Raw genomic sequence first — 144,179 nt, forward strand, 5'->3', positions numbered from 1 at the left:
TTAATATATACACTTTTCATCTTACTATATTGCACTATATTACTTTTTGTCCCCCACAGGGAATAACAGAATATGACACCCACCCACAGAGGGATTTACTTTGAATTATTTAATATATTTTTTTCACTTTTTCATCTGACTTTTTTCAATTTTTTCCAATTTTCAGAGAATTTTTGTTTTTATGTTTTTTCAACGTTTCTTTGTATTTTTTCAACACACAAAAGGACTAAACTAACACTGGACTATTGAACAATAGCGGAGAGATTGGACATCCTAGTCTAGTACCCTGTGTCATGTATATATTAGAGGACAGTTCCCCATTAACTAAAATTGCAGAAATTGGGTTCCTATAGATTAGTCTAATAAACTACTTAAAATTACCTGTAAATCCAAAATTGGTCCCAAGTGATCGAATCAAACGCCTTTTTAGCATCTATCATGATCAGCAGTGCCTCATTTTTCCCTTTTGAAGAGCAGCCCCTCAGCCAGTAGTGTTCTATTAGCATTGCATCACTACTCTTTTCATATTTCTAGTAGGATTTCTACCATACATGAAACCTGCTTGGTCCTCATGTATAAGAGGGCTCAGAATCAACTTTAATCTGTTTGCCAGTATAGTTGTTAACAATTTATAATCATTATTTAAAAGGGATATAGGTATGTATGATGTAAGTAACTCTGGGACTTTTTTTTATTATTAAATTAATAATTGAGGAGTTAAAATCTCCCATAATTACAGCACTGTTATTAGCAGCCTTACCTATTTGCATTAGTAGTTGAGTTTCCTCCAGGTCACTAATGTTGGGGGGCTTGTAGCATGTTCCAATTAATATTTTTTTAGGATTTTTCCCTCCACTCTTTATTTCAACCCACAGGGTCTCTACATTGTCACCTGTGTCATAAATATCTTCCCTTATTGTAGGTTTAAGGTTAGGTTTAATATACATGCAGATTCCTCCACCCCTTTTATTATTCCTGTCCATCCTAAATAAAGTATACCCCTCCAAGTTAACTGCCCAGTCATGTGAATCATCCCACCAAGTTTCAGTTATACTGATAACATCGTAGTCCTCTAAATGTGCTACCATCCTTTCCCCCAACACACCTGCACCCATGTCATTCAGGTGCAATCCATCCTTACTGTACAAATTGTACCCAAGTGAAAAGTCAGTCCAGTGCTCTAAAAAAAACAAACCCCTCATTTTTACACCATGTTTTTAACCATGAATTAAAGGGACACTGAAGCCAAATTTTTTCTTTCATGATTCAGATAGAGCATGAAATTTTAAGCAGCTTTCTAATTTACTCCTATTATCAAATTGTCTTCATTCTCTTGGCATCTTTATTTGAAATGCAAGAATGTAAGTTTAGATGCCGGCCAATTTTTGGGGAACAACCTGGGTTGTTCTTGCTGATTTGTGGATACATTCATCCACCAATAAAAAAGTGCTGACCAGAGTGCTGAACCCCAAAAAATAGCTCAGATGCCTTCTTTTTCAAATAAAGAAAGCAAGAGAACGAAGAAAAAGTGATAATAGGAGTAAATTAGAAAGTTTCTGAAAATTGCATGCTCTATCTGATTCGCGAAAGAAAATAAATTTGGGTTCAGTGTCCCTTTAACAGACCTTAGCTCCTTCTGCCTTACTGAGTTAGCACACGACACTGGTAATATCTCCGAAAATATTACTTTGGAGGTTCTTGCTTTAAGCTTGCTACCTAACTCCCTAAAGAGAGGCTTTCTTAGAGTGCGTTAAGGATTTCTCCTCATTGGGAGTGATTGTTTCAGTGCTAGTAAGAGAACAGGGTCCAGGATTTTATTCAAATCTGTTTGTGGTTCCCAAAAAAGAGGGAAATTTTCAACCCATTTTAGACCTAAAGTGTCTCAACAAGTTTCTCAGGGTTCCATCCTTTAAAATGGAAACCATTTGTTTCATTCTCCCCTTGGTCCAGGAAAGTCGGTTCATGACGACCATAGACCTGAAGGATGCCTATCTTCATGTTCCCATCCACAGGGATCATCACCTGTTCCTGAGATTCGCTTTTCAAGACACACACTTTCAGTTTGTTGCTCTTCCGTTTGGCCTTGCCACAGCTCCCAGAATTTTGTAAAGGTTCTGGGGGGCTCTCTTGGCAGTTGTCAGGTCTCGGGGAATTGCGGTGGCACCTTATCTGGACGACATATTGGTTCAGGCGCCATCTTTTCAACAAGAAAACTTGCATACAGAGATCTTGTTGTCTATTCTACGTTCCCACGGTTGGAAACTGAATCTGGAGAAGAGTTCCCTTGTTCCAGCTACAAGGGTTTGCTTCTTAGGGACCATCATAGATTCCCTATCTATGACAATTTTTCTGACGGTCTACAGTCTACTGTTCGCCCATCAGTGGCTCAGTGTATGGAGGTAATTGGTCTGATGGACGCTTCCATGGATATCATTCCTTTTGCTCAATTCCATTTGAGATTTCTACAGTTATGCATGCTCAGATAATGGAACAGAGACCATTCAGATCTGTCTCAGAGAATAGATCTGGACCAGTTGACAAGAGACTCTCTCTCGTGGTGGTTTTCTCAGGATCATCTGTATCAGGGCACATGTTTCCAGAGAGCCTACTGGGTGATTGTGACCACGGACGCCAGCCTGCTAGGCTGGGGAGCAGTCTGGGATTCGTTAAAGGCTCAGGGCCTATTGACTCGGGAGGAGTCTGCTCTCCCCATAAACATCTTGGAGTTGAGAGCGATCTACAATGCTCTGATGGCCTGGCCTCAATTGTCTTTAGCCCGGTTTATTACGTTCCAATTGGACAACATCGCCTCAGTGACTTACATCAACCACCAGGGAGGAACTCAGAGTTCCTTAGCCATGAAGGTGGTGGCATGGATTATTCAGTGGGCGGAAGCTAACAATTTCTGAAAAGGAGACAGAGGTGCCACAATGGCCTAGTACCACCAAAATGAGTAGATATATGGATGAGACGAAAATGTACTCACAAACATGATGCACTCAATGGTGTTAACGAGGCAGGCTGGAACTTCACAGTAGTCAAGCTCACTGTATCATACCGACTGTAATGCAAGGCCAGGACTTCCTGAAGAATCACCCCCGCCCGACACCTATATAGGGATGAAGAGCAAACAACCATAGCCCAGTACAGTAATAACAGGAACACAAAGGTATGGAGTGATTGCATTTACAACAAGGAAAGCACATCCAGGTGCATTATAGGCAGACTGGGACTTCACAGCCGCCTAGCTGACTGAACTCCACAGCAAGAAACTGGATATGCTCCAAATTCCCAGAAGTTATATAACAAAAGCTCACAATTGTTGTCTATCTGCCATCCACATCCCAGGAGTGGACAACAAGCAGATTTCCTGAGCAGACAGACTTTTCATCCCGGGGAGTGGGCTCTCCATCCGGAGGTGTTTCTCCAGGCTAACGCTCAAGTGGGGGGTGCCGGAGATGGATATGATGGCATCTCGTCACAATGCCAAGCTTCCAAGGTATGGTTCCAGGTCAAGAGATCCGCTGGCCGCTCTGATAGATACTCTGGCGCTTCCTTAGGATTTCGGTCTAGCATACCTGTTTCCTCCGTTTGCTCTTCTTCCATGAGTCATTGCTTGTATCAAACAGGAGAGAGCATCTGTACTTCTAATAGCTCCTGCATGGCCTCACAGGATCTGGTATGCAGACCTAGTGAAGATGTCATCTCTTCCTCCTTGGAGCTTAGCCCTGAGGAAGGACCTTCTAACTCAGGGTCTTTTCTTCCATCCTAATCTCGTTTCTTTGAAGCTGACTGCTTGGAGATTGAACTCTTAGTTCTGCCTAAGTGTGGGTTTTCTGAGTCGGTCATTGAGGCCATGATCCAGGCTCGCAAGCCTGTTACTAGTAAAATTTACCATAAGGTATAGCGTAATTACCTTTATTGGTGTGAATTAAAGGGCTAGTCTGGGAGTACGGTCAGGATCCTAGAGTTTGTTCTTTTCTCCAGGAAGGTCTGGAGAAAGGGTTGTCAGTCAGTTCTCGGAAAGGTCAGATTTCTGCTCTATCTATTCTTTTTCATAAGCGTCTGGCGTATGTGCCAGATGTTCAATCTTTTTGTCAGGCCCTGGTCAGAATCAGGCCTGTGTTTAAGCCTGTTGCTCCTCCTAGGAGCCTTAACCTTGTTCTTAAAGTTTTACAGCAGGCTCCGTTTGAGCCTATGCATTCCATAGATATTAAGTTATCTTGGAAGTTTTTGTTTCATGTTGCTATCTCTTCTGCTTGGAGAGTTTCTGAACTCTCTGCTTTTCTGTGCGATTCGCCTTACCTTATATTTCATGCGGATAAGGCGGTCCTTCGTACTAAATTGGGGTTTCTCCCTAAGGTAGTTTCAGATAGAAATATTAATCAGAAAATAGTTGTTCCTTCTCTCTGTCCTAATCCTTCTTCTCATAAGGATCTTCTGTTGCACAACTTGGATGTGGTGCACGCTTTAAAATTCTATCTACAGGCTACTAAGGATTTTCGCCAGTCCTCTACCCTGTTTGTTTGTTTCTCTGGTAAATGTAAGGGTCAGAAGGCTACTGCTACTTCTCTTTCCCTCTGGTTGAGAAGTATGATTCATTTTGCTTTTGAGACTGCTGGACAGCAGCTTCCTGAGAGAATTACATCTGTCCACTAGGGGTGTTTCATCTTCTGTGGAACAGATTTACAAGGTTGCAATTGGTCCTCCTTGCATACTTTTTCCAAATTCTACAAATTTTATACTTTTGCCTCGGCTGAGGCTTTTTTTGGGAGAAAGGTTCTTCAAGTGATGGTGCCTTCGGTTTATGTCTTGTTCTCCCTCCCTATTCATTCCGTGTCCTCTAGTTTGGGTATTGGTTCCCACTAGTAATTGGAATGACGTTGTGGACTTTCCATGTCTTAGGAAAGAAAACAAAATTTATGCTTACCTGATAAATTTATTTATTTATGGACATAGAGAGTCCACGACTCCACCCTTTATTTAGACAGTTATTTTTTACTAAACCTCAGGCACCTTTACACCTTTTGTGTTATCTCCTTTTTTCCATGTCCCTTCGGTCGAATGACTGGGGATTATGGGTAGGGGATTGACACTTAACAGCTTTGTTGTGGTGATCTTTGCCTCCTCCTGCTTGCCAGGAGTGATATTCCCACTAGTAATTGGAATGACATCGTGGACTCTCCATATCCGGAAAGAAATTTATCAAGTAAGCATAAATTTTGTTTTTTATATCTTTTTGAAGCAATTTCTTATTTATAAACAGGTCCCTTTCTAACTTAGCCTATTGGTATTTATCCCAGGCTCTTTTATCAGGATTATCTACATATCTTTTATAAATATTTCTCAGAGCATTGGATAACTGCAGTTCTCGGCTTCTCATAACCCTTCTCGCTTAACTAAGTAGGTCTTCATTTCCCCCTAAGAAATGTTTTGGCTGATTCCCAGAAAATTTCTGGTCTATTAATATATTACTTGCTGTACACCATAAATTTTCCCCACTTCCCTCTCAGCCAGTGTTCAAATTGTGTGTTATGTAATAAATATCTCGGGAAGAAGAAATTGTTATTTACCTAACTGATCTTGTTTAAAATATTGTAATTTTAGCGATATACTAGCATGATCTGATAGATATATATAATTTATTTCTGATATCATGTCTACGTTCAATACGTTTTCACTAATTAAAAAAAAAATCTATCCTGGAAAAGGTTTTAAAAGTTTTGGACTCACAGGAAAATGACCTTTGGTCTGAATTATGACAACGCCAGATGTCTTTTAATTTTAAACTTTTACAAAAATCTGCCTAAATCCGTGCTTCTTTATTATATTGTCTGGAGACTCTTGTATTAAATCTGTCCAATTTATATATTAAAGTCCCCAGCCAATATTAGGTTAGCTTCAAAATGCGGTAGCAGTCTGGTATATAATCTTTTCCAAAAATCCATATCTATAGATTTGGGACCAAATATATTACATAACGTATAAATATTTTTATCAATTTGAATCTTCATAATTAAAATAATTATTTCTTCTTTATCTAGGTTCCTGGTATAATATTTTATAGTCCAGCTTTTTATTTATGAAACATGTGACTCCTTTCTTCCTTCCCCTGCATGGGGTGGCCAAGACCTCCCCAACCTAATTAAATTTTAATTTACTCAATTCCTGGGTTTCTGGGATGTATCACTAGAATCATAGGGAGGCGGACTGCTGCAAACTATCGGCTAGATTTAGAGTTCTGCGGCCAAAGGGGTGCGTTAGCTATGCTGGCTTTTTTTCTCCCGCACCTTTTAAATACCGCTGGTATTTAGAGTTCACAGAAGGGCTGCGTTAGGCTACAAAAAGGGAGCGTATAGCATATTTACCGCCACTGCAACTCTAAATTCCAGCGGTGCTTACGGACGCGGCCAGCTTCAAAAACGTGCTCGTGCACGATTTCCCCATAGGAAACAAAGGGGCTGTTTGAGCTGAAAAAAAACCAAACACCTGCAAAAAAGCAGCGTTCAGCTCCTAACGCAGCCCCATTGTTACCTATGGGGAAACACTTCCTATGTCTGCACCTAACACCCTAACATGTACCCCTAGCCTTACACTTATTAACCCCTAATCTGCCGCTCCCACTATCGCTGACCCCTGCATATTATTATTAACCCCAATCTGCCGCTCCGTACACCGCTCCGTACACCGCCGCAACCTACGTTATTCCCTATGTACCCCTAATCTGCTGCCCCTAACACAGCCGACCCCTATATTATATTTATTAACCCCTAATATGCCGCCCCCAACGTCGCCGCTACCTACCTACACTTATTAACCCCTAATCTGCCGACCGGACCGCACCGCTACTATAATAAATGTATTAACCCCTAATCCGCCTCACTCCCGCCTCAATAACCCTATAATAAATAGTATTAACCCCTAATCTGCTCTCCCTAACATCGGCGACACCTAACTTCAAGTATTAACCCCTAATCTGCCGACCGGAGCTCACCGCTACTCTAATACATTTTTTAACCCCTAAAGCTAATTCTAACCCTAACACCCCCCTAAATTAAATATAATTGTATTCTAACGAAATAAATTAACTCTTATTAAATAAATTATTCCTATTTAAATCTAAATACTTACCTGTAAAATAAACCCTAATATAGCTACAATATAAATAATAATTATATTGTAGCTATTTTAGGATTAATATTTATTTTACAGGCAACTTTGTATTTATTTTAACCAGGTACAATAGCTATTAAATAGTTAATAACTATTTAATAGTTGCCTAGTTAAAATAATTACAAAATTACCTGTAAAATAAATCTAAAGTTACAATTAAACCTAACACTACACTATCAATAAATAAATTATATAAACTACCTACAATTATCTACAATTAAACCTAACACTACACTATCAATAAATTAATTAAATACAATACCTACAAATAAATACAATTAGTATTTATTTAAGTACAAAAAATAAAAAAGAACTAAGTTACAAAAAATAAAAAAATATTTACAAACATTAGAAAAATATTACAACAATTTTAAACTAATTACACATACTCTAAGCCCCCTAATAAAATAACAAAGCCCCCCAAAATAAAAAAATGCCCTACCCTATTCTAAAATTAAAATAGAAAAGCTCTTTTACCTTACCAGCCCTGAAAAGAATTCAGCTCTTTTGCCTGTAAAAAAAAAACATACAATACCCCCCCCAACATTACAACCCATCACCCACATACCCCTAATCTAACCCAAACCCCCCTTAAATAAACCTAACACTAAGCCCCTGAAGATCTCCCTACCTTGTCTTCACCACACCGGGTCCCGATCTGTCCAGAAGAGCCTCCGAAATCTTCATCCAAGCCCAAGCGGGGGCTGAAGAGTGACGTCCATCCTCCGGCTGAAGTGTGGATCCAAGCGGCGGCTGAAGAAATCCATCATCGGGCTGAAGTCTTGATCCAAGCGGGTGCTGAAGAAGTCCATCATCGGGATGAAGTCTTCTATGAAGCGGTATCTTCAATCTTCTTTCTTCCGGAGCCATCATCTTCCAGCCGACGCGGATCCATCCTCTTCTACCGACGCCTACTCGCCGAATGACGGTTCCTTTAAATGACGTCATCCAAGATGGCGTCCGTCGAATTCCGATTGGCTGATAGGATTCTATCAGCCAATCGGAATTAAGGTAGGAAAATTCTGATTGGCTGATGGAATCAGCCAATCAGATTCAAGTTCAATCCGATTGGCTGATCCAATCAGCCAATCAGATTGAGCTCGCATTCTATTGGCTGATCGAAACAGCCAATAGAATGCGAGCTCAATCTGATTGGCTGATCGGATCAGCCAGTCGGATTGAACTTGAATCTGATTTTCCTACCTTAATTCCGATTGGCTGAATCCTATCAGCCAATCGGAATTCGACGGACACCATCTTGGATGACGTCATTTAAAGGAACCGTCATTCGGCGAGTAGGCGTCGGTAGAAGAGGATGGATCCGCGTCGGCTGGAAGATGATGGCTCCGGAAGAAAGAAGATTGAAGATGCCGCTTCATAGAAGACTTCATCCCGATGATGGACTTCTTCAGCGCCCGCTTGGATCAAGACTTCAGCCCGATGATGGATTTCTTCAGCCGCCGCTTGGATCCACACTTCAGCCGGAGGATGGACGTCACTCTTCAGCCCCCGTTTCGGCTTGGATGAAGATTTCGGAGGCTCTTCTGGACAGATCGGGACCCGGTGTGGTGAAGACAAGGTAGGGAGATCTTCAGGGGCTTAGTGTTAGGTTTATTTAAGGGGGGTTTGGGTTAGATTAGGGGTATGTGGGTGGTGGGTTGTAATGTTGGGGGGGGTACTGTATGTTTTTTTTTTTACAGGCAAAAGAGCTGAATTCTTTGGGGCATGCCCCGCAAAGGGCCCTTTTCAGGGCTGGTAAGGTAAAAGAGCTTTTCTATTTTAATTTTAGAATAGGGTAGGGCATTTTTTTTTATTTTGGGGGGCTTTGTTATTTTATTAGGGGGCTTAGAGTAGGTGTAATTAGTTTAAAATTGTTGTAATATTTTTCTAATGTTTGTAAATATTTTTTTATTTTTTGTAACTTAGTTAGTTTATTTAATTGTATTTATTTATAGGTATTGTATTTAATTAATTTATTGATAGTGTAGTGTTAGGTTTAATTGTAGATAATTGTAGGTAGTTTATATCATTTATTTATTGATAGTGTAGTGTTAGGTTTAATTGTAACTTAGGTTAGGATTTATTTTACAGGTAATTTTGTAATTATTTTAACTAGGTAACTATTAAATAGTTATTAACTATTTAATAGCTATTGTACCTGGTTAAAATAAATACAAAGTTGCCTGTAAAATAAATATTAATCCTAAAATAGCTACAATATAATTATTATTTATATTGTAGCTATATTAGGGTTTATTTTACAGGTAAGTATTTAGATTTAAATAGGAATAATTTATTTAATAAGAGTTTATTTCGTTAGAATAAAATTATATTTAACTTAGGGGGGTGTTAGTGTTAGGGTTAGAATTAGCTTTAGGGGTTAACAAATTTATTAGAATAGCGGTGAGCTCCGGTCGGTAGATTAGGGGTTAATACTTGAAGTTAGGTGTCGGCGATGTTAGGGAGAGCAGATTAGGGGTTAATACTATTTATTATAGGGTTATTGAGGCGGGAGTGAGGTGGATTAGGGGTTAATACATTTATTATAGTAGCGGTGCGGTCCGGTCGGCAGATTAGGGGTTAATAAGTGTAGGTATGTAGCAGCGACGTTAGGGGCGGCATATTAGGGGTTAATAAATATAATATAGGGGTCGGCGGTTTTAGGGGCAGCAGATTAGGGGTTCATAGGGATAACGTAGGTTGCGGCGGTGTACGGAGCAGCAGATTAGGGGTTAAAAAATTTTTAATAGAGTGGTGGCGATGTGGGGGGACCTCGGTTTAGGGGTACATAGGTAGTTTATGGGTGTTAGTGTACTTTAGAGCACAGTAGTTAAGAGCATTATAAACCGGCGTTAGCCCAGAAAGCTCTTAACTACTGACTTTTTTCTGCGGCTGGAGTTTTGTCGTTAGATTTCTAACGCTCACTTCAGCCAAGACTCTAAATACCGGCGTTAGAAAGATCCCATTGAAAAGATAGGATACGCAAATGGCGTAGGGGGATCTGCGGTATGGAAAAGTCGCGGCTGGAAAGTGAGCGTTAGACCCTTTCCTGACTGACTCCAAATACCAGCGGGCGGCCAAAACCAGCGTTAGGAGCCTCTAACGCTGGTTTTGATGGCTACCGCCCAACTCTAAATCTAGCCATATACTAGGTCTTGGCATTCTGTCGTCTCAAGGAGCTTTATCACCCTGATGTTATTTCTACGGGCTCTATCTTCCATCTCCTCAACTCTATTTTGTAACATGTTAATCTTTTTCCCTTGATTTTTGATAACTAACTCCTTAGTATTTGTAAGGTCCTCTAGGTCAGAAATTCTGTTCTCAACCTCCTCTACTCAAGATGCAAATTGTCTAAATTCTATTGAGATTGCTGACATCTCTTTTCTTAATAATAATAAGTTTTGTGGATCAGTTAACTGGGTAGATATGCTAGAGTCCATAGTGTCCTCTGTCAAGACCTCCACAATGCTTCTTGTTCTTTTATCCTTTTGTTTGGGATGCATCCCTGGTGATTTATTTTTTGTGTTATTTATATATTTCTCCATTGGTGTGTGAAAAAAAATTGTGATTGTAAGCCACCAGTGAAAAATGTCTTAATATTCTCTACATACTTTTTTTCTTTTTTTTGTGTTCTACAATTCTGTGCTGAAAATCAAAAAACAAAGCGAAAAAGGCAAAAAAAAAAAAAAAGTAAAAAAAAAAAAAAAAAAAAAAAAAAAAGAACAATCTCAGTTGGTTAATTAAAAAATGCTATGCAACAAAATAAGGTGAATTTTTCTAAACAGAGGTCTACCCCTGAACAAAAAGTGTGATTCTATCACCAGGTTACTCCCTTCAATACAGCAATCATAGAGAGAAAAAATAAAAAGAATCAAGAATAACATTTTACATATACAGATGTTGTCACTTCTAAGAGTTTTTAGGGAGGTTTAACACAATTATATAACAACTTTCCTCCTTAATATTTAGCCTCAATTAAAAAGAAAAACAAATGATTTTTACAACCTATTTCCAGTATATTGTAACGTCTTTACACAAGAAGTTGGATGCTTCCAGCAACCATATACACCGGGCTTAGCTTCAAACAGTCAGCAAAATTTCTCACAGTCAACTCCTGATTTGATCAGCCAAAGTTGTCTCCCTATCTCAGAGAGTATCAGAAAAGATGTACTGTGCAGCCAAGTAGTAATCTGTGGCCTAGGTCTTAAACAGGTCATTCTCCCAGATATGAGTCACAGTTCTTGCTATAACAGAAGGGACTTGAATACTTTCTAATTTCTTCTTAAAGACACGATGAGTCCACGGATCATCTTCATTACTTATGGGATATTCACCTCTTGGTCAGCAGGAGGAGGCAAAGAGCACCACAGCAGAGCTGATAAATAACTCCTCCCTTCCCTCCCACTCCAGTCATTCTCTTTGCCTACGTTAGTGATAGGAAGAGGTAAAGTGAGGTGTTAGATTAGATTCTTCAATCGAGAGTTTATTATTTTTAAAGTAGTGCCAGAGTGTGCTACTTTGTTCTAGGGTGTAGCCATAGTCCATATCAGTCTCTATAGTAGAGCTATTGGTGGCTTTAGAGCAATGGAAACTGGTGGGACATAATTCTCACTGCACCTCCCATAGATTTATGCTGCCCTTCTCCTGATAGCCTAAGCAACACTTAACTCAGGCTTTATCATCTTCCACAGGGCTATGGGAGGGAGAGGACCTCCTAAACCTGCTGAGCTGCCCTGCTGTCGGGCAGAATATAAAGGTAAGTGCTATCTTTTTATTCTGGGTCTGAAGCACACAGAAGGATTCAGGACAGAGGAGATATAGCACTTTACTGGGACATATATCACCTATATACTGTTTTAGGAGGATTTTCTAACAGCATCTTTATAGCAGGCACTGGAGCTGAGGAGAGTGGCTTTGGGGGGCACTTGAACCGAGTGGACACCATGAGGGATATGCCCTGTGGCAAGGGCTAAACCACTTAAAATATTGTTTTTATGGGCTGGCTCAGTTAAGTTGTATGAGCCGTTTGTGTTTTGCACATTTTGTACCTTTCACCGGTATTGCAGTTTGCCCCCAGGTTCAGAGAGGGGTTCAGTGACATCTCCCAGTAGTCTATTTCTAATATATAATGATGGCGACCGGGAGAGCATGTATATTACGCCCACGAAGGGCGGGGTTTAATTTTGGCGCAGTTTCTTTTCAGCAGCGCATATTTCTATGTTTTTTTTGCTATGCTGCAGGCTCGGGGATGTGTTTATCATGCCCACGAAGGGCGGAGCTATGTTTGGGACTTAGCCCTCACTTGCTCTTCCGTTTAATCTGAGTTAGAGCTGGTTCTGAGAAGGAGCCTCAGCAAGTGTCCTTATTACTTACTAGCTAAGCAATATCCCAGGTGGGTCCAGATAGCGCTACAGCCGTGCTCCGTATCTGTTTACAATCTGTCATGTCTTTCTTAAGAAGAGGTACATGACGTTTTAGGGATGTATGTACATTAGGAACCTCAGCAAGTTAAAGGGACAGTAAAGTAAAAAAAAATCTTTCATGATTTAAATAGGGCATGTAATTTTAAACAACTTTCCAATTTACTTGTATTACCAATTTTGATTTGTTCTCTTGGTATTCTTAGTTGAAAGCTAAATCTAGGAGGTTCATGTGTTAATTTCTTAGACCTTGAAGACTACCTCTAATCTGAAAGAATTTTGATAGTTTTTCACCACTAGAGGGCGTTAGTTCATGTGTTTCATATAGATAACATTGAGCTCAGTCACATGAAGCTCCTAGGAGTCAGCACTGATTGGCTAAAAATGCAAGTCTGTCAAAAGAACTGAAATAAGGGGGCAGTTTGCAGAGGCATAGATACAAGGTAATCACAGAGGTAAAAAGTATATTATTATAGCAGTGTTGGTTATGCAAAATTGGGGAATGGGTAATAAAGGGATTATCTACCTTTTTAAACAACAAAAATTCTGGTGTTTACTGTCCCTTTAACTGAGTTTTTCAGTAGTTGTTCCTCTGTTTGTGTGCTAGTCTAAGCACTTTTCTGCTCGCAAGGATAAAAAGGTTACTGTTTAAAATTTAAAGGGACAGTAACGTTTTTATCTGTTAATCTTAATTGAATTACTTTCACTGTTTATTTGTTTAATCCATCCTTTGTGTTGTAGGATGGAACAAGGACTTCCAAAATATGTTTCCTGTTAAATTTAAGAGACAGTAACAGTTTTATCTGTTAATCTTTATTAAAGGAATTTCGCTGTTTATTTGCTTAATCAATCCTTTGGGTCTCAGGATGGAACAAGAACACACATAAATAAGTTACTTTTTAATTTTTAAAGAGACAGTAACGTTTGTGTAAATTTAAAAAAAAAAAAAAAGAGGATTCTGTCTTTTCTGAACCTTCTCCTACTATGGGAGTCTGTTGACTATGGTCAATCTATGCCACAAATTTCTCCTATAGTGTCCCACAAAATGTTATGGCCCACATGCAGTGCCCTGCGCTTCCTATAACACTCCATTTGGATTTACTTTGCATTTCATACATGATAAGTTTTACCACAAGGTAGAATACATTACTAGAGGAATTAATTTCAATCAGTTAGGGTGATTGATTTAATAGTTGCTATCCCAGCCGTTTCTTCCCTCTTAACGAAAGGAGGAAGATACTTTGGGATTATCTGATAGAGAATTCTCAGGCTCAGATGGCATAATATCTTTATTTGATCCTGAGGTTGTTTTTCTCTGTTTTTTTAGCTTACCTCCATTTGTTATTTTAGGAGGTTTTAGCTACCCTGGGCAACTCCGACTCTGCTGGTGTTATCTAGTGCGTCCAGTAGGTTATTAAGGAATGGAAGGAACCGCATTCCCTATAATTAAAAAAGTTTTTTTTCATAGTGGGCTTTGCTATGGAGGCTGGACAAGCATTCACTAGGGTGGACGGAGTAGTTTCCAGCTTGGCCAAGAGAACTACGATTCCCTTAGAGGATAGTTGGGTTTGAAGGTCCTATGGATAAGAAGTAGAAGGGGACATACTCCAGGGCTTATAATGGCAACCAGCTGTGTACTTTGCTACCGTCACTAGTGCGACGGCATATGGGTCTGATGCTTTTTCTGATGCTGTTAAGTCAGAATCTCCCCTGGATAAGGACCCAGGATTGGATGAAAGCCTTTGAGTTGGCTACTTCCTTTATTTCAAATTTTTCCCTTCAAGTTATCATTCTGGGAGCATAGGTTTCAGGGTTTTCTGTTCCAGCTCACAGAGTCTTATGGTTAGAGTCTGTTCTACGGATGTATGCTCTAAGTTTAAGCTTTTAGCGATTCCTTGCAAGGGGAAGACCTTGATGGGATCTGGCTTGATGAAAGTTATATCTTTTGGAATTCACTTAACCTGCTGTTGAATTGGACACAGCTTGAAGGACATGTCTCCGATCTGGGACAGGATCTTTTAGAGGGCAGAATTCCGTTTTTGCTCAGATTTGGGTTTGAGATGTTCAGGATCCCTGGGCTATAGAAATAGTGTCCCAGGAATACAAACTGGAGTTCAAAAATGTTCCTCCTCGAGGAAGATTTCTTCTTTCAAGAATATCTGCAAACCAGATAAAAAGAGAGGTGTTCTTACATTGTGTAAGAAACCTTTCCTCCCTGGGAGTGATTACTCCCGTTCCTGTACAGGAACACGGGCAGGGTTTTTATTCAAATCTGTTTGTAGTTCCCAAGAAGGAGGGAATTTTCAGACCTATTTTAGACCTCCAGAGTCTGAACAAGTTTCTCAGAGTTCCATCTTTCAAGATGGAAACTATTCGTACCATTCTTCCATTGATTCAGGAGGGTCAATTTATGACGACAGTGGACTTAAAGGATGCATATCTACATGTCCCTATCCACATAGATCATCACACGTTCCTAAGGTTTGCCTTTCTGGACAGACACTTTCAGTTTGTGGCTCTTCCTTTTGGGCTGGCCACGGCACACAGAATTTTCACAAAGGTTCTGGGGTCTCTATTGGCGGTTTTAAGACCGCGGGGCATTGCGGTGGCGCCTTATCTGGACGATATTCTAATCCAGGCTCCATCTTGTCAACAAGCAAGGTCCCATACCGACATTGTACTATCCTTTCTGAGGAAGGTGAATCTGGAAAAGAGTTCCTTAATCTCGAAAGCAAGGGTGAGTTTCTTGGGAACTGTAATCGATTCTTTATCTATGAGGATTTTTCTGACAGGAAATCAAAGATTATAGATGCCTGTCGAGCCCTTCAGTCCAATCCTCGGCCGTCAGTGGCCCAGTGCATGGAAGTAATCGGACTGATGGTGGCGGCAATGGACATCATCCTGTTTGCTGGGTTTCACCTCAGACCTCTACAGTTAAATATGCCCAGGCTGTGGAATGGAGATTATGCAGACTTGTCTCCTCGAATAACCCTGAAACAGGAGACAGGGGATTCACTTCAATGGTGGATGTCTCTGGATCATCTATCCCAGGGAACATGCTTTCGCAGACAATCCTGGGTGATTGTGACAACAGATGCCAGCCTTCTAGGGTAGGGTCAGGGAGTGTGGACACTGGCGGAGTCTGTTCTTCCTATAAACATCCTGGAACTTAGAGCGATCTTCAATGCTCTTCTGGCCTGGCCTCAGTTGGCTTCGGCCCAGTTCATCAGATTCCAGATGGACATTACATCAATCGTCAGGAAGGAACGAGGAGTTCCTTAGCGATGACAGAGGTAACCAAGATAATCCGGTGGGCGTAGGCCCATTCTTGCCATCTGTCAGCGATCCACATCCCAGGAGTGGACAACTGGGAGGCGGACTTTCTGAACAGGCTGACTTTTCATCCAGGAGAGTGGGAACTCCATCCGGGAGTATTCTCCAACCTGATTCTCAAATGGGGTCGGCCGGAGTTAGATCTCATGGCATCTCGTCAGAATGCCAAGCTCCCGAGATACGGGTCAAGGTCCAGGGATCCTCAGGCGTAGCTGATAGATGTTCTAGCAGTTCCTTGGTCCTTCAACCTAGCATATCTTTTTTCCCTGTTTGCTCTTCTTCCTCAGGTCATTGCTCGAATCAAACAGGAGAAGGCATCAGTGATTCTTATTGCTCCTGAGAGGCCTTGCAGGATTTGGTATGCAGACCTGGTGGATATGTCTTCCCTGCCACCTTGGAGACTTCCGTTGAGGAAGGATCTTTTTATTCAAGGGTCCTTCCTTCACCTATATCTAGTTTTTCTGAAGCTGACTGCTTGGAGATTGAATGGTTAATCCTATCCAAGCAGGGGTTTTCTGATTCGGTCATAGAGACCATGATTCAGGCTTGTAAGCCTGTAACTAGAAGGTTTTACCATAAGATATGGCGTAAATGTCTTTATCGTGTGAATCCAAGGGCTACTTATGGAGTAGAGTTAGGATTCCCAGAATTTTGTCTTTTCTCCAAGAGGGTCTGGAGAAGGGTTTGTTGACAAGTTCCCTAACGGGTCAAATTTCTGCCTTGTCTATTTTATTACACAAACGTCTGGCAGATGTCCCAGATGTACAATCTTTTTGTCAGGCCTTGGTTAGGATCAGACCTGTGTTCAGACCAGTTACTCCTCCATGGAGTTTGCATTTAGTTCTCAAAGTTCTTCAAGTGGCTCCATTTGGACCTATGCATTCCTTAGATATTAAGTTGTTATCTTGGAAAGTTTTATTTCTTTTTACTATTTCCTCAGCTCGTAGAGTGTCTTAACTCTCGGCGTTGCAATACACTTCGCCTTATCTTATTTTCCATTCAGATAAGGTGGTGTGACGGGCTAAACTAGGTTTTCTTCCTAAGGTTGTTTCAGCTAGGAACATTAATCAGGAGATTGTTGTTCCTTCCTTGTGTCCTATTCCTTCTTCTCAAAAGGGACGTCTTCTGCACAATTTAGACGTGGTCCATGCTTTATAATTTTACTTGCAAGCGACTAAGGACTTTCGTCAGTCCTCTTTTGTTTGTAGTTTTTTCTGGAAAGTGTAAGAGGTTAGAAAACTTCGGCTATCTTTTTCTTTTTGGCTGAAGAGTATCATCCGCTTTGCATATGAGACTGCTGGACAGCAGCCCATTCCACTAGGGCTGTTGCTTCCTCATGGGCATTAAAAAATGAAGCTTCTGTAGATCAGATTTGCAAGACTGCAACTTGGTCCTCTATTCACACTTTTTCTAAATTTTTCACATTTGATACTTTTGCCTCGGCTGAGGCTGCTTTTGGGAGAAAGGTTCTTCAAGCAGTGGTGCCTTCCGTTTAGGTTCCCTGTCTTGTCCCTCCCGTATCATCTGTGTCCTCTAGCTTGGGTATTGTATCCCATAAGTAATGAAGATGATCTGTGGACTCATCGTGTCTTTAAGAAGAAAAGGACATTTTTGCTTACCTGATAAATTTGTTTCTTCTTAGACACGATGAGTACACGGCCCGCCCTGTTCTTTTTTTAGACAGGTTATTTTTGTAAACTTCAGACACCTCTGCTTTTCCTTTCTTTTCCTAACTTTGGTCGAATGACTGGAGTGGGAGGGAAGGGAGGAGCTATTTATGAGCTCTGCTGTGGTGCTCTTTGCCTCCTCCTGCTGACCAGGAGGTGAATATCCTATAAGTAATGAAGATGATCCGTGGACTCTAAGAAGAAACAAATTTATCAGGTAAGCATAAATTTCCTTTTTATGTATCATATAATCAGGCCAAGTCTATGAACCACATCATTCTCAGGTGTATTGGCAACCTGTGTAATGGTTGTTTGATTTTGTATACACCTTCTTAACTTTGCTCTAGTTGCGTGCTATAAAAACAGGACAGACAAAATACCGGCCATAATTCTGTCCGTATAGGACCATATAAAGCTTACAGTTTGTAGATATTTTAGCCTGATATTTCAGTGGCAAGTGTACCAGAGGTCTGTGTACTGGGTGTTTGATATTTAATACACCCTCTCAACTTTACTCCAAAAGAGTACAGGCAAAATACAGGTTTTATTTCTGTCCCTCTAGGACCGTATAGTGCCTTTTTATTTCTCTGCCCCCAGGGATCATACCCTCATAAACAGCAAAAGGATATCCTTTATCAAACTTAAATAATTCCAGAGGGGGAAAACAAAAACAAGGATTCATTTAGCTCTGTTTCCACCGAGTGGGGTCAGCTTCAAAGACTCTTTCCCCTTCGACAACCTCTGACGTGTCTGCACTCCAGATGTGCTCCTATGCTGCTAGTCTGCGGTGTGCTCACCTAGGACGACTACCTTCTCCGTTCTGGCTTATCACAGGGATCCTGAGAGCAACCTGGGGTCCAACCTCTTTAGCAAAAGATGCCTGCTTCTTCGGGTGGTGTGCCTTACCCCCTCTAAGTACTGGTGCAGTAAGAACGGACAGCTGTGTACTGTCGAGCGGCTGTGACCCTGCCAACTGGGTCTCACGGCATTCAAGTGACGAGTCCGCATTGCTATCTTCCCGGTCTTTTAGGGCAATTCTCCAGGCTGAGTCTAGTTTTTCACAGCCTACGGACTATAGCAAACGCAATAGGGATGGAGCGCTCTCCAAAAGCAGCTAGCGCGTCTAGCGTAACTCCTCCCTTTCTGGACTCCCAGTCTTAAATTTTTAATGTCTAATTCTTTTCTCCACAGTCATACACATTAATATGGATTTTCTTTGGCACTAATCCACCAGTTTCAACTACGATACGAAAAGCTTTTTGATATGAAGCTCCATTAACACTGACATTCCTATCTCTTTCCAAATAGTCACAAGTTTGGCTATATGTAAACTTAGCTTGAGGAAATGTGCAGCTCATGTTATTACTTCTTCTACACTTGGTTTTATATTTTATAATAAAATATTTTAGTATTTTCATTGAAGCACCTAGAGTGTTTTTGCATCATTGGTCTGGTGCCAGTACCTATCTTCAGATACGTGTCCTGGTAGTATTCCACTTGTGGGTTTTTTTTAATAAGTGAACTGAAGCTGGCAGGAAGAATTACATAAAGAATGAAGAAGTTCAGATGTCTTTTGACAAGTTTAAAGTGATGGTAACTTTAATCAGAATTCCAAATCTGTGTATTGTATTAAGGTCAATGAAAATGTATGTACAATAATGGTAAATACCTATTATTCCTTCCAATGTTTTTATTTTTTAACTCCCCTACACCTGCCCACTTCATTCATCATTTTATTTTTCTTTAGGCAACATTTTCGCCTCCCATCCAATTACCTCGCTAGCCACACGGCAGCTCTGCAACTTTTTTTCTCTCCTTAATGCCGTGTGGCAAGCGAGCTTAATGGGTGGGAGGTGAAAACGTCACATCGGGGGAGGGTTTGGAATTGATGAATGAAGTGGGTAGGCTGAAGGGGGTAAAACAATAAAAACATTGGACGGATTAAAAGGTATTTGCCATTATCGTAGATAAGTTTATATAGGCATTTCTACATAAAATACACAGATTTGGAATTTTGACTTATGATTAGTTAAATTTATCACCACTTTAAGAATATTCCAATTAGAAAATAAATCCCTTTATATCCACACACACACTTATGTATATTTTTTTCTTGATATGCTTGTTTTACTTTATTTCTTTAGCAGATTAGGTGTTCTGTCTGCCAATTCCACATTATTCAGTATTAAGTTTTCAAATAATTTGAAACATTTATACACTTAATCCTAAGGTCTTTCACATCTTTCCATGTACAGTGTGTACAATACTTTACATAACCTGCTTGCATATATATTATAGTTTGGCGCCAGCAGTTGATTGTATTCTGTATTTAACATGATTAGGTCATACCCAAAAAAACAGTAGAGTTTTATGAAACCAAAGGCCAGGATGTCCATGGTTGCATAAAACATGGGCCTAGTGCCTTTGACAGTTTAAATGTAGCCCACAGCTTTCAACCTACAACATGCAGACGGGCAATCTACACTAGGCCGAGTACATTACATTTGCCAGTGTGATGTGGCCTATAGTACATCCATTATATGCTTGGAGAGAATAAGCATATTCAGTGCTGTGGATATGTCCACTCACCAGCAATCACTGACTTGTCTGTGCAACTGTCTATCACCTATGTTTCACTGGCCACATTCACTTTTATTCAGCTCTCAGAACTAGGTCAGCCGGAAGCATCTTTTAACTTCTTGCATTGCACATTACTCATCTTTGCAGGGTCATCCAACATCAGAGGCTTTGGAGTGAGAGAGAACACTTCCAAAACGGTTCTTTATTTTCCTGCTTGTAGTACTTTGGCTGTAACAAACAACATACTGCGGACAGGGTAATGAAGAGGGAGCCTAGCACTGAGCTATGCAACTACCAGGAGGTGCTATTCATTTTCATAAGCAACTGCTTCTAACCCCTACCCTAACTCACGTCTGATGGCACATTTCCTGATACATTTAAGCATGCGTCAATCATACCAATTCTAAAAAAGCCCTCGCTTGACCCCTCCACCTGTTAACAGCAAAAGCAAAGGGCCACTATTCCTTACTAATTCTTCTTGACCTATCCACTGCTTTTGACACAGTTGACCATCCTCTTGTCCTAAAAATCCTACATTCATTTAGCATCCAAAACACAGCTCTCTCCTGGTTTGCTTCATATCTCTCAAACCACTTGTTTTCAGTTTCCTTTAACATCATATCTTCTGATCCTTTGCCTCTCTCAGTTGGAGTACCGCAAGGCTCTGTCTTGGGTCCCTTGCTTTTCTCTATCTATACATCCTCCCTTGGAAAACTTATAGCCTCCTTTGTCTTCCAGTACCACTTATAAAATGATGATACCCTAATCTATCTTTCCTCTCCTGATCTCTTTCCCTCTTTAGTCAACCAGATTTCCAACTGCCTCTGCAATTTCCTTTTGAATGTCTTCACACTACCTCCAACTCAATCTGTACAAAACTGAGCTGCTTATTAACCCATTTTCAAGACACCTGACATTTCTGATGGTTGAAGACTCTATTCTCAACACCTCACCCCAAGTCTGCTATCTTGGGGTCACACTTGAATCAGAACTCACATTCAACCCACATATACAAGCACTTACCAAATCCTGCCATACACACCTACGCAGAATTTGTATCTTCCTTACTTAAAAAACTACAAAAATATGCATTCCCTCATTTTGTCACACATTGATTATTGCAATCTACTTCTAAATGGCCTTCCAAAACATCACCTCTCCTCCAATCTATTATGAATGCTTCAGCTAGACTCATCCACATAAGACGCTGATCTACATCAGCTGCTCAGCTCTGCCAGTCTCTACACTGGCTCCCCATACATGCCAGAATACAGTTTAAAGTATTAACCCTAAACTACAAAGCACTCAACAGCCTTACTCCCAACTATATTACCTCTTTCATCTCCAAATATTCCCCATCCTATCCCCTTCGTTCAACCTACGCCCAACTCCCGTATTCAAGACTTCTCACATGCTGCTCCTGTTCTCTGGAACTCCCTACCCCGCTCCATAAGACTTTCTCCAATTTTGTATAGTTTCAGACTCTCCTTAAAAACACACCTATTCAGAGAGGCTTACCACCTCTCATCCTAACCAAAATAATTGTTTAAGTGCCTGACTCACTGCTACAACTACAATCCATGTGACAAGCTACCCCAAAACCTTATGTCTCTGCACCCTCAATCTGTAGACTGAGAGCTTTCCGGAACAGGGCTCTCTTCCTCCTCTACTAAATTTGTTTAGTTTGTTATGTTTTGTATTTTATCACAAATCCTCATCTTTATATACCCCTATCTTTGTACCCAGCTCTACTGAATTTTATGGTGCTATACAAATAAATGATAATAATGTATACCTGCCTTGACTGGTTGATGGGACATTTATAAAAGAGCAAATCGGTAACAACAACTGTGTATATCACTGGCTCCCAAATGGTTAATTATGTGTTTTATGTGGATTACTGGATCCCAAGGGGTTAAATGTGTGTTTGGGTGTATTATTGGCTCTTTAGGTGTTAAATCAGTACCATGCGTTACTAGCTTCCAAGAAGTTAAAATTACTGCTTTGTGTGTGGTTCTGGCGGTCAGGTTTGTTAAATCAATGTTTTGTGTATTGATATCAAAGAGTAGAAATCAGATTAATATGTACAGGTATATAAAACATACACATATCCCAGTCACACAGCATGAAAACTGAAATAAAAGATCTAGGTCTTACATTTCTAAATTGGCTTCTATAACATATTTGTTAAGATATTAAAAATTGTTTACTATATAGTTTATAAATATTTAAGTGTGAAATTCTATTAGGTTAATTCCTAGCATGCTAAAACTGTGGCAAATTATTATACTATGTTAAGAATAGGCTTCCACTCTTAAGGGCCATTATAGTGGAAAAACTACACGCTCTAATTTGTTAGTGCATGTCATTTTAACACGAGCGGTCCTGCAACTGCTGGTCCAGAGCAGAAACTGCCACTGACCCAATCAGCAGTGCTAGTCGTACGCTAAACTGAGCTGTGTAACTACTGATACTGACTGGGCCAGCAGCAGTTGGTTAGGGAGCCAACAGTTCTCTGTGACTCCCAAGTGGTAATTTAACTCTGTTTAACCCCTTTTGCAGGAGTTAAACACAGAGTTGCAGGGTCGCTAGTGTTAAAGGGAAATGAAACCCAAAAAATGTATTTTGTGCTTCAGACGGAGAATACAATTATAAAAAAAAAAAGTTTCTAATTTACTTTTTTTTATAAAATTAGCTTTGTTCCTATGGTATTCTTTGTCGAAGAGATACGTAGGTAGGTGTCTGGAGTATTGCATGGCAGGAAATAGTGCTGCCATCTAGTGAACCTGGCACGTGCACGCTCCCTGCATTTCAACAAAAGATATATAAATTAAAAAATAAGTTAGAACAGAAGTAAAAAGTAAATCAGAAAGTTGTTTAAAATCGCATGCTCTATCTGAATCATGAAAGAAAATTTTGGGTTTCATACCCTTTTAAAATTACATGCAGTAAAGAATTAGAGTATGGCATTTTTTCACTATAATTGACAACTGCACATGCATCACAAGTTTACTCTATGCATGAAATTAAGTGAAATCAAATCTGATTTCCCTAATTTTATTCAGCAACAACCAGAGAAAAAAAGTGACATCTACAACAACAGTTCAAAGCATAGATGTCCCTTTAATGGCAAAATTATGAGAAAGGATTACAGTTTAGATCATTTCACTATGAATTAGCTACCTGGGTTTTCTATAAAGCAGCTTTCAAGTGTAAAAAGTGAATTTAAACGGACAGAAACTAGAAGGGAAACTCTTATTTAAGTGTTGGGAACATTTCATTTTCTTTCTATTCAATATTATTGTTTTTTTATTCCTCAGGAGATGGTCTGGAAGATGCTATGCCATCCTTCTCATCGTTTACAAATAACTGATATCCTGCATACACCCTGGGTTCTTCGCTTCCTTCCAGAAGCACCCCAGAGCGGAGATGCTCTTCTCTAACCTCGCCGTACCGAAGGAAGCAAGGAGCATGGTGCTGGATAAGACAGGAAGATCAAAAGCATCCAAGACTATATAAAGCACATAGGGTCATATCAGTAGGGCATGTGACATGAACAGACTTAAGTGGAGTGTATGGTTGAAGAAGAGAGAAAAAAAAAGTTACTCTTTTAAATAAACAATGCACCACACCATTAACTGGTATTATCTATTGTTTGCTTCAAACTTTCAGGATATATTTCCAGTTCAATAAACAAGTCTAAAAAAAAACAAAAAAAAAAAACATAGGCATGTCCATTTATTTAGGGAAGAAAAACATTAATGCACGTAAACAATATTATTTTACAAGCAAAACGGAAGAGTGTGAGATACAATTGCAAACCATGCATGATGACTCATTGGATGCAGTTTCCCCGCCCAACCAAAATGTTCGACTGAAATGACCAGTAAACAAAAAGGGAATGCTCAGCAGCCTCCTCTCAACGCAAGAACTAAGTGTAGTACTGATCCACCTTGGATCTTGTAGTCAGAAGCAGTCTTCTCATCATTCCTAAAATGGGAAACATAGGTTTAAATCAAAATTAAGACCAACAAAACCAAGCAAGATGAAATAAAGTACATGACAGGAGAGAAAGACAGACTTAGGTAATGAGGGAATCATTAACAGATCTAGAAAACGGGCACAAATAATTCAGGAAGGGGAGTTCTGAAACGCACATTTGTTTTCCACTATAGATGAGTCTCTGTTGCTGTGGAGGGATGCCTTCTTTCTCCTCCACTCGTTCTTTTATCCTGTCCACCTAAAGTAAATGAAAGAACATTTATTTACACACCAGACAAAAACAGATCTGCACCCTACAGGCTACAAAATCAGCTAAAAAAAAAAACACTAATCCAAAGTGTTAAAAATTAAATTCCATAGGTGCTGATCAAATTACGTGAAAGAACCAAACGTTTTAACAATACAGCCCTTGGTTTTCTCCTTTCCCAGTGACTACCAGCTTAGATGGGAAGTTGTGTCCACCCTACCACCATCATCTTCCTCTTCTGCCTTAGTAATTTAGTTCATTTTTAAGGACATTTATGACATAATCTCCTCTGTTTTCGTTGTACTTTATGGACACCATGTTCTTTTGTGGTTCAGACAGAGCATATACATTTCAAGCAAAGTTTCCAATTTACTCCTAATATCAAATTTGCTTCATTCCCATGATATTCTTTGTTGAAGAGATACCTAGGTAGGCATCTGAAGCACTACATAGCAGGAACTAGTGCTGCCCTGTGGTGCTCTTGCAAAGGGATAACATTCTTGCAAAACTGCTGCCATATAGTGCTCCAAAAATGAGCCGGCTCCTGAGCTTAAGTCCCTGCTTTTTCAACAAAAGATACCAAAAGAACAAAGAAACTAATAGAAGTACAGTACATTTGAGTTGTTTAAAATGACATGCTCTCTCTAAATCAAAGGGCCATTATAGTCATTTTTAATGAAAGGGTTAATAAAAAGTTTACCGTGTGCATCAATATATACCTATTAAATGTATTTCACTGTTGTAAAGATATTAGTTTTACAAATTGATGTCACTTCCAAAGCCCATTGAAATCACTGATTATGCTTCCAATCATGCTCCAGGATGTACGACCGATATGGAAGTCTGAGCCCGCGCATTACAGCCTTCATCTACCTCTTCACAGCTTCTACAAAGAAGTGCAGGCTGCAAAGTGCCACTCAATAGCCAATTCAGCCCCTCTGTGCGAGAGTTTACAAGTGAGAGGGTTGGCAATGGTTGCTATAGCAACCCTTGAAGCATCAGACAAAGCTGATAAGGATCTGCATATAAGGAGTTTTACTATCTGCCTAAGCTGCCTTGTTTACTAAGTAGGTTGATGGACTGCACAACACTGCCGGTGACATAATTGCAAGCAGGGGAATGCTGAAAATGGGCGTTTTTTCCCCCTACATTTCCCCATGTCTAATCAGCATAGCCTTTCTGATCATACACGGGAGCGAGCATGCAATGTCACGCTGTCAGTAAGAAGGGGAATGCCGACTGACACACTAGCAGAGGAACTGGTTTCCCTTAGCAACGTATATACCAGCTCTGCTAGCGTGTCAGTTTCACCAAAAAGAATACTAGATCGTAAAATTGTTTAACCCTCATTATAAACTTAAAATGAGGGTTAAACAGTTATACGATCTAGTATTCTTTTCATTTTGCAACAGCACATTGGTGAAACTGACACGCTAAGGGAAACCAGTTCCTCTGCTAGTGTGTCAGTCAGCATTCCCCTTCTTACTCTGACAGTGTGACAATGTGTGCTCGCTCCCATGTCTGATCAGAAAGGCTATGCTGATTAGACATGGGAAATGTAGGGGGGAAAAAAACATCCATTTCTGGGGCGGTTTAAAAGACATCATCGTGGGACTATTTTACTGAGTTCAAAGTAAGATTAATTATATCAAAACAGCTTGTTTTTAAAAAATATATAAAATTTATAAAAATTAAAAAAACAAAAACTGAGCAATTTAAAGCTATCAAAATTTACATAGTTTATTATGGACCTTTAAATAAAAATCTTGGGTTTCATATCACTTTAAAAACAAATGTCCCACATTTTTCATCTTACAAAAACTCGACTCTTAATTTTTAAACAGTCACTTTCCTCCCTATTTATAAATGTTCAATAAAAAAAATGCACTTACTTCCTACCTGTAAATCTCCCCAAAAAGCAGCTATTTCTACCTACACTGTTTCATCCAATGATGATGAACTTTCAAGTGCATCCAGTAACATTGAAAGTACCTGTTAAACCAGCATGTGTTCTAAATAATCAAGGTATAAACTTTCATAGGTTTGGGAAGAGTTAAAGGGATAGTCTAGTCAAAATTAAACTTTCATTATTCAGATAGAGCATGCAATTTTAAGCAACTTTCTAATTTATTCCTATAATCAAATTTTCTTTGTTCTCTTAGAATCTTTATGTGAAGGTAAGCTTAGGAGCCAGACCATTTTTGGTTCAGCACCTGGGTAGCGATTGCTGGCTACATTTAGACACCAATCAGAAAGCGCTACCCAAGTGCTGAACCAAAAATGGGCTGGCTCCTATGCTTACATTCCTGCTTTTTTTTAAAAAATCCTACACAGCAGAATGTATTTTTTTAAAAAAAGCCTTTAATTTTGTCACTGGTCGACTTTCTGCCAGTACTTAAGATGGCGGGGACAATTGTGGGGTGGGGGATGGAAGAGCTGTTTGAGAGGGGTCAGAGAGTGGGATGTCTCAGGTGGAAGGCTGATCTCTACACTAAAGCTAAAATTAACCCTACAAGCTAACTAATTAACCCCTTCACTGCAGGGCATCATACAAGTGTGGTGCGCAGCGGCATTTAGCAGCCTTCTAATTACCAAAAAGCAATGCCAAAGCCATATATGTCTGCTATTTCTGAACAAAGGGGATCCCAGAGAAGCATTTACAACCATTTGTGCCATAATTGCACAAGCTGTTTGTAAATAATTTCAGTGTGAAACCTAAAATTTGTGAAAAAGTGAGCATGGCAGTGAAATGGCATGAAATAGATCAAAATGGGCCTAGATCAATATTTTGGGTGTCTACTAAAATATATATATATATATATATATATATATATATATATATATATATATATATATATATATATTTGGGTGTCTACTAAAATATATATATATATATATATATATATATATATATATATATATATATATATATATATATATATATATATATATCAAAATAACAAGAGTATTGCATTGAGCAATGATACTTTTTTTATTGGACTAACTATACATTTATAAGATGACAAGCTTTCGGAAGAGTTCCTTCCTTTATCAAGTCAGACTTGATAAAGGAAGGAACTCTTCCGAAAGCTTGTCATCTTATAAATGTATAGTTAGTCCAATAAAAAAAGTATCATTGCTCAATGCAATACTCTTGTTATTTTGATATCTAAATCTCTGGACTAACATGGCTACTCCAATCAACGTATATATATATATATATATATATATATATATATATATATATATATATATATATATATATATATATATATATATATATATATATATATATATATATATATATATATATATATATATATATATATAGGGATATTCAGGAATTCCTGACAGATGTCAGTGTTCCAATGTAACTATCGCTATTTTTGGTGGTTGTAGATGTGCAACAGATTTGGGGGGTCAAAGTTAGAAAAAGTGTGTTTTTTTCATCATATTTTATAATTTTTTTATAGTAAATTATAAGATATGATGAAAATAATGCTCTCTTTAGAAAGTCCATTTAATAATGAGAAAAACTGTATATAACATGTATGGGTACAGTAAATGAGTAAGAAGAAAATTGCATCTAAACACAAACATCACAGAAATGTAAAAATAGCCCTGGTCCTTAAAGGAACATTAAACACTTTAAAGGGATGGTAAACGCAGTATAGGGTGAATATGTTATAGGTATTATCAAATCGTATTAAACTGTCAACTGAAATTTCGCTATAAACATGAAATAGCCATTTACTTACAATTTCCAAATCAATAATATATCCGTTCCGTAAAATCGCCAGCCCACCGTGACGTCACATGGATTTACCCTGCCTGTGTCCAATCCTCTATCCAGTCGCTAGACAGGCTCTTTGCATTACAATTTTTGCGCATGCACCCTAACGATAAGTCCCAACAATCCTAACACCCAATCAACTTCATCAAAATACGTCAAAGAATTTGCGCGTGCACGATCGATTTCACGCATACGTCTTCAGGTTTTTTTTTTCACACGGCACTCGAAAGTAAGCACTGTATTGTATACTATTATTTTACAATACATTCCTTACTTGGAGTAGTGCCAGTAAGTACATCATACTAATTTCGATTGTCAATATGTTTGTTTACCAAAAAATTGTTTAAGAAAACCTTTGTGTTACTCATTAATTATTGAGATAGCTGTAATGCAATCCAGATATTATTCATAGCAATCATAATTGATGCGCATGCGTCAACAATTAGAATATCATGAACGAGCAATGAGGGTTGACGTAAGGAGAGGGTGGAGAGAGGACTAAGGACAGAGTGTGGTTACAGGCATGTAAGAGGGGCGGAGCGAGGCGGGGAGATGCGGAGCAAACAGCTTACAAAAGATTAGGAAAATTGTTTAGAAATTAAATACTAAATTAAAAAAATAACTATGCGGTTTGATCATACATACCTATAGCAGTGTAAATATGAAATTGATAAGTAAAAGAGTTTACCATCACTTTAAGATGGTAATATAAAATGATCAATTGTATAAATATAAAAACGTCGGCAATATACTTTTATTATTATCTTGTCCCATTTACTGCTTTTCAGTTCCTGTTAGAAATGGAAGTGCAGAACACTATTCCACACAGCCATTGGCTGCACACTATAGTGACCTATTTATAACTGTCCCTAATTGGCCACAGCAGGGAAGGTAACCTAAGTTACAACATGGCAGCCCCCAATGTTTTATAGGCACTAAAACTTTACACTTATTTTGTCAATATTTAAACAGCTAATGAAACTTTAAAAAAATACTGTTATTCTCAGACGAATCTTTTCTTTGAATGCATAATTTTATCTAGCATGTTTAGTGTTTAATGTCACTTTAAAGGGTAAGACAATTGAAAAATGGTCTTGTCCTTAAGGGGTTACCAGTACAATGCAGTAAGTGGAACTTGAACAATAGTCGAAAGTATTTTATAGCAGTAACAGGCAAAATAAATAATTGTGTTTTATATCAGTTATTTTCCATAAACTATTGAGTGTGCACAGTTGACATGATCAACTCCCCACGATAGAAATAATAAGACAATGAATCAGTAACTATCCACATTGTTTTTTTTTTTATTATTTACGGGTTGCAGTAGTATAAAATATTGGCAACACTTCAAAACAGACATGTACTGGACTAAGTAGAAATGAGAGAAAGACGCACTGTGTAATCAATACATCACGCTGGCTACCCTGGAAATAATAATACTGCAATTTGTCACGCCAGCATAGACCTCGCTACTTATTAGGCTAGTCGCATACACACAGGCCTCCCTTACCTTGTCGGTGGGCTCAATATCGATCTCTATCTCTTTTCCGGTGAGCGTCTAAAACAAGATAAACAATACGTAAATAACTCTCACAAAGTCAAACCTCCCTGTCGCCCCCACTGTTTGCATTAACCATTACCTTCACTTTGATAAGCATGTTGTCGCTAGTATTACTCTTCCTACACCACAGACGCGGAATAACTGCCTGTGCTGCAAAACTTCTATTTCCGGGTCACGAGGTCAGCAACATGGAAGTACATTGTCATGTGATTTGTAACGTCAGATTACCAAGGCAACATTAGATTAGATGACCTGCGTGACATCGTAGTACATTAATTTACTGACATTTAGTAATTGTGGTAAACGTATCTATCTAAATATCTATATATATAGATATTTAGCCTTGTTGGATTTTTCTCATCATACGTATTTCCTGTCATTCACGCATTTTCTTCCCTATCACCTGTACCTCGCTGTCTTTATTTCCCATTCTTTTGTCAGTTTCTCTCAACTCTTCAGGCCTGACATACAATGCCTAGGATAGATAATGACGTGAAGCTGGATTTTAAGGACGTTTTGCTGAGGCCAAAAAGAAGCACTTTAAAGTCTAGAAGTGAGGTGAGTATCCCATAGAAGCTGCCTTTAAAGGGACAGTCAACACCAAAATTGTTATTGTTTAAAAAGTTAAATAATGCCTTTACTACCCATTCCCCAGCTTTGCAAAATCAACATTGTTATATTAATATACTTTAGAACATTTAAACATCTAAATTTCTGCCTGTTTCTAAGCCACTATAGACAGCCTCTTTTCACATGCTTTTTTATTTTATTTTCACATCAGCAGACTGGGACATAAAGATAGCATTGTGCTCACGTTCATGGGTTCTGCACAACACAGCTAAAATGCAAGTCAATAGATAATAAATAAAAAGTCATGTGATCAGGGTACTGTCAAAATAGGCTTAGATACAAGGTAATCACAAAGGTTAAAAGTATATTAATATAATCATGTTGGCTGTGCAAAACTGCAGAATGGGTAATAAAGGCATTGTCTTTCTTTTTAAACATTAAATTTTTTTGAGTTGACTGTCCCTTTAATAACCTTGAGTTTATAACTAACATAAAGTAATCTTAAAGTGATGGGAAACTTTAAATGTTTTACAATAAGGTCCGGAATCTAAGCAACATTTTACAGGGACTTAAATTTATCCCATCTAATAAATTTGCGCTGTAACTTACTTTTTAATCTAACCGGGACAATCTAATACACCGCACCGGCCACCCACTTGAAAACTATTTTTTTTTTTTTTTAAGCTGTTCTCCGATTTGCGCTCTAGCCTGACAACACTTTTTTGTAGCTAGAGCACCGATTGGAGAACCGTTCAAAACAGTATCTCACATAAAAAAAAGTTCTGAAGTGGGCGGCCTGAGCGCGAGTATTAGAATGGCACGGCAAGATTAAAAAGTAAATTGCAGCACATCTCCATTAGAAGTGATCAATTAAAGTCCCTGTAAAGTATCAATTTAACTTTTTTTTTTTAGTGAGTAAAGTCACAAAAAACTTGACATGTCAAACAGTAATTGACTACCTATTAATTTACAGGCATTCCACAATTTAGAACAGACTACAGTGTTCAAATCTGAACCCAGTTGGTAACATTGGCTTAACTCAGTTTGTATTAAAGGGACATTCCAGGCAAAATTTAAATGCATATCATGCGTTTCACTTTTTAATAGAAGCATTTTGCACTACTCATGAATTAGAAAACCTGCTTTTATTAAAGGGACATAAACCCCAAATTTTCATGATTCAGACAGAGCATGCAATTTTTAATAACTTTCCAATTTACTTATATTATCTAATTTGCTTCGCTGACTTGGTATCCTTTATTGGAAAGCATACCTTGGTAGGCTCAGATGCAACAATGCACTAATGAAAACTAGCTGCTGATTTGGGCTGCACATATGTCTCTTGTCATTGGCTCACTATATGTGTTCAATTAGCTCCCAGTAGTGCTGATGATACCAAGGCAATGAAGCAAATTTGATAACAGAAGTTATTTGTTTAAAATTGTATGCTCTATCTGAATCATGAAATAATTTATTTGTCCCTGTATATAAGCTGTATATAAAGTTATAGCTTTTACTGTGTATATGCTCATGAAGCATATTTACGTATGCTTTATGCGTCAGCATTTTGAACTGTGTGTCTGCTGGTGTTGCTTTGTATTATGTATGTATTTAATACAAGTCACTACCAGCTCTCTGAACAGACATATGGGCCGATTTATCAATTTGGGGCGGGCATGATCTGCTATAGCGGATCATGTCTGCCCCACATTGATGAATGCCGACAGCATGCTAGCAGGGGTGTCAATCATCCCGATCGGATCGAGATGATTGCTGTCCGCCGCCTCAGAGGTGGCGGACGAGTTAAAGGGACAGTTCACCCCAAAAATGTTTTATTTTTAATTGAAAGTACTTTATTATTTAAGTCTGACAGTCAGAAACAATAAATACAAACGTTTACCTTCAAAAAGATATTTTTTTTTACTAAAATGAATTTCAAGAGGCTTGTCTATACCCTTTCTTGTCTTTTTAATACGTACGTTTAGCCCTTTAGCTTTGCTGTTGTGACCCGCCCTCAAAATGATGTCACCCAGAAGTGTGAACATAGACGAGCACTGAATAAAAGCGCGTCCGTGTTCTCTATTGCATATTTTATTTGTTAGTGCCCGGAATTGTTAAACGGTCTCAGAAGGCATCCTCCTGCACTTCAGTATCGTCTTTATACTGAAGGTAAGACGATCTATCGTAGATCCTTATATGATCCCTGTTAGCAATGTGTATTGAAACGGCCAGCAGTGTATAGTGTATTACGGGTAGAAGTGTATTGTGTATTACGGCCAGAGGTGTATATTGTCTATTACAGCTAGCAGGTTATCTCCCATAGCCCTCACGTAATGCTACTTAGTCCAAACCTAGAGAGATGTTGCTTATACATGGAGTAGTTTTTATTGTTGATACTTAGGCTAGCGGTAACTATATATATATATATATATATATATATATATATATATATATATATATATATATATATATATATATATATATATATATATATATATATATCATCAGAAAACGAGCAATAAGACAAACAAACCCTTACATGATCCCTGTTAGTAATGTGAAAGATACAGTCAGCAGTTTATTGGGACACAGCTTGCAAGTTATTTGATCTCTCACAGCCCTCACATAACGCATATAGTCCTCTGAGATGAATTACAGAGCAGCATAAATAAACAATTACTGAAGATTTAGGTGTTTTTTTGCAGCCCTTGGAAACTTTGTTCACATAATAAGAACACTTTTTTTTTAATACAACATTGCAATGCATGTTCAGTGTTAGAAAGTGCATGCATTTATTGTGTGACAGGAATTTTCAAGAGACCCAAAAATCATTGTTCTGCAAAGTGAATCTCTGTGCTTTATGCTGCTCTGATATGTACATATGTCCAGATCTGTGTCAACTATCATAGAGTGTCTGTGCAATGTAACTTATATCAGAGCAAAGTCACTTTGCAGAGCAATAATGTTTTTTTGTGTCACGAGGTTGGGACTAAGAAGCGTTACGTGAGGGCTATGGGAGATAACCTGCTGGCTGTAATAAACAATATACACCTCTGGCCGTAATACACAATACACTTCTACCCGCAATTCACTATACACTTCTACCCATCATACTCTATACACTGCTGGCCGTTTCAATACACATAATACGATTGCGTGCGCGTGCAGCATTGTCACTGTGGGCGCGCTACTGACAATTGCGCATGCGCATTTGCAATACAATCTCATTTAAATAAAATTGAATAAATGGTTTCGATTGGCCGCGGGGCGGGGTCACATAGCGTGGTAGTACAGCCCTTTTCTCTGGGTGTTCCACGGTCGTCGAGCTGCAAGGAGAAGCAGTGTGGAAAAAGGTAAAAATAATACATTATTTTAAACAATTTAATCTTCAATGAACAGTTTTTTATTCTTTAACACTGCGCAATTGTTGAGACTGAAATCGATTTCACTGAGTGTACTGCTCCTTTAAGGAGCAGCGGTCTTAGGCTCGCGCGGAAACGGCTGCATCCGCAGCTTAATAATTTAGCCCCATACTGTTTAAAATGCAGGTGCTTTAATCATATTTAGATGTGCAGTAATAGCTCACTGAAATCAGTGATAGATTTAACTATAAGCATTTTTTGCTAATACATGTGTACAGTACAAAAATGTTTCTAGTTTGTTTTAAGTTTAAATATTTTTTATTGAAAAAAACAACAGGTTTTTACATACTTTATAAATCATATACAACGTAAGATGTACCTCAGTCCCCTTTGACAAAATACATAAGTACAAAAGAAAGAAAAGGGAGATCAACATAGTGTAGCATCACCAGCAATTGTTCATACTGGCTCCCCATTCCTCTCCACTTCTATATTGGCTGTATAGGACTCACTCGTCTGTAGGAAGTGTCTAAACCTGAAGACAAAAACAAAAATCCACCACATCTCCCCGGGTCTTTGAGGTATTACATTACAAATAACAATATTTCTTTGATCACATTACTTTGTATATGCCAACAAAGGAAGGGGGGGGGTAGTATCCCTGAGCTCAGTGACATCCATTTGTGTTAAGAAAATTTGTTGCTACCTTACAAACAATCGCAATGCAATATCCATAGTGTTATTCAGACAACATTCCCCTAGACCAGAGCTTTCCAAACTTTTCATGTTGATGACACACTTTTTAGACCTACATCATTTCGTGACACAGTAATTCATTTGTACTAGCAAAAAGGAGGTTAAACTAACTTGTTTTAAGAGATACGGAGAAATACATGAATGATATAATAATGAAATATATTTACAAGTAACAGTAAGTATGTGCAAGAATTAAAAAAAGTTTAATAACACCAATAGCTACTTGATATTTTAATGGGATGTATGAGGTTGATGGGATGAACACAATTTCTGAATATTTGGTGGAATATTAGAAAAGACACTCACATTTCATCATCAAGCATTTCTTAAGCTTTCACTTCCTATCCATATATCAAGAGCAGGAGCAGCAATGCACTACTGGTAGCTAGCTGCAGAAAATAACCCCTCTGACTTCAGCTCAGAGTTTAAGCTGCCGCCCTCAGAGCTCGGTGAGTCCGATTGACTACTTACCGCGCTGCAAACACACTGCTCTCCCATTTACTGACTACACATGCAGTCACACCGACATAATTCAAGGAATCACCCACCATCATTCTGAGTAAAATACTGATGCATAAAGCATATGTAGATATTTAAAGTCTTTCACTTTATACACAGCTTTTAGTAGAAGCATTTTTGCTAATACAAGTGCATTGCAAAAATGTTTTTATTAAAAAATGAAATGCACTGAGTTGTGTTTCAGTTTTGACTGGAATGTCCCTTTAATAATGTTAATAAACTGATGACTCTAATTGTATAAATTTAACAAGGTGAGCTAAGAAAAAAAAATTACATCAAAAGGTGAAAAGTATATAGAAGGTGAAGATCTATACAAATTATACAAATTAGTAGACTCCACTAGCCCCAAATCCCAGTTACTTCATCTGTGACTGTCACTTTGTACATATTGGTTGTTCTTTGTTAGTATTTGTTTTGCTTTAGTCCATTTAAACTAGAAGATAATTTCCATTAAAGGACCATTAAAGTTAAAACAAATAATAATTACATTATTTAATTTGTAGAGTATAGAATTTTAAGACTAGCAACCCTGCACCTCTGTGTTTAAACCCCGCAAAGGACACTTCTGGTCCCAAGAGGAAACTGCCAATGATCCAATCAGAGGTACAGGGTCACTAGTCTTAAAATGACATTCTCTAATGATTCAGAGCATGACATTTTCGACTATATTGGACATTGATTCTTGTGCAAGATGCTGTCTCTTAGTTTCTCTTTTGTCATTGTCTTTGTTTGCAAAACTATATGATCTTTTTGACATAATGCTGATATTCCTACATTTGAATTGGCATATACATCAGTTTTTTATGCCTGTGATTTACATTCTTTGATGTCTTTTGCAGGTTGATCTTAATCGTTCCTTTACGTTCAGGAACTCTGGCCAGAGTTACAATGGCATTCCAATCATTGCTGCTAATATGGATACTGTAGGGACTTTTGCTATGGCCCGTGCTGTATGCAAGGTGAGATTATTGCTTGGACTCACCCCAAAAGCTATGTGCAGTGTATGACTGCTGCACACTCCCCCACAATTACTATTTAGTAACTCCGCACATGTATCCTACCAATTATTTTGTTTTTCAAGTGGATGCTTGATATATTTTTAATGTTTTTTTCCCCCATAAATAAATGTTCTTTTATCATCACCTTTTCCCCTGATCTATTTTTAACTTTATGACTCTCACTATTTTATACATTGTGAGTTTCCAGTTCTTCTCTTTTTCTGATTCTTTATGCTTTACCATTAACCCATCCTTTTTTTTTTAACCTGCCTTCTCGTATCTCAGTTTTCTCTTTTCACAGCAATACATAAACATTACACAGCTGAAGAGTGGAAAGATTTTGCTGCCAGTTCGCCGGACTGCCTGGATGTAAGTAATTTCCCCTAATAATTTCTTATGATGCTCATATATCTTTAGTCTCAATGTTGTTATCCTTCTTTATTCACAGCAGACATTTATCTTATCTAGGGCTTGACAAATCCATGGTACTAGGAAGCCTGTAGAATTTTTCCTGGTATCAAGATTTTGCAGTCCTGCTTTCCCTAACTTTATATCACCTTGTCTACATTTTAAAGGCCATATAAGTGCCTTAAAGGGACAGTATACACTCATTTTCATATAACTGCATGTAATAGACACTACTATAAAGAACACGATGCCCAGATACTGATATAAAAATCCATGATAAAACGGTTTAAATACTTACTTAGAAACTCTCAGTTTAGCTATGTTGAAAAGGTAGCTGGAAAGCCCACTGCAAGTGGGAAATAAGACACTCCCCCCTTCTTTTGCATATGAAAAGACCCTTTACACAAGCAGGAGCAAGCTGGAGAAGGTAGCTGACGGTATTCACATCAAACTTTGGGGCTTGGTTAGGAGTCAGAAAATCACAGCAATTTTATTTAAAAATAAGCAACAATATACATTTTAGAAAATCAAACTTTATGGGCTATATAAATAGATCATCTGCAAAACATATATGCAAAGAAAAAAAATAGTGTATAATGTCCCTTTAAGGCTGCTAACACATTAAAAACAGTAAATGCTTGATATAATGGTGTATTCAAAGCAACAATTAGCAGAGAATAATATGAATATGTTTTTTTGTTTTGTTTATTACATTTAGTTGTTTCATTATTGAAGAAATAATTGTACATTTTTAGTTTTTTTTTTACAGTAATGGGGGCTGCTATGTTGTAACCCAGGTTTTCCTTATCTAATATTTTCTGCTGAGGACAGTTAGGAACCATTATATTAGTCATTATAGTGTACTAGCAATGTTCATGTGGAATATAGTGTTAACAGGACGCTACAACTTGTGAGATAGTTACTAACAGCAGAGGATTTGACATAAGGACAGGGTCTTAAATCTAGGATAACTAAGTTACAAGATTGAGGTGCTCATTACTTTATAGAAACTCAGAGGGATTGGTAAGCACAACATTTTCAAAGATAAATTACAAGAAAAAGGGACAGCATTTTATATTACAATATCAAACTGTTTAATATTCCTTTAAGTTCCTCATGATGGGCATTGTAGCCAGGCTTGTAGATTATTGTAGTATATTTTGCACTCCCACTGTCGGGGATTATTTATCGTTAATCCTGTGATAGCATCAGAAGTGAGCTGGCAAGAGTATTCTGAAAAGGGTTTCAATTGGGTTGCAATGTTCCAAGAAGCCAAATAATGTTTTAGAGGCTGGGCAGGGGCAACTGGGTGGTGATGTGGTTGGTTTGCTGACATTGAGGCAGTAAACCAGTGACCTATGCTGATTAAATGGGGCTAGGCTTTTAACTAACTTTTTCCGTCTGGACTAAATTGTCTAAATCGGAACTAAGTTCTGATGTAAACAAATTGAAATCACACAATCGTTCATGCGATCAGGTCAGAGGGGAGTGCCTATGATGGTAGGCATGCCCTCCAGATTACTATCCCATTTACCAAGCCGCTATGCCTTCAGGAGAGCCAAATGGCTAGGACGTTCCATGTCGTCCTAACGGCGCTAAAGCCCAGCGCAGTTAAGAACGGCATGGAACGTCATCACGGCGGCAAAGGTTTAAATATTAGATCTTTGTTTCTAAAACCAAGACTTGTTTTGTTTACAAAGCTTGCCTATCTGCTGCATGGCCCATTTTTACTAAAGAGATCTAAGTTTTTAAAGCATGTTAGCCTCTAGCTTTATTTTGATAAAATTGAACTAGAATTATCTGTACTGGTCACACAGAAAATGAGCCGCGGAGCTTGGTAAAATGCCCTTAAACCCTGTTATTTTGCTAGCTTAAAGGGACAGTCTAGGCCAAAATAAACTTTCATGATTCAGATAGAGCATGTAATTTTAAACAATTTTCCAATTTACTTTTATCATCAATTTTGCTTTGTTCTTTGGTATTCTTAGTTGAAAGCTTAACCTAGGAGGTTCATATGCTAATTTCTTAGACCTTGAAGGCCACCTCTTTTCAGAATGCATTTTAACAGTTTTTCACCACTAGAGGGTGTTAGTTCACGTATTTCATATAGATAACACTGTGCTCGTGCACGTGAAGTTATCTGGAAGCAGGCACTGATTGGCTAAACTGCAAGTCTGTCTAAAGAACTGAAATAAAGGGGCTTAGATACAAGATAATCACAGAGGTTAAAAGTATATTAATATAACTGTGTTGGTTATGCAAAACTGGGGAATGGGTAATAAATGGATTATCTATCTTTTAAAACAATAAAAAATTTGGTGTAGACTGTCCCTTTAAGGTGCAGGGTTACAGCTGCTCCCCTCTCTTTTGCAGTGTGCGCTAGCACAGCCACACCACACCACACCACATCCACCTAGCTGGACAAGTCCCCATAGAGTCCAGACACAGTGCCTTCCTTTTCCTTCCTCACCACATGGTGCAGTCAAAAGCAGCATACTATAAGTGAGCAGCCTAGGCACAGACTGCAAAATGGACACAAGATTAAATAACAGCACTGCTATATTTTCTTGTCTGACTTCTAGATATTCACTACATTAGTTGAGCCTCGATTAAAATGATATTCTATATTTCTTGGATGGAAAAAAAGTTAATCTAAGATTAAGAGCTGTGCTTAGCGTGAAAAAGTTAGTGTTTTTAAATTGATATTAACAGTAAAAAAAAGAAAAATTGTGCAGAATCCATACTCTAGTCTCAGTAGGTTACTTGCAGTGTTATACGGACATATGCTTCCTCCATAAGTATACAAAAACTATTTCCTAACAATAAACTTGAATACATTTTTAAAATAATCTATTTAACGTAATACATATGAGTAATTTAATGTTATTACTAGAGGAAAGGTTACAAATCGTATAAACTTTTTAATTAATCCATATATAATTTAGAACTATCAAATATTGCTTTAATATGTTTGGGGTAATAAGATATATTGCTTTATTGTTATTAAGACTGTTCTATGTTTGTATTAAAGCATTGCTACAAATCAGAGCGCAGCCAACTGTGCTCTAATATAGATATTTAGAAAATCTGTCATTTGTGGATCCCGATGACTGTTATATGGGAATACTAACACAGCGCCAACACATCCAAACTGTACGATTGTACAAATATAGATCCTAGCTATGATACTTTTTTGTTTCTTGACTGATAATGCATTAATATTTTTGAATATTTGTTCATAAGCTTAGGACCTTTTCTTTCTTTATAGCATGTGGCTGTGAGCTCCGGGACAGGGCAGTCAGATTTTCAGCATTTAGAGGAGGTGCTGACTGCGGTTCCACAGGTTCGTTACATCTGTTTAGATGTTGCAAATGGATACTCTGAGCAGTTTGTACAGCATGTAAAGGATGTGAGAGCCAGGTTCCCTGAGCACACCATCATGGTGAGTAGTGTGTTATGTGGCACGAATAGTTTTCTTTTAATATTGCTTTCCTTTTACACGCCTGAGTGTCCCTTCTAAATTTTTCCCGTTCCCACCTACACTGATCTTGCCACCTGTTCTGTTTTTTTCCTTGAACCTCTCTCCATCACACAGTTTTTCCCATCCTCAGGCTGGAAATGTTGTCACAGGGGAAATGGTGGAGGAGCTCATCCTGTCTGGGGCTGATATTATCAAAGTTGGAATTGGTCCAGGTATAAACCCATAAATTTGGTATACTCTCCTTATAAATAAAATATCTTCACAATACAGGAGGTAAAAGTAAGCATACGCTAGTCATATGTGTTAGGCATACATCTAGCTCCCACCAGGCATGTCACATACACAATCAAACCTCACAAAGATACAGGGAAGAGCATCCCACCCTAACCAGATATAGACATCTTAATTTTTTTAAATTTATTAACTGACTTTTCTGTTTCATTGCTTCTGCCTTAGGTTCTGTGTGCACAACGCGAATAAAGACTGGAGTTGGATACCCACAGCTGAGTGCTGTCATTGAGTGTGCGGACGCAGCTCATGGACTAAATGGCCATATTATCTCTGTAAGTATACATAACTACAGTATGGTTTTTGTGTGTATATATATATATATATATATATATATATATATATATATATATACACACACACACACTATATGTCACAAATCCCCAAATCTGGAATTTCAAAATCCAAACTTATTGTGAAATTTAAACTTTTAAAATATTTTTTTTTAAAACAACAGAATTATCTTTTTTGTGTGTTCTATAATGCAAAAAAATAGTCTATTTATTTAAAACAAAAAATATTGCCTCTCTGATTACAGTACTGTACTATCTTTCTAAAAGGTGCTATGTATACAAAATAATTAAAAATTATATAAAACTACCTTTAGTTTACATAAGACAAGATAGGACATTGTTTTTTTTACTCCTGGTCCCATCCCATCTCAAAACTGTGCTACTTTAAAGATACATAAATGACAAAATCTAAACTATTCCGAAATACAAACCTTTTCCGGTCCCAAGCAGTTTGGATAATTCGAAAGTAGGACTTTTGTTATGTTCAGATCTTTTCGAAGTGAAGCTCACAAAACACTGGATTTGTACAGATTTTAGTGTGCATCACTTTCACAAGAAGAATTTGGCTCCAAAAATATCTGAACATAACGAAAGTCCTTCTACTTCCACATTCGGCATCAAACAAAAATTCTGAATGCAAAAGTCTAATATACAGAGGTCACAGTAATTAAGAAACGTAATAGATTAAAACAGGAGCAAATTAGGACAAAAAAAAAATTAAGGTTTCTTTTTTAGCCATTTTACAAAGTTTTTCTATTCTTTTTTTGGGCTTGAGTGCCATAGTAAATACATCTAATTTCATTATATTTGACACACGTACAGTATTCTTTACAAAAAAACTTGGCATCTCCAATGTATTTAATTTGCAGCATGGGGCCCTAATAGTTTGTATTTTAAAATGCTGATAAAATAAAACATACTTTATACATACAATTAAGGCATGGTAAATTTGTTTTATAGATTAATTTAATTACATAATAGCATCTAACAACTATAGCAAACATATTTAGTAAGGTGGGCCAGGCCTACAGTTTGTGTACAGCTTCAGGCATGAGCCCCTTAACTGATCTTTCGGTTTAGCCCTATTTAGTACAGACCCTCCTAGTGCTTTTCAAGGGACATAACACTCCTAGTATATACCATATTTAAAATCATTTAACACTGTCATTCTGTGAGCACAGTTTACATAGTTTTTCTAATCACATTAGAGCTGCAACAACTAATCGGCATAATCGATAATAATCGATTATGAAAATAGTTGTCAACGAATCTCATAATCGATTAGTTGGTTTGCAATTAGTTGGTCTGTGCACAGCACCAGCTGCTTTACTCAAATAAGCTCCTGCACATGGTATTGTGTTATATGGTTATGCCCTTAGCCTAAAGGACGTCTACAGACATTTACCTTCACTTTTTCAGAACAATTTGTTTCTTTTTAAGTTTACAACTACTCCTGGTGTATGAGTAACCCAGAAATAATATCAGAGTCATCATTTGTATTGTTTGTATTAAATCAGGTGATTTTGGACTATGCTTTGTATGATATAGTGCTGAGCTTATTATTTACACCTAGCCCTAGATTGATGGCATTTGTTATATGTATTGATGGCACTATTACTCGTTTGCACAATTTTTTGCAGATCCCTTGCTATTGCTGATTATATATACTCTGTAGATAAATGTCTAAGGCTGTGTCCTGTTACTGATATATTGGGGCCAATTTATCAATTTCTGTCCGACATGATACGCTGTAGCGTTTCATGTCCAACAAACATCGCTGAATGCCGACAGCATACGCTGTCGGCATTTAACATTGCACAAGCAGTTCACCAGAAATGCTTGTGCAATGCCGCACCCTGTAGATTTGCGCCCAATCAGCTGCTAGCAGGGGGTGTAAATCAGTCCGATCGTATAGGATCGGGTGGATTGCAAACCGCGGCCTCAGAGGCAACTGAGCAGTTATTGAGCAGCGGTCTTAAGACCGACCGCTGCTTCATAACTGCTGTTTCCGGCAAGCCTGAAGGCTCTCGCGGAAACAGGGGCATCAAGTTCCATTCTTTAGCCGTTTTTGACTTTTTTATATTTTTAAGTAAATGGAATATGTACCAAATTCAACCTCTAAGTATATATCTGTTATTTTAAGAGTGGACTAGATATGTTTCCCCTAACATTATAGCTGGTTGTTTACCATTGCAGCTGGTTGTTTACCATTGCATATAGATATTCAAGATATTTTTATGTCAGAATGAAGTCCAGGCTTACTTTGTTAAGAGGCCCCTTGCATTGGTGGAGAGCTAACAAAAATAAATAGCCCACCTTGGTGAAATTGGCAAAACCCTACTTATGCATCTCAGACACCTCAACACCATCTGAGTGCCTCTCCTCTGCTGCAGGTAAAATAGCTTGCAAAAAGGTGAGCCAGCCTCAGCCAGGAGCATGTGGACATGTTAACATTTTTGCATTTCAATGCAAAGTTTCTTAAAGAGTGAATAACATAATGTTACAAATAGTACCTCTTACTAGTTCTATCTCTTTTCAGTTTGTGGATTTGTTTTGCTTAATTATAAAAGTTTGTTATGCTGCTTAAAAAATTGGACCAACAATTCTGTTAATGTAAAGTTTTAGTCTGAAGTTTATATTTATAACACTCAGTATGTGGATTTTATTTTAAATATAGGAAAAAAAAATATATTTTTTTTTATTCGATTAATCGAAAAAAATAATCCGCCGATTAATCGATTATGAAAATAATCGTTAGTTGCAGTCCTAAATCACATACAGTTCAGGGATTCTACCTTGTGAAACTGTTGGAATCAATGTTCCTGTATGCTTTACTTTGGCCACTTAGAGATACAAAGCTTGTGCTTTAATGTAACCAGTCACTATTTAGAATGTTGCAAGCTTAGGTAACATTGACCATGCTTAAATATGATGGAGGCGCTCCAACCTTTTAAGAAGTAGAAGAAGCATAATTTTACAGTAAAATCAGGGAAAAAGGTAAGTATTTTTAAAAAAAAAAAATAGCTTCAATGTAAATTTTAATGAATGAATGTGCCCCTGTTTTAATAGTATTTTTAAAAAACGGGCACTTATTCATTCAAATTCACATTCACTTTAACAGAGTTTAAAAGGGTAATTATAAATTATAAATTTATCCCCCATAAAGTGTAAAATTAAGCAAAGTAAAACACATTACAGTGCATATACATAATACAGCCTTTTTGCTCAGGCATTCTGTGTTAAATGTAATTTTCACGTTACTATATGAAGTAATATGATAATTTCTAGACAATGCTATAGCACCAATCTTTATGAAAATTAAAATGGAGGCAGATCACATAATGTAACATTTTCAAAGATGGTAAAGGTCCACTCATTAGGTAAAAAGGGACACTCAAGTCAAAATTACACTTTTACGATTCAGATAGAGAAAATAATTTTAAACAGCTTTACAATTTACTTCCAAAAACAAAAAGTGCACAGTATTTTTATATTTACACTTTTTGAGTCACCAGCTCCTACTGAGCATGTGCAAAACTTCACAGAATATACGTATATGCATTTGTGATTGGCTGATGGCTGTCACATGATACAGGGGGAGTGGAAATAGACATAACTTTGAAATTTGTCAGAAAAAAAATCTCCTACTCATCTGAAGTTCAGACTAAGTGCTATTGCATTGTATTTTTATTGTGCATTTTTTGATTATGTAAATCTACTGTATTTACTGGTCCTTTAACATCAAGACTGGACAGAAAAGTTTAAAAAAAAATCCCCATGCAAAAAGATTTTTCAATAGCAGGTCATCATAACTTAAAATTGATATGAACTTAAAATTAAATTTTAAGTTGTGATGATCTAAGAAAGGGATCAAATTAAAGGGACATGAAACACAGAATTTTTCTTTCATGATTCAGATAGAACATACAATTTTAAACATTCCAATTTACTTTTGTGACGGACTTCCCCGCTACCCCGACTGGGTAGCGCCGTCGACCGAGTCCTTCCTCTGCCTGGAACAAGTGGCCATGTAGCCCAGGAAAGTGATTTTAGCTGGAGCTCACCCAAATAACTAGACAGACTAGCCTTCAGGTGAACAATAACTCATTTTATTGAGAAAACGCACTCCTTTTATACACACATCTCATCTTGATAACACAAAGGACAATCCCACAATTTTCCTGCTATTCCCGCCCCTCCAGACAGCCCAGCACCTCCATAGGAGCCACAGTCTCTCATAATCCGAATACTTAGGGGTGGTGGTTTCCGGTGATCCCGGTGAAAGCAGCAGCACTTCCAGGGTGTCATTTTAAAGTTCTCGGTCCCCAGATGCCACAGTCCAAAAAATCAGCATGATTCGTTACTGGGGACCGGAGTTACAGTCCATTGAAGTTATGGGGTTAGGGGTGTCCAAAACCCCCAGTTCCCAAAGGAGCTCCCCTCTGATAATTGCCACAGCTCTTGTCCTCCCTAGGGGCTACCAATCCCCAAAAGAGCGGAGCTCTGGGGCAAAGGGCAGCTGAAGCGACCAGGGGTAAAGTTAGCGGGTGTCCTGTAGCCAACCGGGAGTTCCAGGAGCCCGCCCAGCCTGAGAGGAGTGAGGCGGCCGACCGGGAGTTCCAGGAGCCTAGCCAGCCTAGGAGGGTTTTCCTGGTCATACACCAAACAAAAGATTCCAGAGATTGTGGTTGCTCTGAGGAGCACAAAACCACTGAGAGACAGCTGGGGTGAAGTCTATAGGAGGGGGGGAAAGGGTTCAGCCCCACAGCCCAGTATCCGTGACAACTTCTATTCTATATAATTTGCTGCTTCATTCTTTAGATAGCCTTTGTTGAAGAAATAGCAGTGCGCATGGGTGAGCCACGCGAGGCATCTATGTGCAGCCACCAATCAGCAGCTTCTAAGCCTATTTAGATATGATTTTTAACAAAGGATATCAAGAGAATGAAGGACATTAGATAATAGAAATTGTTTAAAATTAAATTCTCTTTCTAAATCATAAAAGAAAAAAAATTGGATTTCATGTCCCTTTAAGTTTTTGGTTACCGTAAAACAAACTCTGTGCTCCTTCCACCACCCCCCCCCCAGAAAAAAAGTATGTTACATGTATTTATATTAATTTAACCCATTTATGCCGTTAGGACTTCCATATTGTCCTAACAGCGCTGGGCTTTAACGCTGTTTGGACGGAATGGAACGCCCTACCATATAAGGTGTCCTGCAGCTTCCCCCTTTGTCAAAGGCAAGGATTGGCCTGGGGGGGCGTACTTAGCAGCGTAGGCAGTCCCCCATGATCCGATCCGGGCCTTGAAATCACGCAATCGCATCTACCAATTTCATTTTTACTAAGTGTTTATAGTGAATACTATTATTCCAACATGAAGGGGTTAAATGAGACATTAACTTAAAAGTAAGTTTCAAACTTACGTCAAGAAAGTATTGAAAACAAGAATTTGTTTTTGCGTATTGTTGCATAGTGATAACAGAATTTAATTAACTTTTTTTTAATTTCCATTTTTTTTTTAGATTAATATACTTTATTTTTATTTTTTTATAATATTTTTATTGAGGAATTATACAAAAACAAGTCTTACATAGACATAAAATAAATAAATCTTGCTTATAATACAGTGTATATGGAACATTGATAAAATGCTTAAACAGAAATCCTCTTTGTTTGTCCCTTTACATAAATGCTCAGATCACTCTTTGATAAAGAAGAAAAATTTAGGGATATTAAAGGGACACTGAAACCAAATTTTTTCTTTTGTAATTCAGATAGAGCGTGCGATTTTAAGCAACTTTCTAATTTACTCCTATTATCAATTTTTCTTCGTTCTCTTGCTATCATTATTTGAAAAAGAAGGCATCTAAGCTTCTTTTGGTTTCAGTACTCTGGACAGCACTTTTTTATTGGTGGATGAATTTATCCACCAATCAGCAAGGACAACCCAGGTTGCTCACCAAAAATGGGCCGGCATTTAAACTTACATTCTTACATTTCAAATAAAGATACCAAGAGAATGAAGAAAATTTGATAATAGGAGTAAATTAGAAAGATACTTAAAATTTCATGCTCAATCTAAATCACGAAAGAAAATTTTTGGGTACAGTGTCCCTTTAATGAGTGAAAGACCAAAGCCATAGTTTATAATGTAGTATTAGGTATAAAATATATTGTTTCCTGCTCATATACAATTCAAGGGGTAAGGAAAAGGGCTTATTTGCTTAGATCAAAGAAGTATTGTGACACAAAGACAATGGAGCAAAGTATGTATCTTGATGATATTGCAGTATAGGAGTTATAAGCCATATGTAGGGCTTTGATTAATTTCCAACACTAAATGCATTGCTAAACAGGTAAATTCTAAACGGTATAAACAAGGCATAATAATTAATCATCATAGGCTATAGAGCTGTTGTCTCTTAGGTTAAGACATTTTCATATCCCCCTGTAGCAATTTATGTGGTTAATCTCTATTATATAAAAATTTGTGATCTTATTACACATTTAAGAACATATATTTCCCCACTCCCCCGCCGCTGACCACAAGAGAGGAAACCACTACAGTATTTGGCAGGCATATAAAATTGATAGCTGTATGTTGAAAATGTCTATTGTGTATAGCTTTGGAGGTAGAAACAGCATGTATCTTATAAATTAACTTAAAGGGACACTGAACCCAAATTTTTTCTATCGGGATTCAGATAGAGCATGCAATTTTAAGCAACTTTCTAATTTACTCCTATTATCAAATTCTTTTCATTCTCTTGGTATCTTTATTTGAAATGCAAGAATGTAAGTTTAGATGCCGGCCCATTTTTGGTGAACACACCGTGTTGTTCTTGCTCATTGGTGGGTAAATTCACCTACCAATAAACAAGTGCTTTCCATGGTTCTGAACCAAAAAAATAGCTTAGATGCCTTCTTTTTCAAATAAAGAAAGCAAGAGAACGAAGAAAAATTGATAATAGGAGTAAATTTGAAAGTTGTTTAAAATTGCATGCTCTATCTGAATCGCAAAAAACATAATTTATGTAAGAACTTACCTGATAAATTCATTTCTTTCATATTAGCAAGAGTCCATGAGCTAGTGACATATGGGATATACATTCCTACCAGGAGGGGCAAAGTTTCCCAAACCTCAAAATGCCTATAAATACACCCCTCACCACACCCACAAATCAGTTTAACGCATAGCCAAGAAGTGGGGTGATAAAAAAAAAGTGTGAAAGCATAAAAAATAAGGAATTGGAATAATTGTGCTTTATACAAAAAAAATCATAACCACCACAAAAAGGGTGGGCCTCATGGACTCTTGCTAATATGAAAGAAATGAATTTATCAGGTAAGTTCTTACATAAATTATGTTTTCTTTCATGTAATTAGCAAGAGTCCGTGAGCTAGTGACGTATGGGATAATGACTACCCAAGATGTGGATCTTCCACGCAAGAGTCACTAGAGAGGGAGGGATAAAATAAAGACAGCCAATTCCGCTGAAAATAATCCACACCCAAAATAAAGTTTAAATCTTATAATCAAAAAAAATTAAATTATAAGCAGAAGAATCAAACTGAAACAGCTGCCTGAAGTACTTTTCTACCAAAAACTGCTTCAGAAGAAGAAAACACATCAAAATGGTAGAATTTAGTAAAAGTATGCAAAGAAGACCAAGTTGCTGCTTTGCAAATCTGATCAACCGAAGCTTCATTCCTAAACGCCCAGGAAGTAGAAACTGACCTAGTAGAATGAGCTGTAATCCTTTGAGGCGGAGTTTTACCCGACTCGACATAAGCATGATGAATTAAAGATTTTAACCAAGATGCCAAAGAAATGGCAGAGGCCTTCTGACCTTTCCTAGAACCGGAAAAGATAACAAATAGACTAGAAGTCTTTCGGAAATTCTTAGTAGCTTCAACATAATATTTCAAAGCTCTAACTACATCCAAAGAATGCAATGATCTCTCCTTAGAATTCTTAGGATTAGGACACAATGAAGGAACCACAATTTCTCTACTAATGTTGGTAATGTAGGTAAAAATTGAAAAGAAGTTCGCAACACCGACTTATCCTGATGAAAAATCAGAAAAGGAGACTCACAAGAAAGAGCAGATAATTCAGAAACTCTTCTAGCAGAAGAGATGGCCAAAAGAAACAAAACTTTCCAAGAAAGTAATTTAATGTCCAATGAATGCATAGGTTGAAACGGAGGAGCTTGAAGAGCCCCCAGAACCAAATTCAAACTCCAAGGAGGAGAGATTGACTTAATGACAGGTTTTATACGAACCAAAGCTTGTACAAAACAATGAATATCAGGAAGATTAGCAATCTTTCTGTGAAAAAGAACAGAAAGAGCAGAGATTTGTCCTTTCAAGGAACTTGCAGACAAACCTTTATCCAAACCATCCTGAAGAAACTGTAAAATTCTCAGAATTCTAAAAGAATGCCAGGAAAAATGATGAGAAAAACACCAAGAAATGTAAGTCTTCCAGACTCTATAATATATCTTTCTAGATACAGATTTACGAGCCTGTAACATAGTATTAATCACAGAGTCAGAGAAACCTCTTTGACTAAGAATCAAGCGTTCAATCTCCATACCTTTAAATTTAAGGATTTGAGATCCTGATGGAAAAAAGGACCTTGCGACAGAAGGTCTGGTCTTAACGGAAGAGTCCACGGTTGGCAAGAGGCCATCCGGACAAGATCCGCATACCAAAACCTGTGAGGCCATGCTGGAGCCACCAGCAGAACAAACTAGCATTCCTTCAGAATCTTGGAGATTACTCTTGGAAGAAGAACTAGAGGCGGAAAGAGATAGGCAGGATGATACTTCCAAGGAAGTGACAATGCATCCACTGCTTCCGCCTGAGGATCCCTGGATCTGGACAGATACCTGGGAAGTTTCTTGTTTAGATGAGAAGCCATCAGATCTATTTCTGGAAGTCCCCACATTTGAACAATCTGAAGAAATACCTCTGGGTGAAGAGACCATTCGCCCGGATGTAACGTTTGGCGACTGAGATAATCCGCTTCCCAATTGTCTATACCTGGGATATGAACCGCAGAAACTAGACAGGAGCTGGATTCCGCCCATACCAGTATTCGAGATACTTCTTTCATAGCCAGAGGACTGTGAGTCCCTCCTTGATGATTGATGTATGCCACAGTTGTGACATTGTCTGTCTGAAAACAAATGAACGATTCTCTCTTTAGAAGAGGCCATGACTGAAGAGCTCTGAAAATTGCATGGAGTTCCAAAATATTGATTGGTAATCTCACCTCCTGAGATTTCCAAACCCCTTGTGCTGTCAAAGACCCCCAAACAGCTCCCCAACCTGTCAGACTTGCATCTGTTGAAATTACAGTCCAGGTCGGAAGAACAAAAGAAGCCCCCTGAACTAAACGATGGTGATCTGTCCACCACGTCAGAGAGTTTCGTACAATCGGTTTTAAAGATATTAATTGAGATATCTTTGTGTAATCCCTGCACCACTGGTTCAGCATACAGATCTGAAGAGGTCGCATGTGAAAATGAGCAAAGGGGATCGCGTCCGATGCAGCAGTCATAAGACCTAGAATTTCCATGCATAAGGCTACCGAAGGGAATGATTGTGATTGAAGGTTTCGACAAGCTGAGATCAATTTTAGACGTCTCTTGTCTGTCAGAGACAGAGTCATGGACACTGAATCTATCTGGAAACCTAAAAAGGTTACCCTTGTCTGAGGAATCAATGAACTTTTCGGTAAATTGATCCTCCAACCATGATCTTGAAGAAACAACACAAGTCGATTCATATGAGATTCTGCTAAATGTGAAGACTGAGCAAGTACCAAGATATCGTCCAAATAAGGAAATACCACAATACCCTGTTCTCTGATTACAGACAGAAGGGCACCGAGAACCTTTGTAAAAATTCTTGGAGCTGTTGCTAGGTCAAACGGCAGAGCCACAAACTGGTAATGCTTGTCTAGGAAAGAGAATCTCAGAAACTGATAGTGATCTGGATGAATCGGAATATGCAGATATGCATCCTGTAAATCTATTGTGGACATATAATGCCCTTGCTGAACAAAAGGCAGGATAGTCCTTATAGTTACCATTTTGAATGTTGGTATCCTTACATAACGATTCAATATTTTTAGATCCAGAACTGGTCTGAAGGAATTCTCCTTCTTTGGTACAATGAAGAGATTTGAATAAAACCCCAGCCCCTGTTCCAGAACTGGAACTGGCATAATTACTCCAGCCATCTCTAGATCTGAAACACATTTCAGAAATGCTTGAGCTTTCGCTGGATTTACTGGGACACGGGAAAGAAAAAATCTCTTTGCAGGAGGCCTTATCTTAAAGCCAATTCTGTACCCTTCTGAAACAATGTTCTGAATCCAAAGATTGTGAATTGAATTGATCCAAATTTCTTTGAAAAATCGTAATCTGCCCCCCACCAGCTGGGCTGGAATGAGGGCCGCACCTTCATGTGGACTTGGGAGCTGGCTTTGGTTTTCTAAAAGGCTTGGATTTATTCCAGACTGGAGATGGTTTCCAAACTGGGTGAAGGATCAGGCTTTTGTTCCTTATTGTGACGAAAGGAACGAAAACGATTATTAGACCTAAATTTACCTTTAGATTTTTTTATCCTGTGGTAAAAAAGTTCCTTTCCCTCCAGTAACAGTTGAGATAATAGAATCCAACTGAGAACCAAATAATTTATTACCCTGGAAAGAAAGGGAAAGCAAAGTTGACTTAGAAGACATATTAGCATTCCAAGTTTTAAGCCATAAAGCTCTTCTAGCTAAAATAGCTAGAGACATATACCTGACATCAACTCTAATGATATCAAAGATGGCATCACAAATAAAGTTATTAGCATGTTGAAGAAGATTAACAATGCTATGAGAATTATGATCTGTTACTTGTTGCGCTAAAGCTTCTAACCAAAAAGTTGAAGCTGCAGCAACATCCGCTAAAGATATAGCAGGTCTAAGAAGATTACCTGAACATAAGTAAGCTTTTCTTAGAAAGGATTCAATCTTCCTATCTAAAGGATCCTTAAAGGAAGTACTATCTGCCGTAGGAATAGTAGTACGTTTAGCAAGAGTAGAGATAGCCCCATCAACTTTAGGGATTTTGTCCCAAAACTCTAATCTGTCAGATGGCACAGGATATAATTGCTTAAAACTTTTAGAAGGAGTAAATGAATTACCCAAATTATTCCATTCCCTGGAGATTACTTCAGAAATAGCATCAGGGACAGGAAAAACTTCTGGAATAACTACAGGAGATTTAAAAACCTTATTTAAACGTTTAGATTTAGTATAAAGAGGACCAGAATCCTCTATTTCTAATGCAATTAAGACTTCTTTAAGTAAAGAACGAATAAATTCCATTTTGAATAAATATGAAGATTTATCAGCATCAACCTCTGAGACAGAATCCTCTGAACAAGAGGAACCATTATCAGAATCAGAATGATGATGTTCATTTAAAAATTCATCTGAAAAATGAGAAGTTTTAAAAGACCTTTTACGTTTACTAGAAGGAGGAATAACAGACATAGCCTTCTTAATGGATTTAGAAACAAAATCTCTTATGTTAACAGGAACACTCTGAGTATTAGATGTTTACTGAACAGCAACAGGTAATGTAACATTACTAAAGGAAATATTATCTGCATTAACAAGTTTGTCATGACATTCATTACAAACAACAGCTGGAGGAACAGATACCACAAGTTTACAGCAGATACACTTAACTTTGGTAGATCCAGCACCAGGCAGAGTTTTTCCAGAAGTATCTTCTGACTCAGTGTCAATCTGGGACATCTTGCAATATGTAATAGAAAAAACAACATATAAAGCAAAATTGATCAAATTCCTTAAATGACAGTTTCAGGAATGGGAAAAAATGCCAGTGAACAAGCTTCTAGCAACCAGAAGCAATAATGAGACTTAAATAATGTGGAGACAATAGTGACGCCCATATTTTTTAGCGCCAAAAAAGACGCCCACATTATTTGGCGCCTAAATGCTTTTGGCGCCAAAAATGACGCCACATCCGGAACGCCGACACTTTTGGCGCAGAAAAACGTCAAAAATGACGCAACTTCCGGCGACACGTATGACGCCGGAAACAGAAAAAAAAATTTGCGCCAAAAAAGTCTGCGCCAAGAATGACGCAATAAAATGAAGCATTTTCAGCCCCCGCGAGCCTAACAGCCCACAGGGAAAAAAGTCAAATTTTAAGGTAAGAAAAAAATTGATTTATTCATATGCATTATCCCAAATATGAAACTGACTGTCTGAAATAAGGAATGTTGAACATCCTGAGTCAAGGCAAATAAATGTTTGAATACATATATTTAGAACTTTATATAAAAGTGCCCAACCATAGCTTAGAGTGTCACAGAAAATAAGACTTACTTACCCCAGGACACTCATCTACATGTAGTAGAAAGCCAAACCAGTACTGAAACGAGAATCAGTAGAGGGAATGGTATTTATAAGAGTATATCGTCGATCTGAAAAGGGAGGTAAGAGATGAATCTCTACGACCGATAACAGAGAACCTATGAAATAGACCCCGTAGAAGGAGATCATTGAATTCAAATAGGCAATACTCTCCTCACATCCCTCTGACATTCACTGCACGCTGAGAGGAAAACCGGGCTCTAACCTGCTGCGGAGCGCATATCAACGTAGAATCTAGCACAAACTTACTTCACCACCTCCATAGGAGGCAAAGTTTGTAAAACTGATTTGTGGGTGTGGTGAGGTGTGTATTTATAGGCATTTTGAGGTTTGGGAAACTTTGCCCCTCCTGGTAGGAATGTATATCCCATACGTCACTAGCTCATGGACTCTTGCTAATTACATGAAAGAAAGAAAAAATTTGGGTTCAGTGTCCCTTTAAGGATCATTATCCAGCCTACTGCTTCAATTGAAAGTTTTTAGCTGAAACAGAACTATAAACTGTATAACATTTAACAGAACTAAGATTTAATAACTAACAGAATACTTCCTGCATTGTCATAACCATTTTCCTAAAAATAGTGGTGAAGAGGGTATGTTGTTAAAACTTTGTTAGCCCCATGATTTAGCCTGAAAGAAATGCTGAGTCTTACTCACGTTGTAACCGTCTCTTTGGAGAGAGTTAATGTGGCAGGGAACCATCTTGTCATTTGATCGTGGCGTTCCGGAAGTCTCCCACTGCCTCCCATCCAGCCTTGGGTACGGTTAAGTATTTTCCTATCTATGATTGTTCTCTCCATGCATTGGCAGGTTTCTTGTTAGCGGTTTTATTTATAGGGCGTCCAGTGTCTAGAATTGTATGAGGCCTCTAGTGATGTACTGCCATGTATTGGTCTGAGTGGTATCGTAAGTTTGCTCTCTGGGTAAGGAGATTTTTTTCTGCTGAGTGTCCGGGTTTATGTCCATCTCTGTCTCTGTGGTGGTGATCCAGCTTATCAGAAAGTCGTAAGGAGCGTTGTCTATGAGTCGCTGACATTTTTTTCAAATCTGGTCATGATGTATTTCAGGCTGTCTTGCTGGTCTGTATGTGTTGCGGTAGCCATTTTAGGTGCAAGGTTTATATGGGTTTTAGAGTTGGCTCTCCTTTCCAAAACATTGATCTGTTGCTTATGCCCTTTTTGTAATGAGGTTGTATGCCAAGGATCTGAGCAGGTCTGGCAATGGCACAAACCCTTGATTGCTTGAGGGGGGGGTGGCGCTGCCTACGTGTGAGTCGCCGCTCTAGGCCTCCTTGTCCGATGCCGGGCTCAAACTTCACTAATACAATGTAATCTACCAATATGTAAAGCTCTGCTGAGCAGTATAGCCTTGTAGAGTAATAATTATGTTGCTGCACTGTAAGATCCCTCTTATAATTGGCGGATTTTGAGTGTTCAGTTAGAGCTCAGTGAAAATGCGACCATGTACGATCGCTGCTCAGACACGCCCCCCTTCATTTCCATTTTTATATTTAGTTTTCCTGCAATTCACCGGGACTTATAGTTGTTTTCACTACTCTAAGAGGGACTGGACACCTGAAGTGCACACACTGCAATTTGCCCGATATTGTTTATGTACAGGGCAATGCACAAGTTAATTTATATGTGGCCCTTAAAGGGACATGAAACCCAATTTTTTTCTTTCATGATTTAGAAAGAGCATGCAATTGTAAACAACTTTCTCATTTACTTCTATTATCTAATTTGCTTCATTCTATTGATATACTTTGCTGAAAAGCATATCTAGATATGCTCAGTAGCTGCTGCTTGGTTGCTGCACATAGATGCCTCGTGTGATTGGCTCAACCATGTGTATTGCTATTTCTTCAACAAAGGATATCTAAAGATTGAAGCAAATTAGATAATAGAAGAAAATTGGAAAGTTGTTTGAAATTGTATGCTCTATCTGAATAGACAGACATTTTTTGAGTTTAGTGTCCCTTTAACAAATGGCAAAGGAGTACAGCATCACAAATTAATAGCTAAACTCTGCAAATGTTTTACTTACTTTTAAATCATTGTAAGCAGATCTTATGCACTACAGTTTGCAATTGCTGATATATATTATACATATTTTCTTTTTAAATTCATATTTGCAAACATTGTGTCAATTTGGTGTCAGAACTGTTTTGAAAATACAGACCAGCTAGAGTGTAAGAATTAGCACAGAAGGACACACTTGCAAACGGGAGCTTTCCAAGGGGTAAAAGAATGCTCTGAGGGCATCCTGAAAATATGTGCTCTCCTCCCAAAGGTTAAATACAGAGAGTGATACCCCCATTTATTGGCTAGTAAATCAGCAGCTTTAATACAAATTTGAAACCCCAAAAGTTTTATTTTATAATTCAAATAGAGCATGTAATTTTAAACAACTTTCCAATTTACTTATATTATCAAATTTTACTTCATTCTCTATTTATCTTTTGTTGAAGCAGCCGCTATGCATTACTGGGAGTTAGCTGAACACATGGTGAACCAATGACGAGGCATTTGTGGGCAGCCACCAATCAGCAGCTTGCTCCCAGTAATGCATTGCTGCTACTGAGCCTACCTGGGTATGCTTTTCAATTAAGAATACCAAGAGAATGAAGCAAATTTGATAAGTAAATTGGAAAGTTGTTTAAAACCACATGCTCTGTCTGAATCATAAAAGAAACATTTTGCGTTTTATGTCCGTTTAAGTGTCAACATGTTATAATCAAATGTTTGGACAGGTGTGTAACTTAATACTGGATGACATATTCTTCCCTTTTCTCAGGATGGTGGATGCACCTGCCCAGGGGATGTGGCCAAAGCATTTGGTGAGTTTCTGTGTTGGCAGCATCCTGCTACATAAATGTTACATAATAAAAAGTGTTATATACATAATTAGTGGTATTGCCAGAACGCCAAAATCACACTAGTTCCAACATGCTGTTTCATCATCTTTTTTTTTAATTTTATTTAATACTTTTGAATAAACAATTGAACAAACAATAAGATCAAGGTAACAGACATGAAAAGCACAGGCTACATTATTTGTCTCAGTATAGTAATATGATCATGGTGAACAAAGTCCAGAAGCAACCAGTAAGATTTTGAAAAACTGTAAAGTCCAAACCTCGCCATAAAGATGAGAAAGTTTTCAACCCAGGTCATATATGCATGTCGGCTAACGGCTAATAGCTACCACAAGTATTAACAAAGGAAAGAAAGAGAAAATATTAAATTTAAAAATAAGAGCATAGCGAAAAGAAAAAAAAATACATTACAAGAAAAAAAAGTAAGAACATACAATTGTGCAAAAGTTTTTGATAACAGGAAAACAAGGTTACAGTAGAAAGTATTTCATTCATACAAAGAACTATAGGGTCTCTTATAAGGGTAAAATAATTAGATTTTTTAAATATTTTTATGGTCAAGAGGTTTGGTTTAATCCCTTAACTGTGCTTGATGACATGTCATTGACACGTGTTAAGTGCGAATGACAACCACGTGTTGTCATCCATGGGGGGGGGGGGGCTTTCTGAAGTCATCGCTCCACCTGCACTTTGAAAGGCAATGTTATACCTATATGTAACAAATTAAATATAAAAAATCCCCACACTGGTTGTAGGCTGGGGATCTCTAGGCGCTTAAAACATGTCATGTCATCAAAAAGGCAGAGACCCACAAGACCGCCCCTAAACTGTTTTTTTTTTGTTTTGTTTTTTTACAGCCAGGTGATAACTGTGTTGAAAGTGATTACTGGTGTGTGTATGTGTGCATTTATTTGAGTAGAGGCTCATGGGAACGCCTACATGCTCATCAACGTTATATACATACTCAAGGGGCTTTTTTCAGAAACAGAGTTAAGAAAAAAAAAAACACATTTTACATTGTTGTTAATTTTTTTACACCTTTTGTTGTTGAGTTCTCATGTGTCGTGATAGATGCATAAAATAATGGTATAGTGTGAATCTGCAGGTTCTGTTGGGAAAAAAAGTTAAAAATATTTAATGTGTGTGGGTTTCTCACTGAAAAATGACCTACAGTCGAGCTTAAGTGAGCAGCATCTACAGACTCCAAAACAGCTGAGCACAGGGCTGTAAAAGGGTGAGGGGATTCCCAAAGATATACCATATCATTATAAAGATCTGTTTTATCCAGAGTTAAATAATAACAAGATATAATACCAGATATAAAAAAATGGTAATAGCAGGCGCCAAAGGCCCGGAGGTAGTGCACTCAGTGTGATTGGTTAATCCTCCTGAGATATTAAAAGGTGTTTTTGCAAACGTATATAAAACCCATGAGAATGTACTTATGGGTGTAAAAAAGTGTGTGTTTGAAAAAGTATGTAAGAGGTGCTAAAAAATCTAAATGCAATATTGAATTAAATTACAATTTGGTGAAGTGTATCTGTAAACCTTTAAGTGTATTACCGTGAATAAGGTTGTTGGATCAGTGATGATTATCCTGTAACTGAAACAACTAAGGTGATACAAAATATGCAATATAGTCAACTGAAACCACTAAAGTGATACAAAATATGCAATGTGACCAATATATAAAATATAATAAAATATAAAAAGCTTATCGTGAAATAAGTCCCAGGAGTGGTGCTGGAAGTGGGTGGCTGAAAACGTCAATATTCAAAAAAATATATATAGGTTGTGAAGATCTTTATCATCTCAATCGAAATGTTCAAAACAAAAGAGTTCGTAGTGCAGTCGGCAGCTGGTCTTGTAGATGTCTGATCAGGACCCAGTATCTAAAAATGATGCAAGAAAAGACAGCGCCTCATTGTGCAAGTAGGTTTCATGGGTAAAATCACAGTGGAAGTGAAGACAAGTGAAAAACATAATTTATGCTTACCTGATAAATTCCTTTCTTCTGTTGTGTGATCAGTCCACGGGTCATCATTACTTCTGGGATATAACTCCTCCCCAACAGGAAATGCAAGAGGATTCACCCAGCAGAGCTGCATATAGCTCCCCCCCTCTACGTCAGTCCCAGTCATTCGACCAAGAATCAACGAGAAAGGAGTAACCAAGGGTGAAGTGGTGACTGGAGTATAATTTAAAAGATATTTACCTGCCTTAAAACAGGGCGGGCCGTGGACTGATCACACAACAGAAGAAAGGAATTTATCAGGTAAGCATAAATTATGTTTTCTTCTGTTATGTGTGATCAGTCCACGGGTCATCATTACTTCTGGGATACCAATACCAAAGCAAAAGTACACGGATGACGGGAGGGATAGGCAGGCTCATTATACAGAAGGAATCACTGCCTGAAGAACCTTTCTCCCAAAAATAGCCTCCGAAGAAGCAAAAGTGTCAAATTTGTAAAATTTGGAAAAAGTATGAAGTGAAGACCAAGTTGCAGCCTTGCAAATCTGTTCAACAGAGGCCTCATTCTTAAAGGCCCAAGTGGAAGCCACAGCTCTAGTGGAGTGAGCTGTAATTCTTTCAGGAGGCTGCTGTCCAGCAGTCTCATAGGCTAAACGTATTATGCTACGAAGCCAAAAAGAGAGAGAGGTAGCAGAAGCTTTTTGACCTCTCCTCTGTCCAGAGTAAACGACAAACAAGGAAGAAGTTTGGCGAAAATCTTTAGTTGCCTGCAAGTAGAACTTGAGGGCACGAACTACATCCAGATTGTGTAAAAGACGTTCCTTCTTTGAAGAAGGATTTGGACACAAGGATGGGACAACAATCTCTTGATTGATGTTCCTGTTAGTGACTACCTTAGGTAAGAACCCAGGTTTAGTACGCAGAACTACCTTGTCTGAGTGAAAAATCAGATAAGGGGAATCACAATGTAAGGCTGATAACTCAGAGACTCTTCGAGCCGAGGAAATAGCCATTAAAAACAGAACTTTCCAAGATAACATTTTTATATCAATGGAATGAAGGGGTTCAAACGGAACACCCTGTAAAACGTTAAGAACTAAGTTTAAACTCCATGGCGGAGCAACAGCTTTAAACACAGGCTTGATCCTAGCTAAAGCCTGACAAAAGGACTGGACGTCTGGATTTTCTGACAGACGTCTGTGTAGCAAGATGGACAGAGCTGAAATCTGTCCCTTTAATGAACTAGCTGATAAACCCTTTTCTAAACCTTCTTGTAGAAAAGACAATATCCTAGCGATCCTAACCTTACTCCAGGAGTAACCTTTGGATTCGCACCAGTATAGGTATTTCCGCCATATTTTATGGTAAATCCTTCTGGTAACAGGCTTCCTAGCCTGAATCAGGGTATCAATAACCGACTCAGAAAAACCACGTTTTGATAAAATCAAGCGTTCAATTTCCAAGCAGTCAGCTTCAGAGAAGTTAGATTTTGATGTTTGAATGGACCCTGTATCAGAAGGTCCTGTCTTAGAGGTAGAGACCAAGGCGGACAGGATGACATGTCCACTAGATCTGCATACCAAGTCCTGCGTGGCCATGCAGGTGCTATTAGAATTACTGATGCTCTCTCCTGTTTGATTTTGGCAATCAATCGAGGAAGCAGCGGGAAGGGTGGAAACACATAAGCCATCCTGAAGTTCCAAGGTGCTGTCAAAGCATCTATCAGAACTGCTCCCGGATCCCTGGATCTGGACCCGTAGCGAGGAAGTTTGGCGTTCTGGCGAGACGCCATGAGATCTATCTCTGGTTTGCCCCAACGTCGAAGTATTTGGGCAAAGACCTCCGGATGAAGTTCCCACTCCCCCGGATGAAAAGTCTGGCGACTCAAGAAATCCGCCTCCCAGTTCTCCACTCCCGGGATGTGGATTGCTGACAGGTGGCAAGAGTGAGACTCTGCCCAGCGAATTATCTTTGATACTTCCATCATTGCTAGGGAGCTTCTTGTCCCTCCCTGATGGTTGATGTAAGCTACAGTCGTGATGTTGTCCGACTGAAACCTGATGAACCCCCGAGTTGTTAACTGGGGCCAAGCCAGAAGGGCATTGAGAACTGCTCTCAATTCCAGAATGTTTATTGGAAGGAGACTCTCCTCCTGATTCCATAGTCCCTGAGCCTTCAGAGAATTCCAGACAGCGCCCCAACCTAGTAGGCTGGCGTCTGTTGTTACAATTGTCCAGTCTGGCCTGCTGAATGGCATCCCCCTGGACAGGTGTGGCCGATAAAGCCACCATAGAAGAGAATTTCTGGTCTCTTGATTCAGATTCAGAGTAGGGGACAAATCTGAGTAATCCCCATTCCACTGACTTAGCATGCATAATTGCAGCGGTCTGAGGTGTAGGCGTGCAAAAGGTACTATGTCCATTGCCGCTACCATTAAGCCGATCACCTCCATGCATTGAGCTACTGACGGGTGTTGAATGGAATGAAGGACGCGGCATGCATTTTGAAGCTTTGTTAACCTGTCTTCTGTCAGGTAAATCTTCATTTCTACAGAATCTATAAGAGTCCCCAAGAATGGAACTCTTGTGAGAGGAAAAAGAGAACTCTTCTTTTCGTTCACTTTCCATCCATGCGACCTTAGAAATGCCAGAACTAACTCTGTATGAGACTTGGCAGTTTGAAAGCTTGAAGCTTGTATTAGAATGTCGTCTAGGTACGGAGCTACCGAAATCCCTCGCGGTCTTAGTACCGCTAGAAGGGCACCCAGAACCTTTGTGAAGATTCTTGGAGCCGTAGCCAATCCGAATGGAAGAGCTACAAACTGGTAGTGCCTGTCTAAGAAGGCAAACCTTAGATACCGGTGATGATCTTTGTGGATCGGTATGTGAAGGTAAGCATCCTTTAAATCCACTGTGGTCATGTACTGACCCTCTTGGATCATGGGTAAGATTGTCCGAATAGTTTCCATTTTGAACGATGGAACTCTTAGGAATTTGTTTAGAGTCTTTAAATCTAAGATTGGCCTGAAAGTTCCCTCTTTTTTGGGAACCACAAACAGGTTTGAGTAGAACCCTTGTCCTTGTTCCGACCGCGGAACCGGATGGATCACTCCCATTAATAACAGATCTTGTACGCAGCGTAGAAACGCTTCTTTCTTTATCTGGTTTGTTGACAACCTTGACAGATGAAATCTCCCTCTTGGGGGAGATAATTTGAAGTCTAGAAGGTATCCCTGAGATATGATCTCTAGAGCCCAGGGATCCTGAACATCTCTTGCCCAGGCCTGGGCGAAGAGAGAGAGTCTGCCCCCCACTAGATCCGGTCCCGGATCGGGGGCTCTCGGTTCATGCTGTCTTTGGGGCAGCAGCAGGTTTCCTGGCCTGCTTGCTCTTGTTCCAGGACTGGTTAGGCTTCCAGCCTTGCCTGTAACGAGCAACAGCTCCTTCCTGTTTTGGTGCAGTGGAGGTTGATGCTGCTCCTGTTTTGAAATTCCGAAAGGGACGAAAATTAGACTGTCTAGCCTTAGCTTTGGCTTTGTCTTGAGGTAGGGCGTGGCCCTTACCACCTGTAATGTCAGCGATAATTTCTTTCAAACCGGGCCCAAATAAAGACTGCCCCTTGAAAGGTATATTAAGTAATTTGGACTTAGAAGTCACATCAGCTGACCAGGATTTTAGCCACAGCGCCCTACGTGCCTGTATGGCGAATCCTGAGTTCTTAGCCGTAAGTTTAGTTAAATGTACTACGGCCTCCGAAATGAAAGAATTAGCTAGTTTAAGGACTCTAAGCCTGTCCGTAATGTCGTCTAGCGTAGATGAACTAAGGTTCTCTTCCAGCGACTCAATCCAAAATGCTGCCGCAGCCGTAATCGGCGCGATACATGCAAGGGGTTGCAATATAAAACCTTGTTGAACAAACATTTTCTTAAGGTAACCCTCTAATTTTTTATCCATTGGATCTGAGAAAGCACAGCTATCCTCCACCGGGATAGTGGTACGCTTAGCTAAAGTAGAAACTGCTCCCTCCACCTTGGGGACCGTTTGCCATAAGTCCCTAGTGGTGGCGTCTATTGGGAACATCTTTCTAAATATTGGAGGGGGTGAGAACGGCACACCGGGTCTATCCCACTCCTTAGTAACAATTTCAGTTAGTCTCTTAGGTATAGGAAAAACGTCAGTACTCGCCGGTACCGCAAAGTATTTATCCAACCTACACAGTTTCTCTGGTATTGCAACGGTGTTACAATCGTTAAGAGCTGCTAAGACCTCCCCTAGTAATACACGGAGGTTCTCCAATTTAAATTTAAAATTTGAAATATCTGAGTCCAATCTGTTTGGATCAGAACCGTCACCCACAGAATGAAGCTCTCCGTCCTCATGCTCTGCGAGCTGTGACGCAGTATCAGACATGGCCCTAGCATTGTCAGCGCACTCTGTTCTCACCCCAGAGTGATCACGCTTGCCTCTTAGTTCTGGTAATTTAGACAAAACTTCAGTCATAACAGTAGCCATATCTTGTAATGTTATCTGTAATGGCCGCCCAGATGTACTGGGCGCCATAATATCACGCACCTCCCGGGCGGGAGATGCAGGTACTGCCGCGTGAGGCGAGTTAGTCGGCATAACTCTCCCCTCGCTGTTTGGTGAAATTTGTTCACATTGTACAGATTGACTTTTATTTAAAGTAGCATCAATACAGTTAGTACATAAATTCCTATTGGGCTCCACCTTGGCATTGGAACAAATGACACAGATATCTTCCTCTGAGTCAGACATGTTTAACACACTAGCAAAAAACTTACAACTTGGTTATAATCTTTTTTAGCAAAAAAATACTGTGCCTCAAAGAGGTACTAAACGATTAAATGACAGTTGAAATAATGAACTGAAAAACAGTTATAGCATCAAACTTTAAAACAACACAACTTTTAGCAAAGGTTTGTTCCCATTAGTAAAATAACAATAATTAAATTTGACATAAGAAGTACAAAGCAACGTTTTTATGCACAGTCACTATAAGAATTCTCACAGCTCTGCTGAGAGAATTTACCTCCCTTCAAAGAAGTTTGAAGACCCCTGAGATCTGTCAGAGATGAACCGGATCATGCAGGAAATATAAAAATGACTGACTGGAATTTTTTGATGCGTAGTAAAGAGCGCCAAAAACGGCCCCTCCCTCTCCCACACAGCAGTGAAGAGAAACGAAACTGTCACAATTACAAGCAAAAAACTGCCAAGTGGAAAATAATGCCCAAATATCTATTCACACAGTACCTCAGCAATGTAAACGATTCTACATTCCAGCAAAAACGTTTAACATGATAAATAGTTATTAAAAGTATTAGTGACCTTTAGCAGAGTAGTTCCGGTGAAATACCATCCCCAGAATACTGAAGTGTATACATACATGTCATTTTAACGGTATGGCAGGATTTTCTCATCAATTCCATTCAGAAAATAAAAACTGCTACATACCTCAATGCAGATTCATCTGCCCGCTGTCCCCTGATCTGAAGCCTTTACCTCCCTCAGATGGCCGAGAACAGCAACATGATCTTAACTACTCCGGTTAAAATCATAGTAAAAAACTCTGGCAGATTCTTCCTCAAACTCTGCCAGAGAAGTAATAACACGCTCCGGTGCTATTGTAAAATAACAAACTTTTGATTGAAGTCATAAAAACTAAGTATAATCACCATAGTCCTCTCACACATCCTATCTAGTCGTTGGGTGCAAGAGAATGACTGGGACTGACGTAGAGGGGGGGAGCTATATGCAGCTCTGCTGGGTGAATCCTCTTGCATTTCCTGTTGGGGAGGAGTTATATCCCAGAAGTAATGATGACCCGTGGACTGATCACACATAACAGAAGAAATATACTCACAAGGATACTGGCACCCTTATTGAAAGTGGTGCGAATAGGCGGACTGACGTTTTAACAGCAGTCAGTACGCTGTACCAGGTAAATGTCCGAGATCCTGAACGAACAGCTGTGGGCTCTCCTCCACAGATCAAGTCCGAATCTTCTATTGTTATGCTGTGGAAAATAACAGCGTGCAGCTGCTCTCCAGGTATAATCCACACTGGTAGCCGATAGTCAGAAAGCCGTCCTCGGCAAAGCCACACTCGGTGGGAAAATCTGCTGATAATGGGGAAACTTGGCAGGCAAGGGTAAAAAAGCCAAAAGAATACAAGGCTTGATATATAAAAAAGAGTAAAAACACTTTATTTGAAGCTTTCACTTCAAATAAAGTGTTTTTACTCTTTTTTTATATATCAAGCCTTGTATTCTTTTGGAGGAGGCAAAGAGCACCACAGCTTTCTGACTATCGGCTACCAGTGTGGATTATACCTGGAGAGCAGCTGCACGCTGTTATTTTCCACAGCATAACAATAGAAGATTCGGACGTGATCTGTGGAGGAGAGCCCACAGCTGTTCATTCAGGATCTCGGACGTTTACCTGGTACAGCGTACTGACTGCTGTTAAAACGTCAGTCCGCCTATTCGCACCACTTTCAATAAGGGTGCCAGTATTCTTGTGAGTATATTTTCACTTGTCTTCACTTCCACTGTGATTTTACCCATGAAACCTACTTGCACAATGAGGCGCTGTCTTTTCTTGCATCATTTTTAAATAATAACACCCTCAAGGGTCAGAACTTATCAGAGGCCCCCAAGAACATTTGAATTAGTCTCTGGGTGTAAGGTACCAACACATTTAAAATTTACACTTAGTTTCGAACAGCCTGGTGGAGTGAGATGATTTGGTAGATTTTTAATAAATAGTCAGCCACTCTTACGGATAGAACAAACGGAAGTTCCTTGTGCAAAGAAATGGCAAAGAGTGATTAAAATAGTGTATAAGGGGGGGACAGTTGAGCAGCATAACTTCTCAGTCAGTAGGTCCCCGGTCATATTGCCCTTGTGTGTGGAAATAGAATGACTAAACTGTAGGTATCTGAAAGGGATATGAAACATTTTTCTGTTTTATGATTCAGAAAGTGCATGCGTTTTTAAACAACTTTTACATTTACTTCTATTATCAGTTCTTTTTCATTGTCTTAAAAAGGAAATTTATGCTTACCTGATAAATTTATTTATTTTTCGATACGATGAGTCCACGGATTTCATCCTTGTGGGATTACGCCTCCTGGTCAGCAGGAGGAGGCAAAGAGCACCACAGCAGAGCTGTATAAATAGCTCCTCCCTTCCCTCCCAACCCAGTCATTCGACCAAAGTTAGGAAGAGAAAGGAAAAGCCAAGGTGCAGAGGTGTCTGAAGTTTAACAAAAATATAAAAACCTGTCTCATGGAACTAGGGGGGGCCGTGGACTCATGGTATCGAAAAAAAATACATTTATCAGGTAAGCATAAATTTCCATTTTCTTTTTCAAGATACGATGAGTCCACGGATTTCATCCTTACTTATGGGATACAATACCAAAGCTATAGTACACGGATGAAACGGGAGGCACCACTGCTAGAAGAACCATTCTCCCCAAAACAGAAAAAGTGTGAAGAGAAGACCAAGTTGCAACCATGCAAATCTGAGCAACAGAAACATCATTCCTGAGAGCCCATGAGGAAACAACAGCCCTAGTGGAATGAGCCGTAATTCGTTCAGGAGATTGCTATTCATCAGTTTCATATACAAAACTGATGATACTCCTCAAGCAAAAAGAAAGAGGTAGTCGTAGCTTTCTGACCCCTACGTTTCCCTGAAAAAAACAATCAATCAAAAAAGATGATTGTTGAAAATTCTTAGGCGCTTGAAATCAGAACTTTAAAGCACGGACTACGTCTAATCATGTAACAGACGATCCTTCCTAGAAGAAGGATTAGGACACAAGAAAGGAACAACCATCTCCTGAGAAAGTCTTGTTTGAAACAACTGTAGGAAGAAAATCAAGCTTCGCACGTAACACCACCTTATCTGAATGAAAAATAAGATAAGGAGAATATATCGTAATGCCGAAAGCACAGATACATGTCTGCAGAAGCAATAGTAACTAAAAAGATAACTTTCCAACAGAATAACTAAATAGCTATGGAAGACGTAGGTTCAAACGGAACACCGTGAGAAATTCTAAGAACAAAATGTAAACTCCAAGGAGGAGCAAACAGTCTAAATACAGGCCTAACCGTAGTCACAGCCAGACAAAAAGATGGAACAGCTGGAACACCTGCCAAACGCATGTGTAACAGATAGATAAAGCAGCAAAAGGAAAATCCTTTTAAAGAACCTGCTGAAAACCCCTTATCCAATTCATCTTGGAGAAAAGATAAAATCCTGGGAATCCAAACTGTACTCCATGAGTAACCCATAGAGTCACACCATAAAAATATCTACGCCATAGCTTATGGTAAATATTTATATGAACAGGCTAAATAACCTTAATTAAAGTGATTATGACAGAATCAGAAAAACCCTGCTTAGATAAAAGTAAACGTGCAATCTCCAAGCAGTCAGCTGCAGAGAAAACAGAATCGAGAGACGGAAGGGACCCTGAATGCAAAGGTCCCTCCTAAATGGAAACTTCCAAGATGGCAGAGATGTCATGTCCACCAGATCTGCATACCAAACTTGCGAGGCCACGCAGGAGGATCGATTAGAGCAATAACCCGAGAAAGGAACGCAAACAGGGAAAAGAGATATGCGAGGCTGAAAGACCAAGAAACCGCCAAAGCATCTATCAGCGCGGCCTGGGATACCTGGACCCATAGATAGTAATCTCGGCAATTCGACGAGATGCCATGATATTCAACACCGGCCGACCCCATCTGAGAATCGTATTGGAAAATACTTCCAGATGGAGTTCCCACTAATGCGACCGGAATCTAATGAATTGGACCAAAGCTAACTGAGGCCAAGGCCAAAACGCAAAGAAAATCGCCCTCAGTCTTAGAATATGGAGGAAAAGGAGAGAGACTCTGCCTGAGTCCATAATCCCTGAGCCTCTAAAAAGCTCCAGACTGCTCCCCCTCCCAAAAGGCTGCCATCCGTTGTCACAAACACCCATGAAGTACTATGAAAGCATGTCCCCTGGGACATACGATCCAGAGACAACCACCATGGAAGAAAATCCCTCATCTCCTGTCTAGGGATATGCAATGGAACAAATCTGTATAATAGATAATATAATATCATCCAGATAAGGTGCCACCGCAATGCCCCGCGGTCTTAGTACTACCAGTAGAGACCTTAGAAACTTTGTGAAAATTCTGGGTGCCGTGGCAGACCAAAAGGAAGAGCCACAAACTGAAAAAGATAGTCCAGAAAGGTAAACCTCAGAAACTTGTGATGATCTCTGTGGATAGACACATGCAGCTATGCATCCTTAGATCCACTGTTGCCACAAATTGACCCTCCTGAATCAATGGAAGGATAGTGCAAATAGTATCCATCCGTAACGATGAAACACCGAGAGACATGTTTAAACTCCTAAGGTCTAAATAGGCCTGAGGGTTCCTTCTCTTATGGGAATTTCAAAACAAATTTGAATAAGACCCCAGCCCCTGTTCCAGTATTGGAACGGAACTAATTACTCCTGGAAAGGAGAGACTCCATGTAAGAGAGGTCTCTTATGCAAAGGAAGAACGCCTCTCCTCTTATCCGGTCCTGGGCCGGGTGCAAATCCTCCATGCTGACTTGGAAACAGCAACAGGCTCCTTGGATTGTTTACCCCTGATCCAAGATTGGGTGGGACTCAGAATGGATTAGATAGTCTCCTATGTCAATAAAGAAGAGGAGTCAACCTTTCAGCTGGGTTCATATACCCTAAAATTAAAATCCAACTATCCTCTAAGGGTATAGTAGATCACATAGCTATATCAAAGTATGTATGTGTACATATGTATTGGGTACTTGTAACGCACGGCTAATCCCCCGAAAGGGTCTCAAGGCGCAGCTCATTTTATCAACCTCAGAAGGATGAAAGTGGACCCTGCCGGGGAACGAACCTGCAACCCATGGGTTGCTACAAAGCTCAGCCACAATGTCTCAGTATGCTGAGCTTTCTATCCAGCTCTTCCACCCTTGAGCAGCTACTGTGAAAAACCTTGCTTCACTGAACATTATAGTTACCCCAACGCTTTCCCAGCAGCAAGGGAAAAACTAACAACACTCTCAAAAAATCAAAGGGGGTTTGTGGAGGAAGAGCAAGGCACCTGGTAAATAGACGCTAAGGTCTTAGGACAATAGAAAATATTAAACATTGTCAGAACACTACTTGTAGCTTCTGAGACAATACTGACTATAAAAAAAGGATCTCTCGTAATACATGAAACTTAAAAATCATGCATGCTTTTAAAGGCAAATTCGGTAGCCTGCAAATCATGGTTTTAGGTGAGGTTATTTGTAACCCACCAGTGAAAGTGGACTCACTGTGTGGGACACATAGCCGCAGCTGGATTCAAACTCTCAACCTTCAGCTTTTAAAGCAGCAAAGTTTACCACTACTAGTCCATTGTGGGACACCATTCCACATTAGTATAAAACCATAACGTTCAAGTCACAACCCTATTCACTTTTATCGGACGAATTACTGTGACTGCAAAAGATATATCAAAAACATATGAAACTGTATCTTTAAATGTTATGTGCAACGCTTTATTGAATGTATAATAAAGAATCTCTAGACTCCAGCTAAACCTAGAAGAGTCTGCACGCTACCGGATTGAACACCAATAAATAGTAGGATCCGGTTTATAAAAACACTCTTAAGTGCTTTTGTGCTTGTGAAGCTGCCCTGCTGCTATTTTCAACTAATGCAGCAAAGAAGGCATCCCCTAGAGAGCTGTTTTCCCAAGCACCTAAAAGAAAATTGTCATCAAAAGTCTCTCTGCTGGGGGGCGGAGCCAGCTTTCAACATGAATGGACATGTATTTACATAGCTCCGGCAAGAACCTTACTAAAATCATCTTTGCTAGCGATATATGCCTGACCTAAGCCACTGGAATTATTTGAGAACTGGTGTTGGCAAGAGCCTTTGTATTGGATGCTCTCTATACCCACTTCTGGACACTACAATACTAATTTATTTCTAACATCTTTGTCGACACTGGTTGCACGGAGGCCATTTTCACACCCACGTGGCTGTTAGTATAAAAACCTTCTTGGGGGCTCATTCTGAGAAAGTAGTGGCAGTAGTTATGGAGTCCTGGGAAGAATGGGAATGCAAAACCCACTCACTCTTACAGAAACAATTTGCCGCACTGGAAATGGGACTGTACAAAATCTTAACAAAGAGGATTTCTCCAGAGAAGGTGGAGGTACAGGAGCCGCTAATTACAGTGCGGGAGCCTCTTCCAATTACAACAAGTGGAAGGCCAGCTGTTTTGGGTAATGATTGGGGCGCAGGCTGCCATGAAGTGCGACTACATTTTTCTGCGCCAGCCCAGAACATGCCGTTATCTGATTGCTCAGATAGTATGATCCCGCAACTCTCAGATGGAGCTGTATCGCAGTGGACCGAAGAGATGGTACCGAGCGCACTAATTGGCGGTCAATCAGAAGCAATCGCCTGGAGGACTGCTCAGGATATTATAACGGGATTGACCTCTGAGATAGAGCACTACCCGACAATGCCTGGATTGCTCAGAGGTTTGAAGAGCACAGTGTGGATCCTCAGCATTGGTGCTTCTCAACAGGCTACAGGATTACTACCTACTAACTCTGCTTGGATGACCTTATGTTTATTCCAACACTGCATGCCCCGCAAGTATGACGATCTTATAACTGGCTCTTCTGTAAGCTTGACCTACTATGAAGCAGGATAATCCCAACACTAATAGTGGGTTTTGTGCCCTGAGACATTGCGTAAGATATATTGGACACTCACATTTCATCTTGCTGTCCTCTATACGTAATTGCCCCTGTCTCTGAGTATAATCCTGTTAGAATTGATTCTGAAGGCTAATAACGACTGTTTTCCTTGAGTGTTTGAAAGTTTTTTGTTTTTTTTTCTACTCTTTTTCTGTTCAGAGACTCATTTTTCCATAGTTACATAAGAATATCTCTTTTATTTAGTTATATAAAGTTATATGGCATGACATATCTAATGAGAAAAATAATTGTTTCTCCTAAACCATATAAGACTGATGTTATGCGTCATGCAGGGACGGATTGGCTGTTTTTTTCTTTCTGGGACTTAACCATTCTAAATATATTATGAGACTTACTTTGTTCCTATAATAGGTGCTGAGCATTTACAGGATCTCCTAGATTGCTGTTGGACTTTGACATATCATCACGGGTCCCATGTGTTTGCTATGCCTCTTTAAAGCTGCTATCTGCAGCCACATACTACTTTACTAGAGTACCATGTTGATAGCCTAAAGATTTGAGCTCCACACAGGTCCCTGCCCACATATTGGGAAGCTTGAAGTTATAAAGCCTCAAACATGTTTATTTGCACCCAATGTGAGTATGGTAGAATTTAGCTGTTGCATTATTTAATATTTCTGTGTCTATGGTTTTTTATGACCTATATATCTGTATGGAGGTTAGGTATGACATTTAACTATGATGCATTGCTGCCAGCGGCCGAGGCAGCGTAATGCCCATATTTTATAAACATATAGCCCCATAGAAATGTCTCAGATACAGTTTTCTATTGCAATACAAATCAACATGTGTGGGCAGGGGTTTATTTATTTTTTGTATGGTAAAGCTATGACCATGTTTTCAATACCATATTTTCATATTTGTTTTGCGGACATGGCGGATTCATGAGACTTACGTATTGACCCTGTTTATCTGTGATAGGTTGGCGTCTAATCAGTTTCTGTATTTATGTAATCTTATAAACCTCATTTGGATTGGTCCCATTAAGCTCTTACTACACCTCCCATAATAAGTAGTCTCTCCTATCCTAGTTATCCTGATACATATTTATAGTATAGGCCTTTCTTTCCTGTATTAAGTTCTCCCATGCCTTTTGAGTCTCGCAATATGTAAGGTCCATACCTGTATTAATTTTTGGTAGTTCCTAAGGTTTCATTAACATGATTATTTAGTTTTTATTATCTATCAAACCTACATGCCCACCTCCCCCCCCCAATAATAATAATGTACCTCTTTTTTAAGGAGGGCTAAATCTGCGGCTTTTCTTGCTTATGCCGCATTCTTAGATACCCACTCTAGCAATAGCTTCTACACACTCCCATAGCATTGACTCTCACCATAATACTTGGCTTAGCCAGCATGATTAACATCATTTCCAAGATGAGTCATTTAAAAACCCATAAAATCAAGGTTTCTCATTGAGATCCGCAGGCGATCTCTTATACTTACAAACACCTTCTTTCGTCTTATTATCTCCTATTGCTTGTGAAGGCCCAAGAGAGGCCTAAAGTGTTAGTTAGAAGGTTTCTAGATTATTGGCATTCTATCTACATTATGTCTACATGGTATGTAAAATGTTGGCTTTATGCTTCTTTTCTTTTTATTTTACTGTTCATGCCTTCTGTAAAGATGTTGTCTTATTTTATGAGATGTAAAAATGTGTTTTATGATTTGTATGCCTTTACTGGAACAAGCAGAGAAGACCTCTTCCTGGACCAAAAAGGTGCGCAAACAAAGGCGTGAAACTAAGCTCCGCCCATCGTGGGCATAACTCACCAAATCTCCCGGACAGCTTAAAGTATATACAAAATGAAGCTGTCGGGAGAGCTAACATTCAAAATGGCAAATGAAGAAATAAACAAAACCTCCCAGTAGGCTACAAATTAAAACAAGCCGTTGGGAACCTCAAAAACGCGAGATAAGACTCTGTTATCAATATCATAAATCTCCCTGTCGCCTGAATAAGTCATAGGGAGTGAAACCTGTACCAAGCATACCTAACCCTTCATATTGAAGAGAATAACCCTCCCCATCGGCTGCCAGTTAAGTAATGTAAGCCATTAGAAGCAGGGAGAAATACCATTCTTCAACATATCTATGCTGAACTAATATAAACCTCCCTGGTGGCTGCTAATCTAAGTATTGTAAGCCGTAGGGAACGAAGTCTGCACCAACCATAACAGTTGTCATGAGTCACTATAAAACTCCCTGTCGGCTGCAAATTTCCGTATTGTAAGCCATAGGAAGCAAGACATTCATGCCTAATACCTTCAAGTAAAGACTAACAAACCTCCCTGTCGGCTGCTAAATATATGATAGTAAGCCATCGGGAGAAGGGACAAGGACTAGTCATGCATAACATTGTAGTACAGAACAGAAACAAACCTCCCAGTCGGCTGCTAATTTAATATCGGAAGCCGATGGGAGCAGAGACATGCACCATTCAGACATCACAATCTCGTACTGAACTCGCATAACCTATATCAGCTGCTAAATCTATTTTCTTAAAGCCGTTAAAATCATTAGCATAGCCTCCCTGTCGGCTGCTACAATTAGCAGTGGAAGCCGTCGGGAACAGAGACATGAAATATTCATGCATTACCGAGACATGCTTAATAAAAATAACCCTTGCAAGCGGCTGCGAATCTTAGGATCGGAAGCCATGGTGAGCAGGGACATGTACCATTCAACCTAACTCCTCCATACTGAAGAGGAATAAACCTCCCTGTCAGCCGTTAATGTAGAAATGTACGCTGTTGGGAGCTGGGACACGCAGCATGCAGGTTTCACTGTAACATGCTGAACAAAAATAAACCTCCCCTATGGCTGTTAACGGTAGTATTGCCAGTCGTAAGGAGTCGGGACATGAACCAAACATGTATATTCATGCTGAAACAGACTAAACCGCCCTGTCGGCTGCCATCTTTTAATACAAGCCGAAGGGAACAGAGAGCATGGCAGAAGTTTTTAGTCAAAAATAACAGAGCCACTCTCACGTCCTAGAAGCAACTGCCCAATAACTTACCCTCTCTTAGGGATACAGTTATCCATAAATATATAGTGCCAAATATTTCTGTGTCCACTTTTAAAAATAATAAACACTTGATTGAAGAATCTATAACTAACACCTCACTTTGCCTCTTCCTATCACTAACACAGGCAAAGAGAATGACTGGGTTGGGAGGGAAGGGAGGAGCTATTTATACAGCTCTGCTGTGGTGCTCTTTGCCTCCTCCTGCTGACCAGGAGGCGTAACCCCACAAGTAAGGATGAAATCCATGGACTCATCGTATCTTGAAAAAACACAATTTATGCTTACCTGATAAATTTCTCTTGTGGTGTATCCAGTCCACGGATCATCCATTACTTGTGGGATATTCTCATTCCCAACAGGAAGTTGCAAGAGGACACCCACAGCAGAGCTGTAATATAGCTCCTCCCCTAACTGTCATAGCCAGTCATTCGACCGAAAACAAGCCGAGAAAGGAGGAACCATAGGGTGTAGTGGTTACTGTAGTTTAAATTTAAAAATGACCTGCCTTAAAATGACAGGGCGGGCCGTGGACTGGATACACCACAAGAGAAATAAATTTATCAGGTAAGCATAAATTGTGTTTTCTCTTGTAAGGTGTATCCAGTCCACGAATCATCCATTACTTGTGGGATACCAATACCAAAGCTAAAGTACACGGATGAAGGGAGGGACAAGGCAGGAACTTAAATGGAAGGAACCACTTCCTGTAAAACCTTTCTCCCAAATATAGCCTCCGAAGAAGCAAAAGTATCAAATTTGTAAAATTTTGAAAAAGTATGAAGCGAAGACCAAGTTGCCGCCTTGCAAATCTGTTCAACAGAAGACTCATTTTTAAAGGCCCAAGTGGAAGCCACAGCTCTAGTGTAATGAGCTGTAATCCTTTCAGGAGGCTGCTGTCCAGCAGTCTCATAGGCTAAGCGGATTAAGCTTCTTAGCCATAAAGAAAAAGAGGTTGCCAAAGCCTTTTGACCTCTCCTCTGTCCAGAGTAGACAACAAACAAGGTAGATGTTTGACGAAAATCTTTAGTAGCTTGTAAGTAAAACTTTAAAGCACAGACCACGTCCAGAATGTGTAACACAAGGATGGAACCACAATCTCTTGATTGATATTCTTGTTAGATACCACCTTAGGTAAGAACCCAGGTTTGGTACGCAGGACTACCTTATCCGTATGAAAAATCAGATAAGGAGAATCACATTGTAAGGCAGATAGCTCAGAGACTCTACGAGCCGAGGAAATAGCTACCAAAAAAAAAACAAAAAACTTTCCAAGATAAAAGTTTGATATCTATGGAAGGAAGAGGTTCAAACGGAACTTCTTGAAGAACCTTAAGAACCAAGTTTAAGCTCCATGGTGGAGCAACAGGTTTAAACACAGGCTTGATTCAAACTAAAGCCTGACAAAATGCCTGAACGTCTGGAACATCTGCCAGACGCTAGTGCAAAAGAATAGACAGAGCAAAAATCTGTCCCTTTAAGAAACTAGCTGACAATCCTTTTTCCAAACCTTCTTGGAGAAAAGATAATATCCTAGCAATCCTGACCTTACTCCATGAGTAACCCTTGGATTCACACCAATAAAGATATCTACGCCATACCTTATGGTAAATTTTCCTGGTGACAGGCTTTCGTGCCTGTATTAAGGTATCAATAACTGACTCGGAGAAGCCACGCTTTGATAAAATCAAGCATTCAATCTCCAGGCAGTCAGCCTCAGAGAAATTAGATTTGGATGGTTGAAAGGACCCTGAAGTAGAAGGTCCTGTCTCAGAGGCAGAGACCATGGTGGAAAGGATGACATGTCCACTAGATCTGCATACCAGGTCCTGCGTGGCCACGCAGGTGCTATCAGAATAACCGATGCTCTCTCCTGCTTGATCTTGGCAATCAGTCGAGGGAGCAGAGGAAACGGTGGAAACACATAAGCCAGGTTGAAAGACCAGGGCGCTGCTAGAGTATCTATCAGTGTCGCCTTGGGATCCCTGGACCTGGATCCGTAACACGGAAGCTTGGCGTTCTGGCGAGACGCCATGAGATCCAGTTCTGGTTTGCCCCAACGGAGAATCAGTTGTGCAAATACCTCCGGATGGAGTTCCCACTCTCCCGGATGAAAAGTCTGACAACTTAGAAAATCCGCCTCCCAGTGCTCTACACCTGGGATATGGATAGCTGATAGGTGGCAAGAGTGAATCTCTGGCCAGTGAATTATTTTTGAAACTTCTAACATCTCTAGGGAACTTCTTGTTCCCCCTCGATGGTTGATGTAAGCTACAGTCGTGATGTTGACCGACTGAAATCTGATGTACCTCAGAGTTGCTAACTGAGGCCAAACCTGAAGAGCCTTGAATATCGCTCTCAGTTCCAGAATATTTATTGGAAGGAGAGACTCCTCCTGAGTCCACGATCCCTGAGCCTTCATGGAGTTCCAGACTGCACCCCAACCTAGAAGGCTGGCATTTGTTGTTACAATAGTCCAATCTGGCCTGCGAAGGTCATACCTTTGGACAGATGGACCCGAGATAGCCACCAGTTGAGGGGCCAAATCTGTGTAATCCCCGCTCCACTGACTGAGCATGCATAGTTGCATCGGTCTGAGATGTAAGCGTGCAAACGGCACTATGTCCATTGCCGCTACCATTAAGCCGATTACTTCCATACACTGAGCCACCAAAGGGCGCGGAATGGAATGAAGAACCAGACCGGAATTTAGAAGCTCTGATAACCTAGACTCCGTCAAGGTAAATTTTCATTTCTACAGAATCTATCAGAGTCCCTAGAAAGGAAACTCTTGTGAGTGGGGATAGAGAACACTTTTCCTCGTTCACTTTCCACCCATGCGACCTCAGAAATGCCAGTACTACGTCCGTTTGAGACTTAGCAATTTGGAAGTTTGACGCCTGTATCAGGATGTCGTCTAAATAAGGGGCTACTGCTATGCCCCGCGGTCTTAGGACCACCAAAAGCAACCCTAGAACCTTTGTAAAGATTCTTGGGGCTGTAGCTAATCCAAAGGGAAGAGCTACAACTGGTAATGCCTGTCTTGAATGGCAAACCTGAGAAACCGATGATGATCTTTGTGTATCGGAATGTGAAGATAAGCATCCTTTAAATCCACTGTAGTCATATATTGACCCTCCTGGATCAGTGGTAGGATGGTACGAATAGTTTCCATCTTGAACGACGGAACTTTGAGGAATTTGTTTAAGATCTTTAGATCCAAAATCTGTCTGAAGGTTCCCTCTTTTTTGGGAACCACAAACAGATTTGAGTAAAAACCCTGTTCCTGTTCCTCCTTTGGAACTGGATGGATCACTCTCATAACTAGGAGGTCTCGTACACAGTGTAAGAATGCCTCACTCTTTATCTGGTTTGCAGATAATTGTGAAAGGTGAAATCTCCCTTTTGGGGGGGAAGCTTTGAAGTCCAGAAGATATCCCTGGGATATAATTTCCAACGCCCAGGGATCCTGAACATCTCTTGCCCACGCCTGGGCGAAGAGTGAAAGTCTGCCCCTACTAGATCCGTTACCGGATAGGGGGTCGTTCCTTCATGCTGTCTTAGAGGCAGCAGCAGGCTTTTTGACCTGCTTACCTTTTGTTTATAATTAGAGGAAGTTGATGCCGCACCTGCCTTGAAGTTTCGAAAGGCACGAAAATTAGACTGTTTGGCCCTAGATTTGGACCTGTCCTGAGGAAGGGCACAACCTTTTCCTCCCATGATATCAGCAATAATCTCCTTCAGGCCCGAATAGGGTCTGCCCCTTGAAGGGAATGTTAAGTAGCTTAGATTTTAAAGTCACGTCAGCTGACGATGATTTAAGCCATAGCGCTCTGCGCGCCTGTATAGCAAAACCAGAATTCTTAGCCGTTAGTTTATTCAAATGAACAAGGGCATCAGAAATAAAATAATTGGCTAGCTTAAGTGCTCTAAGTTTGCCAAGTATGTCATCCAATGGAGTCTCTACCTGTAAAGCCTCTTCCAGAGACTCAAACCATTACGCCGCAGCAGTAGTGACAGGGGCAATGCATGCAATGGGCTGTAGGATAAAACCTTGTTGAATAAATATTTTCTTAAGGTAACCTAATTTTTTATCCATTGGCTCTAAAAAAGCACAACTGTCCTCGACAGGGATAGTAGTACGCTTTGCTAGAGTAGAAACTGCTCCCTCCACCTTAGGGACTGTCTGCCATAAGTCCCGTGTGGTGGCGTCTATTGGAAAACATTTTTCTAAAAATAGGAGGGGAAGAGAACGGCACACCTGGTCTATCCCATTCCTTATTAATAATTTCTGTAAACCTTTTAGGTATTGGAAAAACATCAGTACACACCGGCACTGCAAAGCATTTATCCAGTCTACAAAATTTCTCTGGCACTGCAATGGTATCACAGTCATTCAGAGCAGCTAAAACCTCCCTAAGTAACACGCGGAGGTGTTCAAGCTTAAATTTAAATGTAGAAATATTAGAATCAGGTAACTTTCCTGAGTCATTAACATCACCCACTGACTGAAGCTCTCCTTCCTCAGCTTCTGCATATTGTGAGGCAGTATCAGACATGGTTCTTAAAGCGTCAGTATGCTCTGCATTTTGTCTCAACCCAGAGCTATCTCGCTAACCTCTAAGTTCAGGTAGTCTGGCTAATACCGCTGACAGTGTATTATCCATGACTGCCGCCATGTCTTGTAAAGTAAACACAAATGGCGCCCTAGATGTACTTGGCGCCATTTGAGCATGAGTCCCTTGGGCGGGAGTCAAAGGGTCTGACACGTGGGGAGAGTTAGTCGGCATAACTTTCCCCTCGTCAGATTCCTCTGGTGATAATTTTTTAAAAACAGAATATGATCTTTATTGCATAAAATGAAATCAGTACATTTGGTACACATTCTAAGAGGGGGTTCCACCATGGCTTTTAAACATAATGAACAAGGAGTTTCTTCTATGTCAGACATGTTTATACAGACTAGCAATGAGACTAGCAAGCTTGGAAAACACTTTAAATCAAGTTAACAAGCAAATATAAAAAAAACGGTACTGTGCCTTTAAGAGAAACAAATTGTCAGAATTTGAAAAACAGTGAAAAAATGCAGTAAATCAAACGAAATTTTTACAGTGTATGTAATAGGCTAGCAGAGCATTGCATCCACTTGCAAATGGATGATTAACCCCTTAGTTCAAAAAACGGATCAAAAAAACGAAATAGACTTTTTTTTATTTTTTTTAAACAGTCACAACCAACTGCCACAGCAAGCTGTGGTCCTACCTTCCCCAATAAACGACTTTGGAAAACCTTTGAGCCCTTTAGAGATGTCCTATAGCATACAGGGGACTCCTGAGGGAAGCTGGATGTCACAGTTTGTAATTTTAACTGCACCAACTGTAACTTTTATACTATAACAGTGGAAAGCCTCAGTAAAACTGTTTCTAGTCAAAATTTAAGCCAGCCATGTGGAAAAAACTAGGCCCCAATAAAGTTTTATCACCAATGCATATATAAAAACGATTAAACATGCCAGCAAATGTTTATATTGCAATATCATAAGGGTATTACCCCTGGGAGTAAGCATGATACCAGTCGTTATTAAATCACTGTATTCAGGCTTAACTTACATTAATCCGGTATCAGCAGCATTTTCTAGTGTTTTCCATCTCTAGAAAAATTATAACTGCACATACCTGATAGCAGAATAAACTGCACGCCATTCTCTCGCTGAAGTTACCTCATCTGTGTAATCCCCTCAGACATATGTGAGAATAGCAATGGATCTTAGTTACAACCTGCTAAGATCATAGAAACCTCAGGCAGATTCTTCTTCTATTTACTGCCTGAGATAAAATAGCACAACTCCGGTACTATTTAAAAATAAACTTTTGATTGAAGAAAATAAAACTAGCTATATTTAACCACTCTCTCCTACAACATCCTAGCTTGTTGAGAGTTGCAAGAGAATGACTGGCTATGACAGTTAGGGGAGGAGCTATATTACAGCTCTGCTGTGGGTATCCTCTTGCAACTTCCTGTTGGGAATGAGAATATCCCAGAAGTAATGGATGATCCGTGGACTGGATACACCTTACAAGAGAAAGAAATCCTTTATTGAAGGCTCAGCAATGCACTACTGGAAGTTAGCTGAACACATCAGTAAGCCAATGACATGAGGCATTATATGTGCAGCCACCAATCAGCAGCTAGCTCCCAGCTCCTTAACCTACCTAGGTATACTTATCAACATACCACCAATAGTCTCAAGTCTAGCTTTGGATAAAGGTTTAATGAAGTCTGTCAGCAGGAAAAGGAAATTATGAATATCAGTATAGTCATTTGGTATAGAGTGTAGTCCACCGGGAATTTATGGATTAGCCAGTGATGGTGTCAGCAGAGACATTAGATAGGTGAGGGCATTTCTGTAAGATTTGCTACCAAATGTTGAAAGTTTCTACTATGACTAGAAACTGCTGTACTGGTGATGTTCAGGAAGTATCCAACAAGTACTTCTTAGTTCAGGAGAGCTAGTAATTTTGTGATCCACCATTACTCATGTTTTACAGTTGTCTTTGCATTGCAGCACAAATCCACTATTCTACTAAGGAAAACAGATTGGTAATAGCACTGTAGATCTGGGACTCCTAAACCTCTGTGTGAAGATGGAATGTATAGGGTGGATTTGGCAATCCTGGGTGGTCTCTTTCTCCAAATGTAGGAATTAACAATAGCCTGGATTATTGGTAAATAGTGGTATGCACTGCCTGAAATAAGTATAGGAGTTTGAGAAGCAGATTCATCTTTAGAACATTGATTCTACTGAGCTACTTTGGTAAACTGAATCAGTTTTAGATATTAAAAAAATTGTGCAGATAAGGTTCATACTTATATAATGCTTGGGGATCATTGGGCACATGGATACCAAGATACTTTAGGGAGTTACATTTGTCTATGGAGTGGTGGTTTGGAGTACAAGTAAAGTAGGGGGGGACAGTTTGATTGGGAGGATCTCAGATTCAGATTGAGTAGTTAGAGACTTGACCATATTCAGCTAAAGCTTGTTATGCCACGGAGAGTGACTACATGGAAGAAGTGAGTATCATAAGCAGATTGTCAGCAAACATAGCTAATTTGTGACAGTCATTACCCATGTGAAAGCCATTAAAGAAACATGAAACCCAAATTTGTTCTTTTTATGATTCAGACTGAGCATGTGGTTCTAAACAACCTTGCAATTTACATCTATTTTTATAATTTATTTGTATAGTACAGCAATATTCCGTAATGCTGGGTACAGAGATAGGGGTATACAATGACAATGATTTGTCATAAGATACAAAAACATATCTAGTACAGGAGGAAGAGGGCCCTGCTCCAGAGAGCTACAGTTTGAGGGTACATAGACATAAGGTTTGGGGTAGCTTGTCACAAGGATTGTAGTTGCAGCAGTGGGTCAAGGCAGTTCAAACATTTTGAGTAGGATGAAAAAGAAAAAAAAAACAGTAAGCCTATTATCAAATGTGCTTCATTCTCTTGCTATCCTTCATTGATGGAGCAGCAATGCACAACTGGGAGCCAGCTAAACACATGTGGTGAACCAATGAAAAGATGCATTTTTATGCAGCCACCAATTAGCAGCTAGCTCCCAGGAATGCATTCCTGCTCCCGAGCCTACCTGGTAACTAAGGATACCAAGAGAATGAAGCAAATGAGAAAATAGAGCTACATTTTAAAGTTTTTTTTAAAATCACGTGCTCTGAATCATAAAAGAAAAATGTTGGGTTTTATATCCCTTTAATTCTGGGATCTGAACACAGACAGGCCACAGGGATCTCCATAGAGAGGACAAATTGTAAGGGAGAAAGTGTGCATCGCCTCTCTGGTCCAATTTGAAGTAGGAAAGGAGTTGGATAATAGGCCGTTTACCCTTGCTTTGGCAGAAAGGAGAGTATATAAAGCAAGGACTCTGGATGCATTTGTTTGGAAGGCCACATTTTTGTAGTACTAAATGTAGAAAGGTCCAATCCTGCCTATCAAAGGCATTTTATTATTGTCAATTAAAAGGAGGTTGGAGGGGATCTTGTCTATGCAAGCATATTAAAGATGAAGGACTTGTGTTCCTTGATTCACTCCATGGCACAAATCCAGCTCGAGCCAGGTTAATTATTAAAGAAAGAACTGGGTTTAATCTATTGACCAAAACATTAGCATACATTCTTAAAATCAAGAAATAGCAAAGAGATTGTGCGATAGTGAGAAGGGTGATCTGGCAATTTCCCTGGTTTGGGGATCACTGTAATGTAAGCTAACATTGATGCTAGAAATGGGTTGCAAGTGAGGAATTCATATTTTTTTTTATATATGTTTTATAATGGGATTAGGGTTGCCACCTCAGCCATGTTTTTCTGGACACTTATGCTGAAGGGTGGAATATGAACAGAGCTGTCCAGAAACACAATACATGTTCCTCCCTGCACCATGTGTAACTCATAAGTGTCCAGGAAAACATGGCTGTGGTGGCAACTGTAAATGGGATCCTAACCAGGAAGCAGTTTGTAACGCAGCTACTACATAGATAAGTAAACTATGTAGTATTTACTATCTGAGTGAGTACTCTTGCTTTTTATATACTATGCCGGCTTTCAGAGGACTTAAATGTACATTTATGTGATGTGACTGATAGTGGATTTCTAGTCTGGTACACGATTGCAACTGTTTTGAAATCCTTCAATCCTGTCTGGACCTGGACTTTCCCCAGGTTTCAGGAATTGGATAGCTATATATCTTTCTAGAGCTGAATGGGAGGGAAAGTGTGTTAAATACATCTAAGGGTACTATGGGTAGATTGACTGTTTTTAAGTAGTTTTGACTATTTAATATGAGAGCAAATGTGCCTGTCAGGAAAAAGATTATACAGTTTTGTGCAATAACGAAAGGCTTCAGCTATTGAGACTGAATTCTCATTAGTGGATGCGTAAGCTTATTTATGAGGACAATTGTTTACATCTTAAAGCCCTAACCAACAGTTGCCCAGGCTTGTTACCCTCAATCGACAATTTTTGTTTCATGAAAAGGGCCTGTCATTGGGCAGTAATAGTTATGTCTCAGTCAAACAAGCTTGTTTGATTTAGTTGTTTCAACAGAGAATTATCTTGTGGATTGAGTTTACGAGAATGGTCAAGTGAATGACCAACTTGGTATTCGACTTTAAATTGTTTATGATGTGCTTTATATTTTATAAATTCCTGTTGGATATAACATTTTTGGTATTCCCACAAGACACTGGGGTCAACGTCTAGTGTGTTGAGCGGAAAAAAAGGAGTATCTTTAAAAAGGTATCATATAGCCACCAATGAAAAGGCCAAAGGAAGTTGCTTTGAACCATGTCGTAGGTAGGATCTTATTCCTCTAATTGAGATATCAAGAGGTGATCAAATAATATATTTTTCTAATCTCAGTATGACAGATTAGTCCCTAGAGTTTTGTTATGTGTCTCTAATTTAGTGGAAGAACCGCAAAAGATTACTGTACGTACAAAGAAAATCAATTACTATATTCTTTACTAATTTATATCAGAAATAAGGACTATATCAACTCAGTATGGAACAGACACCATTTTTCCGCTCTACATTTTAAAATTTATTTTTATTAATTTTTTTAAAAAAATCTCTAGCTAGGAGAAATTGATATTGTGTAGGTTGCTAAACAGTGTACTAATTACTGCACCTACATTACCAATTTAAGGTATTCATTTTATGCCATTTGCAAAGAAGTAAAGGTCTACTTTCAGTATGATTTGGTAGACTGCATTAATATAACCTATAAGGTAAACGATAAAAACCATAAAGCCGTTAACACAGTCTTTTTACAGGAGCTGGAGCAGACTTTGTGATGCTAGGTGGAATGTTTTCTGGACACACTGAATCTGGTGGAGAAATAATAGAAAAAAATGGCAAGAAATATAAACTGTTCTATGGGATGAGCTCTGAAACTGCAATGCAAAAACACGCAGGAGGTGTTGCAGATTACAGGTAATAGTGTACTGTAAGAATCTCATGTACAAGGTTATTCTTTTAAGTGATGGTAAATCTGAGTGTTTAAAAAACACTAGGATTTACCATAACTAAAAATAAACAGGAATTTCAGTCATCAGTTTGTAAAAAAGTGTACTAAACTTAGAAGCTCCGACCTCCCACAGCACAGTGCTCTTTTTTCAATGAGGTGATGTTCCCACCTCTAAACCAATAGCTGTGCTAGTCATATGATAGAGTTCTGTATACTAGCACCACTATTGGTTTTAGAGGTGGACACATCACCTCATTTAGAGAAGAGTAAGTTTAGCACCATTTTTTACAAACTGATGACTCAAAGTCCTGTTTTTTTTGAGTGATGGTAAAGCCAAGCGTTTTTTTAAAGCTTGGATTTACCATCACTTTAATCTTTCTTGGTAATACAGACAGATATCCTGGCTCCCTAAAGAGAAAAAAAAATCCACCCAGCCGAGATCTTTAAATTCACATCCTTTTAATCTATCCTAAACTAACCTGCAAACCAGTCTACTACTTTTTTTTTTTTCTTTACTAGGGCTTCAGAAGGAAAAACCGTGGAGGTTCCTTATAAAGGGGATGTGGAAGAAACAGTCAAAGACATACTTGGTGGAATTCGCTCAACTTGTACTTATGTAGGGGCTGCCAAACTTAAGGAACTGAGCCGCAGAACTACCTTTATTAGAGTCACCCAACAACTCAACCCCATATTCAGTAAACCATAAGGGAACTATATAAAACTATTCTCTTCCGTAATCTAGTTATTCCCAATTGATTCTTCCACCTGTCACTGCCTACTATATTGTTACCACCTACTAAGACTAGCTCTTTAGTCTTCTGAATTTCTGCTAGTCCCTTATCCCCAATTGAATACTAGTACCTACTTGTCATACCCCCATTATCTTTTCATCTATAAACAAATCCATTCCATCTCAACTCTTTTGCTTCATCTGTAATATGCTTTGTAAATTCCATTCCAAACAAAAATACATTTAAGTGTGTGTCATGTATGTGCAAATATTCTTATATAAAATCTACAATAAATATTTCAACATTCTTGCAAGGAATATTAGCACTGAAAGTCCTTTGTGAAATTACCGTACGTCATCCTGCTTCACTCTGAGCTCAGTATCAGCTGTAGAATTATCTACCTCATAGAGGTTTAATGTTCAAGACAGAAAGCACCAGGAATAGCTCATGTTTTGCTTGAAGAAACTGCCACAGATGCTAATATGAAAATGAACAATATAATTATATAAAACAGTTGTGGGTTGTACCATTGTAACGTTCATATTTAGCAAAAAAACAAATACTTGTGGTAATTGGAACAGGAATTTTACATTAAAATTAAATTGTCCTGTTCATTTTTTCAAAATAGAGCCGATATGATCACTGAACAAAAAAACAAATACTTGTGGTAATTGGAACAGGAATTTTACATTAAAATTAAATTGTCCTGTTCATTTTTTCAAAATAGAGCCGATATGATCACTGAACAAAAAAACAAATACTTGTGGTAATTGGAACAGGAATTTTACATTAAAATTAAATTGTCCTGTTCATTTTTTCAAAATAGAGCCGATATGATCACTGAACATATTTATTTGATATTATTGGAATATTATGTCAGCAATAAACATTTGCAACAAATACTACACTGCATATTAGATCAGCAGAGCACATTCTCTTGTGTATCTATAAGGTTGGTATTATGGTGTCTGATTGGCTGTATCTTCTGCTTGAAGTTTTAAACCTACAAAAGCATTCATGAATGGCGGTATCAAAAAAGTTTTTTTTTTTTTTTTTTAAGGCAGCAGTAGCTGCAAATATTTTTCAGCACTAATTCCCTTAACACTACTTTGTAAAAGCTCATGTATATGGAGTGTAAAATGCTACTTGTACTAAAGTGACAGTAAACCCCTTGAAATTACATGGCATTTCTTTTGTATTTCTATAGAATAACAACATATCATCCAAGTCTAAATGTTTTTAAAACAAACATTCCTTTTTACTGCAATTATTTTTCAATAGCCAAATTCCACCTACTGTTTGCCTTATTTGGAGGAGCCAATCTGGGCTTTTAGTCCAGACAATAAGGCTAGCCCAGTTCATAAAGTTAGTATAAAATGCATTGTTTTGCAGTTATCCATCTGATAAAGCCAATTAGGGACAACTATGTAGCAGAGTTAGCATTGAGATTTCAGCAGGGTGCATTTCAAATTCTGATAATTAGAAATCACTCCATTTTCAAAGCTAAATCACATGAAAAGGCAAAATATATAATGAAAATATATTGCAGAGTTGTTTATCTATGCATAACTAAGATATATATATATATATATATATATATATATATATATATATATATATATATAAATAAATAAATCTCAAGGTGCTAACTGTCACCTTAAGGTTGATGTACAGCATGAAAAAACAAAATTTATGCTTACCTGATAAATTTATTTCTTGACACGAGTCCACAGATCATCTAATTACTATTGCGAATATCACTCCTGCCCAGGAGGCGGCAAAGAGCACCACAGCAAAGCTGTTAAATATCACCTCCCTTCCCTCCAACCCCAGTCATTCGACCGAAGCAAAGGAGAGAAAGGAAGCAACAAGGTGCAGAGGTGTTTGAAGTTTATAACAAAAAACCCTGTCCTTAAGAAACAACAGGGCGGGCCGTGTCAAGAAAGAAATACATTTATCAGGTAAGCATAAATTTTGTTTTCTTTCTAATGACATGATGAATCCACAGATCATCTAATTACTATTGAGAATCAATACCCAAGCTAGAGGACACAGATGATAGGGAGGGACAAGACAGGGAACCTAAACTGAAGGCACCACTGCTTGAAGAACCTTTCTCCCAAAGGAAGCCTCTGCCGAGGCAAAATTATTTATAAAAAAGTGTGAAGAGAGGACCAAGTTGCAGCCTTGTAAATCTGTTCCACAGAAGCTTCATTTTTGAATGCCCAGGAAGAGGAAACAGCCCTCGTAGAATAAGCTGTAACTCAGGAGGATGATGTCCAGCAGAATCATAGGCCAAGCGAATGATACTCTTCAGTCACAAAGAAAGACAAGTAGCCGTAGCTTTCTGTCCTTTACGTTTTCCAGAGAAAAAAATTCTTAGTCTGCAAATAGAATTTCAATGCACGCACCACAGCACGTCCAGATTGTGCAGCAGACGTTCCTTCTGAAAAGAAGGTTTAGGACACAAGAACGGAACAACAAGCTCCTGATTAATGAGCCGATCTGAAACCACATTAGGGAGAAACCCTAACTTAGTACGCAAAACAACCTTATCCGAATTAAAAATAAAGTAAGGAGACTCATACTGTAATGCCGAGAGCTCTGAAACTCTACGAGCAGATGAAATAGCAACAAGAAACAAAATCTTCCAAGATAACCTAATATCTAAGGAATGCATAGGCTATAACAGATATTAGTAGTAGAAAAATTGTGTGAATGCGCATAAACAGCACGGGGATAAAGGTGATTTGTTTATTTGAGCAAAAAATAGATTAGTTTAGTATGTTTCTTCTGAATTGGATATATTAATTTTAACTATAGTGATCAATGTTGACTAAGCTTATTTGGTGTAAATGCTATATAGCTTAATTTATAAGATGCTATGGAATAAAAATCAAAAAATAAGAATTCAGATTGGCATTGCTGTTTGTAAAAATTTGTATGGATAATTGGACCTAAAAAGTCCTACGTACTACTTGATCCAAGTTTCAGCTGAATCTTAACTAGTGATACGTTTGTAACAAAAAAGTATCCTGCACTATGTATTATAAATACATAGTGCAGGATACTTTTTTGTTACAAACGTATCACTAGTTAAGATTCAGCTGAAACTTGGATCAAGTAGTACGTAGGACTTTTTAGGTCCAATTATCCATACAAATTTTTACAAACAGCAATGCCAATCTGAATTCTTATTTTTTGATTTTTATTCCATAGCATCTTATAAATTAAGCTATATAGCATTTACACCAAATAAGCTTAGTCAACATTGATCACTATAGTTAAAATTAATATATCCAATTTAGAAGAAACATACTAAACTAATCTATTTTTTGCTCAAATAAACAAATCACCTTTATCCCCGTGCTGTTTATGCGCATTCACACAATTTTTCTACTACTAATATCTTCTTACACTGTACTTTTTTGGGAACAGGGTAGTGTTTATGCAGGGGTAAGATTTGCGCACCAATAACCTTTTCCAAAATTAAATCAACATAGGCTATAACAGAGCCTGTTGAAGAACTTTAAGAACTAGATTAAGACTCCAAGGAGGAGTAACCGGTTTAAACACAGGTCTGATTCTGACCAAGGCCTAACAGAACGATTGCACGTCTGGTATATCCGCCACACGTTTATGTAACAAAATAGATAAGGCATAAATTTGACCCTTTAGGGAACTTGCCGATAAACCCTTCTCCAAACCCTCTTGGAGAAGACAAAATTCTAGGAATCCGAACTCTTCTCCAAGAGTAGCCTTTGGATTTACACCAATGTAGATATTTACTCCATATCTTATGGTAAATCTTTCTAGCCACCGGGTTACGAGCCTAAAACATGGTCTTAATGACTGACTCTGAAAATCCACGCTTAGATAAAATTAAGCGTTCAATCTCCAAGCAGTCAGCTTAAGAGAAACTAAATTTGGATGAAGGAAGGGCCCTTAAAGTAGAAGGTCCATTCTCAACGGAAGCCTCCGAGGTGGAAGAGATGACATCTCCACCAGGTCTGCATACCAGATACTGTGAGGCCACGCCGGTGCTATGAGAATCACTGACACCCTTTCTTGTTTGACTCGAGCAATGACTCGTGGGAGGAAAGTGAACAGGGGAAATAGGTATGCAAGGCTAAAATTAAAGGTACCGCCAGAGCGTCTATCAGTGCCGCCTGAAGATCCCTTGACCCGTACCTCGGAAGCTTGGCATTCTGCCGAGATGCCATGAGATTCAACTCCGGCTGTCCCAATTTGAGAAACAAGCTGGAGAACACTTCCGGATGGAGTTCCCACTCCCCCGGGTGAAAGGTTTGTCTGCACAGAAAATCCGCCTCCCAGTTGTCCACTCCTGGGATGTGGATTGCCGACAGGCAGCAGTTGTGGGTTTCCACCCACTGAATTATCTTGGCTACCTCTGCCATAGCCAAGGAACTCAGAGTTCCCTCTTGATGGTTGATGTAAGCCACTGAAGTTATGTTGTCCGACTGGAACCTGATAAAACTGGCTGATGCTAACAGGCCAGGCCAGAAGAGCATTGAATATTACTCTCAGCTCCAGAATGTTTATGGGTAAAACAGACTCCGACTGAGTCCATGTCCCCTGAGCCTTTAAAGAGTCCCAGACTGCTCCCCTCCCAGAAGGCTGGCGTCCGTCGTCACAATCACCTAGGTAGGTCTGCGAAAGCAGTTTCCCTGGGAGAGGTACCTGAGACAACCACCAAAGAAGAGAATCCCTTGTTTCCTGATCCAGAAGTATTCGTGGAGATAGATCTACATAATCTCCGTTCCACTGCCTGAGCATGCGTAACTGCAGAGGTCTGAGGTGGAAACGGGCAAACGGGATGATGTCCATGACTGCTACTATCAGACCAATTACCTCCAGCATCTTGCCACTGATGGCCGGAGAGAGGACTGAAGCGCTAGACAGAAATCGAAATTTTTTGATTTCCTGTCCGAAAAATTTTCATTGATAAGGAATTTATTAAGGTTCCCAAGAAAATTACCCTTGTAGGTGGAACTAAGGAACTCTTTTCCAAATTCACCTTCCTTCCGTGAGATCGCAGGAATGATAACATTTCCGAGTGGGATCTTGCTTGTTGAAAGGATGGCGCCTGAACCAAAATATCGTCCAGTGAGGCGCCACTGCAATGCCCCGCAATCAGAGCACTGCCAACAGGGATCCCAGAACCTTTAAAAAAAATTCTGGGAGCTGTGGCAAGGCCGAATGGAAAAGCCACAAACTGGAGTATTTGTCTAGAAATGCAAACCTCTGAAACTTGTGATGGTCCCTTTTTGTCATAAATTGACCCTCTTGAACCAAGGGAAGAATGGAACGAATAGCTTCCATCTTGAAAGACGGTACTCTGAGGAATTTGTTTAGACTTTTGAGATCTAAAATTGCATACTAAGAGAGAAGCGCTCTACCAGGAAGGAACAACAGCTCATTAGCTAGTTCTATGGCAATTTACCACCCAGGAGCAGCCTCTTTTAGACCAGTGTGCTTTTCACAGAGGAAAACTTTCCTGAAGTATATCAGTCTGATCCCGCCAAGTAAGGTCAGTCCAGCCCCGAAATACCAGGCAATTCTCCTCTGAACAAGGAACATGACAACCCCAGACGATCGTTTCGGCCTTCGGGGCTGTACTGTTAAGTCAGGATCAGACTGATATGCTTCAGGAAAGTTCTTCTCTGTGAAAGGCACATGTTGAGCAAAAAGAGGCTGCTTCTTGGGTGGTAACTAGCTATAGAACAAGCTATTATGCTATTGTTCGTTCTCAGGTTGAGCGCTTCTCTTTTTATTTATGAGATCTAAAATTGGTCTGAAGGTTCCCTCTTTTTTGGGAACCACGAACAGATTGGAGTAGAACCCCGGACCCTGTGCATTGGGACGGGAACTATGACTCCCAGGTCAGAAAGATCCCGAACACAGTTTAAGGATGCCTCTTTTTATCTGGACTACAGATAATCTTGAAAGCAGAAACCTGCCCCTGGGAGGAAGGTCTTGAACTCTAGTTTGTATCCCTGGGACACGATGTCCACCACCCAGGGATCCTGAACCCAAGCCTGAGCGAAGAAGTCTGTCCCCTACAAAATCCGTTCCCGGATCAGGGGCAGACCCCTTCATGCTGCTTTTGAGTCAATCGCTGGTTTTTGAATTGTTTTCCCTTGCTCCAAGACTGGTTGGGCCTCCAGGAAGACTTGGGCTGTTCCTGCTTGGAAGAAGGAGAGGAAGGCTTACCCTTGAAGTTTTGAAAGGAACGAAAATTACTCTGACGTCCCTTCTGAGTATTGCTTTTATCCTGAGGGAGGAAATGACCCTTTCCTCCTGTAATGTCAGAAATTATTTCTGTCAAATCCGGCCCAAACAAGGTCCTTCTCATGTAGGGGATTGCCAAAAGCTTACACTTAGATGACACATCCGTAGACCAAGATTTTAACCATAAAGCTCTGCAGGCCAGTACAGCAAAACCAGAAATCTTTGTTCCCAGTTTAATAACCTGTAGGGAAGCATACGTAATAAAGGAATTGTCTAACTTAAGGGCCTTGATCCTATCCTGGATCTCTTCAAGGGGAGTGTATGTCCGAATAGAATCAGACAACGCATCAAACCAGTATGCTGCCGCACTAGTGACGGTAGCAATACACACCGCAGGTTGCCATTGTAAACCCTGGTGTACATATATTTTCTTGAGTAACCCCTCTAATTTCTTGTCCATAGGATCCTTCAAGAAACAACTATCTTCTATGGGAATAGTGGACCTCTTAGCTAGCGTGGAAATTGCCCCTTCCACCTTGGGTAACGTCTTGCTATAGGAAACATCTTCTTAAAAATATAAGGGATGGAGAAAAAAGGGATACCCGGTCTCTCCCATTCCCTAGTAATAATCTCTGTAGCTCTGGTACAGGAAAAAAACCCCACCATGGAAGGTATACCAAAATACTTGTTTAGTTTACAAGACTTCTTAGGATTGACTACGACAGTAGTGTCAGAGTCGTTTAGGGTAGCTTAAACTCCTTAAAGTGAAAGTAAAGTCAAACAGACAGTTCGCTACCACTTAAAAGTATATTAAAAATAAAGTATAGTTTCATTCATCATTTTTTTTATAAACATTTTTCACATTTGTAATATACTTATTTATTGTGCCGTCGTCTACCCTCGCTCCTCCACCCGCATAAAAATTTTTTTTCGTTCAATCGTGACGTTATCATCCGTATCTAACGGATTGGGTCCCCCACTGGCGTCTCTTTCGGAATTGAAGACACCCACTTCCTCTATTGCGCATGCGTTAGAGATAAACCTCTATGCCACAAGATTTGCGCGTTCACATCTACCGCATGCGCACTGTGAGCCATAGTTCAATATCGATCGTCAACTGAATCAAAGCTTCTATTTCTGACATTCCGTAATTCTATATTCATAATAATTTATGTATATATACTAACGAGCACAAAATAAGTATTATCATACTTTAATAAGCAACAATAATGTTTATAAAAGAATTTGATATTAATCACAATTAATTTAATAGAATACTAACTTTTAAATAAGATGTATTATTTCAAATACATGATAGATTAGCGCAAGTGTCATTTATAAGTTCATTCTTTGTAAATATAATTCATTTAATGTCTTCATTTATATCAATCTCTATATATATACACGTTTAAATTACTTATATCATTTTTTTTTTCTTCCTATAATATATAATCCTAAAGATATGAAAATAAATTTGATAAAAATTTTAAAATTTCATTCAGAACTGTTCATAATCTCTAAAGGAAATAAAAATCAATTGATTTATCTCTTAAAACTAAGAATTGCATACGCAAAGTTTCCTTTTTTTATTGTAACATAATTTAGTCTTTTTATATCAGCAATTAATTGATATTTTCTGAAAAGAAAGGTATGTAGAACATAACATCGATTTAAATAAATAATAAATATGTTACAGAAATGAAATGCTGAAAATAAAAGCATTTCTATATTATATTCAACTCAACCTAAAAAGCAATAAAGATTTTTGAATTTTTCTTTTGTTCATATCTTTATATAACTTATCTCTTGTTAAAACTATAAAAAGAAAATCATGAATACAAATTACATTATTTTACATCCATACTAACGAAGTTTTCAACATGAAATGCTGCTAATAACAGTTATTCTATATTATAGTCTAGTCACTCAAAAAACATAATTTATGCTTACCTGATAAATTTATTTCTCTTGTAGTGTATCCAGTCCACGGATCATCCATTACTTATGGGATACACTCTCCTTCCCAACAGGAAGTTGCAAGAGTCCACCCACAGCAAAGCTGCCACACAGCTCCTCCCCTAACTGCCATTACCAGTCATTCGACCGAAAACATGCAGAGAAAGGAAAACCATAGGGTGCAGTGGTGACTGTAGTTTAATGGAAAAATTACCTGCCTTAAAGTGACAGGGCGGGCCGTGGACTGGATACACTACAAGAGAAATAAATTTATCAGGTAAGCATAAATTATGTTTTCTCTTGTTAAGTGTATCCAGTCCACGGATCATCCATTACTTATGGGATACCAATACCAAAGCTAAAGTACACGGATGATGGGAGGGACAAGGCAGGTACTTAAACGGAAGTTACCACTGCCTGTAAAAAACCCTTTCTCCCAAAAATAGCCTCCGAAGAAGCAAGGTATCAAATTTGTTAAATTTGAAAAAGTATGAAACGCAGACCAAGACTCCGTCTTGTAATCTGTTCAACAGAAGCCACATTTAAAAAAGGCCCAAGTGAAAACCACAGCTCTAGTAGAATGAGCTGTAATCCCTTCAGGAGGCTGCTGTCCAGCAGTCTCATAAGCTAAATGAATTATGCTTTTTAACCAAAAAGACAGAGAGGTTGCTGAAGTCCTTTGACCTCTCCTCTGTCCAGAATAGACAACAAACAAGGTGAATGTTTGATGAAAATCTGTAGTAGCTTGTAAGTAAAACTTTAAAACACGAACCACGTCCAAATTGTGTAATAGACGTTCCTTCTTTGAAGAAGGATTAGGATACAAGAATGGAACAACAATCTCTTGAGTGATATTCTTGTTAGATACCACCTTAGGTAAAAACCCAGGTTGGTACACAGGACTACCTTATCCGTACGGAGAACCAGATAAGGAGAATCACATTGCAACGCAGATAACTCGGAGACTCTATGAGCCGAGGAAATAGCTACCAAAAAGGAACTTTCCAAGATAGAAGTTTGATATCTATGGAATGAAAAGGTTCAAATGGAACTCCTTGAAGAACCTTAAGAACCAGCTTTAAGCTCCATGGCGGAGCAACATTTTTAACCACAGGCTTGGTTCTAACCAAAGCCTGACCAAATGCCTGAACGTCTAGAATACCTGCCAGACGCTTGTGCAAAAGAATAGACAGAGTAGAAATCTGTCCTTTTAAAGAACTAGCTGACAACCCTTTTCTCAAAATCATCTTGGAGAAAAGATAATATCCTGGGAATCCAGACTTTACTCCATGAGTAACCCTTGGATTCATAACAATAAGATATTTACACCATATCTTATGTTAAATTTTCCTAGAGACAGGCTTTTATGCCTGTATTAAGGTATCAATTACTGACTCGGAGAAGCCATGCTTTGATAACATCAAGCGTTCTGTCTCCAGGCAGTCCATCTCAGATTAGTTATATTTAGATGGTTGAAAAGACCCTGAGGTAGAGGGTCCTGTCTCAGAAGCAGAGACCGTGGTGGAAAGGATGACATGTCCACCAGATCTGTATACCAGGTCCTGCGTGGCCACGCAGGCGCTGTCAAAAGCACCAAAGCACTCTCCTGCTTGATCTTGTGCAAACCCCTCCGGAGGGAATTCCCACTCCCCCGGATGAAAATCTGCCTCCCAGTTCTCAACACCTGGGATAGGGATAGCTTTTAGACAAGAGTGAGTCTCTGTCCAGTGAATTATTTTAAGACTTCTAACATTGCTAGGGAACTTCTGTTCCCCCTTGATGGTTGATGTAAGCCACAGTCGTGATATTGTCCGACTGAAATATGATGTACCTCAGAGTTGCTAACTGAGGCCAAGTCTGAAGAGCATGGAATATCGCTCCCAGTTCCAGAATATTCATTAGAAGGAGGGTCTCCTCCTGAGTCCACTATCCCTGAGCCTTCAGGGAGTTCCAGACTGTATCCCAACCTAAAAGGCTGGCATCTGTTGTAACAATTGTCCCATCTGACCTGCGGAAGGTCATACCCTTGGACAGATGGACCCGAGATAGTCACCAGAGAAGAGAATCTCTGGTTTCTTGGTCCGGATTTAACAGGAGAACAAATCTGTGTAATCCCCGTTCCTCTGGCTGAGCATGCATAGTTGCAGTGGTCTGAAATGTAGGCGTGCAAACGGTACTATGTCCCTTGCCGCTACCATTAAGCCGATTACATTCATGTACTGAGCCACCAAAGGGCGCGGATGGAATGAAGAACACGGCAGAAATTTAGAAACTTTGACAACCTGGACTCCGTCAGGTAAATTTTAATTTCTACAAAATCTATCAGAATCCCTAGGAGGGAAACCCTTGATATTGGGGATAGAGAACTCTTTCCTTGTTCACTTTCCACCCATGCGATCTCAGAAATGCCAGTACTACGTCCGTATGAGACTTGGCAACTTGGATGTTTGACGCCTGTATCAGGATGTCGTCTAAATAAGGGGCCACTTCTATGCCCCGCGGCCTAAGGACCGCCAAAGTGACCCCAGAACCTCCATAAAGATTCTAGGGGCTGTAGTTAACCCAAAGGAAAGAGCTACAAACTGGTAATGCCTGTCTAGAAAGGCAAACCTGAAAAACCGATGGTGATCTTTATGCATCGTAATGGGAGGATAAGCATCCTTCAAATCCATTGTAGTCCTCTATTGACTCTCCTGGATCATAGTTAAGATGGTACGAATAGTTTCCATCTTAAATGATAGAATTCTAAAGAATTTGTTTAAGATCTTTTAGATCCAAAATAGGTCTGAAGGTTTCCTTTCCTTGGGAACCACAAACCGATTTGAGGAAAACTGTGTCCCTGTTCCTCTATTGGAACTGAATGGGTCACGTACACAATGCAAGAATATCTCTTTCTTTATCTGGTTTGCAGATAAATGTGAAAGGCAAAAACTCCCCTTTTTTGGGGGGGAAAGCTTTGAAATCCAGAAGATATCTCTGGGGTATAATTTCCAATGCCCAGGGATCCTGGGCATCTCTTGCCCACGCCTGGGCGAAGAATGAAGTCTGCCCCCTATAGGATCCGTTACCAGATAGGGGTCCGTTCCTCATGCTGTTTTAGAGGCAGCAGCAGGCTCCTTGACCTGCTTATCTTTGTTCCAGGTCCGGTTGTCTCCAGACCGCCTTGGACTGAGCAAAAGTTCCCTCTTATTTTGCCTTAGAGGAAGTTGATGCCACACCTGCCTTGAATTTTCGAAAGGCACGAAAATTAGGCCTTTTTTGTCCCTTGATTTGGACCTGTCCTGAGGAAGGGCATGATCTTTTCCTCCAGTGATATAAGTAATAATCTCCTTCAAACTAGGCCTGAATAGGGTCTGCCCCTTGAAGGGAAGTTAAGTAGCTTATTTATTAAAGTCACGACAGCTGACCATGATATAAGCCATAGCGCTCTGCGCGCCAGTATAGTAAAAAACAGAATTCTTAGCCGTTAGTCTAGTCAAAGGAACAAAGGCATTAGAAAACAAAGGAATTGGCTAGCTTAAGTGCTCTAAGCTTGTCAAATATATTCATCCAATGGAGCCTGTAAAGCCTCATCAAGAGACTCAAACCAGAACGCCGCAGCAGCAGTGACAGGAGCAATGCGTGCAAGGGGCTGCAGGATAAAACCTTGTTGAATAAACATTTTTTATCCATTGGATCTAAAAAAGCACAACAGTCCTCGCCAGAGGTAGTGGTACGCTTAGCTAGAGTAGAAACTCTTCTCTCCACCTTAGGAACTGTCTGCCATAAGTCCCGTGTGGTGGCAACTATTAGAAAACATTCTTCTAAAAAATAGGAGGGGAAGAGAACGGCACACCTGGTCTATCCCATTCCTTATGAAAATTTTTAGTAAACCTCTTTAGGTATTGGAAAAACATAAGTACACACCGGCACTGCATATTATTTATCCAGTCTACACAATTTCTCTGGCACTGCGATTGTACACATTCATTCAGAGCAGCTAAAGCCTCCCTGAGCAACAAGTGTAGGTTCTCAAGCATAAATTTTAAATGTAGAAATATCAGAATCAGGTTAAATCATCTTCCCTGAGTCACAAATATCACCCACAGACTAAGCATATTGTGAGGTAGTATCAGACATGGTTCTTAAAGCGTCTGTATGCTCTGTATCTACCCCCAGAGCTGTTTTGCTTTCCTTTAATTTCAGGTAGTCTGACTAATACTGCTGCCAGTGTATTATACACAACCTTTGCCATGTCTTGTAAAATAAACGCTATGGGCGCCATTGATATACTTGGCGCCATTTGAGCGTGAGTCCCTGGAGCGGGAGTCAAAGGGTCTGACACGTGGGGAGAGTTAGTCGGCATAACTTCCCCCTCGACAGAATCCTCTGGTAAAATAAACGCTATGGGTGCCCTTGATGTACTTGGCGCCATTTGAGCGTGAGTCCCTAAAGCGGGAGTCAAAGGGTCTGACACGTGGGGAGAGTTAGTCGGCATAACTTCCCCCTCGACAGAATCCTCTGGTGATAATGTTTTTAAATACAAAAAATGATCTTTATTGTTTAACATGAAATCAGTACATCTGGTACACATTCTAAAATGGGGTTCCACCATGGCTTTAAACATAATAAACACAGAGCCTCCTCTATGTTAGACATGTTAGAACTAATAAATAGACTAGTAAGCTTGGAAAACACTTTAAATCAAGTTAACAAGCAAATATAACAAACGTTACTGTGCCTTTAAGAGAAACAAATTTTGTCAAAATTTGAAAAACAGTGAAAAAAGGCAGTAAATTAAACGAAATTTTTACAGTACATGTAATAAGTTAACAGAGCATTGCACCCACTTGCAAATGGATGATTAACCCCTTAATGCAAAAAACAGATAAAAAAAAAAAACGAAATTTTTTTAAACAGACACAACAAAACTGCCACAGCTGAGCTGTGGATTACCTTCCCTATAACTGTTTCTATGCAAAATTTAAGCCAGCCATGTGGAAAAATTAGGCCCCAATAAGTTTTATCACCAAACATATGTTAAAAAACGATTAAACATGCCAGCAAACGTTTTAAAACACATTCTTATAAGAGTATGTATGTCTATTAATAAGCCTGATCCAGTCGCTATCACTGCATTTAAGGCTTTACTTACATTACTTCGGTATCAGCAGTATTTTCTTAGTCAATTCCATTGCTTAGAAAAATATATTACTGCACATACCTTAGCATATATCTCTATCAATCAGCCTGGTACCAGTCGCTTTCACTGCATTTAAAGGCTGTACTTACATTACTTCGGTATCAGCAGTATTTTCTTAGTCAATTCCATTCCTTAGAAAAATATTTTACTGCACATACCTTATTTGCAGGAAAACCTGCACGCCATTCCCCCTCTGAAGTACCTTACTCCTCAGAATGTGTGAGAACAGCAACTGGATCTTAGTTACGTCTGCTAAGATCATAGAAAAAACGCAGGCAGATTCTTCTTCCAAATACTGCCTGAGATAAACAGCACACTCCGGTGCCATTTAAAAATAACAAACTTTTGATTGAAGAAATAAACTAAGTATAAAAAACCACAGACTCTCACGACCTCCTATCTATGTTGAGACTTGCAAGAGAATGACTGGTAATGGCAGTTAGGGGAGGAGCTGTGTGGCAGCTTTGCTGTGGGTGGACTCTTGCAACTTCCTGTTGGGAAGGAGAGTGTATCCCATAAGTAATGGATGATCCGTGGACTGGATACACTTAAGAGAAAATAAATAATTATTTCTACAATCTTTTCTGTCTGAGCGAGAGATTCTTTATTACTTGCTCTGAGCAATGAATTAAATGTTTCTCATAACAAGGAACAAATAATCTCTTGCTAAGAATGAAACGATTTTACAAATATTAATTTATTTTTTACTTGACTATAATGTCTTTTAGTAACAGCATTTCATTTTGCAAACATTGTTAGTATCGATGCAAAACAATATAATTTATCTGCATCCTGATTTGTTAAAGAAACTTTTAATCATTTGCTGATTATAATGAAATAAAATTGCAAGCTTAGAAATAAAAGTTCTCAAAATATATAGTTCATTCTTGGTTGACTTGACTATAATATATAATTCCATTTCTTTTCTGATTTCAATTTTTAAAACTGTTATTACTAATGCAAAGTAATGTTTTTTGTCTGCATCCTTTTAATGAATACAGATTGCTTTGCTAAGAAAGAAAAGCATTTAAAACAATTTTTTCGTTTGAGATTGACCTGAATAATGTAGATTTACTTTTATTATGCACATTATTATTTATGCTAAGCAATCTGCTTTATCAGCATCCTTTGCTTCTAAGAAATTTTAATTTCATTCATGAAAAACAAAGAATGCAGATAAATCACATTACTTTCTATCAATACTAACGAACATTTCAAAATGAAAAGCTCATAAGAACAGCATATTAGTCTACTCCAGAAAAAAACAATAAATCTTTTTTAAATTCTTTTCTTTCTTAGCTAAAAAAAATCTTTATTACTTGCTCTAAGCAATGAATTACCAGTTTCTGATAACAAGAAACAAACTCAAACTCTTGAGAAGAAAGAAATGAGTTTACAAAGATTTATAGTATTTTTCTTGAGTAGACTAATATAGAATGGCTTTTATTAGCGTTAGATTTTGCAAACATTGTTATTGATGCAAAGCAATTTGCTCTATCGGCATTCTTGGCTTGTAATACATTTTAAATTCATGGCTGAATAACAAAGGATGCAGATAAATCACATTCCTTTTTCTCAATCCTAACGAAGTGTTCAAAATGAAATGCTGATAAGAACAGCACTTCCATAGTATTCTACTCAAGCAAAAATCAATAAATCTTTTTTATAATCTTTTCTTTATTAGCAAGACTTTCTTTATTAGTTGCTCTAAGCAATAATTACCAGTTTCTGATAACAAGGAACAAACAATTGCTGTGTAAGAAAGAAATGATTTTACAAATATATATTTTGTTTTTTCTTGAGTAGACTAACATAGAATGCCTTTTCTTATCAGCATTACATTTTGCAAACATTGTTAGTATTGATGCAAAGCATTTTGTTTTATATGCATCCTTTGCTTGTAAGAAAATTTTAACTTCATTGCTAAAAATCAAAGGGTGCAGATAAATCACTTTCCTTTTTATCAATACTAACGAATATTTCAAAATGAAATGCTGATAAGAACAGCTATTTGTTATTATTCTACTCAAGAAAAAAGCAATAACTCTTTTTTAAAAAGTTTTAATTCTTAGCAAAACATTGTTTATTACTTGCTCTAAGCAATGAATTTACTTTTTATGATAACAATGAACAATCTCTTTCTAAGAAATAAACGATTTCACAAAGATTTATATTTTTTTGCCTTGACTATAGACTATAATATAGAATGCCTTTGATTATCAGCTTTTTATTTTGCAAACATCATTAGTCTTGAAGCAAAGCAATGTTATTAATCTGCATCCTGTTTTTTTCTATAAAATATTAATTATTGCTGATATCAAGTAAACCAAATTGCAAGCTAATAAAACAAAGTTTAGATTTATTTTATCCATTGTAAAGAAATAGCCTTTTTCTTGCGCTCCCCTCTTCTTCTTATATATTATTAATATAATTGATATAATGGTTTTCATTTATTACTTTTACCAAATCTAATTTATTCATAGTTTGATCATATATACAGTGTGTTATAATAGCTACATGGATCCGCTATAGAATGTTCATTATTTCACAATTGCATTGCCACCATCAGTGATATTGTTCTGTTTCTCTGTGTCTATAAATGTATCAGTTTTTATTATTCATATATTCTCAGTTTAGCTACACACATGTATCCATGCTTTAAAATGTAATCGATATTAATTGTATATAATAAAGTTTATATTTATTTTATACATTTTAAAGAAATAGCCTTTTTCTTGCGCTCCCCTCTTCTTCTTATATATTAGTCTTGTAATTTATAATAAAATGAAAATAAATAACAAATAGTTTTAAAATACATGTACAGCCTTGTGCAAACACCAAGATAAAAATATATACAATGCCAATAGATTTATTAATAGATTTCAATCTTTAAAAAATAATAATAAAAAAAGGCAAATAAAGAGATTATCAAATTCCTTATTGATATCAAATTATAATGAATAATATTGGATATATATATTACATATTATTTATACTTAATCAGTTTCTAGTATATTGCTTAACAATAATAATCTAATTTGCTCGTTGTGGTCTATAGGGGATTCTATGAAAGACGCTATGCTTCTCAGTCCGATATTACAGAACAGAGTGCACTGCTTAATGACTAAAGTGATTCATTGATATAATGCATCGGAGTGTAGATGGTAGAATTGCGCATGCGCATAGTTCTACAGATCGAGAACGTGCACGCTTAGTTACGCTAACAGCGGTTAGGAGCGCATAACTCATTTACAGAGACAAAGCCGGAAGAATGCGAGGGGGAGGAGGAAGCTGCGAAAAAAGGGTCTGAATAAAGATAAGATTTATTTGAAAGCAATGGTATTATGAAAAAACAAAGTTAGCGACTAGGATGTTGGTCACATTATATGTTAAAAAATGCATTGAACTAAGAAAAACTTTACTTTCACTTTAAGTAGTAAACGGAGCTGTCTAGCTTAAATCTGAAGAATACAACTTTAGCATCAAAGGAAGGCATTACACTGTCTGAATCTGAGATCTTACCCTCAGGTGCTACCGAAATATATACTCTTCTTCAAACCTGAGAGGGAACGTTCAGAATAGATACAGTCGTGACAGAAACCATACACACTGATTCTTTCCATTTCCTCTTGCGCTTTCCCTGTAGCAAGGGAAAAGCAGACAACGCATCAGAAACTGTAAAAGACATGAGGGAGCAATGTCTTGCAAAGAAACTCCAGACGGAGCTTGGGAGGAAAAGCATGGCACTGAATTAATAAAAATTTGCGACACCGGAGGAGAAAAACTGCGGCATATTTTGAACATTGTCAAAAGACTCCTGGACAGCATCAGTCCTAGACAATATTGGCTCAAAAAGTCTATCCCTAAAATTTAGTGTTCTCTCAACACATGAGGAACAGAAAGGATTGGCGGACTATATTAGCATTTAAACATAAAGGAAATCTGTAATCTATAACCGAGTCGTGATCCATCTTAACAGAAATAAAAATATATAAAATTTTACTAAAATTTTATACAGAAAAAAAAAACTTTACTGTTTCTTTACATTTTAAAACGTAACTGCTCTATTTTTGATGAACTATAAAAATGTAATTGCTTTATTTTTTAATGTAATGCAAAATAATGATTCAACACACTTCAAACAGCTTCTACACCTCAGCTTTAGCTCTGCTGAATTGTCAACCTTGCTGGATTACCGGAGATAATGTGTATGGAAACCGGAACAAAAACAGAGCTGTTGCAAATAATGTTAAACGATTGTTAATTCGTTTTAACTAAAAAACGGCAAGTTGCAAGATTTCTCTCATTCATCTACAGTAATTGAGAAAAATATGTGCGCACATAAGCCCCGTCCATCGTGGGCGTGTAAAAAAAGGAAATTTATGCATACCTGATAAATTTGTTTCTTTTTAGATACGATGAGTCCACAGATTTCATCCTTACTTGTGGGATATCGCCTACTGGTCAGCAGGAGGAGGCAAAGAGCACCACAGCAGAGCTGTATATATAGCTCCTCCCTTCCCTCCCACTTCAGTCATTCGACCGAAGTTAGGAAGAGAAAGGAAAAGCCAAGGTACAGAGGTGACTGAAGTTTAACAAAAATAAAGACCTGTCTCATAAAAACAGGTAAGCATAAAATTTCCTTTTCTTTTTTAAGATATGATGAGTCCACGGATTTCATCCTTACTTGTGGCATACAATACCAAAGCTATAGTACACGGATGAAAAGGAGGGACAAGACCGGAAACCTAAACGGAAGGCACCACTGCTTGAAGAACCTTCCTCCCCAAAACAGCCTCAGTTGAGGCAAAGGTATCAAATTTGGAAAATTTGGAAAAAGTGTGAAGAGACCACCAAGTTGCAGCCTTGCAAATCTGTTCAACAGAAGCATCATTTTTGAGTGCCCATGAGGAAGCCACAACCCTAGTGGAATGAGCCGTAATTCTTTCAGGAGGCTGCTGTCCAGCAGTCTCATATGCAAAGCGGATGATACTCTTCAGCCAAAAAGAAAGAGGTAGCCGTAGCTTTCTGACCCCTACCTTTCCCAGAAAAAACAACAAACAATGAAGACGATTACGAAATCCCTTAGTCGCCTGCAAGTAGAACTTCAAGGCACGGACCACGTCCAAATTATGTAACAGACGCTCCTTCTTAGAAGAGATTAGGACATAAGGAACAACAATTTCCTGATTAATATTCTTATTTGAAACAACCTTAGGAAGAAAACCAGGTTTGGTTCGTAACACCACCTTATCCAAATGGAATATAAGATAAGGAGAATCACATTGCAATGCCGAAAGCTCCGATACTCTTCGAGCAGAAGAAATAGCAACCAAAAACAAAACTTTCCAAAATAATAAATTTAATATCTACGGAATGCATAGGTTCAAACGGAACCCCCTGAAGAACTTTAAGAACTAAATTAAAACTCCAAGAAGGAGCAATTAACCTAAATACAGGCCTGATTCTAGTCAGAGCCTGGCAAAAAGATTGTACATCTGCCAGACGCTTGTGTAACAATATGGATAAAGCAGAAATCTGTCCTTTCAAAGAACTTGCGGACAACCCCTTCTCCAATCCCTCTTGGAGAAAAGACAAAATCCTGGGAATCCTAACCCTACTCCATGAGTAGCCCTTGGATTCACACCAATAAAGATATTTACGCCATATCTTATGGTAAATTTTCCTAGTAACAGGCTTACGCGCCTGGATCAAGGTATCTATGACCGAATCAGAAAACCCTCGCCTAGATAAAATTAAGCGTTCAATCTCCAAGCAGTCAGCTGCAGAGAAACTAGATTCGGATGATGGAAGGGCCCCTGAATGAGAAGGTCTTTCCTCAATGGGAGCTTCCACGGTGGCTGAGATGACATGTCCACCAGATCGGCATACCAAATCCTGTGAGGCCACGCAGGGGCGATAAGGATCACCGATGCCCTCTCCTGTTTGACTCGAGCAATTACCCGGGGAAGGAGAGCAAATTGAGAGAATACATAAGCTAGGCTGAAAGACCAAGGCACTGCCAAGACATCTATCAGCTCGGCCTGAGGATCCCTGGACCTGTATCTCGGAAGCTTGGCATTCTGACGAGATGCCATGAGATCCAATTCTGGCCTGCCCCATCTTAGAATCAGGCTGGAGAATACTTCCGGATGGAGTTCCCATTCTCCCGGATGAAACGTCTGTCTGCTCAGAAAATCTGCTTCCCAGTTTTCCACCCCTGGGATGTGGATTGCCGACAGATGGCAAGAGTGAGACTCTGCCCACTGTATTATCTTGGCTACTTCTGTCATCACCAAGGAACTCCTGGTTCCTCCCTGATGATTGATGTAAGCCACCGTTATGTTGTCCGACTGGAACCTGATGAATTGGGGCGAAGCCAACTGAGGCCAAGCCTGAAGCGCATTGAATATAGCTCTCAACTCTAGTATATTGATGGGAAGGAGAGAGACTCTGCCTGAGTCCATACACCCTGAGCCCTCAGGGATTTCCAGACTGCTCCCCATCCTAGTAGGCTGGTGTCCGTTGTCATTATCACCCACGAGGGTCTGCGGAAGCATGTCCCCTGGGATAGATGATCCAGCGACAACCACCATAGAAGAGAGTCCCTCGTCTCCTGATCTAGATGAATTTGAGGAGACAAATCTGTATAATCTCCATTCCACTGCCTGAGCATGCTCAGTTGCAGAGGCCTGAGGTGAAACCGAGCAAACGGAATGCTGTCCCATAGCCGCCACCATCAATCCAATTACCTCCATGCACTGAGCCACTGACGGCCGAGGATTGGACTGCTGAGCCACTGACGCCGAGGATTGGACTGCCGAGCCACTGACGGCCGAGGATTGGACTAAAGGGCTCAACATTTATTCATGATCTTTAACCTCCTGACCTCTGTCAGAAATTTTTTCATGGATAGAGAGTCGATTAGAGTTCCCAAGAAGGGTACCCTTGTTTGTGGAATTAGCGAACTCTTTCCCAGATTTATCTTCCACCCGTGAGTCCTCAGGAAGGAGAGAACAAGGTCGCCTGGATCAGAATATCGTCCAGATAGGGCGCCACCGCAATGCCCTGTGGTCTTAAAACTGCCAACAGAGACCCCAGAACCTTTGTGAAAATTCTGGGTGCTGTGGCCAGACCGAAAGGAAGAGCCACGAACTGAAAATGTTTGTCCAGAAAGGCAAATCTCAGGAACTTGTGATGATCTCTGTGGATAGGAACATGAAGATATGCATCCTTTAGATCCACGGTAGTCATAAATTGACCCTCCCGGATCAATGGAAGACTGGTACGAATAGTTTCCATCTTGAAGGATGGAACTCTGAGAAACTTGTTCAGACTTTTGAGATCTATATAGGTCTGAACGTTCCTTCCTTTTTGGGAACTACAGATTTGAATAAAACCCCTGTCCCTGTTCCAGTACCGGAACAGGACATATTACCCTGCAGATAATCGAGAAAGAAGAAACCTTCCTCTGGGGGAAGAATTTCTGAACTCCAACTGATACCCCTGAGACACAATTTCTAGTGTCCAGGGATCCTGAACATCTCTTATCCAAGCCTGGATAAAGAGAGAAAGCCTGCCGACCCTTCATGCTGACTTGGTAGCAGCAGCAGGCTTCTTGGATTGTTTACCCTTGTTCCAAGACTGGTTGGGTCTCCATGTGGACTTGGTTTGTGAATAATTCCCTTCCTGTTTAGTGGAAGAGGAAATTCCCTTGAAATTTCGAGAGGAACGAAAATTACTCTGTCGCTCTCTCTGTTTGGACTTTTTATCATGAGGGAGGAGATGACCCTTGCCTCCCGTTATGTCGGAAATAATTTCCTTCAAGTCAGGCCCGAACAGGGTCTTCCCCTTGTAAGGAATAGCCAAAAGCTTAGACTTGGACGACACATCCGCAGACCAACACTTTAACCATAAAGCCCTACGTGCTAAGATGGCAAAGCCCGAACTCTTAGCCGCCAATTTAGTAATCTACAGAGAAGCATCCGTAATAAACAAATTAGCTAATTTAAGAGCTTAAATTTGATCCTGTATCTCTTCCAAAGGAGTCTGTCTTAAGAGACTCTTCTAGAGCATCAAACCAATAAGCGGCCGCACTGGTCACTGTAACAATGCAGGCCGCCGGTTGCAAATGGAATCCCTGGTGAACGTACATCTTCTTAAGGAGACCCTCCAACTTCTTATCCATAGGGTCCTTAAAGGCACAACTATCCTCGATAGGAATAGTAGTCCATTTGGCCAGGGTAGAAATGGCTCCCTCTACTTTATGGACCGCCTACCAAGAATCCCTAATAGCGTCGGCTATAGGATACATCTTTTTAAATACAGGCGAAGGAGAGAAGGGAATGCCTGGTCTCTCCCAATCTTTCGCAATAATCTCTGAAGTCCTCTTAGGAACAGGAAAGACATCTGAGTAAGAAGAAACTTCCAAGTATCTGTCTAACTTACTCAATTTCTCTGGCGAAACCACTATTGAGTCACAGTCATCCAGAGTAACCAACACCTCCCTCAGTAATAAACGGAGGTGTTCAAGCTTAAACCTGAAGGAAACCACATCAGGATCAGTCAAGGGTAAAGCACTCCCTGATTCAGTAAGTTTACCCTCAGAGAGTACCTCGGTACTCTCCAACTCAGAACCCCGAAAGGGTACATCCGCAATCGCCATCACAGTATCAGAGGCAGTATTGACATCATAGCTGTCCCTTCTTGTACGCTTGCCGTGCGATATGGGAAGACTGGATAACGCATCAGAAAGTATAGAGGACATCACTGCAGCAATGTCTTTCAATGTAAATGCTGCAGACACTCGTGAAATACATGGCCCTACTTGCGCAGGCGTTAAGGGCTGTGACGCTTGGGGAGAAAGCTGCGGCATACCTTGCATCTCATCTGTAGACTCTTGAGAAGCATCCGCCTTAGGCAAAGGTTTATCAAAAAAAATGTCTCTATAATGTAAGGCCCTCTCACAACATGAGGGACAAAAAGGAACTGGAGGTTCGACAGTGGCATCCAAACACATAGAGCATGTTACAGTCTGGATATCATCTGAATCCATACTGACAGAAAGCAGAAAAAAAATTATTGGTCTCGACTCTGTTAAATGAAATAATTCACAATTTTATGCCAAAATGTACAAAAAAATATTAATGTAGCTAAAGGCTTGTCAGTATAATGCGATCCTGACAAGACACTGTCTCTTTAAAAAGTAAAATGACAAACAATTTTTCTGATGCACTGAAATCCGCTAACCAGAATTCAAAAACAATTTGACCAACAGCACCTCGCCTCAACAGCTCTGCTGAGGCGCCTACCTGCCCCCACAGTCCTCCGACCACTCCTAGGCACAATCCGGAACTCAGCCAACAACACCTAAGACCGCTTGCTTTAATATGCCAACCATGCGGCCGAGGTGTCACTCGCGATGTCTCACGAACAGCCGGTGACTTCCGGAAGAGAAGAACGCTGCACGGCTATTATCAAAGTGCGCCAAAGCAAAAACCCGCCCATCGTGGGCGTCGCACCAAAAATGATCCGAAACCATCGGAAAAAGTGAACAAACACAGTCACAAACCGGAGTGCATTAACCAGACTCCGGCAACATACTCCCAGCGTCTGCCCCAAGCACACACTGCAGGGAACCAGTAAAAGTACATAGTTAAGCATGAACAGTGTTTCTAGGTCTGCATTAATAAGGCCAGCCCATCTGATAACACATATATTTGTGTCGGTTTACATAGATCCCATGAGAACCCACACACTCTGTAAATAGGAAAGCCCTTTCCAGGAGCCCATAGTCCCCAACAGATTAGAAGTGTACAGCCAATTCTGAGATATGCCAAAAGCCCCAGAAATTAAAAGGCTGCACTTACCTCTATGCTGAGCGACAGCATGACGAGTCTCACAGTATCAAGAGGTCTTCTCCCTCCTGCAGCTCTGTGAACACAGAAGGGCCTTAGTTAATATCTGCTAAGATCATAAACAGCAGGGCAGCACTAGTATGGGAGGCACAGTGAGAGTAATCACACCAGTTCCCATTGCTTTAAAGCCACCTGTAGCTCTACTCTAGAGGCTGACAAGGAATAAGGCTACACCCTATAGTAAAATAGCACTCACTGGTACCATTTTAAAAATAATAAACTCTTGATTGAAGAATCTAAACTAACACCTCACTTTACCTCTTCCTATCACTAACACAGGCAAAGAGAATGACTGGGGTGGGAGGGAAGGGAGGAGCTATATATGCAGCTCTGCTGTGGTGCTCTTTGCCTCCTCCTGCTGACCAGGAGGCGATATACCATAAGGATGAAATCCGTGGACTCATAGTATCTTTGGCTGCCTTACACAATCCCCTTAAGACATTCAGAATATTGTATCAAACATCCCCCGTTTCAGGGAAATAATAAAGTGCCCTATTTTTTCCTTAATACAGCTTAAGAAAAATTAATTTAGCACTTACCTCAATACATTCTGCCTGGCAGCAAGGCAGCTCACTAGGTTTTAGAGGTCCTCTCCATCACATAGACCTGTGGATAAATAAAAAGGGCAGCACTTTATTTAAATTTTAGGGATGTGCAGTGAGAATTATGTCCCACAAGTTCCCTTTGCTTAAAAGCCACCAATGCTCTACTGAAGAGACTGAACGGACTATGGCTACACCCTAGAGGAAAAACAGCACATACTTGTACTGCAAATAAAATTAAAAAATCTTGATTGAAGAATCTTCTCAGACACTAACTTTACCACTTCCTTACTCAAGCGTAGGCAAAGAGAATGACTGGGGTTGGAGGGAAGGGAGGTGATATTTAACAGCTTTGCTGTGGTGCTCTTTGCCACCTCCAGCTGGGCATGAGTGATATTCCCAATAGTAATTAGATGATCCGTGGATTCACTGTGTCATTAGAAAGAAAAATGAATCACTCTTTCTGACAGCAAACCATGGATTGTACACTTACCTGCAGAAATTGTAAATTCTGAACCGGACAACAAAGTAGAGCTTTCAAGTGCCAACTGAAGCTGGAAATAAATCAAGAGACATTTGTTGGAGGGGGCATTGTATAAGAAGTCATTGGTAGCACGGGGAGGGAGAAAGAGGGTAAATTAAAGACTTCTACCTCTTGCCTTTTGTTTTCAGATAAGGCAGTACTCAGTCTGACCAAGAGTTCTCTCATCAGCTTTTCCAGTACAGCAACAAATGCCTCTCCATAATCTAAAGCCACTTGCTCCTGCATAAGAGATACAAGTCAGTTCCAGAATCTTACAAAAAACACACACACAGAAAGCTGCCAAACACTATAGGTAGAGAAATGTGTTGTGTCATACAAGGAATAAGCAGTATCATTTCCTCTCCTTGCTAAAAAGAATGCATCACTTTACCCGTGGTCCATGGACATGTGTGAAGAGCTAACCAAAGCAAAGGAGATATGAATTCCAGCATGTTTTTTTAAGGGGTGTAGCCCTGGTCAACTGTGCAAAACCAAGCAAGTTCTGCTAACAAAATAACAATTATACAGAATATACTTTTTAAATATTTTGTGTGCAGATGTTTAGCAATTCAGTGTATAAATGAGCACTGACTTATGTCCCTTTAACACTTGGCAGGGGTTTGTAATTAGTCTTTGAGTACTATGAAATGCAGAGTGAATATGTAACCTTCATATAGCTTTTCCGAAATTCATCATCTTCAAAAAGCCGTTTCACCATTGTGCGAAAGCTGAAATCAGCAGATTGCACCTTCTGAAGATCTCGAAGCGTCTAAAAAAAAAAAAAAAAGTTTTAGAATATAGATACCATGTAATGTATGCGACCTTTACAGAACGCAAATCTACAGGAAAGTTAAAAAGAGTCATTAAAAAGTGTTAAAATTACATGAATTAGCATGTTACTTTAACACTCACAAAGCTTTAATGCTATTTGTTTATCCCCCCGCAAAGGGGATTAATCACATACGCCTAGATTACGAGTTTTGCGGTAAGGTGGAAAAGCAGCATTAACAGGTCCTAACGCTGCTTTTTTACGCCCGCTGGTATTACGACTCTTGCAGGTTTAGGGGCACCGCACACTTTTTTGGCCTTACCGCAAACCGACACGTAAAGTTCGTAAACCCTTTTTTCTATGGGACTTCCATAGCAGCGGTATTACGAGTTTGTCCTGGGAGTCCAAAAAGTGAGCGGTACCCCCTCTACCTCCAAGATTCGTAACGCATTTTAAAGTCAGTATTTATGAGTTTTACACTACAACGCTGTAGCATAAAACTCATAACTAAAGTGTTAAAAAAGAACACTAACACTCATAAACTACCTTTTAACCCCTAAACTGAGGCCCTCCCGCATCGCAAACACTATAATAACATTTTTAACCCCTAATCTGCCGCTCCGGACATCACCGCCACTAGAATAAACATATTAACCCCTAAACCGCCACACTCCCGCCTCTCAAACACTAGTTAAATATTAACCCCTAATCTGCCGCCCCCTAACATCGCCGCCACCTACATTATACTTATTAACCCCTAATCTTCCGCTCCGGACATCGCCGCCACCTATATTATATTTATTAACCCCTAATCTGCTGTCCCCAACGTCGCCGCCACTATTCTAAAATTTACTAACCCTTTAAACCTAAGTCTAACCCTAACACCCCCTAACTTAAATATCATTTAAATAAATCTAAATAAAATTACTATCATTAACTAAATTATTCCTATTTAAAACTAAATTCTTACCTGTAAAATAAACTCTAAACTAGCTACAATATAACTAATAGTTACATTGTATCTAGCTTAGGGTTTATTTTTATTTTACATTCAAGTTTGAATTTATTTTAACTAGGTAGAATAGTTACTAAATAGTCATTAACTATTTAATAACTACCTAGCTAAAATAAATACAAATTTACCTGTAAAATAAAACCTAACCTAAGTTACACTAACACTACACTACAATTAAATCAATTCCCTACATTAAATACAATTAAATAAATTAAATTAGCTAAATCACAAAAAAAAAACCCCACTAAATTACAGAAATAAAAAAATTACAAGATCTAATTACACCTAATCTAATAGCCCTATCAAAATAAAAATAAAAAAAGCCCCAGCCTAAACTAAACTATCAATAGCCCTTAAAAGGGCCTTTTGCAGGGCATTGCCCCAAAGAAATCAGCTCTTTTACCTGTAAAAGAAAATACAACCAACCCCCCCAACAGTAAAACCCACCACCCACACAACCAACCCCCCAAATACAAGCCTAACTAAAAAAACTAAGCTCCCCATTGCCCTGAAAAGGGCATTTGGATGGGCATTTAGCTCTATTGCTGCCCAAAGCCCTAACCTAAAAATAAAACCCACCCAATACACCCTTAAAAAATCCTAACACTAACCCCCGAAGATTCACTTATCGGGAGAAGTCTTCATCCAAGTGGCATCTTCTATCTTCATCAATACGGCGCGGAGCGGCTCCATCTTCAAGACGTCCAGCGCGGAGCATCCTCTTCTGCTGGCTTCCTTGAGGACATCTTGCCACTTGGATGAAGACTTCTCCCGGTAAGTGAATCTTCGGGGTTAGTGTTAGGATTTTTTAAGGGTGTATTGGGTGGGTTTATTTTTTAGGTTAGGGCTTTGGGCAGCAATAGAGCTAAATACCCATCCAAATGCCCTTTTCAGGGCAATGGGGAGCTTAGTTTTTTTTAGTTAGGCTTTTATTTGGGGGGGTTGGTTGTACTGTTGGGGGGGTTGTTTGTATTTTTTTTTTACAGGAAAGAGAGCCGATTTCTTTGGGGCAATGCCCCGCAAAAGGCCCTTTTAAGGGCTATTGGTAATTTAGTTTAGGCTAGGGTTTTTTTGTTTTTTTTTGGGGGGGGGCTTTTTTAATTTTGATAGGGCTCTTAGATTAGGTGTAATTAGTTTAAAAATCTGTCATTTGTTTTTTATTTTCTGTAAATTTAGTTTTTTTTTTGTAATTTAGCCAATTTAATGTAAGGAATTTAATTATAGTGTAAGTTTAGGTGTTAGTGTAACTTAGGTTAGGTTTTATTTTACAGGTCAATTTATATTTATTTTAGCTAGGTAGTTATTAAATAGTTAATAAATATTTAGTAACTATTCTACCTAGCTAAAATAAATACAATCTTGCCTGTAAAATAAAAATAAACCCTAAGCTAGCAACAATGTAAATATTAGTTATATTTTAGCTAGCTTAGGGTTTATTTTACAGGTAAGTATTTAGTTTTAAATAGGAATAATTTAGTTAATGATAGTAATTTTATTTAGATTTATTTAAATTATATTTAAGTTAGGGGGTGTTAGGGTTAGACTTAGGTTTAGGGGTTAATAAATTAAGAATAGTGGCGGCGACGTTGGGGAAGCAGATTAGGGGTTAATAAATGTAGGTAGATAGCGGCGACATTGGGGGAGGGAGATTAGGGGTTAATAAGTATAATGTAGGTGGCGGCAATGTTGGGGGCAGCAGATTAGGGGTTAATAAGTATAATGTAGGTGGCAGCGATGTCCGGGGCGGCAGATTAGGAGTTAATAAATATAATGTAGGTGTCGGCGATGTCGGGGGTGGCAGATTAGGGGTTAATAAGTAAGATTAGGGGTTTTTAGACTCGGGTTCATGTTAGGGTGTTAGGTGTAAACATAAAATGTGTTTAGGAATCAATGGGGCTGCGTTACTGAGTTTTACACTGCTTTTTGGCAGCCAGCTCTCCCCATTGATGTCTATGGGGAAATCGTGCACGAGCACGTACGACCAGCTCACTGCTGACTTAAGCAGCGCTGGTATTGGAGTGCAGTATGGAGCACAATTTTGCTCTACGCTCACTTCTTGCCTTTTAACGCCGGGTTTGTAAAAACCCGTAATATCAGCGCTGCAGGCAAGTGAGCAGTGAGAAAAAACTGCATGTTAGCAACGCACAGCTCAGAACGCAAGACTCTTAAATCTAGCCGATAGTTAAAGGGACGTTAAACACTAAATAAATGCTAGGTATAAAATGTAGATGTATTTTTTAAAGTATCATTAGATACCTTCTCTGCTGTGGCCAATTAGGGACAGTTATAATTAGGTCACTAGAGTGTGCAGTCAATGGCTGTGTGCTATATAACAGTGTTTTGCACTTACATTTCTAAAATGTACTGAAAAGCTCACAATGCAGAATGAAATTACAGGAAAAAGGGGACAACATAAGAATGAAAGTATATTGCAGAGGTTTTTTTTATATTTACAATTTATAATTTTATATAACCATCTCAAAATGTTTAATGTCCCTTTAAAGCTCCTCTCGGGACCTGCTGAGCACTGCAGGTCCTGAGCAAAAAAAGGTTGATCCATTCAGCAGCGTTAGTTGCACAGCTGAGTTGTGTGACTAGCACTGCTGATTGGATCAGTCGTAGTTTCCACTCAGGACCAGCAGTTCTCTGCGGGGTCTGAAGCTGAACTTTATAGGGATTAAACACAAGCATTAGTGTTGCAGCATGTCATTTTAACACTATCTAAACAAAAAAGAAATGTTAAAAGGGACATTTAACACTAAATAAATGCTAGATAGAATTATGTATTTATAGAAAAGATTAGTATGACGTATTTTTTAAAGTTTCGTTAGGCGTTTAAATATTGACAAAATAAGTGTAAAGTTTTAGTGTCAATAAAACAATGGGAGCTGTAACTTAGGTTGCCTTCTCTGCTGTGGCCAATTAGGGACAGTTATAAAATAGGTCACTAGAGTGTGCAGCCAATGGTTGTGTGGAATATAACAGTGTTCTGCACTTCGATTTCGAACAGGAACTAAAAAGCTCACAATTTCAGAATGGAATTGTAGTCAAAGGGGACAAAATAAATGATGAAAGTATATTGCAATGGGGATTGTGGGAGTATTTTTGCAGTCAGTAACAGGGATATAGGACGGTGCTGTCAATATGTATAAATGTAAGTGTGCAGTGTTTTATATTATTAATATATATATATATATTTATTATTAATATATATATATATTATTAATATATATATATATATATTATTAATATATATATATATATATATTTATTATTAATATATATATATATTTATTATTAATATATATATATATATTTATTATTAATATATATATATATATTTATTATTAATATATATATTTATTATTAATATATATATATATTTATTATTAATATATATATATATTTATTATTAATATATATATATATATTTATTATTAATATATATATATATATATTTATTATTAATATATATATATATATATTAATATATATATATATATATATATATTATTAATATATATATATATATATTATTAATATATATATATATATTATTAATATATATATATATATATATTATTAATATATATATATATATATATTATTAATATATATATATATATATATTAATATATATATATATATATATATATATATATATATATATATATATATATATATATATATATATATATATATATATATATATATATATATATATACACACATACATATACACTAATTTTATATTCGACCTTCGGCTTAGCGCTCGTACAATGGGCGACATTAGTTTTTAGCCCATCCCCATAGAAGTGTATGTGAGAGATTAAGTGTACCTACTCTATCCGACATGCAGATCTTAGCGCACGTAGAGTTTCACTCAATCGCCATTATATTAGTTTCAACATGTAATATGAGTGCAAAAATAAGAGCTATTAATTTAATGTGAGCAATGTTAGCACAAAATAGCGCTTATATTTGTGTTCCACTTCTGATCTAGTCCCTTATTGGAAATCCAGCTCAGGAGGTACAAGCAAGTCAAGAACATGCTCTCTTGTAGCAAGGGTTAGTGCTTACCATATGAGATGTAACATCTGATGGACACTTAGGGAAATGCAGTTGAAAAACTCGCCACGTCTCATTGTTTGGTCCCTCTTGGCCAATCAAATCTAGTATAATCTAGGGTGGGGGATATAAAAAGAGTAGACAATGCAAACCAAACATGCTTGGTTACACGCACACACAACTGACATAGTCATTCAGTAACATGTTTTACTTACTAAATAACCTAGTCATCTGCATCAAAAAGTCCACCATAGAGACTCATGTTTCTAGACTACCTCCTACCACATACCTTGGCACGCAGCCCCAAGCTGAGTTTGGCATAGTGACGATAATGCAGCAGATCAGGTGCTGCTTTGTAAATGATGTCTATGAAGTTCAGCACTCTTGGGAAGTGAGCAGTCATGCGACACCTCAGCACATGCCACACTGCAGCTGCTGTAACAGAAAGCTCTGATAGGCCATGGTAAGGCTTCTCCTTATGCCACCCTATAGAGACACATTGACAATTAAGGTTCTGGCATAAACTGACTATATTAAAACTCACTTCAATAAGAATGAATTACAGGTTGTAACATTGTAGATGAACAATCTAAGGGTGCAACCTTGTAAAGAAATCATAATTTTAGTTGAAATTCTTTTTATTATTACGTTCCAATACAACATGTTAATCACAAATATTACATCTTGGTTGCTTTAAATCTAATGACAATTATTACAAGTTATACATAGTCATAAATCATAAACAGATTACTGATCATTGCACTGTCAACATAACATTAGTCCGATCTTAAAATGAAATCCATTATCATATATGTGCAACCTTTTGCTGACAAGAAATGGAACCTTAAAAAACAATTTGTTTTTTTAAATGGGAATGGAAGAAAAAAAGAATCAAGCAACCTTTAAACAATTAAACCAATTGTGTGTGAACATAACATAAGCTTATGGAGTCTATGATTAAAACTTTTAGATGGATCAAGTGTTTCATAAAGTTGAAGGTACTACTAAATGTGGATTGGGTCTAATTTCCTTCTCTTAAAGCTATGGGGAAATCATAATTTTAAAGGGACAGTATACTGTAAAATTTCCCCTTTGTGTTTCCAATGGCTTGTTATACCAGCTGCAGAGTATAGCATGTATGGGAAAGTGTTGGTTTAGTTTATTTTTGTATATAAAATAGCTGTTTCTGCTAATTGAAACCACAGCTCAATAAAATAGACTGAGCTTCTCGGAAGAGTAGACCTCATTATCTTTATTTACACAAAGTCTTCTTTATCTTATTTCTCACCGTTTACTCAAAGCCAAATAGAAAATTAGCATTTTAGTACCTCTCTGTCAGCCCCCACTGGAGGCACAATTTCATCTTAGTCTTCTTATTTACATAAATTTTCAGTGCAGATGAGATACAACAGGTAAAATCAGCTATTTCAAATGATAAAAAGGTAAAGGAGATATTTGTAAACAAATTAACACACTCCAGAAGGTACAAATGAATAATTGGAAACACATTAAAGGGGAGAAAAATTACAGTACACTATCCTTTTAAAGTTAACCATTCAAAAAAGACAAACTGTCACAGAATCCACACAAAGAACCTCATTATGAAACAGAAAACTATTGAAAAGTTCACACAACCTAAAGAGGCTGCTAATTTACTACTTTTATGGCTTTATAGCAGGTGAATGTCATTGATAACTCAATGAGAATTCTTGCCCTACAACTGTGTTCATTTAAACATATTTCACATCAGCAGGTGACAGGATGTGTCTCACACACACACACAGATGGCAGGTTCCAGATTACTGGAGGGTAGCATGATTAACAGTGACAGGGAGAAGGCGGAGGTACTAAACCAGTTCTTTTCTTCAGTATACACAAGAGGGGAACCAATGGAGGATACTTTGGAACAAACTAGAATATGCCAGCCCATACAATTAACTGGGTTATGTCTAGAGTATATCAGGAAAAAAACTCTATAATATTAAAGGTAAATAAAACTCCAGGCCCAGATGGAATACACTCAATGGTGTTACGGGAACTTAGCACTGTTATAGACAAACCACTACTCTTAATTTTTCAAGATTCATTATCCTCAGGCATAGTACCCCAGGATTGGCGTAAAGCTGATGTGATGCCACTCTTCAATAAGGGAAGCAGGGATGATCCAGGTAGCTATAGACCAGTTAGTCTGACATCAATAGTGGGGATGACTTGGAGTAAGGATTAAATAGCGACATCTCTATTTTTGCAGATGATACCAAGTTAAAGTGAAGGTCCATTTTGATGAATTAATGCCCGTTTTTTAATAAACCTATTAAAAACAAGGGCACTTGAATTCATCAAAATTGACATTTCACAGTTTTCTTCAAAAACTTAACTTTTAATCCTGGCAGCCGCTCCAGCACATCCTCTGCCTGTCGCAAGCCGTCTTCGCGGGTCCAAAATGATGAATCCAGCTTCCTCCAATCACAGCGTTGCATCAGGCCAAGATTTCCCCGGGGGGAAGCTGTGATTGGAGGAAGCCCGATTCATCATTTCTGATGTCTGCAGAGGCTTCCTAAGGCCGGGGAAATCGCTGGAACGGCATTCAGGATTAAAAGGTAAGTTTTTGAAGAAAACAGTGAAATGTAAATTTTGATGAATTAAGGTGCCCTTGTTTTTAATAGGTTTATCAAAAACCAGGCACTAATTCATCAAAATGGACCTTCACTTTAAGTAAGGTCATTAGGTCAGAGCAGGATGAACTTTCATTACAATTGAGATCTGCAAAAAATAAAAGCATGGGCAGGTAAATGGAAAATTAGATTTAATACGGGAAAATGCAAGGTTCTACATTTTGGAAGTAAAAATAAGCAGGCAATGTATTATTTAAATGGGGCAAGACTTAGCCAAACAGAGGAGGAAAGGGAATTGGGAGTAGTAATAGATAACAAGCTAAATATGGATGCCCAATGCAAGCCAGCGGCTTCAAAGGCTAATAAGATACTAGCATGTATTAAAAGAGGCATTGATTCAAGAGAGGAAAGCATAATTCTGTCACTATATAAATCCCTGGTAAGACCTAACCTTGAGTATGGAGTGCAGTTCTGGAGACCGATGGCAAAAAAAAAAAAAAAAAAAAAAAAAAAAAAAAAAGATATTGCAGAACAAGAAAAAGTTCAGAGAAGGGCCGCAAAGCTAATAAGGGGAATGGAGAATTTAAAAGGGTCCCCTTTAAGCTATGAGGAGAGACTAGCCAAACTGGGTCTGTTTTAGCTAAAAGGTGCTTGAGAGGTGACATGATTACTTTATATAAATATATTCAAGGCCCATATACAGAGATGGCAGAAGCTCTGTTATTCCAAGAAAGTTGATTGTGACAACAGGTCACAATTTAAAAGGGACAGACAAGTCCAAAAAAAATTCAAATAGGGCATGTCATTTTAAACAACTTTCCAATTTACTTGTATCACCAATGTTGCTTTGTACTCTTGGTATTCTTAGTTGAAAGCTAAACCTAGGAGGTTCATATGCTAATTTCATAGAATTTGAAGGCCGCCTCTAATCTGAAAGCATTTTGACAGTTTTTCACCACTAGATTAATTCATGTGTTTCACATAGATAACATTGAGCTCATGCATGTGAATTTACAGAGGAGTGAGCACTGATTGGCTAAAATGCTAAGTCTGTCAAATGAACTGAAATAAGGGGGCAGTTTGCAGAGGCTTAGATACAAGGTAATTACAGAGCTAAAACTGTATTATTATTATAACTGTGTTGGTTATGCAAAACTGGGGAATGGGTAATAAAGGGAATATCTATCTTTTTAAACAACATAAACTCTGGTGTTGACTGTACCTTTAAGGTTGGAGGAAAGGAGATTTAATCTCCTGCAACAGAAACGTTTTTTCACTGTAAGAGCAATAAAATTGTGGAACTCATTACCAAAGGAGGTAGTGAATGCCAATACCCTAGAAACATTTCAAAAATGTTTGGATACATTTCTGGCTAGAAACAAAATTCATGGATATGATTACTTGTATTAAATGGGTGGGATTAATTTAAATTCAACTGGAGCTTCTTTTTTTTTTTTTAAATAAGATTTGTAGAACTCGATGGACTTCGGTCTTTTTTCAACCTCATCTACTATGTATAGGGGATTTAATTTGTGTAATCTACAAGTGTGCTGTTCTCCCTTGCTTACTTTATTTTTCACTCAATAAAATTTGGCAACATGTACCGTAAATTTTTTCAATCACACCTGGAACTAGTATGCACTTACTAAAACAGCAAACAGTGACAAAAAAAAATAGCAAAACATAAAAGGCACGTCAAAAGACATTATTTGTGGGAAATAAAGTATATCTTACTTTGTAGAATATCGGTTTCCATATTCAGAGGACTCCTGAAAACTTAAAATACAAGAAGAGTTCAATTGTAAGTCAAACCTATTATTTCCTTTAAATAGTTTACTTTCTCTGCTTAGATTAAACAAAAATTTTTTGTATAAAGCAATATACATTTATTTTAAATGGTGACTTCTAGACTGATAAATTATTTTTAAAAACGTTCACATTAACTCCCTATCAAAGGTGTAGTAATCTCACACTAATAAAAATGCAGGGATTTTCCCTAAAAATTAACCGTTCAACCTATTTAATCTTTAAAGAGATAGTAAAATAAAAACGTAACTTTTATGATCCATATAGAGCATGTGATTTTAAGGCACTTTTAAATTAAATTCTATTATTAAAATTCACTTCAATCTCTTGTTATATCTTTTGTTTAAAAATTAATGGACATAGCTTTAGCAACAGCAATGCACTTACTCGGAGCTAGCTGGTGATTGATGGCTACGCACATTTGTCTCTTGTCATTAACTCACCAGATATGTACAGCTAGCTCCCAGTAGCGTATTGTTGCTATGGAGCTAACTTTATATAGGTGTTTAATCACAGATAGTTATTTATATTCAAGCAATAATGAAATAATAAAAGTACACTCTCTCTTGCATTTTATGTTTTTAAAGCGTGTTAACCTACCCCAGTATCAGCATGGCCTTATTTTTTTATTGGAGTGTTTGCTTCTATTGTTTTTAAATAAAAATAAGTGTATATACGGGTTACAATACATATATACTCATAAAAAAACAAAAAACAGGATCTGACTTCTTGTACCGCCATTACCAATAATGTATGTATGAAATTCGCCCTACTTCCTTGGTTTATTTCAAAGATAATTAGATCTCAAAATAATACAGCATTTTAAATGTTTTCTAGTCAATCGTATTGGCTTTTCTAAAAAAATAAAATAAAAAATCCATATAATAAAAGCAACATAAGTACTAAAACTCTAAATTATATTAATAAACCATACTAAAAAGCTTCAAGTGCACTAGATTGTGTAGGCTCTACGGTCTTATCAGACACAATGCATATTATACACTGCATTTATGTATTTGTTCAAATCTGTCAGATAAGTTATTTAACGAACCGTTTTCAAACAAATGTACTTAATAGAATGTGCGTTTTTTAAAACTTGTAGGATGCATAGTATTATCACAATAAAGGCAACGTTAACTTGTGAGTAAATAAACCGCATACACAGGAACAGTTGGCAGAAAAAAAATAATCTTTAAAATCAGTCTATTTGAAATATATACTGTCTAGCATTTAAATCAACTAACCGGGACTCTGAAAACACTCACGCGCAAACTAAACCATCTTGCTTTTTAGCCCTTAGCAGAATAATTTGAGGGTACTCGTTGACATCATCACTATTGGACAGTGGTGGGTTTTGAGACGCCATGTTTATTATGGGCAAGAAGGTGTGTTCTAGACTTGTAAAAATGTAAGCGGGAAATCTGCGCGCTTTCTATGATCTAATATCTATTCAAACATCCATGCATCCAATCTATCTATCTATCTAGCCTTCTTGAGATCCGTGTAGTTTGCTTTCTGTTAAAATTCTTAATTCTGATAATGTGTTTTTGGTTTGGATTCAGTTCTGCATAGTTATTTGAATTCTTTATTTTGCATATTAATTAACAATAATACAGACATCCCAACTCTCCCTGAAGATCTGGGAGTCTCCTTGATTATAATAGCATACCTCCCAACATTTCAAAATTCAAAAGAGGGACACCAGCCCCCTCCCCCCCCCCCCTCAAAAAAATTGAAATGTGGTGGGCGGGGCTTAAAAATCATAAGACCAAAGTAATAAAAATAAATTTCTAAATAAAGTTATATATTTTAATACACTTAGGCAGCAAATCAAACACAAGCTCAAACCACTGGTATGGCTATGTGAGCGCTGTATTTGATTAGCCTTTGCAAAGACATTGCTAAATATTTTTATCTTAATTGCACATTTATTAATAAATTCTTTAAAACTACTCTCTGCATTCCCCATGAATATTCTAGATTCTGGCCTTTAAAGTCAGCAAAAATGCACAGTAGCACGCTACATAGCATACACTTACACATGCAGATACACACACACACTACATAGCATACACTTACACATGCAGATACACACACACACACTACATAGCATACACTTATACATGCAGATACACACACACTACATAGCATACACTTATACAGGCAGATACACAGACACTACATAGCATACACTTATACATGCAGATACATACACACACTACATAGCATACACTTACACATGCAGATACACACACACACACTACATAGCATACACTTATACATGCAGATACACACACACTACATAGCATACACTTATACAGGCAGATACACAGACACTACATAGCATACACTTATACATGCAGATACATACACACACTACATAGCATACACTTACACATGTAGATACACACACGCTACATAGCATACACTTATACAGGCAGCACACACTTATACATGCAGATACACACACACTACATAGTATACACTTATACATGCAGACACACACACACACACACACTACAGGTAGCCCTCAGTTTACACCGGGGTTAGGTTCCAGAAGGAATGGTTGTAAATCGAAACCGTTGTAAATCGAAACCCACACTACATAGCATACACTTATACATGCAGATACACACTTATACATGCAGATACACATACACACACTACATAGCTTACATTTATACATGCAGACACACACACACTACATAGCATAACCTTATACATACAGATACACACACACACAGTTTTGGATACAGATAGACACACACACTACATCATATATGGGTATCTGTAATTCATTGTATGGGGTCCTGGGGTTGGCAAGCACATTAGCTGGCAGTCTGCGGCTGCCACTGTTCGTTACACTGTTCGTTACCCTGGTATTAGCACTGCTCATTGTATAAAACTGAAGGCATGCTAGTATTATCACCAGGGGTTAGATATCATCATTACCAGAGGTAGGTTAGAGAGGTCACCATTACCCGTGGTCAGAGTGTATACAGCCTTCTTACTCCTGCTTAACCCACACACCATTCCTTTTCCACAGGGAATATAACAGGTATCTAACCCTGTGAGAGCAAAATAGTCACTAGTGACGTCAGCAGGGTCGAGGTTGTAGCACTTTTTGAATTTTAAATGGCGGGTTTTCCTTGCCAGTGGTCTGTGAGTTGTTTTTATGGATATCTGAAATAAAGTTTTGTTTTATACCTACCATCTTTGGAGCCGGTCTGGGTGAAGTTTGTTTTCTTCATTTCTCTGTTCACAAGGATTTCCACAGGGCATACAATATCGAGTAGGTGAACACACAGCACAGGATTTCCAATGGGACTGCCTGGAGGAGCAGCTATATGAGAGCCGGTCAGGTGAGACGCTGAGTGACGGCTCAGCTTGTAGCGGTGTTTAAAGACTGTTTTCTGATTGTTTGCTCTAAAGAGTGCAACTATTTCATTTGCCAATGTTATACTTGTGAGGGAACAAGGATTACACTATTTCATGGTGGAATTTATGAATGTACTTGGCTAAGTTACATATTACCGTTACACACCGCTCTCAGTCTCACATGCCATATGTATACTATGCGTTAGCTCTGCTTTCTGTTTCCATGTTTATAGTTCTTAACATCCTTGTGTCTGAAAACAGTGATTTATAACTGAATACTGTGACACATTATAGAGACACTAAACGAAACATACAAAGCATCCTCCCAGAGCAGATAACCATCTGTTTAAATATATAAAAAATAGTCTGCTTGAAGTGCAATAAAACCTGAAAGAACTCATTTCAGGGAGGTGCCCCAGCCCCTCAACCGCCCCACCCCCAACCGTTCCCCCTGTCCCAATTCAGAATTCCTCAGTGCTCTGATTATGAAATAGTTGAAAATGTTATCACAAAGAGTATGTGGGGGGGGGGAACATCCATCTAAAGACAAGATGAACCTTGCATGTATAAATATCTATATAACCATTTTATAGCTATAAAATATGGGAGTCTGGCACAATATACAGCATGGGAGTCTGGCACAATAATATACAGCATGGGAGTCTGGCAAAATAATATACAGCATGGGAGTCTGGCACAATATACAGCATGGGAGTCTGGCACAATATACAGCATGGGAGTCTGGCACAATATACAGCATGGGAGTCTAGCACAATATACAGCATGGGAGTCTGCACATCTCACCTGTATCAGGTCTGCTATGTTTTGCACCGCACTAGAGATCAGGAAGGGGGAGAAAGTCCAGAGATGAACGCAGTAACTATTTACATTGGGCTATAACGGAACAGTGACACCTACAGGTAGAAATGAAAAGTGCAGGCACAAATTTGATTTTCTCTGGCACTGCTCTTTCCGGGATCTTGTGTTTAATTTGCGGGTGTCAGGGAGCCACTATTTCAATGCGGGAGACTCCCGGAACTTCCGGGAGAGTTGGGATGTCTGTGTATAGCACATTGCTAGATCATCCTCTCTTCCCTTGACTGACACACTAGCAGAGCTGGTATGCCATTTGCTATAGGATACCTGTTTCTCTGCTAGCTGTCAGTCAGTATTGTAAGAGGAAACCTATCAGTGTGAGCATGATCCCATGTCTAATCAGCATGTCAATGCTGATTGGACAGGGATTACAGTAAAGAAACGCCCATTTTAGGGGCATTTAGAATCAACAGTGAAAGGAACTATTTTTCACGTTTTCAGGTTAGTTTTTATTGCATAATTTAATTTCGTTTTAAAAAAATAAAATGCATCTAAAATGTATTATGTTATGGATTGGAGAGATACTATAATCAAGGAGTAAGAGGCTTAATATTATGGACCTTTAAGTTTATGTACATTTTGAGGGTGGACTTAAAGGGACAGTATACTATAAAATTGTTTTTCCCTTAATGTGTTTCCAATTACTTTTTTTACCAGCTGCAGTGTATAAAATGTATGAGATTTGCTTTTTTAAGGCTTATTTGTGTATATGAATTAGCTGATTTTGTGTTTTGAAGTCACAACCTAATAAAATGGATTGAGCTTGCAGGTATTATCAGATCTCATTACTTTATCACATTGTATAAATATGCCTGCTTCTTTATCTTATATCTGTCCATAAACCAATCACCAATACTTGGAGAGAACAATGGAAAATTAACATTGTATTACCTTATCTCTTCTATAACCCACTGGGCAGGGCCGCCATCAGGGGGTGACAGGGGTGACTCCTGTCAGGGGCCCAATGGGTCAGGGGGGCCCCATGAGGCAAGAACTTTAAAAAAAAAAAAAAATAAATAAATTTAAATTTTGGCAGCCACTAGTGGGTACTGCAGCAGAGTGCTAATTGAGCATGGGAAATGTTATTACAAGGGGTAAAGTATTAGCATTTGAGAGGATTTCTGAGTGTGCACTAAACTACTATGCACAGTGTGAGACAGACTTGGCAATTTGTTGGTACAGTGTGTGCCTGAGTCAATTTTGAATTCACACAATTATTTTTGTTTGCACATTTACAAATATGATTCTTTAAAAAGGGATCTCTTAATTTCTGCAATTTTTTGATCATGCATGTCACACACTGTTGATTTAGGGGATGCAAGGTGCATAAATGTTTCCTCCTGTGAGTGTTTCTGTGGGTGTCTGTGTTTATGTCTTTGTGCTTTGGTTTGTGTCTCTATGAGTGTGTATGTATTTTTTTTCTGTGGGTCTCTCTGTGAGGGTGGGTGTGTATGTCTTTGTGCATTTTCTGTGGATGTATGTGAGGGTGTGTGCGTATGTCTTTGAGCTTTTTCTATGAGTGTCTCTGTGAGGGTGTGTGTATGTTTGTCTTTGTGTATTTTCTCTGGATGCCTCTGTGAGGGTGGGTGTGTATGTCTGTGTTTTCTGTGGATGTCTCTGTGAGGGTGTGTGTGTGTATGTATGTATGTCTGTGTTTTCTGTGGATGTCTCTGTGAGGGTGTGCGTTTTTTCTGTGGGTGTCTCTGTGAGGATGTGTGTATGTATGTCTTTCTGTGTTTTATGTGGTTGTCTCTCTGTGTGTATGTCTTTGTGTGTTTTCTGTGGGTGTCTCTGTGTGTGTGCGTATGTTTTGTGTGTTTTCTTAGGCTGTCTCTGTCGGTGTTTCCTTGGGTGTATGTGCAAGTTTGTGTGTGTGTGTGTCCATTGTCTGTTCCTTTTTAGGACATTTTGACCATGCTACTGATTATTCACATTTTTCTACAGACTTTGAGACTAATGAGACCTTTCCGGAAGTCACCAATCCACCATTTAATCTTTAAATTATTGTTTAGGCAGTTCAGGGCCCTTACTTTCAGCCACTGCATGCTGTTGTCATCATTTAGTTGGCATCTTCCTTTACAAAAAGATAATCAGAACTCCATATTTTGTTTTCTAAATCTCCTTTTTTTGCAAAACTGTAGTTTACCTCATTGCTTGTCAGGTCAATGTAAACGAGTGTCTGTTTGGGTGTCTGTGTCTGAGTGTGTTTCTTTGCGTGTCTGCTAGAGTGTCTATATGTGGATCAAATATATCCAAAAAATGCAGTAGCACCACTTCTTATCATCCAAGAAAGTTCCTTTATTGGCACATGATGGGAGCAGGTAAGATATAGAACAACGTTTCGGGTAATCAACCCTTAGTTATGTTCACATCGATAGAACATGACTAAGGGTTGATTACCCGAAACGTTGTTCTATATTTTACCTGCTCCCATCGTGTGCCAATAAAGGAACTTTCTTGGATGATAAGAAGTGGTGCTGCTGCATTTTTTGGATATATTTGATGTTATTTGGATATTTGCAGTGATCCTGTGTCAGCTTGCACACACTTTGGGTTTGAGTGCTGGATATTGACTGTTCTATATGTGAATCCTTATGTGTGAGTGTGTCTGTGTTTGTGTATGTTACTACCTTTACAACATTTCCAAGTTTAAATAGACACTTAAGAATAAGGTGCATATACGTTTTAGTCACTTGGTAAAAAAATTGCACATGTCAAAGGAGGGGGGGGGGGGGCTGATCAATGGTTAAGTCAGGGGCCCCAAAATTTCTAGTGGCGGCCCTGCCACTGGGAGTGTAATTTCTTCTACTGGCTGTGTTAACACAGCTTGGCCTGGAGGCCAAAAACTTTCACAATAGGTGGGGATACCACAGGCTAAATAAAAAATTTCAAATGCCAATATAAGGGTAATGGAAATACTTGTAAACAATTTAATACACTCCAGCAGGTAAAGTGGATCATTGGGAACAAATTAAAGGAGAGAACATTTTTTGAGTAAACTGTCCCTTTAATTTCCAGCTCTACATATCATCACAATTAAAGGTGACTCCTAAATTACTATTGAACAAACTGTCTACTTAAGTTTATGCGCGGTGGCATGCGCAGACAAGGCGTCGAGACTTGCCACTAGCCGTCAGAATTAGCTACCCTTATGTCACTGCATTTCACACATTCTTTACAACATATGTGGAATGCAGTGACGTAAGTCTGCGCATGTGCACTGACAGGGTAGCAAATCTTGAAGGGATAGCTAAAACCGACAGAACTCCGGTACTATACTGTTAACATCGAACTTCATTACCACCCATCAGAATTCCTGTGCGAATATATTATATGGCAGGTTTGGTAACTATGTATGCTTCTCTATACTAATATAATAAATACATGTTGTGTGCATTAGTTTGAGCAATTTTACAAATTGCATTTTTCTTTAACAGTCAAACACTTAATTTCACCATTTTAGACCATGATTTCATCTTTACAACAAGGCCTTTTGGCAACTTCAAAAGATTTTATGAAAGTAGGCCATTGTGTAGGTGGCCTTGCTCAGAGCTCAGTCAGAAGGTAAGGGAATATTACCTCACAAAAAGCCAATCCGTAGCAAATATATGTGCATTTCATGGGAGAGTGTTTTAGTGGCTGGTGTATTGCATTTAACTCTTTTATAAAGCTATTTTAAAATAATTTTAAAACATCTTTTAGGTCCCTTGAAATATCTGAAACATATATCTTAAACTATACTGCACATTTTCAACCACAAGATGGAAGTATTAGACAACTATTTATCATTTACATGTTATATATCCATCTTTGTTATCACCTTCCTAGAACAGTGTTTTTCAACAATTGTGTCTTGTGCCACCTGCCAGTGCACCCCCAGATGGGTAGAACTATTAACTGTATATTTTATTTGCAGTGTTATAAATATTAATTTTCCTTTTTTGTATTATTGAAATGTGCCTTAGTCCAAAAAAAAGGTTGTGAACCACTGACCTAGAATACAAATGATATAAGTAAAATATGCAAAAGTGTAAGTCAAACACTATTACCATTAATTTAATAAAAACACAAATATGTATAAAATACGTAGCTATGCATTCTACAAAGATAGCAAGTGTCCTAAAAACATTTATATATTTCATTTACTGTTATTATATATTGCTAGGAAATTATGTTACAATTATGGAAAATTCTAGTATACTAAACTGTAAATTCAAACACGATGATGAAACTTTACAGTAATGTGATAAAGAAATCACACATAATGATGCCAATTTCTCTTGATGATGTAGATCCTGGCATCACATGCCCATTATTATAGTCCATTAAAATAATAATTTAATTATGCCAACCGCTACACTAGTCACTGTCAACCTTAAAGGGATATTCCAGCCAAAATTGGTAACCACGTGGGTGCATTTCGGTATTGAACAGAAGCAATTTTGTAATATACATGTATTAGCAAAAATGCTTCCAATTAAAGGTATAGCTGTTACAAAGGTGTATTTAAGTATGCACTGTGCACCAGCATTTTAAACACAGCACTTGAGCCTAAACTCAGAGAGCCTAAGGTGCTTGTACCATCTGTAAATGACTTAATTTCTTATTTGCTGACATGATACAAGCCCAAGTGATGATCTGAGCAGCTGCAATATTTAATATGTGGGTGCAGTAACAATATCTAGCTATGCTTCACATGCACGTGCAGAGAAAAATGTTAACACTAAAACAGTGATAACTTTTACTAGAAGCATTTTTGCCAATACATGTATATTGCAAATATGTTTCTATTCAATAATGTAATTTATCTATGTGCATTTATATTTTGACTGGAATGTCCCTTTAACCCCTTAATGACCACAGCACTTTTCCATTTTCTGTCCATTTGGGACCAAGGCTATTTTTACATTTTTGCGGTGTTTGTGTTCAGCTGTAATTTTCCTCTTACTCATTTACTATACCCACATATATTATATACCGTTTTTCTCGCCATTAAATGGACTTTCCAAAGATACCATTATTTTCATCATATCTTATAATTTACTTTAAAAAAAATTATAAAATATGAGAAAAAAATGGAAAAAAACACACTTTTTCTAACTTTGACCCCCAAAATCTGTTATACATCTGCAACCACCAAAAAACACCCATGCTAAATAGTTTCTAAATTTTGTCCTGAGTTTAGAAATACCCAATGTTTACATGTTCTTTGCTTTTTTTGTAAGTTATAGGGCCATAAATACAAGTAGCACTTTGCTATTTCCAAACCATTTTTTTTTTTCAAGATTAGCGCTAGTTACATTAGAACACTAATATCTTTCAGGAATCCCTGAATATCTATTGACATGTATATATTTTTTTTTAGTAAACATCCCAAAGTATTGATCTAGGTCAATTTTGGTATATTTCATGCCACCATTTCACCGCCAAATGCGATCAAATACAAAAAATCGTTCACTTTTTCACAAATTTTTTCACAAACTTTTGGTTTCTCACTGAAATTATTTACAAACAGCTTGTGCAATTATGGCATAAATGATTGTAAATTTTTCTTTGGGATCCCCTTTGTTCAGAAATAGCAGACATATATGGCTTTGGTGTTGCTTTTTGGTAATTAGAAGGATGCTAAATGCCACTGTGCACCACACGTGTATTATGCCCAGCAGTAAAGGGGTTAATTAGGGAGCATGTAGGGAGCTTTTTGGGGTAATTTTAGCTTTAGTGTAGTGTAGTAGACAACCCCAAGTAATGATCTAGGCCCATTTTGGTATATTTCATGCCACCATTTCACCGCCAATTGCGATCAAATTAAAAAAAAAGTTAAATTTTTCACAATTTTAGGTTTCTCACTGAAATCATTTACAAACAGCTTGTGCAATTATGGCACAAATTGTTCTAAATGCTTCTCTGGGATCCCCTTTGTTCAGAAATAGCAGACATATATGGCTTTGGCGTTGCTTTTTGGTACTTAGAAGGCCGCTAAATGCCGCTGCGCATCACACGTGTATTATAGCTAGCAGTGAAGGGGTTAATTAGGAAGTTTGTAGGGAGCTTGCAGGGTTAATTTTAGCTTTAGTGTAGAGATCAGCCTCCCACCTGACACATCAGACCCCCTGATCCCTCCCAAACAGCTCCCTTCCCTCCCCCACCCCACAATTGTCCCCGCCATCTTAAGTACTGGCAGCAACTCTGCCAGTACTAAAATAAAATATATATTTAGGCTTTTTGGGTTTTTTTTAAAGCATATTTACATATGCTGCTGTGTAGGAGCCCCCCTTAGCCCCCAACCTGGCTGATCCCCCACCAAACAGCTGTCTAACCCTCCCCCTCTGCCTTAATGGCCGCCATCTTGGGTACTGGCAGCTGTCTGCCAGTACCCAGTTTATTAAAAAAAACAGTTGCTTTTTCATTTTTTCCCCATTTTCTGTAGTGTAGCTCCCCTACCCACCAAAGAACAAACCCCCACCCCCTCCTAGATACCTTTACTGTTGTTTTGTTTTATTAAAATAAAAAGCTGTACCTGAAACTTTTCTGTAGTGTAGAGGTTCCCACCCGCTCCCGCCCCGTGCACGCGCCCGCCCGCCACCCGGCGTGCACGCGCGCGCGCCTGTGCGCGCCCCCATCGCCCCCGATCCCGCCCCCCTCTACATTACCCGGCCCATCGATGGCCGCCCACCCGCCTCCCAAGTCAGCTCCCACCCACCAACGTTACCGGCCACCGATGTCCGGTGCAGAGAGGGCCACAGAGTGGCTCTCTCTGCACCGGATGGCCATTTAAGGTTATTGCAGGATGCCTCCATATCGAGGCATCACTGCAATAACCGGAAAGCAGCTGGAAGCGAGCAGGATCGCTTCCAGCTGCTTTCCACACCGAGGACGTGCAGGGTACGTCCTCAGGCGTTAACTGCCTTTTTTCTGAGGACGTACCCTGCACGTCCTCGGTCGTTAAGGGGTTAATTAACCCCTTAACGACCAAGGACGTACGCCACACGTCCTCAAAAAAAATACAGTTAATGACCGAGGACGTGTGGCGTACGTCCTTGGTCTGGAAAGCAGCTGGAAGCGATCCTGCTCGTTTCCGGTTATTGCAGTGATGCCTCGATATGGAGGCATCCTGCAATAACCCCCCTTGGCCATCCGATGCAGAGAGAGCCACTCTGTGGCCCTCTCTGCACCGGACATCGATGGCCGGTATCGTTGGTGGGTGGGAGCTTACGTGGGAGGCGGGTGGGCGGCCATCGGTGCTCTGTGTGAAGTGGAGGGGGCGGGATCGGGGGAGGGATCTACGGGGGCGCGCACGGGAGCGCGCGTGTGCACGGGGGGTGGCGGGCAGGCGGGCGCGTGCACAGGGCGGGAGCGGGTGGGAACCGCTACACTACAGAAAAAAAAAGTTAAAAGCTAATAAATCTAAATATTATAAAATGTAATCTAAGGGACCTGGAAGGGGTTGGGGGTTGGTCTTGGTGGGGGGGGGGAAAGCTACACTACAGAAAAAGGCATTTTTTAAAACAAAAGGCACATTTTTTTACAAAACTGGGTACTGGCAGACAGCTGCCAGTACCCAAGATGGCGCCCATTAAGGCAGAGGGGAAGGGTTAGAGAGCTGTTTGGTGGGGGATCAGTGAGGTTGGGGTCTAAGGGGGGATCCTACACATCAGCATATGTAAATATGCTTTTTTAAAAAAAAAAAAAAAAAAAAAGGAGAGGCGGGGCTAGCCACTGCACAGCTCAGACGTGTGTGAGCTTAGCTCCTGAGAGACAAAAGATTTAATACTTATTTAATCGATTAAAAAGCGATAAAAGAAAGTAAAAGTGTTTGGATTTGTCCTGATCTACAATCTGGCTCACTTTTTGAGAACTTTGAGAGCCGGAATTGCAACTTGTGGCCTGACATTTGAGCCCAACGGGAGCTGCGAGATCGAATATAGGCCGACTGCAATCTACACTGCTCTGAAGAAATCTAGGTCTCTGGCGGCCACTAAAATCGCTCACCAGGACGTGCAGCAGAAGATTACTATCTTCGGGAGGTTTGACCTTCGCTCCGGAGAACAAGCCATTATTACTATCAGCCGCCAGCTCCATACCACACTGCTCCGGAGGGACGGGGACCCGCTCCGGAGCACTTACCCAAAGACCCGGCTTCCATCTCAACGGTGATCGGAGGGCCGTGTCTTCCGTCTAGGAGTGCCAGCGGGACCTTGCTTCTTTCTGGCTGGGATCAGCCATCAACCATCCTCCACCTGATTTGCTCCGGAGGGCCGGGGACCCGCTCCGGAGCCACAGACCGAAGAGAGGAAGGAGGGGATTAGTACGGCTGGAGGCCTTACCCGCATACGCCAACGATCCTCTAAGGTTAGTGCTGCCTGCATTCTGGGCATTAGGGGATGAGAGCCTGCACCATTGAAAAGGAGATAAAATAAAAGGAATACACGCGGGCTATAGTGGGGCCTACTAGCTGCGCTACTAAGTAGTGAAAAGGCGGCGAATACCCGCCATCTTGGGATTTTGGAATAAGTTTCTTAATCTGTGCAGCTACGCTAGTACATTCAAGAGATCTCCTTAGGTCCTACTGGGACTAGTAACTACCTAGGGCTCACCCCCACCAGTTGCCCACCAGAAAGGACTAGAGAACTTTTACATCCATTTAAAAGGCCCTTTGCAGGACCGCAACTACTCTGAATATCTGCAAGAAGTGCCCAGATATTCAGGTGCCCACTATTGACCTGCTTTGCCCCTGGCAGGGCATTTAAATAATTAACTGGAGACTTTTTCTGAATTTGACTAGGGACGCAGTATTTCCTAAAAGGGACAACATCACCATACCCTGAACTGTCAAATACATTAACCACAGCGGAGACTACCTATACTTCTAAGGAAATCTGAATTTGGGACATAAACTTTACCAAATATACCTAACTAGCCTGAACAGCAGAGATTAGAACTATTTTATTGCACAATATAACAAAGGATAAGGCTGCTGCGCCAGCTTAGGTTGTCCCTGACTCTGTGTCCAGAGTGTAGTGTCCTTTTTCTTTAGCTACATATATATAGTTTAACCTGCACTTTTCTTTTCTAGGTTCTCTACCCACACTATCATACTTGTGTTACAACCACAAAATAAGCACATGAGAGGGTATGTCAACAGATGAAGTACTGACAGGCTTCATTGCTGTAATTGTTCTCCTAACCATTTTCTTTCCACAGGTTATCACCATAAAGATTAGTCTAAAGCTGTAACCTGAATGTATATCTATTAAAACAACAACACCTCAAGGCTCTCCCTTTCCGGCCCAGCTAGTCTGGGCTGGTCACTTCCACTGCCCCTTTTCCCTTCCCTGGTGTCGTATCCCTGCTCCCCGAGTCAAGAGGCAGATTGTTAAGTGTAAAGGTGATAATGCAAACATTTTCCTCCTTTTTTGAGGTATACATTAGTTGAATCACAGGCATGTAATATTGTAATGTGATTGATTTATTTCCCTTTTTGCAACTATACTCTCATATAACTATTTGATTGGAACATGAGCCCTTTCTTGATCTCCCATAGCAACAGTAGCTTAGAGATTAAGGTACAAAAGAGGAAAAGTGTTTTGGTAAGAGAGTACCCTGTTGCTTCTCCTGATCAATAGCTTAGAAAAAATGATTGTTGAATAAGCTGCTCCTGTCAGGGGGGGGTGCACAATGTAAGCTTACAAGTAAATGCCATAAGCAAGAAAAATAGAGAGCATCTAAAATAGAGCTAAACTATACAGTGGTGATATCAATAAAACACTGCCTAAATTAAAAATACTATATAAGATCGTGGAGAATTGTTCCAGAGCCAGAATTAGTAATACCATGGAAGGAAAACACCAAACAGTTAAAGACTGCTTATCAAGGGCCCAAGCTACAAAGAACCGAAAAACCTTAAATCAGGCAGCCTTGTCCTCAGCTGTGGATCAGGATAGTATGTCTGACGACACCTCAACAGACCAGATAGGTATCCCCTCTACCACCTTGGTAGGGCAAATTAGAGAGATATTTCAGAAGGAGTTGAGATCAGCAATAGCAGAATTGAAGTCTGACATATTGAGCATTGGCAATAGGACTTCAGTAATAGAGGATAAAGTAGATGAAGTGATAGATGATTTAACGGAAGTTCACTCTATTATGACAGAACAAGAAAAACAGATTTCCACGTTACAATCCCAAATTGAAGACTTAGAGAATAGGTCTCGGAGATCTAATATTAGGGTTCGTAATCTTCCAGAAACTTTTGATAACCTCCAAGAAGTACTACCTACTATCTTCAGAAAATTGTTACCTGACATAGAGGAAGATTTTTTGCTGATGGACAGAGCTCATAGAGCCTTAAATAGGCCTCAAAATCCTAATGCATCAAGAGATGTCATAATCAAATTTCATTACTTCCTGACTAAAGAAAAAGTTGTACAGGCCGCAAGGAAGAGTCCACAGTTCGAATTTGAAGGTCATAAGCTACAGTTCTATTCGGATCTGTCACCAACCACCCTAAAGAAACGTAGAGATCTTAAGCCAATTGTCGAAGCCTTGCAGAAAGCTAAATTGAAATACAGATGGTCATTCCCCTTTCGACTTATCTGTACATATCATAACACTTCATACTCCTGCACTAACTTAGAGGAAGGTATCAAAATGTTGAAGCAAATGAAAATACCAATGGAAGAAATGGTCTTACCATTACCTCAAAGAGCCCCCAAAAAAAGGACACAGCCAATCTGGGATAAAGAAACAAGACCACAAACTCCAAGGAAACAATCTCAGCTAGCTGAAGATGTAGATCCAGGTTAAATAAGATTAGAGAACTTGGCTGATCAATACCTGTAGAACTCCCCCCTGATAGGATACATCAGATTGAGGGAAGATTTATGCTGTTATATCTAAAGCTATGCCTTTTAGGATATTAGCTACTCAAAGAAATATTGCAATGTAATTCAAAGTTAAAGTTGTGTTTAAAATTATTAAGAGAAAAATTGAGACTCCACTAACCCGTTGGTTAGTTACAGCTACATAGAAGTATTCAGTACTGCTATGAATATAATAGCGACTAAATTAGCAACGACTTCTATTATAATAAGGAGGCTCCACATTTGTTAGGGAGGGGAGCTAAATAACTTTACCACTGTTATTTGCATACAAGGTCATTAAAATGTTTTGATTAAGGTTATATCTACCGAATTGCTCAGTTTAAAATTTGCTTGTTTAGTTAAATACATTAATGTATTATATAAGATTGTGCACCCCCGGTGCGAGAGTACGACATTAGATTAATGTTGGTTATGTATCACTTACAGATACGATTTATTGTCTCTTTTCCTGTCTTCACTATTAATTCTTTTCTTTTCTCTTCCCGTTTCTCCTCTCCCATGGTCACTGGTGGGTTATCTCGGCCTGAGACCTCTGACAAACTCACAAAGGTTGGGATCCATTCTAATATGGGTAAGAACAAAATTGGCACTAGCAGAGGAATACAGTTAAGTATAGTATATCTCATAAATCTACACATACATCCAACATGGCCTTTAAAATAATATCACACAATGTGAGGGGTCTTCACTCACATATAAAGAGGAAAAAAGCTATAGCAGAGTACAAGTCATTAAACGCACAGGTAATTATGCTACAAGAAACACACTTTACTAAGGTAACCACCCCAAAATATTGGGATGCAGCTTTCCCAACTCAATACCATGCAGTGGGAGCTAAAAAGAAAGGGGGGTTTTCTATCTTAATAAGAGACAATCTAAGCTTTCAGGAGGAAGAAGTTATCAGAGACCCAGGAGGGAGATTTCTCATTTTAAAAGGGAAAATTCAGGGTAGCCCAATAATATTAGGTAACATTTATGCTCCAAATGAAGATCAGGGGAGGTTTATAGCGAAGATCAGTAAAATACTAACCACTTGGAAGAAATATAAGATTGTTCTTGGGGGGGATTTTAACCTCACAATCAATGACCAACTTGATAGATCCCCTGCACCACATAAATCCTCCTCCAAAATTTTAAGCGACTTAATTTTAGACCATAACTTGATAGATGTGTGGCGTATCTGTAATCGTTCAATGAAAGGTTTTACCTATTACTCAGCCGCACATCAATCATACTCTAGGATTGATTATATCTTTATTAGCCAGATTCTATGCCCTTTGCTAATAAATACAAACATATCCCAAACATCATGGTCAGATCACTCCATTGTTGAGATTTCCCTAGGGGGGTTCTTTGACCCCTCAAGACAGAGAAATTGGACACTAGACATGCACTTATTAAAAGATGAAGTTATCTCCCAAAAATTAATCAGATCTATCAAGGAATACTGGCAAATAAATAAAAATTCAACGGAAAACCCGCTATATGCATGGGGGGCTTTTAAATCATACCTTAGGGGTATACTTATTAGGGAGAAGGCCCTCATAATCAATAAAAGAAAAGAGGCCCTTCGGCAAAAAAAACTAGAATTGGATAAACTCCAGATGACTCACATACATAGCAGAACAGAAGCCGGAGCTAGAGCAATCATGGCTAAGAAAGCTGAAATAGATACTATATTGAATGAGGAGGCCTTATCATCCCTGAGAATAATTGAAGCACAGTATTTTATATACGCTAATAAGCCTGACCGAATGCTAGCTAGGAAAATTAGGAATATAACGCGTATTTCCTCTGTTCCCCAATTGCAAACTCCAGAAGGTCATCTTCTTAACGATCCCCCACAAATAGCTAATGCCTTTGCTGATTTTTATCAATCCTTATATAATCTGCCGATCGATAAATCTAAAAACAGGGTCACACAGATCCAGACATTTCTAACAGAAAGTAATATTCCCCAACTAGACGAGGAGCGCGCAGGTCAATTAGACGCCCCAATTTCTCCTAGGGAAGTTATAATAGCAATAAAACAAATTAAAAGTAACAAAGCCCCAGGCCCAGATGGGTATTCGGGGGGGTTCTATAAGAAGTTTTCGATAGATCTAGTTCCACATTTAGTTGAATCCTTTAATCACATACTCCAAGGAGGTTTTGTTCCACCAGAGCTTCTATCAGCGAGAATTTGTGTAGTGCCTAAACCAGGTAGGGACAAATTCCATTGTAAAAACTATAGGCCTATATCATTAATAAATTTAGATCTCAAGCTTTTTACTAAAATACTAGCCAATAGGTTAAACCCAATGCTGACCAGCTTAGTCAACCCTGATCAGGTAGGATTTATAAGAGGGAGGGAGGCGCCTGATAATGTTAGAAAGATAATCGATTTAATTGATTACGCAAATAAAAAAAGAACGCCTTCTCTGTTCCTATCATTGGATGCAGAGAAGGCGTTCGATAGGATCTTTTGGGACTATATGTTCCTTACATTGCAGCAGTTTGGGATTAAGGGAAAATTCTTGAAGGCAATTCAGGCATTGTATACGACCCCGTCAGCTTTTATCAGACTATCAGGTTATCAATCCAAATCAATCAGGATCCGAAATGGGACAAGACAGGGGTGCCCCCTGTCCCCGTTACTTTTCGCCCTCTGTATAGAGCCGTTAGCAGCGACTATTAGAAATCAGAATGACATCAAAGGAATTCAAATAGGCGACACGGTACACAAACTCGCATTATTCGCTGATGATGTGATATTAACTAAACCTATGTTATCCCTGCCCCCGCTCTACAAATTATTATCAGATTTTGGGAGACTATCCGGATACAAAATAAACAATGACAAATGCGAGGCACTAGAAACCCACCTCCCAGAAGCAACAAAAAAACTTCTTGAGATCAATTTTGACTTTAAATGGGCCTCCTCTAACATCACATACTTAGGCATTGCCATATCAAATAACCTAGATAGCATATTTAAACTAAACTATAAAAAAATGTTTATACATCTTTAAAAGGAAATGAAAACTTGGTCAACTTATAAAGTATCTTTTTATGGTAAAATAGTAATCACGAAAATGATAATATTACCAAAGCTGCTCTATCTCTTCAGAGCATTGCCTATTACCGTTCCCCAAGAGGATATACTTGATATGCAGAGAAACATGTTAAGATTTGTTTGGGTTAATAAAAAGGCTAGAATCAATAAGAAAACATTGCTCCAAGGTAAAGACCGAGGAGGTCTGGGAGTGCCAGATCTACAAAAGTACTTTTGGGCTGCCAGATTAGCACAAACTTTGCTCTGGAATACTAGAGGGAACGACATAAAGTGGGTAAAATTAGAAAGTGACATGTTACAATTATACCCAATCTATCAGATTCTGTGGACACCTAAGCGAGATAGACCATTGAATTGGTCCAATTACCTCTCCATAGCACATTCTATTAGAATATGGGACACTCTACAGGGAAAATACAAACTACATACAGCTAGCTCTTTAGCAACACCGTTAAATTTGCCATTTGTTCAGGTTCCAAAAGCAGTAAGCAACATATGGGCTAACAAAGGACTATACCGGATAGCTGATATTATGACGAACTCCACATTCATATCATTTGAGGAATATAATTCTATCCAACCGATATTGCCGGGCTCCTGGCTCCACTATATGCAGCTGAAATCTAGAATTAAGGAAATAGGTAGGCCACCTTCACACACAGCACACACCCCCTTTGAAAAGATATGCACATCTGCAACTAGAACTAAAGGAGCTATATCGATTTAATATAACCTATTAAATAACAATAGCACATTAGACAAACTAAATTTTATGGTAAAATGGGAAGAGGAAGGACAGTTTGTAAAAGAGCCTCCAGAATGGTCTGAAATCCTAAAAAAAAGGACAGGCGTGTTCTATCAGTGCCAATCTGAAAGAAAATTACATTAAAGTAGCGTATAGGTGGTACCTACATCCCAGCAGAATACAGTGGACAGACAAAACCCCTAAGTCTTGCTACAGAGGCTGCGGAGAAGTTGGTTCTTACACACATATGTGGTGGTCTTGTGTGGAGGTGCAGAAAATTTGGTCACAAACCAATAACCTTCTAACTGAAATATTAAATAGACAAATTACACTGAGTAGGGAACAGGCTTTGCTGCACTTCCCGATTGAGGGCCTTACCAAAGCTAAGTCAAAGTTAGTAGGAATGGTCTGCACAGCTGTCAAGACCTCAATAGCAAGGTTCTGGAAGTCTTCAGTACCTAGTTTTAATATCATAATAAATAAACTTAAATATTATTATCAAATGGCAGACATTTCCTCTACCCTACTTAATACCAGAACAGAGTTCCTCCAGATATGGGAGGACTGGATAGTTTGGATAGATACTCAACGAATGAGAAACAGACGTAGCATTCAGGTAATGGAGGATACAACAGAGAGAGTGGATACCCACTAGTGACACTGGCTCTCAACCTTTTACTTCCCCCTTCTTTAACTGGGAGATTCCCTTCTATTCTTCTTTCTACTTTTTCTTATTTCTTTCTACTTTCTTTCTAATATCTAATTATGAAAAATTTGCAAACAAGAGGAAAAGTATTGCATCTTTTACTGTTTATTTCCTTAAATTGCTTTATTTGAGGTGATTTTTCTTTTTTTGTCCTTGACGAATTATAATACGACAATAACATGAAACATTAAGCATGAATTGGTGGACCTATATGAAGAAAATGGTCTGCCATGGCGTTACTGCATTCTTTGTATAATAAGAATTGTCCTGTTACATTTATATATATGCCATATTTGTCATGGAACTTGTTACCTTTTTCTCAATAAAAAATTATTTCATAAAAAAAAAAAAAAAAAGGGCCAAATACCTTTTATTTTAGTACTGGCAGAGTTTCTGCCAGTACTTAAGATGGCTGGGACAATTGTGGGGTGGGGGAGGGAAGAGAGCTGTTTGGGAGGGATCAGGGGGTCTGATGTTTCAGGTGGGAGGCTGAGCTCTACACTAAAGCTAAAATTAACCCTGCAAGCTCCCTACAAGATACATAATTAACCCCTTCACTGCTAGCCATAATACACGTGTGATGCGCAGCGGCATTTAGAGGCCTTCTAATTACCAAAAAGCAATGCCAAAGCCATATATGTCTGCTATTTCTGAACAAAGGGGATCCCAGAGAAGCATTTACAACCATTTGTGCCATAATTGCACAAGCTGTTTGTAAATAATTTCAGTGAGAAACCTAAAATTGAGAAAAAATTAACGTTTTTTTTAATTTGATCGCATTTGGCGGTGAAATGGTGGCATGAAATATACCAAAATTGGCCTAGATCAATACTTGGGGTTGTCTACTACACTACACTAAAGCTAAAACTACCCCAAAAAGCTCCCTACATGCTCCCTAATTAACCCCTTCACTGCTGGGCATAATACACGTGTGGTGCGCAGTGGCATTTAGCGGCCTTCTAATTACCAAAAAGCAACGCCAAAGTCATATATGTCTGCTATTTCTGAACAAAGGGGATCCCAGAGAAGAATTTACAACCATTTATGCCATAATTGCATAAGCTGTTTGTAAATAATTTAAGTTAGAAACCAAAAGTTTGTGAAAAAATTTGTGAAAAGTGAACGATTTTTTGTATTTGATTGCATTTGGCGGTGAAATGGTGGCATGAAATATACCAAAATGGGCCTAGATCAATACTTTGGGTTGTCTACTAAAAAAAAATATATACATGTCAATGGCTATTCAGAGATTCCTGAAAGATATCAGTGTTCTAATGTAACTGTCGCTAATTTTGAAAAGTAATGGTTTGGAAATAGCAAAGTGCTACTTGTATTTATGGCCCTATAGTTTACAAAAAAAGCAAAGAACATGTAAACATTGGATATTTCTAAAATCAGGACAAAATTTAGAAACTATTTAGCATGGGTGTTTTTTGGTGGTTGTAGATGTGTAACAGATTTTGGGGGTCAAAGTTAGAAAAAGTGTGTTTTTTTCCATTTTTTCCTCATATTTTATAATTTTTTTTATAGTAAATTATAAGATATGATGAAAATAATGGTATCTTTAGAAAGTCCATTTAATGGCGAGAAAAACGGTATATAATATGTGTGGGTACAGTAAATGAGTAAGAGGAAAATTACAGCTAAACACAAACACCTCAAAAATGTAAAAATAGCCTTGGTCCCAAACGGACAGAAAATGGAAAAGTGCTGTGGTCATTAAGGGGTTAAGCCCATAAACCTGTAATACAAAGCAATTTTCCAATCTGTGAGAAAATACTTATAGGTATTATAATGACTACAGACTGTCCAAGGACTGTCTGCTGACGCGTTTCGGCTCCAAATGCCGTAATCATAATTGGAGCCGAAACGCGTCAGCAGACAGTTCTTAGAGTGGAGTTCTAACCACTCACATTGTCATTTGATAACACTTTGTCTCTTTGACAATCTGGATGTTTTAATGAATTCTACTCTCCTTTAATGACACCCGTGTCTTCAAGTGCACCTCTTTATTTGTTTTTGTTGGTATAGCAAGTCATTGGAAACACATTAAGGGGAAACCAATGTTATATTACCTTCTTTAACCCCTTAAGGACCACAGCACTTTTCCATTTTCTGACCCTTTGGGACCAAGGCTATTTTTACATTTCTGCAGTGTTTGTGTTTAGCTGTAATTTTCCTCTTACTCATTTACTGTACCCACACATATTATATACCGTTTTTCTCGCCATTAAATTGACTTTCTAAAGATACCATTATTTTATTTTCATCATACCTTATAATTTACTATTAAAAAAAGTTATAAAATATGTGGAAAAAATGGAAAAAAAACACACTTTTTCTAACTTTGACCCCCAAAATCTGTTACACATCTACAACCACCAAAAAACACCCGTGCTAAATAGTTTCTAAATTTTGTCCTGAGTTTAGAAATACCAAATGTTTACATGTTCTTTGTAGGGCTGCAACTAACGATTATTTTCATAATCGATTAGTTGGTTGATTATTTTTTCGATTAATCGGTTAAAAAAAAGCAGGGAGTTAATCTGATGATTCTGTTGGCACAGGATGACTGCACTGCAGGGTGTGAGGGATGGACAGTGTTAATCTGGATGACTGCAGGATGACTGCAGGGTAGGAGAGTGTGTTAATCTAGGGGGCACAGGATGACTGCAGTGTGGGAGAGTGTGTTAATCTGGGGGGCACAGGGTGACTGCAGGGTGGTATGGAGGGAGTTAATCTGATTATTCTGCGGCACACAGGGTGACTACTGCAGGGTGGGAGGGAATTAATCTGATGATTCTGGGGGCACAGGATTACTGCAGGGTGGGAAGGAGTTAATCTGATGATTCTGGGGGCACAGGATGACTGCAGGGTGGGAGTGAGGGTGTTAATATGATTCTGCGGGCACAGGATGACTGCAGGGTTAGAGGGATTGTGTTAATCACCCTGTCATAATCAAATATTGATTCATTTAATTTAAAACTTAAGTTGTCTGCTGCAGCTCCCTTAAACTACAAAGCAGAGAGTCGTGCTCAGGCCCACATACAGGGCACCAGACCTAAGACCTGCTGTGTCCTACACTTCTTCAGTGATGTCATGTGGGGACGACTGTCAGCTCTAGCCTGGAGTCACTATACTTGCTGTGCTCCTGTCACACTGGGGAGAAATGATCCTGAAGGAAGTTCAAGCTTTTGTATTCTACATATAATCTGCATGCAATTCTGCAGCTACAATGTTTCCAACTTCCCTATATGATAATTGTATCCCTCCAGTTCCAGTATACTATCCAAAAAGAGGGATAGATCATATAATTTAGGAGTAAAGGAGTTGCTTACAGGTGACTGAGCTTGGCTTTAGATTATAAAACAAAAACAGAGCTAATGGTTTATCTCCCCTTGGGTCCCAGGAAGTTACTTAATCCGGTCCCTCACCTCGACCCCTCCCCTCCGCTTCCATACAATCCGGTCCGGTGCCCGCAATCTCTCCACACACCATGCGATCCTAACAGGCAGCTCTTAAAAAAAACATTAAAAAACATCAACTCACTGCTGACTGAAAACACTGCTGATTTCTGGTGATGTGCATACATAAGCCGCTTATACTGTATATGCACATCACCAGAATTCAGCAGTGTTTTCAGTCAGCAGTGAGTTGATGTTTTTTAATGTTTTTTTAAGAGCTGCCTGTTAGGATTGCATGGTGTGTGGGGAGATTGCGGGCACCGGACCGGATTGTATGGAAGGGGAGGGGTCAAGGTGAGGGACCGGATTAAGTAACTTCCTGGGACCCAAGGGAAGAAAGAACCTCCGGACACATTCAATCCTTCCATATACATGCCGATACCTGAAAATCCCTGCCTTAGGGTATCGGTATGTATATGGAAGGATTTAGGATTATGTTTTTAAGTCGCCATTGTCTAATACACACCTCACCTGGCTTGCAGCAAAGATCGCTCTGACTTCTCTCTGAGTCTTCCCTGCTCTGCACATCTTCTCTAGCGTGGCTGCGTGCTGCAAGCAGCCCAACTAATCAACCGACCAACTAATCGATAATGAAAATCATTGACAACGATTTTCATTATCGATTATTATCGATGAAGTCGATTAGTTGTTTCAGCCCTAGTTCTTTGCTTTTTTTGCAAGTTATAGGGCAAAAAATACAAGTAGCACTTTGCTATTTCCAAACCACTTTTTTTTTCAAAATTAGCGATAGTTACATTGGAACACTGATATCTGTCAGGAATACCTGAATATCCCTTGACATGTATATATTTTTTTTTAGAAGACATCCCAAAGCATTGATCTAGGCCCCTTTTGGTATATTTCATGCCACCATTTCACCGCCAAATGCGATCAAATAAAAAAAAACATAACATTTTTCACAATTTTAGGTTTCTCACTGAAATTATTTACAAAGAGCTTGTGCAATTATGGCACAAATGGTTGTAAAATCTTCTCTGGGATCCCCTTTGTTCAGAAATAGCAGACTTATATAGCTTTGGCATTGCTTTTTGGTAATTAGAAGGCCACTAAATGCCGCTGCGCACCACACGTGTATTATGCCCAGCATTGAGGGAGTTAATTAGGGAGCTTGTAGGGTTAATTTTAACTTAAGTGTAGTGTAGTAGACAACCCAAATTATTGATCTAGGCCCATTTTGGTATTTTTCATGCCACCATTTCACCGCCAAATGCAATCAAATGAAAAAAATTGTTCACTTTTTCACAAACTTTTTCACAAATTTTAGGTTTCTCACTGAAATTATTTACAAACAGCTTGTGCAATTATGGCACAAATGGTTGTAAATGCTTCTCTGGGATCCCCTTTGTTTAGAAATAGCAGACATATATGGCTTTGGAGTTGCTTTTTGGTAATTAGAAGGCCACTAAATGCCGCTGCGCATCACATGTGTATTATGTCTAGCAGTGAAGGGGTTAATTAGGTAGCTTGTAGAGAGCTTGCAGGGTTAATTTTAGCTTTAGTGTAGAGATCACAGTCTACCACCTGACACATCACACCCCCTGATCCCTCCCAAACAGCTCTCTTCCCTCCCCCACCCCACCCCACAATTGTCCCCGCCATCTTAAGTACTGGCAGAAAGTCTGCCAGTACTAAAATAAATCAAAAACAAAAAAACACATAATTCTGCTGTGTAGGATCCCCTCATAGCCCCCAACCTCCCTGATCGCCCCCAAACAGCTCTCTAACCCTTTCCCTCTATCTTATTGTGTGCCATCTTGGGTACTGGCAGCTGTCTGCCAGTACCCAGTTTGCCATAAAACATGGTATTTATTTATAAAAATTAAAAGATTTCTGTAGTGTAGCTGCCCCCCCTCAATATCCAACCCCCCCACCCCTTCCCAGATCCCTTAGGCAAAAATTCCCACCCTCCCCAGTCCTTTCCCCCACCGTATTGGAAAAAACTATTGTTTCATAGTGTATCGTCCCCTCCTGCCCGCACACGCCCATGCGTGAACCCGGCGGCACCCGATCCCGACCCCTCTGACTTACAGCCTACCATCGATGGCAGCCCACCCGCCTCCCACATCGGCTCCCACCCACCAACAATCGCGGCCATCGATAACCAATGCAGAGAGGGCCACAAAGTGTCTCTTTCTGCATCGGGTGGCTAAGAAATGTTATTGCAGGATGCCTCGATATCGAGGCATCACTTCAATACCATGAAAGCAGCTGGAAGTGATCAGGATCGCTTCCACCGCTTGGAAACACCAACGACGTACAGGGTACGTCCTTGGTCGTTAAGGATATTTTTTTTTTTTTTTACGAAATAATTATTTTATTGAGAAAAAGGTAACACATTCCATGACAATTATGGTATATATATAAATGTAACAGGACAATTCTTATTATACAAAGAATACAGTAACGTCATGGCAGACCATTCTCTTCACACAGGTCCACCATTTCATGCTTAATGTTTTATGTTATTGTCATATTATAATTCGTCAAGGACAAAAAAAAAGAAAAATCACCTCAGATAAAGCAATCTAAAGAAATAAACATTAAAAGATGCTATACTTTTCCTCTTGTTTGCAAATTTTTCATAATTAGATATTAGAAAGAAAGTAGAGAAGAATAGGAAAAAGTAGAAAGAAGAATAGAAGGGAATCTCCCAGTTAAGGAAGGGGGAAATAGAAGGTTGAGAGCCCGTGTCACTAGTGGGTATCCGCACTCTCTGTTGTATCCTCCATTACCTGAATGCTACGTCTGTTTCTCATTCGTTGAGTATCTATCCAAACTATCCAGTCCTCCCATATCTGGAGAAACTCTGTTCTGGTGTTAAGTAGGGTAGAAGAAATGTCTGCCATTTGATAATAATATTTAAGTTTATTTATTATGATATTAAAACTAGGTACTGAAGACTTCCAGAACCTTGCTATTGAGGTCTTGACAGCTGTGCAGACCATTCCTACTAACTTTGATTTAGCTTTGGTAAGAC

The 144,179-nt window shown here is 39.0% G+C and overlaps 3 protein-coding genes across 4 annotated transcripts; 1 reads left to right on the top strand and 2 right to left on the bottom strand.

Annotated features, from left to right (window-relative positions):
• Nucleotides 1-23,896: 23,896 nt before the first annotated feature.
• Nucleotides 23,897-29,978, bottom strand: NEDD8 (NEDD8 ubiquitin like modifier). The gene is made up of 4 exons (XM_053702371.1): nucleotides 29,856-29,978; nucleotides 29,726-29,773; nucleotides 24,331-24,413; nucleotides 23,897-24,163 (listed from the first exon to the last, which is right to left on the bottom strand). The coding sequence occupies exons 1-4, from the start codon at nucleotides 29,871-29,873 to the stop codon at nucleotides 24,079-24,081; spliced, it is 234 nt and encodes a 77-aa protein (XP_053558346.1). The 5' UTR covers nucleotides 29,874-29,978; the 3' UTR covers nucleotides 23,897-24,078.
• A 35-nt stretch (nucleotides 29,979-30,013) lies between these two features.
• GMPR2 (guanosine monophosphate reductase 2) lies at nucleotides 30,014-83,746 on the top strand. The gene is made up of 9 exons (XM_053702369.1): nucleotides 30,014-30,334; nucleotides 35,823-35,942; nucleotides 36,267-36,350; nucleotides 39,658-39,831; nucleotides 40,001-40,082; nucleotides 40,327-40,433; nucleotides 55,721-55,763; nucleotides 82,505-82,664; nucleotides 83,218-83,746. Exons 1-9 carry the CDS (start codon nucleotides 30,248-30,250, stop codon nucleotides 83,402-83,404), a joined length of 1,044 nt encoding a protein of 347 aa, XP_053558344.1. The 5' UTR covers nucleotides 30,014-30,247; the 3' UTR covers nucleotides 83,405-83,746.
• TINF2 (TERF1 interacting nuclear factor 2) lies at nucleotides 55,874-119,367 on the bottom strand. Of its 2 annotated transcripts, XR_008400656.1 has the most exons (9): nucleotides 119,340-119,367; nucleotides 118,003-118,044; nucleotides 113,943-114,139; nucleotides 113,666-113,767; nucleotides 108,469-108,570; nucleotides 107,931-108,041; nucleotides 107,772-107,832; nucleotides 83,778-83,906; nucleotides 55,874-56,127 (listed from the first exon to the last, which is right to left on the bottom strand). XR_008400656.1 is itself a non-coding variant. In XM_053702370.1 (8 exons), the coding sequence occupies exons 2-8, from the start codon at nucleotides 118,022-118,024 to the stop codon at nucleotides 83,875-83,877; spliced, it is 627 nt and encodes a 208-aa protein (XP_053558345.1). In that variant the 5' UTR covers nucleotides 118,025-118,044; nucleotides 119,340-119,367; the 3' UTR covers nucleotides 82,248-83,874. The 2 variants fall into 2 exon arrangements, 1 of the variants encoding a protein (XP_053558345.1); XM_053702370.1 differs by lacking the exon at nucleotides 55,874-56,127 and having other exon boundaries at nucleotides 82,248-83,906.
• Nucleotides 119,368-144,179: the final 24,812 nt, after the last annotated feature.

This window comes from Bombina bombina, chromosome 2, assembly GCF_027579735.1.
Source record: "Bombina bombina isolate aBomBom1 chromosome 2, aBomBom1.pri, whole genome shotgun sequence".
NCBI lineage: Eukaryota > Metazoa > Chordata > Amphibia > Anura > Bombinatoridae > Bombina > Bombina bombina.

Excerpts from the sequence above, each read along its gene's own strand:
- NEDD8 (XM_053702371.1), bottom strand. Across the intron at positions 24,414-29,725 it reads ATATTGAGCCCACCGACAAG|GTGGACAGGATAAAAGAACG; the intron begins GTAAGGGAGGCC and ends CATTTACTTTAG. Across the intron at positions 24,164-24,330 it reads ATCTATAGTGGAAAACAAAT|GAATGATGAGAAGACTGCTT; the intron begins GTGCGTTTCAGA and ends TTCCCATTTTAG.
- GMPR2 (XM_053702369.1), top strand. The coding sequence starts at position 30,248 with ATGCCTAGGATAGATAATGACGTGAAGCTGGATTTTAAGGACGTTTTG. Across the intron at positions 30,335-35,822 it reads CTTTAAAGTCTAGAAGTGAG|GTTGATCTTAATCGTTCCTT; the intron begins GTGAGTATCCCA and ends TGTCTTTTGCAG. Across the intron at positions 39,832-40,000 it reads TCCCTGAGCACACCATCATG|GCTGGAAATGTTGTCACAGG; the intron begins GTGAGTAGTGTG and ends TCCCATCCTCAG.
- TINF2 (XM_053702370.1), bottom strand. The coding sequence starts at position 118,024 with ATGGAAACCGATATTCTACAAA. Across the intron at positions 113,768-113,942 it reads GCTTGGGGCTGCGTGCCAAG|ATTATACTAGATTTGATTGG; the intron begins GTATGTGGTAGG and ends CCCCCACCCTAG. Across the intron at positions 108,571-113,665 it reads CAGATGTTACATCTCATATG|ACGCTTCGAGATCTTCAGAA; the intron begins GTAAGCACTAAC and ends TTTTTTTTTTAG.